Source organism: Cervus canadensis, chromosome 4 (assembly GCF_019320065.1).
Source record: "Cervus canadensis isolate Bull #8, Minnesota chromosome 4, ASM1932006v1, whole genome shotgun sequence".
NCBI classification, from domain to species: domain Eukaryota; kingdom Metazoa; phylum Chordata; class Mammalia; order Artiodactyla; family Cervidae; genus Cervus; species Cervus canadensis.
The window spans coordinates 10,429,373-10,553,831 of record NC_057389.1 but is presented as its reverse complement, the minus strand read 5'-3'; the positions used below and the strand labels follow the sequence as shown (position 1 = coordinate 10,553,831).

Here is a 124,459-nt window from a genome sequence, read left to right as displayed (position 1 = left end):
AAAGTCTTCACTGTTTCCATTGTTTCCCCATCTATTTGACATGAAGTGATGGAACCAGATGCCATGAGCTCAGTTTTCTGAATGTTGAGTTTTAGCCAACTTTTTCACTCTCCTCTTTCACTTTCATCAAGAGGCTCTTTAGTTCTTCTTTGCTTTCTGCTGTAAGGGTGGTGTCATCTGCATATCCGAGGTTACTGATATTTCTCTCGGCAATCTTGATTCCAGCTTGTGCTTCATCCAGCCTGGCATTTCTCATGATGTACTCTGAATATAAGTTAAATAAGCAGGGTAACAATATACAGCCTTGAAGTACTCCTTTCCTGATTTCCAACCAGTCTGTTGTTCCATGTCCAGCTCTAACTGTTGCTTCCTTACCAGGATACAGATTTCTCAGGAGGAAGGTCAGGTGGTGTGGTATTCCCATCCCTTTAAGAATTTTCCACAGTTTGTTGTGATTCACACAGTCAAAGATTTTGGCATAATCAATAAAGTAGAAGTAGACATTCTACTGGAACTCTCTTGCTTTTTCTATGATCCAATGGATGTTGGTAGTTTTATCTCTGGTTCCTCTGCTTTTTTCTAAATCCAGTTGGAACATCTGGAAGTTCTTGGTTCATGTACTGTTGAAGCCTGGCTTGGAGAATTTTGAGCATTACTTTGCTAGTGTATGAGATAAGTGCAATCGTGCAGTAGTTTGAACATTCTTTGGCATTGCCTTTCTCCTGGATTGGAATGAAAACTGACCTTTTCCAGTCCTGTCACCACTGCTGAGTTGTCCAAATTTGCCAGCATATTGAGTGCAGCACTTTCACAGCACCATCTTTTAGAATTTGGAATAGCTCAGCTGGAGTTCTGTCACCATCACTAGCTTTTTTCCGTAGTGATGCTTCCTAAGGTCCCTTGACTTCACATTCCAGAATGTCTGGCTCTAGATCAGTGATCACACCATCATGATTATCTGGGACATGGAGAACTTTTTTGTATATTCTGTGTATTCTTGCTACCTCTTCTTAATATCTTCTGCTTCTGTTAGGTCCATACCATTTCTGTCCTTTATTGAGCCCATTTTTGCATGAAATGTTCCCTTGGTATCTCTAATTTTCTTGAAGAGATCTCTAGTCTTTCCCATTCTGTTGTTTTCCTCTACTTCTTTGCATTGATCGCTGAGGAAGGCTTTCTTATCTCTCCTGGCTATTCTTTGGAACTCTGCATTCAAATGGGAATATCTTTCCTTTTCTCCTTTGCTTTTCACTTCTCTTCTTTTCACAGCTATTTGTAAGGCCTCCTCAGACAACCATTTTGCCTTTTTGCATTTCTTTTCCATGGGGATGGTCTTGATCCCTGTCTCCTGTACAATGTCACAAACCTCCATCCATAGTTCATCAGACTCTCTGTCTATCAGAGCTAATCCCTTAAATCTATTTCTCACTTCCACTGTATAGTCATTAGGGATTTGATTTATGTCATACCTGAATGGTCTAGTGGTTATCCCTACTTTCTTCAGTGGAAGTCCCTGAATTTGGCAATAAAGGATTCATGATCTGAGTCACAAGTCAATCCCAGTCCTTGTTTTTTTTCTGACTGAAATAGAGCTTCTCCATTTTGGCTGCAAAGAATATAATCAATCTGATTTTGGCGTTGACCATCTGGTGATGTCTGTGTGTAGAGTCCTCTCTTGTGTTGTTTGAAGAGGGTGTTTGCTATGACCGGTGCGTTCTCTTGGCAAAATTCTATTAGCCTTTGCCCTGCTTCATTCTGTACTTCAAGGCCAAATTTGCCCACTACTCCGGGTGTTTCTTGACTTCCTACTTTTTGCATCCAGTCCCCTATAATGAAAAGGACATCTTTTTGGGTGTTAGTTCTAAAAGGTCTTGTTCGTTCTTCATAGAAACCGTTCAACACTTCAGCTCTTCACAATTACTGTTGGCGCAGTAGGCCCTTGGATTACTGTGATATTGAATGGTTTGCCCTTGGAAACAAACAGAGATCATCCTGTCATTTTTTGAGATTGGCATTCAAGTACTGCATTTCAGACCTATTTGTTGACATGAATGACTATCCATTTCTTCTAAGGGATTCGCTGCCCACAAGTTGTAATATCAATGGTCATCTGAGTAAATTCACCCATATCCAGTCCATTTTAAGTTCAACTGATTCCCTAGAATGTCGACATTCACTCTTGCCATTTCCTGTTTGACCACTTCCCAATTTGCCTTGATTCTTGGACCTTACATTCCAGTTTCCTATGCAATATTGCTCTTTACAGCATCAGACCTTGCTTCTATCACCACTCCCATCCACAACTGGGTATTGGTTTTGCTTTGGCTCCATCCCTTCATTCTTTCTGGAGTTATTTCTCCACTGATCTCCAGTCGCATATTGGGCACCTACCGACCTGGGGAGTTTCTCTTTCAGTATCCTATCATTTTGCCTTCTCATACTGTTCATGGGGTTCTCAAGGCAAGAATACTGAAGTGGTTTGCCATTCCCTTCTCCAGTGGACCACATTCTGTCAGACCTCTCCACCATGACCTGACCGTCTTGGGTAGCCCCACACAGCATGGCTTAGTTTCATTGAGTTAGAACAAGACTGTGGTCCATGTGATCAGATTGGCTAAGTTTCTGTGATTATGTTTTAGTGTGTCTGCCTCTGATGCCTCTCGCAACACACTACCATCTTACTTGGGTTTCTCTTACCTTGAATGTGGGGTATGTCCTCACGGCTCTTCCAGCAAAGCACAGCCACTGCAGATGGTGACTGCAGCCATGAAATTTAAAAGATGCTTACTCCTTGGAAGGAAAGTTATGACCAACCTAGATAGCATATTAAAAAGCAGAGACATTACTTTGCCAACAAAGGTCCATCTGGTCAAGGCTATGGTTTTTCCAGTGGTCATGTATGGCTGTGAGAGTTGGACTGTGAAGAAAGCTGAGCGCTGAAAAATTGATGCTTTTGAACTATGGTATTGGAGAAGACTCTTGATTGAGAGTCCCTTCGACTGCAAGGAGATCCAACCAGTCTATGCCTGAAGGAGCATAATCCGGTGTTCATTGGAAGGACTGAGCTGAAGCTGAAACTCAATCTTTGGGCAAGCTCATGCTGAAGAGGTTGACTTGTTGGAAAAGACCCTGATGCTGGGAGGGGTTGGGGGCAGGAGGAGAAGGAGACGACAGAGGATGAGATGGCTGGATGGCATCACCGACTCAATGGGCATGAGTTTGAGTAAACTCCGGGAATTTGTATTGGACAGGGAGGCCTGGCATGCTGCGATTCATGGGGTCGCAAAGAGTCAGACACGACTGAGCAACTGAACTGAACTGACAGTTTCATTTAGCTAGACAAGGCTGCGGTCCATGTGATCAGTTTGATTAGTTTATTGTGATTGTGGTTTTCATTCTGTCTGCCCTCTGCTGGATAAGCATAAGAGGCTTATGCAATCTCCTGATGGGTGAGACTGACTTAGTAGGAAACTGGGTCTGTTCTGATGGGCAGAGCCATGCTCAGTAAATCTTTAATCCAATTTTCGGTTGATGGGCTGGGCTGTGTTCCCTCCCTTTTGCTTGACTTGAGGCCAAACTCTGGTGGAGGTAATGAAGATAATGGTGACCTCCCTCAAAAGGTCCAGTGCACATTGCTGCACTTGATGCCCCTGACCCTGCAACAGGCCACTGCCGACCCAAGCTTACACTGGAGACTCCTGGACCCTCACAGGCAAGTCTGGGTTAGTCTCTTTTAGGGTCACTGCTTCTTTCTCGTAGGTCCTGGTATGCAAAATGTTTTGTTTGTGGCCTCCAAGAGTCTGTTTCCCCAGTCGTGTGTAAGTTCTGGCAAGTCTATGGTGGGTTAATGGCGACCTCTTCCAAGAGTGCTTATGCCATACCCAGGTCTGCTGCACCAGAACCCTGCCCCTGCAACAGGCCACTGCTGACCCATACCTCCACAGGAGACACTCAAATACTCAAAGGCATGTCTGACTCAGCCTGTAGGGTCTCTTGGTACCCACAAGGTTTTGTTTGAGCCTTCTGAGCACCTCTGGCAGGTATGGGTTTTGATTCTAAATGCAATTTCACCCCTCCTACCATCTTGCTGGGGTTTCTCCTTTGTCCTTGGGCGTGGCATATCTCTTTTTGGTGGGATCCACATTCTCCTGGTGAAGGTTGTTCAGCAACGAACTGTAATTTTGTAGTTCTCGCAGAAGTTGAGTGCAGGTCCTACTCCACCATCTTATATTCCTAGTAGAAAAGAAAAAAAAGATTGGTGAACTTTTATGCATAAATATTGAAACTACCCAACATGAATTGCAAAGAAAACATATTGGAAGATAAAAAGCATCAGTGAACTGTGGAATAACTTCATATGTGAAATTTATATGTGGATTTCAGACAAGAATAGGTTTTGTTAAATAAATAATGGCTGGTTTTTGGGTTTTTTTTTTTTTAATTTTGATAAAAACTAGAAATTCAGAATTCTAGGAAGTTCAAGGAATCTCAAGAACAGGAAATGTAAGTAATCACATCAATGTACATTTCCTAAAACAAGTGATAACAAATTTAATTGCATCTACAGCAACGATAGGTGGCTTCTCAGATGGCGCAATGGTAAACAATCTGTCTGCCAATGCAGGAGACACAAGAGACCCAAGTTTGATCCGAGTCCAGAAGATTCCCTGGAGGAGGAAATAGCAACCCATTCCAGTATTCTTACCTAAAAATCCCATGGACAGAGGAGCCTGGTGGGCTATAGTCTGTGGGGTTGAAAAGTCAGACATGACTGAGTGACTGTGCACACACACACACACACAATAATGACAACAGCAGCGGTTTGTTGTCATGAACAATGAAGCAAATATATCTAAAGTAGTGAAGGCAAAAATAGGTCAACTAGCTCACTCTATACTCAACAAAAATGTGTTTTGAAATTTAAGGCAAAATAAAAACTTACCAAATGTACAAAAACTGAAAGAATTCGTTACCAACAGATATTTGCTATCAGAATTGTTAAGGGGAGTAATCCAGTCAGCATCATTAACAATAAGATCAAAATCCAACATAATTAAATATAAAGCTGACAAATTATAAGAATGTCCTGTACACTGAAAACTGCAAAACAATGCACAAAGAAATTAAAAAAAAAATAATAGGACAGTTATATTGTGTTTAGTGATTGGAAGACTATTGTTATTCCCAAATTGATCTATAAATTAAATGTAATTTCAATTCTCACCAGCAGGCAGTTGAAAATTTTTATCTCATTTAAAAACTCACATGGAAATGAAATTAAAATTAAATAGTCAGAGCAACTTTGAAAAAGGAAAGTAAGCCAGGAAGACTTACACTGCCTGATTTCTATACTGAGCTACTCTTAAAAAAAAAAAAGAAGAAGAAGAAAGATATACATGTGCTTTTAAATTAATACACTAAAGTCAGGACATGTAAAATGTAGGCTCTATTAGTGGTTATCTCTAAGGAGGAGAATATGATTGCAAGAGGACTCAAAAAAGCTTCCATTTTATTAAGAAGGTCTGACTTTTTTAAATAGGAAATTGTGTGTGCACACTATTTGAGTAATTATAAATACACTTGAAGTAAAATACAATGTCTTAAATGCCATTTTTCTTATCATAATTACTTTGATTTGAAACTGTAGTTATTTAGCAAAGATTGGATAAGGTTTCATATTCATTTGACAGTTGAAAAGGAAAAATACTGATGCCAAAACTTCATATTACTGAAGGTATTGAAGATATTGGGTTATTTTTATTTTATTCTGTAAGTCAGAGTCAACATGCTATGGTAGTTTCTTGAACAGATTGGAAAGCATTTCACAAAACTGTACATGAGAGGATTGCAGTTCTAGGTGGTACTGCATGAATATTTTACCAACTGGAAATTCTTGAGAACTCCATTAATGTATTAGCAATATACTGCAAGTTCCTGTAATATAAAAGGGGATGGGGGAGTCAGGAAAGACTTACCCTAAAATCACAAATAACAATTCAAAGGAATGCACTTTTAATTTCAACTGCTCCCTAACTTTTGTTCTGATGAGTACTGATTATTTAAAGTACTTTCAACCATGTTTGATTTTAATGTATGACAAGTGTTTGATTTTGCTATTCATCTTGCTATATAATAACTTTCTGAAGGCCATAAAATGCATCTATTTTAGAGTCTCAAATATCAGTCATAAACTCAAGTTATTAAAACTCAGAGAGATAAAATTTTCTATATAGATTATTATAATACAAAAGGCAAATGGTTCCATAGCCTGGTTGTAAGATAAGCTCTACATTTGGGAACAGGCTTAGAGGCTTTAGCAGCATTGATGCATTTCACATTGCTTCCCACAGAGGAGAAATTGCCATAGTAAACCTCTGGAAAGTAAATGAGACATAGGCTACATCCATGCATTTTAAAAATGCCAAGTTTAAAAGATGTTAAAAGCTGTTCGATTTAATTAATAATGAAGCAAAATCTTTCTTTTTCGTCTATGATTGCAGCCGGTTTCCTTTCTATTTCCTAGGAGAAGTAAAGCCTAGTGTGATATTCTCACTTTAAGGAGAGAAATTATTACAGGTTCATTAATGTCTGCTTCAGAAAAACTCTTAGAGCTTAGTTTTCTCATCTCCACATTTTACAATTTGGAAATTAAAAATACCTTTTCTTCAAAAGGCAATGATTCCCCTTATTTTACCTAATCATTATTCGGAAAACCTTGGCTAGCTCCAAAAGATTGCATCGTTTTCTTGGTTACACGTACAGGTGACTCACCACTCAGTCCTGAAGTACCGGAAAGGATCAGCTGAAGGACTCTAAGAGCTAGTAAACATGCAGATCATAACTCAATGCAGAATAAGGCTTTTATCATTTTTCTTCTGGGAACAGGTTACCAAGGATCCAGAAAAACAACAACAGCAAAAATAAATAAACAGAGTAACAAAAGAGGAAAGGAGTACTGTTTCCGCAAATAATCCTCAGTAGTCAGGACTCTATTGTTCACAGTGAAAAGTATATATTATAGAGGAACATGATATTCTGTGGTTTTGAATGCCATGACCATTTTTTTTTTTTTTTAGATGTTTTAGTTAGATTCCTCTAATGTTGTTGTACCATATATTCTTAGATTCTATGGCAACAGATATTTATGTTCAAGAATGGCATTTGAAAAAAACAATAACAAATACTACAATTAAAGATGTTTTCAGGTGATGCTGAGAAGTGTGAAATATTACACAAGGCTGGATCAAGCATACAGCCACACCATTGATGAGCTGCCTGACCATCACTGAGATCCTCAGAGCGTTGTCTTTGTTAGAACACAGCCATGCTGCATTAAAGCTGGCATAATGAATAAGGGAATGTGAAAGGTGCTAGGCAGGATGCCCACAACTCAACTGCTAGACACCCTCCTAGCCACTGTACAGTCCCAGCCAGTGAGCTACTGTTAATATGACAGACACACCCTTAAATAAAGTAGGAAAGGGAAACTCATTTCTAAAAGAGAACATAATGGAACTCTGTGCTGTTGTCAAGGTAAAAACCCCATGGCAGTATAAAATAGAAAAGATCTAATTAGAATGTGCAGTCTAACTTCTTACTAACTTAAGATGAAGGTCCCAGGGAGGAAACTTAATCCCTAATTTTAGTCAAAGGGCAAATGTACAATTAAGCTAACACAAATGCTTCAGCCAATCATTTGGGAGAATTCTATTAGCCCTGAACTCCCGAACACTCCACAGCTTAATAAGAAGTTCCAGCTGCACCAAATTGCTGTTTGTCAGACTGAAAAGAGCACAACCCAATGCACTGCTCTGCAGATTCGTCGGCCTGATCAGAATGTGAATATGGAGTATGGCATGCATAGTTGCTGGAACTGAACACACACTGTTTTCTCCTTCATGCATGGAAAATATCTCATTATTCCCAATCCCTAAATTCCCTGCCAGGCACTGCTGGAGCCACCACATATAGTGAGGCTTTGCGACCAAATGAATTTGAAAATAAACAAGTATGTGAAATCACAGGCTTAACTGAAAAAGCTTCCAGAATAAGGAAGTTCATAATTATAGGAATGCTTGTGCCAGGAGCTCTGGTGGCCTGAGTCTCCTTTTGTGTTAGCAGAAAGAGGTATTTCTAATCTACAGAATTGCTGAGAGGTTGACTACTGTCAGTTCACAAAGCTTGCTCAGGTGAATAAGTAGCTTATCCTGCCTGATGCTGAAGCTTGTCTTTTGACTGGTAAGGGTTCACTAGCCCCTCTTCACCTCTTGCAAAGGGCCCTTCAGGAAAAGACAATAATGAGAGAGCTTTGGAAATGAACCTAATTTAAGAAAATGGTCTGGCCTTAGCTAATATGATACACTGCTTCATATCCTCTACTCAACCATTTAAATTTCAACTCAATTGCACTCAATTACATTTATCCAGTACTTTTAACATCCACAATATTAAAGTTGATCTCATCAAGGTTTCTGGGAATGCACGAGAAAGCAAAACAGACTCTACACTCAAACTCCTAGTTTATTCATGAAACTTAAAAGTTCACAAATAAGAATACTTCAAAAGAAGAATATAAAACTACAAATGGTAGAAACAACATGTCAAGATGAATAAAAAGACATCAGACCCGCAATCATGCATATCTGACTCCCCCCTCCAAACTGGACACACCGTACTAAAAAGTTGGTTCCTTGCTCGAAACACGCTACTTTCCCTTGCTTAACATTTGTCACAAAAATCTATCATTTTTCCACATTATCAATGTGAAGGTACCTCTAGAGTTGCACTCATATTTCAGAGACATGGAATTTTAAAAAGTAGTTTTAAAATGTGTCATCATTTGAAGATAATATCATTTACTTAGAAAATCTAAGTGGTGATTACTGACAAACTATAAGAATTGCTCTGGATTTCAAAAAGATGGTAGTTTACAGGTTAATACGCTATGTATTACTGTCAGAATTGTACCTGGAAAAAAAAGTCTAGTTACACAGGCAAGATATTTGTGTTTTTTTTTGGCAAAACTGTCAGGTAGTAACAAACTAATCTTTCCAATGACCATATTAGACAATGGAAGTTATTCAATATTCAACTATTTACCAAGTTTTTGTTGAATGTTTATTCTGTTTTGTTACTTTAGAAGGGCAACAGTAGTTAATTACAATACAATCCAAGAATGAGTTACTGACTCCAAAGGCCAAAGGCCAACTGCTCCTATGCATAGATATATGCTCTGACTAAAATCTACATGAAACCGGTGTGTGTATGTGTGTGTTTCTGTCATTTATAATAGTTTGCATGATACATTTCCTAATCAGGAACTGAAGGAACAAATAAAAAAGAGATGCATTTTTTTCTCATTTAAATTATTCTTGGAAGACTGCTAGAGTGAGATTTTTGTTTTCTTTTTATTTTCTTTGTGATTGGCAAAATTTTGTTACTCAAACTTCAGGTTGTCATATTATTAATTTTAGGCTTCACAAAGATAAAAACAATGATTATCATAAAATTATTGAGTCTTCTATTAATATAGTGGTAAAATAGGCATAGTAGTTATATCACAGGCTTTAGGTATTCTTTAGTGGTTTTTTTGTTTGCTTTCTGGCTGTGGCCTGAGGCATCTGGGATCTTACTTCACTGATGAAGCATCAAATCTGTGCCTCCTATAGTGGAAGCTGAGTCTTAACCACTGGTCCAGGGAAGTATTCACATTAATTTCTAACCTTTTCACACTAATTTCTAAATGGTTTTTGCATTCCTAACTTGACATTTCTAGGCCCTTAGCCAGATATGGTTAAGGGTACAGTCCCTCTGGTCTAGATTTCTCTTCTTGTGCCATCTAGACCATGTCTTCCTTGCCTTTACTTTAAGTACTAAGTTATTGTTACACATGAATCTATGCAAGAATGTTATTTTTTGCAGGGTAATTATTTATTTTTTTTTTAAATTTTTTTTATTATTATTATTTTTTTTTCCAGTGGGTTTTGTCATACATTGATATGAATCAGCCATGGATTTACATGTATTCCCAATCCCGATCCCCCCTCCCACCTCCCTCTCCACCCGATTCCTCTGGGTCTTCCCAGTGCACCAGGCCGGCGCACTTGTCTCATGCATCCCACCTGGGCTGGTGATCTGTTTCACCATAGATAGTATACATGCTGTTCTTTTGAAATATCCCACCCTCACATTCTCCCACAGAGTTCAAAAGTCTGTTCTGTATTTCTGTGTCTCTTTTTCTGTTTTGCATATAGGGTTATCGTTATCACCTTTCTAAATTCCATATATATGTGTTAGTATGCTGTAATGTTCTTTATCTTTCTGGCTTACTTCACTCTGTATAATGGGCTCCAGCTTCATCCATCTCATTAGGACTGGTTCAAATGAATTCTTTTTAATGGCTGAGTAATATTCCATGGTGTATATGTACCACAGCTTCCTTATCCATTCATCTGCTGATGGGCATCTAGGTTGCTTCCATGTCCTGGCTATTATAAACAGTGCTGCGATGAACATTGGGGTGCACGTGTCTCTTTCAGATCTGGTTTCCTCAGTGTGTATGCCCAGAAGTGGGATTGCTGGGTCATATGAAGCATAACATTATTTAAAAATCTTGTGTGCAATCAGGTTTCACATTCTTAATTGTTTTATTTTTGAATCAGGTGAATTTTTAAGAGGACACTGCTTCTCTTTATTACCCTATTGAACACCTGCTATTTTCTATTTTAAGAAAAATATTTGTCTCTTGGTTAACCAGCAGACTTTGGTCTTCAGCTGGCTGCTTCTCAGTTTTGTGTCTCTATTCCAATCCCATATTATGTTTGCACATATATGTGAGGGGTGATGTAGGGAAGAGAGAGGGACATTTTGTCATGGATTTAGTCCATGGATTTAGTATCCTGGTTTCTAGAAGAAAGTAGAAGTAGGTCTAGAATCCATTCACATTGAATGTAAATCTTTGATCTGGCCAGAACTGAAGACACCATAATGTCACATTATTTTTATTATTATTATTATTATTTGTTGTTGTTGTTCAGTCACCAAGTTGTGTTCAACTCTTCAGGACCCCATGGACTGCAGCATGCAAGGCTTCCCTGCCTCTCACCATCTCCCGGAGTATGCCCAAATTCATGTCCATTGAATTGGTGATGCCATCCAACCATCTCATCCTCCATTGCCCTCTTCTTCTGCCTTCCATCTTTCCCAGCATCAAAGGTCTTTTTCAATGAGTCAGTTCTTCACAACAGGAAGCCAAAGTATTAGAGCTTCAGCTTCAGCATCATTCTCTCAAAGAATATTCAGGGTTGACTTCCTTTAAGACTGACTGGTTTGATCTCCTTGCTTTCCAAGGGACTCTCAAGAGTCCACATTATTATACTTAACATTATTATACAGTCTTAGAAGTAAGGGTCAGGTGCTCAGTCAATTTAGTTGTGTCTGACTCTTTGCAATCCTATGAAATGTAGCCCACCAGGTTCCTCTGTTCATGATATTTTCCCAGTAAGAAAACTGGAGTGGGTTGCCATGCCCTCCCCCCGACCCCCACCCCGGGATCTTCCCGACCCAGGGATTGAACCCACCACAACCCAGGGATATCTTCTGCATCCCCTGCATTGCAGGTGGATTTTTTACTTCTGAGCCACTGGGAAAGCCCCAATGGCTAAGATTTGAGGCCAAAGTGAAATTTTCTACTGCTTACTCCTGAATCTAACCTGGTGTTAGATTTGTGGGGTTAGGAATTACTCACCTGGTCATCTGGAAAAATCTCTGCCTGCTTCACAAACCTGGAATCAGAGCTGCCTTATAACTTCTGTGAGGCCTAGACAGATTGCCTTTATGGCAACATTTGACTGCATCAATATAAATGTAAATATACTATGTGTTCATGTGCTCAGTCATGTCCAACTCTTGTGCAGAATCATAAACTATAGCCCACCAGGCTGTTCTGTCCATGGAATTTTCCAAGCAAGAATACTACAGCAGGTTGCCATTTCCTACTCCAGGAAATGTACTGTACTGTGTGTTAAAATATTTCCTTCAGCTTAAAATTTATTATTTTCTTCCAATTTTAAAAGAAGTGAAGACAGTTTTTTTGCGGGCTCCTAGAAGTACTGTATACCCTAGACAATGCAACTACTGTGCTTAATAGATAATTCAGTCCTTCCTGGAAGAACAGAGATTTTCAGAGAAGGTTCTTGTTTTGTGTATTGTTTTCCTTTGTGTGTGTGTGGGGGGGGGGGTGGAGAGGAAACTTTTCATTGATTAACATGGCCCAATGGGTGTCTGGTTCTCATCCTAACATCATAGCTTCTCCTCTGAAAAAAAAAAATATGGCTTCCCTTACAGAGAGGAGAAAGTGAGAGGATTGGAAGGACGAAAAATGCTCATTTCTATACTACATTGCCCTGGTAGACAGAGCGAAGTTCCCCTTCTTTCAAAGGAAAGCTCTGCAGCAATGGGTACGCCTCCCCTCAAAGGTAGGATGGTCTACATTTGACCCTCCCCAGTTCATTGGAAGGACTGATGTTGAAGCTGAAACTCCAACACTTTGGCCACCTGATGTGAATAGCTGACTCATTTGAAAAGAACCTGATGCTGGGAAAGATTGAGGGCAGGAGGAGAAGGGGGACAACAGAGGATGAGATGGTTGGATGGCATCACCAACTCGATGGACATGGGTTTGGGTAAACTCTGGGAGTTGGTGATGGACAGGGAGGCCTGGTGTGCTGTGGTTCACGGGGTCGCAAAGAGTCAGATATGACTGAGCGACTGAGCTGGAACTGGAACTTCTATAGAACACTTTAGACACAGCAGGTTAGACATGGCTATCATTTATGTGAAAATATATGTAAGTCACATTTGATACTTTCAGAGGAATGTGGGGTTTCTGCTTTTTTCTACTTTTAAGAGTGAATGTCTTCCTTCAAATTATTGAATGCTAGTCCCTAACATCATATTTGACACTGTAGTTACTTCAGCTCTCCTGTGAGATTAGTTGTCAAATTATAGAGTCTTTCTTGACCATCTCTAACACCTATATATCTTCATTTTTAAACCCATTAAAATATTTTTCTAATTAATTTATTGTAGATTACAGGTTATTATTTAGTTGCTAAGTTTTGTCCAACTCTTTGTGACCCCATGGACTGTAACCCACCATGTTCCTTTGTCCATAATATTTCACAGGCAAGAATATTGGAGTGAGTTGCCATTTCCTTCTCCAGGGAATCTTCCTGACCCTGGGATCAAACCACATCTCTTGAAATGACAAGCAGATTCTTTGCCACTGAGCCACCTGGGAAGCCCCAAATTGTAAGAACAAGACCAAAAACTCTAATGAATTCTATCAAAGATATCATGTTGTAGGAACAATGTTCACTTCCTTATCATGAGAAAGATATTCTAGATTACAAATCCAAAGTTAGTTGTAAACCAGCCTTCTGGGAGAAACAGTTAGGACCAAAAATTTTCGAAAGGGGGAAAATGAAATGGGATCCCAGTATCAAGATAAAGCCCCTCAAACGAACTTCTTGTTGTCTTAATTATTATCCCTCCAGTATCCCCCTTAAAGAATTGGGAATTCTGGGGAAAACTAGGTGCTATGGTCAAACTGGTAGTGATTTCAAGTTTACAAGGTAACTTAAGGCTGCTTGGATGGCATTGGCCTAGGAACAAACCTGGTCTCATAGCCTAGTAAGGGATTAAACCTACTGCTGGAGGTTAATTAGTTGCACTGTGAAAGGTACAGGAACTTGAGGTAGGAAGTCTGCATCTTTCTGGTCTCTACTTCTATGTCACATTATAAAACAAATACGCCTCAGAAGTTACTCCTGTGTTTTTCATTCAATGAAAGTGAAAGTGAAGTCATTCAGTCGTGTCCGACTCTTGGCAACCCCATAGACTGTAGCCTACCATAGACTGTAGCTTACAGGCTTCTACATCCATGGGATTTTCCAGGCAAAGTGCCAGAGTGGGTTGCCATTTCCTTCTCCAGGGGGATCTTCCCAACCCAGGGATCAAACCCAGGTCTCCTGCACTGCAGGCAGATGCTTTACCCTCTGCGCCACCAGGGAAGCCCAGTGAAAGTCACTCAGTCGTGTCAGACTCTTTGCGACCCCATATACTATACAGTCCATGGGATTCTCCAGGCCACAATACTGGAGTGGATAGCCTTTCCCTCCTCCAGAGGATCTTCCCAACCCAGGAATCGAACCCAGGTCTCCTGCATTGCAGGTGGATTCTTTACCAACTGAGCCACAAGAGAAGTCCTCTTATTCTATAGGCCAATACATATTTTTCTTAATTGTGAATAATTATGCTCAGGCAAAAGCCTCCAATTTTATCTCAGTGTTTTAAAAGACTCAACATTGTCCTGCATTTAATGTACATTTCATTGTCTACATTTAATGTATAGTGTTTTGAAAGTATATTTTTAATTTATTAACTTTTTATTCATTCATTTGAGAAATATTTGTTGAGCACATGTTCCTTGTGAATACCACAGTGAGCAAGACTGAGGACCCCTTCCCTTATGGAATTAATAATGGAAATAACTGAAATGGAAACAACTCCCTACTAATCCCATGTCCTCAGATAGGAAGTGCTGCAGCACTTGGTTTTCTTAACCAGGTACCTACAGAAAATAATAATAATAAAAACAGTTATTAGTCACTTTATATTTTGCTTACAATTTCCCAGTCATAATCTTACTTAATTATTTACCACAACCAGGTAATAAATGCAATACAAATCTCTGAGAAATTAACTAACTTGCCTCAACTCAAGAGTCAGGAATTTCCAATGCACAACTGAGATCCAGGCCCCCTGCTTAATTAATACAATATACTTGGCCTATTCATTTTCACACACAGATGTTTGGACAGCATGGACTCTGCTTTATACATCCATTAAGATTATATTGTAAAGTAATTAGGCTCCAACTAATAAAAATAAATGAAAAAAAAAAACACCAAAAAAAAAAAAAAAGATTATATTGACTGAATCATCAGGTAAACAGCACATGTCATAATATGTAGCTCTAAACAAATTCATTACTGTTTGAGGGAGTCCACTTTCAGTTAGGTTACAAACATTTTAGAAATCATAGAAGAAAGTCAAAGGTACAGACATTAATGGTGAATAAAATGTCCCTGGAGAATTAAAGTGGTAATTTACCTTAAAACAAGTGATTTATATTTCCAAATTACCTTTCTCATTACAAAGAACAATTTGTAAAGGGTTCATTCTATGTAACTCAATGGATCCTAACAGTCAAATAAATAAGAGTGATTTTACTACTGAGATTTCTTTTATATTTCTTTATTGCTCCAATAGCACAAAAATTAGGACTTTTCTTTCAATTAAAATCACTGTCTTTATTCATTGAAAAGTCTCTATTGTTGCTTTGATAAAATGTCAAAATTCAACTTTTTGCCTATTAAAAATAACATTTTAGTCCACAGAATGGCTTGTCTCAAATCAGCAGAAAAAATAATGCCTAAAAACACTACCAGGCTTCCCTGGTGGCTCAGTTGGTAAAGAATGTGTCTGCAATGCAGGAGACCTGGGTTCGATTCTTGGGTCAGGAAGATCCCCTGGAGAAGGAAATGGCAACCCACTCCAGGATTCTTGCCTGGAGAATCCCATGGACAGAGGAGCGTGGCAGGCTACAGTCCATGTGGTCAAAAGAGTCAGACACGACTTGGCAACTAAGCCACCCACCACCAGAAACAGTACCAAAAAACTTCCTTTTTCTTGTTAAGCATTTCAAAATAAAAGCCTCAATTTCAAGTGACTAAATTCTTCAAATTTTAGGCGTGAAAAATATGATCCTATATAACCTAAACCACCACTTACCCTCTGAATTATTGCTCCTAAACATTTAATTGTGACCCAAATAAATGTTCTAACATTTTAGAAGCCATTTTCTTTTGAACGGTAGCAGCAATAAGATTCAGGTAACTGGAGAACACTCACAATAGATGGCTCCTAATTAAATGCTGGTACCCTTGAAACACAAAACCCTTTTGTGTTTAAGCAGCAGGGTGGAAGTTATTTATTAGTCATACACTGTCCATTCTAAAATGAGGAGGTCAGACCATTGCACAGTACACTCACTGTTAAATTTCTGCTTTTTGAAAACAGGTATGTTGAGCATCAGGACAGTGACAAAGAAAACCATTTATAGGTAATCATCAGGAACCTGGCACCAAATGGGTATAAAATAGACATATTTCATCTGTGGAACTTTACCCCTTATTTCCAGCACAGCTCTCGTTGTTAGGATCTCCATGAATATTGTATGATTACTGCTTTTCACACAGTTCAAAGAAGCAACCGTGTGGCATCACGAAAGCGCTTCTGTGAAGAAACTTAGAAAGAATCCCCAAAGGGGAACACCGATAAAGGGACGGATGAGAATAGGTGTTAGAGGGAGACTTGTCTAGAAAAGCTAAGGTCAGATAACCTTTACTCATGTGGCTAGGAAAAAAAAAATGTGTGCATATCAAAAAGCCATTCAAAGTTTCCCTTTACCATTCTTGACATTTTTCATGTAGACATTTAAGCTCACTGAGACTCAATTAAATAAAAAACTCTGAATTTCTCACCTGGCTTCTCATTCAGAGTAATGGAAAAAAAGCCAACCATGTTCATTATTTGCCCTGTCTGATTCATGCCTAGATAAGTCCATGGGAGTGGGTACATACATAAATTCTTTCTAGCCATAGTTATTTATTTAAAAATATATAGTGATAAATAAAAGGATGCCTTTAGTAGTATAAATATATATTTATGCTGTATGGTGAAATTCTTATTCACTTTATAATTCTAATGAGTTCTCTCATGAACAGTTTTAATAAATTGCTTGAAACTCTCACATGTAACTCATATAACAGAAGTGCTTACAAGGTAGCATAATTTTTATGTTAGTTTTTAGTTATTGACCATATTAGAGTCATGACTAACAACTGTCATGATGATTTGAATGCTGACATTTGATTCCTTTAAGTACCATTGATATCAGGAAATATGGGAAATCCCAGAAGAGTTTAGGCATTCAGAGCACCTGGCAACATTTTCCCACAAACAGTAATTCAAGATGAACTTTCTTATATTAATATAGGTTTGTATTCAGACACGACAACCAGGAAATCAATTAAAGATGTATGAGATAACAGAAACCAGTAAGACCACAAAATAAAGTGACTGTTCCTTCTAAAGGAACATACATGAACCCATACAATTATAACTAAATATCTCTATGTGAAATTCAAGTTACAGACAATAGCAGAGGGAGAAGGGAGAGAGCTGTGAAGGGTGTGAGTGGGGCTTCTTAGAAGCCTAAGAAATAAGTAAGATACATATAAGTGAAGAGCAATGGAATCCCACTGGAAGCAAGTCTAAGAGGTGAAAGTGGATTTGCATATTAAAAAAATCCTATTGACTGCAATGATTGGCAATTAGGAGACAGGAAATTCAGGAAATTTTGAGAAACAAGTTCAAAGTTATCCTGAATACTAAACTAAATAGTACAACCTTTCCTGTCAAAATATGAGGTTGTATTGATGTTGCATGTATGTGTATGTAAGAGAACAGCATGAAGAAATTATTGTCTTCAGTTCAGTTCAGTTCAGTTCAGTCACTCAGTCGTGTCCAACTCTTTGCAACCCTATGAACCGCAGCATCCCAGGCCTCCCTGTCCATCACCAACTCCTGGAGTTTACCCAACCTCATGTCCACTGAGTTGGTGATGCCATCCAACCACCTCATCCTCTGTCATCCCCTTTTCCTCCTGTCCTCAATCCCTCCCAGCATCAGGGTCTTTTCAAATGAGTCAGCTCTTCGCATGAGGTGGCCAAAGTATTGGAGTTTCAGCTTCAGCATCAGTCCTTCCAATGAGCACTGAGGACTGATCTCCTTTAGGATGGACTGGTTGGATCTCCTTGCAGTCTAAGGGGCTCTCAAGAGTCTTCTCCAACACCACAGTTCAAAAGCATCAATTTTTCTGTGCTCAGCTTTCTTTATAGTCCAACTGTCACATCCAAATCCATTCTGTTTTGCAGCAATGGACATGACTAAGCAGCTGAGTGGACAGCACATATTAAGAAAGAGGACGATGAAAGACTGTAGGATTAGTCAGTTATATAGAATAATGGAGGTACATGTTATAGATTTTGCTTGCCTGATTTATGAGCCATTTAATCATGAAAACCAAGAAAAGTGAAGTTGCTCAGTCATGTCTGACTCCTTGCAAACCCCAAGGACTGTAGCCTACCAGGCTCCTCGGTCCATGGAAATTTTCCAGGCAAGAGTACTGGAGTGGGTTGCCATTTCCTTCTCCAGGGCATCTTCCTGACCCAGGGATCAAACCCGGGTCTCCCACATTGCAAATCCATCTTTACCCATCTTAGACTCACTTTACCATCTAAGCCACCAGGGAAGCCCATGAAAAAACCAAGAGAAAGCTTTATTCATTTTTTCCAGACCATATCTGCCTTAACATAAGGCAAAACTTCCCCATCCACTGCTAATTCAGAAAATAAATAAATAAACTGGACAAATAAAGGAACATCTAAAAAAGAAATAAACAAATAAGCAAACAAACTAAATAAACATCTGAAAAGCATTAACTGTTAAAGTGATAATGGCAATCTATTATGACATATTGCATAAATCATTTGACCCTAACTTTATCCAATGTCTTTCAGTTAATTACTCAATTACAATACATTTCTTTTTGTTGGAAGGTGGCTGGTTACTCATGCTACTACACAACTGGAATCAAGCAAGATGATTTCAGATACTTTTCTAAGTAAGTGTCTAAGTGCTATAAGGCATCTCTCATAGTTTCGTAATATGTAGTTGCTTTGCTTATCCCCCTTCCAAGGAGAGTTTCATTATGTTCAGGTCACTATACACTTGCTAAATCTTAATCTTTTAGCACCTTCAAGGTTATTTAGTCATATGACTTAATATTTAGCCTGGGCAGGGAAATCCCTACTCTGAAGTTACCAACTTCTTTGAGGCCCAATTGTTTCACCTATAAAATGTATACAATGACCTTGAATCTGACATTTCTTAAAGGCAACAAATGAAGGAAAATATGTAAGGAAGAGTTGGCATACCAAGAATGTAGAGGTAATAAATGAGAAAGATAATATTTATCATTAAATGTGTATATTCATTGAGAGAATATATGGATTTAAATTTCTATTGTGCCACTCATTAATTTCATGACTTTAGTAAGTTATCTGTAAATTATTTCAATCTCATCCTTGGGAAAATATAATGCATTGTTTTCTCTGGTATAAGGTATATTTCAGTAAATAGTATTTCATGTTTGTTGTACATACAATTCAGAAGTAAAATGATTCTATCATTGAATCACTTTTTAATGCTGTCCTTGGCACTCATGTGACCATTAGCCATCATTAGCATTAAAGGGATTTCTTAAGGCATCTTGGAAATACACGCTTAGATAGCAACTTGCTTCCTTTAAACATGATATATAAGCAAAAATAAAATTACATTTTTTGCCTTTAAAGATGTGTTTAAAGTTTCTATATCATTAAAATGGCATAACTGAAGAAAGAAATGGCAGCCCATTCCAGTATTCTTGCCTGGGAAATCCCATGGATGGAGGAACCTGGTAGGCTACAGTCCATGGGGTTGCAAAGAGTTGGACACGACTGAGTAACTTCACTCACTCAAAATGGCATAACATTCCTTCACCCCTTGAAATAACAACAGTATTCCATGGACTTTGGTGGTGGTTTAGTCACTAAGTTGTGTCCAACTCTTGCAACCCCATGGACCGTAGCCCACCAGGCTCCTCGTCCATGGGATTCTCCAGGCAATAATACTAGAGTGGGGAGCCTTTCCTTTTTCCAGGTGATCTTCCTGACCCAGGAATAGAACCCAGGTCTCCTGCATTGCAGGCAGATTCTTTATCAACTGAGCTACAGCAGTAAAGCTCCATGGACTTTAGCTTTCCTTGATCATAACTAGGACAGCTGTGTATGAGGTAGCTTTAGTTACTAAAATAGTTGCTTTAGTTTTGTTGCTTTAGTTACTAAAATAGATATATGGAGAGGAGGACAATAGGAAAATATTAAAATTTATGTAACAGATATGTAAAAGATAATACAATAAGGGTAAACAAAAGTATGCATTTAATTTCCAAAATTTGCAAAGTGTTATTCTAAGCAATCTAGAATTTATATTATTGTTACTATTTCATATCAAAAATATTTGCAATTATATGAGCTAGTTAATTGTGTTTACTTTTTCTCACTATTTTATATATTTTGAACCCACAAAGTACAATATAAAATATATCCATTACTATATCAGGAAGAAAAGACAATTTAGAACAAATAGTGTAACTAATTCTTTGCAGACAATAGGGTGTATCTGGGAAGCAAAGTTAAAAAAAGTGCATTCCTCTATACAAAATGTTGAATTCTAAAATATTTTATATATTACAATGCATATATAAAATGAATTTTTCCAATTATCAATATACTCAAGTAAAGTATGATATAAAATATATATTCTGGTTAACATATTTCCTTTCCATTTTTTGGAGGTACAGTTGTATATAATATCACACGCTACACTATTGTCAAAGAAATAAATCAAATATGACCAATACAGATTTATGATGCTGATGAAGACAATAATGTAGTAGGAAAAATAATCTTTTGTACTGTGCAAATAACCAATATTTAATATGTTTGCATCAGTTAAATCATAGCAGTGACAAAAAATCATATAAATTCAAGTTATTAATGAAAACATTGGAAAAACAGAGCTTTGAAAGTTCAAAGGAGAAATCAAGGTGACTATCACAATAAGCAATTCACTTTTAACACAAAAGTTCAATGATATTCAGAAAGAATTAGAAAGAAAAGGACTTCAAAGGTCTCATAAGCATAAAGAAGTCAAAGAAGGTCAATCTTGAAATAGCTGCTGGAAGGGATCACAGAGATAAAACTTAAACCTCATAATTACTGTTAGAAAATTAAAGGAATAAAAATGGCCAACATCAAATCAAAAGCTTTCAAAGTGGAAGAGGAGATTCCTGAGAAATTGCAGTAAAACCCATCTGGACATTATGCTCAGAATTCATATTAAAAGGTGATTAAAGAAAAAATAGCCTTTATCAATATACTATCAAGAAAGCCCTGAGGAATCATTCAGTGTAAATAGTCAGTGACAGAAAACAGAAAAAATGACTTTTTCTTGAGTCATAGAGAATTGAAAACCTTGAGAAAAATAGTTAAAATTCTGAATTTGAAATCTAACATGACTAACAATGAGCTCCCAAGTGGTGTTAGCAAATTCAACTGAAGCAGCTCTGATTTTGTTGACAAATGGTCCAGTGATAAAGTAGATCAGAAAAATTTTAATATACATGGCTCTTTGAGATAATTTCAGCTTCCCAGGTGGCACCATTGGTAAAGAACCTGCCTGCCACTACAGGAGATGTAAGAAATGAGGATTCAATCCTTGAGTCTGGAAGATCCCCTGGAAAAGAAAATGGCAAGCCACTCCAGTATTCTTGACTGGAAAATTCCAAGGACAGAAGAGCCTGGTGGGCTACAGTCCTTGGGGGTGCAAAGAGTCAGACACTACTGGGCAACTTAGCATGCTTGATTGAGATAATTTGCATACCGTTCTCAGTAATCAAGTTTAGAAACTATGAATCAATATGAGTTTTTCTGCTTTCTGAGTATATTCCATCAAAAAGCATTCATATCAATAGGAAATTATACTTAATAAAAATCTTAAGTAGTGTGAATTCATTTTGATAAAAATTGATTGCTGGGGAACTGTGGTGCTGGAGAAGACTCTTGAGAGTCCCTTGGACAGCAAGGAGATCAAACAAGTCTATCCTAAAGGAAATTAGTCCTGAATATTCATTGGAAGGACTGATGCTGAAGCTAAAGCTCCAATACTCTGGCCACCTGATGCAAAGAAATGACTCCTTGGTAAAGACCCTGATGCTGGGAAAGATTGAAGACAGGAGGAAAAGGGGACCACAGAGGATGAGATGGTTGTATGGCATCACTGACTCAATGGACATGCATTTGAGCAAGCTACGGGAGTTGGTGATGAACAGGGAAGCCTGGCATGTTGCAGTCCATGGTTTCACAAAGAGTCAGACATGACTGAGTGACTGAACTGAACTGAAATCAATAATGGCAGCGAACAGACCTATTTCCTTGTGTACAAGAATAAATTTGCATAATACTTCATATTCAAGGAGGTAGAGCATAATTCTCTATCCTTTTAAGTGTGGGCTGTGCAAAGAGACTTTCATCCAAAGAGTAAAGTGTGTAATGGGGGACTGGAGAGTCACGTTACAGTGGAGAAACCTAACAATACTACCTGAGTCAGATAATCAAAGTCAACATCATCAGTGGTAAGTTATATTGATAGTGTTTACCCTTGACAGGATGTAATGAGAATGAGGCCTGGCCTCTGTGTTCTTCTTCCCAAAACCATAAACATAGTTTAATCATGAAGAAGACATCAAGCAAATTCCAACTGAGAGACATTCTATAAAATATCTGGCCAGTGTACCTTAAGCTACCAAGATCATCCAAAACAAGTAAAATGTGAAAAATTGTCACAACTTAGAAGAGAAAGTGACACATGGCAATGTACTGCAATGTGCTATCTTGAGTGGGATCCTGGAATAGAAAAAGGAAGAGAGGTAAAATCTAAGGAAAACTGAAGAGTATGGACATCAGTTAATTAAAACAAACAAACAAACATAAACCTTATTAGGGTGATAAAAATTATATAAAATAGCTTCATTGTTTAAAAGCTATTCACATATACAGGCAGTTACTACTGTAAGTCTTAAAGATTAGGCTATAACCAAATGTTCATATTGTAGTGGAAGGGCACAGACATCTCTGATTTCATTCATTCATTTATTCATTCACATTTATTCATTCACTTTAGGTTGTTTGCCATTACTATAATGATAAAGTATATCAGTAGAATGTTGAAACAGAGATTCAAAAATTGAGAGGTCAAAATAGAGTAAATTATAAGCACATAAATTTTATCACCTGTCTTGGGTTTTTCATCAAAATGATTTAAATAGTTTCTAAATAGTAATTAACAAATATACTGGTGGATGCATACATTAGTTAATAGTATTCTTAAAACTTGGTGAGAAAAACTGTTAAGTTTTTACATACAGCCTGTTTAACAGAATTGCTTCTGGAAAGTAACTCAAACTACACACACACACACACTCACACACACACAGCAACTAAACAGCAACAACAACTATATATTGAAACAAGGAAGCCTAAAAGAGTGGTTACATTGCTCCAATAAGAATAACAGATTTCTCTATTTCTCCTTTCAGTTCTATATGTTTTTACTATGAAATATCCTTTTAATGCCTGATAATTTTCCTTGTTCTGAAGTCTTTTTGTTGAAGTATTGCAAAGTAGGCTCAACTATATGTCTACAAAAGACCTCTTTTAAATATAAAGAATCAGATAAGCTAAAAGAAGTATAAACTATACATTTTGTTGTTCAGCGGCTAAGTTGCGTTTGACTCTTGGGACCCCAGGGATCTGGAGCCCACCAGGCTCCTTTGTCCATGGGATTTCCAAGGCAAGAATACTGGAGTGTGTTGTCACTTCCTTCTCCAGGGAATATACACAGGTATTTTGTTTTCAATTATTAACACATGATTCTATTAACCATCAGCCACTTGGAGCATCTGGAAAGTATGTTTTATCTTTATCTTTAATGGTGGGTTCTGTGATAGATACACTATTTTACTCTCATGTTGATGGTATTAACCAAGGTGTTAGCACATACCAATAATACTATGGAGATTCCTTAAAAAAACTGGGAGTAAAACTACCGTACGACCCAGGAAACCCACTACTGGACATAAACCCTGAGAAAACTGTAATTCAAAAACACACGTACCCTGATATTCATTGCAGCACTATTTACAATAGCCAGGATATGGAAGCAACCTAGATGTCTATCAACAGATGAACAGATAAAGAAATTGTGGTACACATACACAACGGAATATTACTCAACCATAGAAGGAACAGATATGAGTCAACTGAACTGATGTCGATGAACCTAGATGAACCTGTTACACAGAGTGAAGTAAGTCAGAAAAACCTGTATCGTATATTAATGCATTTATATGGAATCTAGAAAAATAGTACTGATACACTTACTTGCAGGGTAGGAATAGAGATGCAGGCATAGAGAGCAGACTTGTGGACAAAACAGGGTAAGGGATGAGCTGAAAAAGCAGCACTGACATATATGCACTACCGTATGTGAACATGTGTAAACATGTGTAAACATATGTGAGACAGATAGCCGGGAGGAAGCTGCTCTACAACACAGGGAGCCCTGCCTGGTATTCTGTGACGACCAGGAGGGGTGGGCTGGAGGGCGGGGCTGGGAGCCCAGGATACACACACACACACACGTATACACACACACATGTACACACATACACAAACATGTATACACACACATGTACACACAACGTATACACACACGTATACACACACACACATATATACACACACACACACAGAGTTATGACTGGTTTGCATTGTTTTATGACAGACACCAACACAACACTATAAAGTAATCATCCTCCAATTAAAAATAAATAAATAAAAATAAAATAAGGTCATGTGGAAAAATCTAGTTAAGGTATGTCCAATCTGGTATTGAGTGTAAGAATGACTAAAAGTAGTATCTAAGAAAATGTGCTAGGATAAATTTCTGTAAACATTTTAAAACTGAAAGTTATAAATGCTCTTCTAATACAAAAACACTGAAAAATTTTATAGACGTGAAATTTAGTTTTGAAGAAAACATTCTAATCAGCTATTATAAAATAAAGTGGTCAACAAATTGAAAGTTATTTGTAAACATGTGATCAAATATAACTATATCCTCAGAAAGTATTAAGAAATACTAACAATTCTAATGCGACTTCTCTATCAAGCCAGCCTCACCCTTCAAATGATTTACTGTGGTAGCATTCCAAATGTTCTTCTTACTTCCACGTTTGCCTTCCTGAAACTATTTTCACGAAAGAGCCCTGAGTGATCTTGGTAAAATACTAGTCGGATCATCTCACATCTCTGCTGACAGCTCTCTGATAGCTGCTGGCTTCTCTCAGCTGTGTTGTGCTCAGTCATGTCTGACTCTCTGCAGCCCCATGGACTGTAGCCCGCCAGGCTCTTCTGTCCACAGAATTTTTCAGGCAGGAATACTGGAGTGGGTTGCCATTTCCTGCCCCAGGGGATATTCTCCACCCAGAAATGGAACCTGCATCTCTCACATCTCTGGCACTGGCAGGCAGATTCTTTACCACTAGATTCTTTACAACCTGGGAAGCCCACTTCTCTCAGAGTGGAGGCCAAAATCCTAACAAAGTTTAGAAGGCCCAGTGGACACCAGCCGTTAATGAACTCGGAGGTAACTACTCTCCCTCTTTCTAGTCCCCTTACTCTAAGTCGTTTTACTCCATCCATGGGGAACGTCTCACTTGAATCTGGTCCTTTTTCATTTATATGCTCAGAAATCTAAAATGGAAGTTATTAGAACCTTGAAAAGGAAACTGAATGGAGTCATGCAATAAGGTAAAAGAGTCATTAAAGAACATGTATCTAAGATCCTACTAAAATGGAAGGTAACTTGGCAACCAAAGAAGAACTAAGGGAACTTTATAACTAGGATACGCTGATGTCTACGCAGTAAAACAGGAAAGGAATCTTTCAGGCCCTACACTCTACCCATGAAAACTAGAGCATTTAAAGCAAACCTGATGAGATGACAGGTTCTGGACCCGTACTTCCTGGCTTGGAATTCCTGCTTCTTTGCTTTAAGAACAAGATATTTTACTCATATTGCTTCAGTGACTCCATGTGTAGAATGGAAATGGAGCTTTAAACATTTGTATAGTGATTCCAATGGTGCCTATCTTTGCCAGATTTTTCTATCTTTCTTAGAATTACTTCAGAAAAGGACTAGAATATTTTCTTTACATTTTCTGAAAGTTGTCCCATCATCTCCTGGCTTGCTGAAATTCATCTTATCTAGTCTTCTTGATTAGGGATTAGCAAAAATATTTTCTCTGTTTACATAGATTCAGGACTGTTGTCATAGCAATTTTGTGTAAAAGATAAGCCAAATATGAAATAATATTCTTGCTTTGTCTTTCTTTCCTTGAGTGAGTTTGCAGATGTTTCAATAATTGAATGTGTTTACTGAGAACTCTGAAACTCAAATTGATATCTTTTATTTTATAAGTGAAAAAATTTTGTTTTATTATGTAAGCAATTTGATGTTCTAAAAACACAATAGGTTATGCCAAGGTGTTGACTTTTTATTGAGACTCCAAACAATTTGTTTTGTAACACACCATGCCCTTCTAATAAGTCTAATAATTATCCTTTTTATTGCAGAGAACTTCTTTAAAAATACATCTTTAGTACTTGGTTACTTTAAGTATTCTGGTTTTCTCTATTTATGTACTCATATTAAATTCCCTTTAGGTTGACTGCATTTTAAAATATTTTTAACCCATCGTTTATTTCTGATGCATGAATTTGAGTCCCTCCTGTACTGTTTCTGGGCTAGCAACAAGACAGGATAGAAATATCAACCTGTCAATAAAATCAAATGTTAGAAACAAACTCAAAAGTGATCCAAATAATTATGCTTAGTAGATGACTAAGTAGATTAGTAGATTAGCTTAGTAGATTAACTAAGTCAATATGTTAAAGAACAAATAATTCAAAATATTTAAAGCAAAAACTTGACAGAATTGAAAGGAGGAAAAAGGGTATATTCATCATTAATATAGGAGACTTTAGCACTTCTCAATATGTAATAGAAAAAAAAAGTCAAAGAATAAGAGTGCAGTAGGTAAGAAAAATAGAATATATTAGAAAAATATATTATTAAAACCTAACCTATTAGATAAGAAGAGAGATTAAAATTCAGTTATTTAAGTTGAAAGTAAGTTTAGAAATGACCAAGAAATCAGTCAGAAGAAAGTAGAAGAAAACAGAAATCAAACAATAGAAATCAGTAAATTAAAAATAGATACACACAATATACAGCGCAATAGACACAAATCACCCAAAAGTTTATGTCAATTCTTCAGAAATAATACAATTGCTAAACCCCTAGAAATATTGATCCAAAAGAGATGTAAAACACAAGTTCTTAATATTAATAATGAAAAAAGTGGACTTTAAATCATACGCTCATGAGAACAACGATAGAATAAAATAGTTACAACTTGGTGTAAATGACTTTGGTAATATAATGAAATGTGAAAATTTCTTGAAAACCAGGATTTATAAAAGCTAACAACTGTCTCCTGCATTGCAGGCGGATTCTTTACCGACTGAGCCACAAGGGAAGCCCAAGGACACTGGAGTGGGTAGCCTATCCCTTCTCCAGGGGATCTTCCCGACTCAGGAATCAAACCAGGGTCTCCTGCATTGCAAGCAGATTCTTTACCAACTGAGCTATCAGGGAAGACTCTAAATGAAATGGGAAAATTGCTTGAAAACCAGAATTTATAAAAGCTAACAATAGAAAAATCACAATAGCATTACACTCTTTAAAGATATAAGTACTGTTTCCATTTTTGTTGAGTTTCTTGATCATTTTTCAGTCTGTTCAGTTCAGTTGCTCAGCCGTATCCGAATTTTTGCAATCCCATGGACTGCAGCATGCCAGGCTTCCCTGTCCATCATCATATCTTAGAGTTTACTCAAACTCATGTCCATGGAGTCAGTGAGGCCATCCAATCATCTCATCCTCAGTCGTCCCCTTCTCCTCCAGCCTTCCATCTTTCCCAGCATCAAGGTCTTTTCTAAGGAGTCAGTTCTTTGCATCAGGTGGCCAAAATATTGGAGCTTTAGCCTCAGCATCAGTCCTTCCAATGAACACCCAGGACTGATCTCCTTTAGGATGGACTGGTTGGATCTCCTTGCAGTCCAGGGGACTCTCAAGAGTCTTCTCCAACACCACAGTTCAAAAGCATCAGTTCTTTGGCTCTCAGCCTTCTATCTGGTCAACTCTAACATCCATACGTGACCACTGGAAAAACCATAGGTTTGACTAGATGGAACTGTGTCAGCAAAGTAACGTCTCTGCTTTTTAATATGCTCTCTAGTTCGGTCATAGTTCGCTCCCCCCCCCCCCACCAAGAAGTAAGTGTCTTTTAATTTCATGGCTGCAGTCATCATCTGCAGTGATTTTGGAGCCCAAAAAATAAAGTCTCTCACTGTTTCCATTGTTTCCCCATCTATTTGCCATGAAGGGATGGTACCAGATGCCATGATCTTAGTTTTATGAATGTTGAGTTTTAAGCCAACATTTTCACTCTTTTTCATTTTCATCAAGAGGCTCCTTAGTTCTTCTTCTCTTTCTGCCATAAGGGTGGTGTCATCTGCATGTCTGAGGTTACTGATATTTCTCCCAGCAATCTTGATTCCAGCTTCTGCTTCATAGAACTCAGCATTTCTCATGATGTTCTCTGCATGTAAGTTAAATAAGCAGGGTGACAATATACAGCCTTCACGTACTCCTTTCCCAATTTGGAACCAGTCTGTTGTTCCATATCCAATTCCAACAGTTGCTTCTTGACCTCCATGCAGATTTCTCAGGAGGCAGATCAGGGGGTCTCATATTCCCATCTCTTGAAAAATTTTCAAGTTTGTTGTGATCCACACAGTCAAAGGCTTTAGCTTAGTTAATGAAGCAGAAGTAGATGTTTTTCTGTAGATCATTCTTTTTGCTGTGTAATTTATTTACAATAAACTACAACCCTATGAAGTTTACAATGGATTGAACTTTGAGAATTGTATGTAGCTACAGATCTCTTTTCAGAATTAAGAACAGCTTGATCATCCCTAAAGTTTCCTCATTTCCCTTTGCATTCCATCATTTACTCTCCTCCTGGCTTCAAACAAGCAGTGATCTCATTTTGTCACAATAGATTAATTTTATTTTCTAGAAGTTTATATAAATGGAACCCAAATTAATATATTCTTCTTGTCTGGATTATTTCACTCAGCATAATAACTTTTAGATTCATCCATATTATATCAGTAGTTTGTTCCTTTGTCACTAAAGAATATCATTCAACTGTGGTAAATGTCACAAAGTCCTTATGAATTCAGCTATGGTTGGTTTAGTTATTTCTAATTTGGAGCTGCTGTGTATAAAGCTTCTAACAGTTGTATTTGAGTCATTCCCTGGAATGTATTCCTTTTCTTTGCTACAAGTGTACCTAAGAGAAGAATGGATGGTATGGTGGATATAAGCTTAACTTTTAAAAATTCGGTCAATTTTTCAGTGTTTATAGCATCCGTAGTCACACTAGCAGTCTGAGGGTTTCATTATATTATACAAACTGTTAATACTTTAAAAAAGCTTTTCTATTTATATTCATTTTAAAGAGTTTTAGTGAAATTTTATTATGATTTTAACTTTAATATCCCTGATGATAATGAGGGATATTGTCGAGCATCTCTGTATGTGTTATTGGCTTGCTGTACACCTACTCAGTAAGTTTCTGTTCAAATATTTTGCAATTTTAAAATTGGGTTGTTTACTTTCTTAATAAGTTGTATGAGTTCTTATACATTCTGGATTCTGTCCTCTAACAAAGTATTTCTCTTGCAGTAATTTTCTCTTTCTTTCTTTGGCTTTTCTTTCTATTTGACTAAGAAAACAAAATCCATAGGTCATTATAAGTAACAAAAGTCCATTATCAATGATAATCAGAGCAAGAGTGCAGGTAAAATATAATAAAATGCAGGTAAAAATATATTAAATATGTATTTCTACCTCAGTTGTCAAGACTAATTATTTTTAATTAAATGTTTCTATCATTTCAAAGTTCAAGGAAAACTAGAGTTGCCAAGAGATTAAAAAATTGTGCATAGTATCAGCATGCATGGGATGATAGGAAAGCAGATGATAATTTTATATTCGTTTAATATATGAAAAGAATGTTCTAGTATCAGAATTATCCAAAGACTAATCTTTTTAAAATAATTCATTCACTACCTATTAAAAAACTCACTCTTAAAATATTCAAAATATTTTCAGAAACAAAATAATTTTTTGAGAACAGTAACCTTGTTTTAGTTTTATTTTTTTTTCTTTGATCTGGTTTACTGTAAGACAGTGGTATTTTCATATAAGGATCTACATTAATATGTTATAGTACATGGTTCCAGTTGAAATGTACAATGAAAATCCATCATGACTTTTCAGATAATTGTGGATATTCCTCTTTGATACTTCCCCAATATGTTAGGTGCAATGTGGTGCTTCCTGCAATAATGTTTAACTCTGAGGAAAGAATGGAGGGAAATAGAAAGGGAAGAATAGCAGGGAGTGAAAGTAGATTCAAAGATCTTATACTTACCTGTAATATTCTGTATATTTTACTTTAAAAATCTGGAGAATATCTGAAAAAAATACTGATGAAGTCTCAAAAATCAGTGTCATAGATCTCTGTGTAAATCTTCTCAAAATAATGTTTTAAAACATGACCCAGAGGGAGGAGATGGGGAGGGATGTAGGAGGGGGGTTCAGGATGGGGAACACATGTAAATCCATGGCTGATTCTGATTCATGTCAATGTATGGCAAAAACCACTATAATATTGTAAAGTAATTAGCCTCCAACTAATAAAAATAAATGAAAAAAAAACATGACTGTTATTTCAAAGGTAAATCAGTAATTATTTCAGAAAAATGTTCCTTGAATTTTAATATTGACAATTTACATAAGAAATTTACCCTGTTTTGTAATAATAAAGAAAGTTAATTGCAATGAATTAAAAACAAAACCCTGAGGTAATGAAAATACAGGTAAGTATAATAGCATTGACAAAAGAAGTTTAAATTCTGAATATGAAAACATGGAGAGATACAGATTAATGTACATATATATATATAAATTGAAAACACCACAAAACTGAAAATAAGATTTTCTTTTAGATGATATATACAAGAGCAATTGATAAAATTAAATTTTAACACTATATGAAAAACCAACCAGTAGGAAGAACAGGACCAGCTGTAATGAAATGACTGTTCAACTTTCAGGGCTGGCTAGGTGTGTGACTTGGATGACCTGTCGTCTGCTTCTAACAGGTTCTGAAGCAATTGGGACAAATCATTGGAGTTATGAGTCCTTATGTGTCCAGGAGTAAGTTGATCACTGCTAGATCTAAATAATGAATTAATTTCACAGTGTTATGTGCACCTGGAATTTATGCACCCTGGAATCCCAATTTATTTTCCTCTTTCCCCTTTAACAAAGGAGAATAAAAACGTTGATTAGTTTGTTAAAAGTTCACATCCCTACACCAGAGCCAGACAGGCAGTTTAAGAGTGAGGCCTACTCCCACAAGCTCCTCCCCCTTGCACATTAATTCCTTATCCCCAATACCAGAATTGTATCTGTGTCTATTCTATGAAATTGGTGTGCAATGCTTCTGGGAGAACACTTACCCTATACGTAGGCAAGAAATCTTTGGAAATTGTTATTTTTTGTATCTCTCTTCTCATTGTTACTTGACAGGTAGAAGGATTTGAGGCATTTACCTATTTTGGTGGAGAACTTAAGCGATCACTTCGATTAACGATGTCAATAGAATTTCACTTTTGTTAACATTGTAATGCTTTCAAGTGCTTTTACCTCCATTATTTCATTTGCTTTTTATCACATCTCTGGGGTGGAGATGAATTTATTTTAAAATTTAGGAGAATAAGACATTTAGAGACTTGCAGAAGCTCCTAAGGAAACACTAACAAAAGAAGAATTGAATCTCAGTTATTCTGACCCTTTTCAAACACTCTACCTAAGATACCTTGTTTCTCATGATAAGCAATGCCAGGGGCGCTTGAAATAATACTTCTTAAAAATAATAACTCCAGTAGAATGTTGCTCTAGAAACATCACTTGTAAACAAAGACATTAATTCAGAATTTATCTTTCAATAGACAATCACATCAAATCATAATTAATGAATCTGTATATTAAATTTCCCCTGTTTAATCTAGTGTGTGGTTTCTACTTCTTGATTAGACAGACCCAGACTGCTAGAGCTCTCAATTCACATAGTGTGGATGTGTCAAACTTGTCAAATAAGGGTAATTCCAGGCACTTGTTTAAATCCAAAAATATAGAATTTTTTTCAATAAATTCATTGCTTTCTCTCTCTCCTTTGCTCCAGGGATACTATCTACACACGAGGCATACTAATGGATTCTCATAGCTTAAGAGCAAATACTCTGTTTGATATTAGCATCTGTTTAAACTTAGGCATCTATTCAATTATGCACTTTCAAGAAATTCCAAATTCTTCTTTTACTGTCTTACTTTTCTTTCTCTGCAGGAAACATTCAGCAAATATGTGTGGAAAGAATACATAATGAACCATTGAACTCTATTGTGTATGCTTGGGCCCACCTTCCATAGTCATTAAAAATGATAGAAATTGCAGGAAAACCGTTACAGATTCTCATTAAATACTTAAAGAATTTTCCTAATAACTGACCATATTAATGATTTGAAAGAGAATACATATACCCTAGGTTTATTCTTTCCTTGATCATCCTCCATGACACGTATTTATCTTTTTACTTGAAAAGAAATTATTTTTTGAAAAAAATGAAAGAACATACTTTTTGTTCATGTCCCATACTACATGCACACACTTAAGGTACCTAGAAAAAATGCAATGCTAAAATAACAATGCATTTGATGTGTGTATATATTTAGCCACCTCCCATAGTTTTGACTAGCTTATTGACTACTTTAAATCAAACCACTTAAATCATTTAACAAACATCCACCTACCTACTCACTTGAACTATGTTACTATGTATTTGTGTTCTAAGAATTAAGCTACTGAATTCACTGAGTTATTTGAAATTTTTCAGAATTAGAAGGTATTAAAACAATTTTAATTTATTTTAATTGATTTATTTCAACACTGGCTTTATGTTTGTATCAAACAATATTTCCCTTTAAAACATTCTTTTATTAACATTGAAATTTTCGACTAAATAAGAGATAGAAACTTCATTACTCCCTTATAAGAACTCCTTTCCTCATCTTAATGTTTAAGGATGACAATATTGCTTTGATAAGATTTTAATCAAACCTACATACATGAGACTCATGTCTGGTACTCAGAAGAGATGGCCATATCTAAATTTTTCCTTGAACAACTACTTCCATGATATGTGCCCTTAAGATGGGTGTCAATGTTTTAGATATAGAAATTAGTGTTTCTCTTGGCCTGGAAATGTCCAATTATATTAAAATAGTATACATGAGGTTTAAAATACCCTGTGGTGTGTGTGTGTGTGTGTGTATGTGTGTTCAGTTGCTCAGTTTTGTCTGACTTCTGTTACCCCATCGACTGTAGCCTGCCAGGTTTCCCTGTCCATGGAATTTTCCAGGCAACAATAGTGTAATGAGTTGCCATTTCCTATTCCAAGGGATATTCCCAACCCAGAAACTGAACTGCATCTCTTGTGTCTACTGCATTGGCAGGCAAATTCTTTACCACTAGCGCCACCTGGGAGTCCTAAGATTTCATTAAATAGTTCAATATTTATTCTTTATGTATATTCATGAAAAGAGTAGGTTACTTTTAGAATGCTGTATATCATTTACATGATTTATCAAAGGTATATATGTCTGTAATATGTAGACTAATTTTCTTGCTTGGAATATTCCATGTGAAAAATTATAGCGGAAAATTGATATATCAATACATTAACATCACTAAGACTGAGACTTTACATTTTAAATGATCTAATCAGCTAAATTCTCCAGTAAATCACTTAAAGCTTGGAGTAAGTCACTTAAGTCATCCTGTTAGTTCTTTTAAGCCATTACAGGTTCCATTTCTGCTCAACAGGCTTATTAGAAGAAATAGTAGAATTCTTTTATGATTAAGTTTTTGCTGCCTATGCCTCTTCACTGTTTGTTCTTGCTCTCTACTTGACTGTGAACTATGGAGGACATGGAAGACCCCCCAAGAATACTTCACTAAAATCTTAGGTGTGAACCCAATTCAACATAAAGAAAAACAACAACAACAAAAAATAGGCAAAAGACCTGAACAGACATTTTTCCAAGAAGACAGACAGCCAACAGGAACATAAAAAAAGTTCATATCACTAATCATCAGAAAAATGTAAACCAAAACCACAATGAGTTATCACCTCACAGCTGTTAGAATTCCCATCATTAAAAAGTCTACAAATAACAAACATTGGCAAGGATATGGAGTACAAAGTATCTTTGTATACTGTTGGTGGGAATGTAAATTAGTGCAACCACTGGGGAAAGTAATAGGGAGGTTCCTCACAAAGCTAAAATTATAACTACCATATAGTCCAGCGATTCCTCTCAGAATATATACCCAAAGGAATCAAAAACACCAATTCAAAAAGATACATGCATTGCAATATTCATAACAGTGTTATTTACAATAAGCAAGATACAGAAGCAGCCTAAATGTCCATCAACAGATGAATGGATAAAGGAGGTGGTGTGTGTGTGTGTGTGTGTGTGTATTTATACAATGAAATAGTACTCATTCATAAAAAAGAATGAAAGTTTGCCATTTGCAACAACATGGATGGACCTGGAGGATATTATGCTTTGTGAAAGAAGTCAGACCAAGGAAGATGAATATTGAATGTTATCACTGGTATGTGGAATCTAAAATATAAAATAAACTGGTGAATATAACAAAAAAAGAAACAAATTTGCAGATATAGAGAACAAACTAGTGGTTACCAGTTGGGGGAGAAAAGTGGAGAGAAGCAGGATAGGGGTAGGGAATTAAGAGACACAAACAACTGTATACAAAATAAATTCATTACAGGGATATATTGTATAACACAGAGCAAACAATATTTTATTAAAAAATATTTAAACGGAGTAAAAACTATAAAAACTTTGAATCGCTATTTTATACAAATGAAATTAGTATTGTAAGTCAACTACACCTCAATAAAAAATAAAAAAATTATATATATATTATATTACACATATATATGGCATGGCTGGTATGCTGCTGTCCATGGAGTCACAAAGAGTCGGACACGACTGGGCAACTGAACAACAAAAATAACATACAACAGCAACAAAAAACTTAACAATCTTAGGTGTTAAGTTTTTCATGCTGGATTTCCAAAGTCTTCCTACCATGTTACCAGATAAATGTAAATTTCACTTTTCCCTTATATAACCTATTTACAGTACTGGTACACAGCACATTTTAGTGGGAGGCCTAAATTTTTCATGAAGAGGTTTGCTCCTTTTAATTAGAAGGTCCTTGAAATGGAGAGAGTAAATTGTAGTAATAAAGTATACTGCATTATAAACCCATCTGTGCTTTAAGGTGTGTGTGTGAAAGTCGCTCAGTCATGTCTGACTCTTTGTGACCCCATGGACTGTAGCCCACCAGGCTCCTCTGTCCACAGAATTCTCCAGGCCAGAGTAATGGAGTGAGTTGCCATTCCCTTCACCAGGGGATCTTCCCAACCTGGGGATCGAATCCAGGTCTCCTGCATTGCAGGTTGACTCTTTACCAGCTGAGCCGCCAGGGAAGCCCAAGAATACTGGAGTGGGTAGCCTATCCCTTCTCCAGGGGATCTTCCTGACCCAGGAATTGAACCGGGGTCTCCTGCATTGCAGGTGGATTCTTTACCAGCTGAGCTAGCAAGTTCTTTATCTAGATCTACCTTGGCTTTTTCTGTCATTCCGTTCAGATATTTGCTCAAATACTACCTTCCCAGTGAAGTCTTCCATAACTACTTTACCTAAAATTATAATTCCTTCTCCCTGATATTTCCTATTCTGATTACTGAATATATTTTTCTCTATTGCATTTGCCATGTTCCAATACAGTTTGTGTGTGCATGTGTGTGTGTGTGTATGTGTGAGTGTTAATGTTACTAGATAAAAAGGAGGATTCATGTTAAATTTTATTTTGAGATATAAGTATGTCCAAATACTGCCTGGGATATAATCATAACATTATTTGTTGTTTATCAAAATTCATATTTAGATGCATTTTAATATGTAATATATGGAACATATATTTAAAACAGAATATATTGTATATTCTTTAACTACACAATATTTTGGATGTACTTATACTAAAATTTATTTGCTATTTATCTGAAATTAAAATTTAACTGGGTATTTTGAATATTTTAAATTCAGCCATCTGTGGGTGCATGTGTGTTACTAACAGTGTGTTATGAACTAGAATGTAATTTCTACAAAGGAATTTTTGCTGTTTTGTTCTCTGATGTAGAGGTGAACAAGTAAACAGAGGTGCTCAGGAATACCTATTTAAGAGTGAATTAAGTTTCTTAACCCTTTATAATATATATTTTAATATATGTTAAATTAGAACATTAATATCTACCTACAGGTATTTTGTATCATTTGAAAGAAATAATTTATGCAAATAGTTTTTCACAATATCTAGCAAGGTATTAAGTAACTTTTTTTTTTTTTCATTCAGGTTTGCATTTATTTCCACGTTCAGCCTTTCAAAAGCCTTCTGAGAGAATGGTAGTAAGTGATGATTTTTCCTTCTTTTGCATTTAAAGAATGCATTATTATTTAATGAATTAATAGATAGTCATTATTTTTGCCATTGTTCTTAATCCCAACAAGGACCTCTGAATATTCAGGGTAAAGTTTTCTCAAAATCTTAATGTTTTTTATATTAAAAATATAATTAACTGCTTTCTGTAACATTGAGCTCAATGGAGATTCACTTTGCTTCTGAAGGACATATTTAGCATTTATTAAGTCACTGTTGGAGTTCAAGAATTTTTGTATTTTTTTGAAGAATGTAAAAATAACATATTTATTTTCTTTTCTCATTTGTGAAAAAATAAGATGGCCAAAGAAATCTATAAAGGTCTGGACTGAACCTATAAAATGACACTCTCAAATGTAGTTTTTCTACTTCAAGCAGAAGTCTGTTATAGACAGGAGGAAGGTATAGGTGGTGGGAATGGCTTAAAAAGCAACTGCAAACTATTTTTAAACAGCACCATGTCAAAACTTACAATTTCCTTGTTTTCTGAAATAAGTCTGATAAGAGATCAACACATCAAATGCACTGTAATACATTAAGTGCTGGTTCTCTTTTATAAGGACACTCACCTAAAGAGCTGAGAGTCCTGTGATGGGGCAGGGTTGGGTCCTCTGGAAAATAGAGTGCCACCTCCTCTTTCACTAATAATATAGAGCTTGTATATCTGACAGACATTTTGGCTTTTATTTTTCAGCTCATCATTTGTGGCTTCTTCAGAAATCAGGTTTACATAAGTTTAAGCAATAGGCACATGATGGAAAATAAGAAATATTCTGGGATTTCATAACTTACCTGTTTTGTAAATCTGGACATTCACAAAGTGATTTTATTTTTCATGATTGGAAAACAACTGGTAAGCATCAGAGAGACTTAAAGCCAGATATGACAATTTTGTTGTGATTATATCATTAATAAAATTAAACAGATATTTAATGCCCCATTTGGTAACATGCATTATTAATAATATTCTATTGAACAAAAGATACCAAATTAAAAAATACTACACCCTGTTGGCTCAGGCAGTAAAGAATCTGCCTGCAATGTGGGAGACCCAGGTTGATCCCTGGGTCGGGATTATCCCTTGGCGGAGCAAATGGCAACCCACTCCAGAATTTTTGCCTGGGAAATCCCAAGGACAGAGGAGCCTGGTGGGTATAATCCATGGGGTTGCAAAGAGTCGGACATAACTGAGCAACTAACACTTTGACTTTGATACTGTAAAGACTCAGTTTTGCATTTTTATAAGTACACTTACATATCAGAATCCTCATGGTTCCTAATTTGGTATAAAAATAAGTATACACTTGAGTTTTCACACAAATGACCTTAATAACAGACATTCAGAAGCACCCTATTTCTGAATTTTCCAGTACCTAGTCCCTGTGGTCGAAGCAAATGAACAGAGGTTATGAGCATGCACTTCAGACTCCTGTTTAGTCCCTTCCTACTCATATAATTCTGCAAAAGCCACTTATTATCAAAGTCTGACGTTATGGGGGAGTATAACAGTATCAGACTCAAAGACATTTTGTGACGATAGAGTGATGTAGTTCATGCAGGGTGCTTACCACCAAACTTCTTATATAGTATGTGTGCAGGCATGCTAAGTCGCTTCAGTTGTGTTCAACTCTTTGCCAACCTATGGACAGTAGCCTGCCAGGCTCCTCTGTCCATGGGGATTCTCCAGGCAAGAACACTGGGTGGGTTGCCATGCTCTTCCCCAGGGGATCATCCCGGCCCAGGGATCGAACCTGTGTCTCTTACGCCCCTTGCATTGGTAGGCAGGTTCTTTACCACTAGTGCCACCTGGGAAGCCCTTTATATAGTATAAAGAACAATTGCAATTCTTAGTATCATTTTACATCATATGTACATAACCCCTGTAGGGGAGCAAAATTTAACATCCAAAAATATCTCGTTGGTATGAGAATTATTTCAGTCGGAAACAACCAAGGCCCCAAGAGACTCAGGAAGAAACTTTGGCCTTCCCCTTAAATGTCTGAAAGAATGTAGCTGCCGCTGCTGCTAAGTCGCTTCAGTCGTGTCCAACTCTGTGCGACCCCATAGACGGCAGCCCACCAGGGTCCCCCGTCCCTGGGATTCTCCAGGCAAGAACACTGGAGTGGGCTGCCATTTCCTTCTCCAATGCATGCATGCATGCTGAGTCGCTTCAGTCCTGTCCGACTCTGTGCGACCCCATGGACTGGTGCAGCCCACCAAGCTCCTCTGTGCACAGGATTCTCTAGGCAAGAATACTGGAGTGGGCTGCCATTTCCTTCTCCAGAAACAATGCAGATGGAGCCCTGATTCCAAGGACAGTATGAACTAGGTGTGACAACAGGGAACCCCGAGCAGTCTGCGTGCTGTGAGGCCTCTCTGAGTTCATTGCCCCACCTGGCTCAGCAAACTTCCCTTCACCAGATACTTCCTTTTCCGTCTCTATGTGGATTGCCTGTTTCCTCTTTGAAGTCCTAAACCACTGTCCCCAGCATCCTCTTTTGTCTTTAGCTGAAGATGATATTCAAGGTGAGGATCTGGGCCATTTTGGCAAGTATTCAGTTTTCCTGGGTCTCTCTCATGTATGCGTGTTATAAACTTTCATTTGATTTTCTCCTCTTAAAGTGTCCCATGCTAATTTAATACTTTGACCAGCTAGTAAAACCTAGAATGGTCTTCCTCCCAACCCCACTCTGAGTATGAACTCATGACCCCTTTGGCAGTTATTACTATTACTTTTATCTCACTAGTTTAGTTGTTATTAAAGATACTAATGTTTTCATGTTACAGATGATCTTTCATACTACACAAATATATATGTATATGTTCCATTCTACACACACATATCTTTTACATGCCATGCTTACATTTTTGAGATGAGAATTGTCATAGATTTTAATAGCATTTTCATATTTTAAAGTAGGACAAATAGGCTACTTTAAAATTACTTATATCCATGTAGTTTGCAGAATGGTGATTCCTACTCTTTATTGAGTAGAAGTTTTATACTTTGTGTAACTTTACTGTGCTTACAAAAACTTGTGATTTAAGTAACTTATGTAAATGAACTTAAGTGGTATTTGCATACTACGACTCATTTGATCATAATATTCATAATCAAGTAAAAATCACTTTAGGTAAGTGAGGCTTTAATGAATGTAGTAAATTAGCTTTAATTTTCAAATGAGGGCTTTTAAAATTTGAGTAGAAAATAGAAAAAAATCATTGATCATTCTTTTCCAATTTTAAAGAAAATATTGGAAGCTGACTAGTTTAGTTCAACCACTCTTTGTCTCTGAACATAAAGTTTTATAATACCTTACTGACCTAATGTATAATAAATAACAGTGTAATAAACAATATTGATAGTCTATGTTAATTAGTCAAATGACTGACAGCCTTTTAAAATGATAAAATTTTAACTTCCAGTTAGTAACCATCTGATATATAAAAGCACATTCAACTGAAAATAAATCATACAACTTACATTTCCTGGAAAAATGGATCAAGCATATGCATGAATATAATGTATATTGGTTTCTTATACTCAGTTTATCAAGAAAATTAGTAATATGAACTCACAGTTTCTAATTCTTTTTGAAACAAAGCAAAGATTTAAAAAATAATTCAACTTAATAAGGCATAACTCATTTTATTGTACTTCACCTTATTGCTTTTTTCCAGATACTGCATTTTTAAAACAAATTTAATGTTTGTGGCACTCTGCTCAAGCAAATCTATTGATGTTATTTTTCCAACAGCATTTGCTTACTTCCTGTCTCTGTCACATTTTGGTAACCCTTGCAATATTTCAAACCTTTTCATTATTATTTTATTTCATATATTGGTCTGTGATAAGTAATATTTGATGCCACTACTGTAACTGTTGGGGGCGCCATGAACCATGCTCTTATAAGACAACAAACTTAATTAATAAATGTGTGTATTCTGACTGCTCCACCAACCAACCAGTCATTCCTCTCTCTCTTTCTGCATGGGCCTCTGTATTCCCTGAGACACATTATCAAAAGTAGGCTAATAACCAACCATACAGCGACCTCTAAGATTTCAAGTGAAAGGAGGAATCACACATCTCACTTTAAATCAAAAGCTGGGAAAGATTAAGTTTTGTAAGAAAGGCATGTCAAAAGCCAAGATAGACCAAAGTCTAGGCTTCTTGTGACAAACGGTTGGTCAAGCTGTGAATGCAAAAGGAAAGTTCTTAAGAAAATTTAAAGTGTTACTCCAGTGAACAAACAAATGATTAAAAAAAATAATTGAAACACCTTATTGCTGATATGGGGAAAGTTTCAGTTGTCTGAATAGAATATCAAACCAGACACAACATCTCTGTAAGCCAAAGCATAGTCCACAGCAAGGCCCTAACTCCTTTCAACTATAGGAAGGCACAGAGAGGTTAGGAAAAAACCTGCAGAAGAAAAGTTAGAAGCTGGCACAGACTGACTTATGAGGTTTAAAGAAAAATGCCAACACCAGAACACCAAAGTGCAAGGTGAAACAGTATGAATTGGTGTGAAAATTGCAGCAAGTTATTCAGAAGATCAAGCTAAAATAATGAATAATAGTGGCTACACTAAAAAAAAAAAAAAAAAGATTTTCAATGTAGATAAAATAACCCTCTGTTTGAAGAAGATGCCATCCAGGACTTTCATGGTGAGAGAGAAGCCAATGCCTGGCTTCACAGTTTCAAAGGACAGACTAACTGTTTTGTTATGGGCTAATGTAACTGGTGACTTAAAGCTGAAGCCAAAATTTCTGGGGTTCCTAAGGATGCTAGTAAATGTATTCTGCCTCTAGTCTAAAAATGAAACAACAAAGCCTGGATCACAGCACATCTGTTTACAACATGATTTACTAAGTATTTTAAGTCTACTATTGAGATCTACAACTCAAAAAAGAAGTATTTCAAAAGATTACTGTTCATTGAAAATGCACCTGGTCACTCAAGAGCTCTGATGGAGCTATACGATAAGATTCATGTTATTTTCATGCCTGCACACAACATCCATTCTGCAGCCCATGGATCAAGTAGTAATTTTGACTTTGAAGTCTCATGACTTAAGAAATACATTTCATAAGGCTATAGCTGCCATAGATCATGACTCCTCTGATGGATCTGGCCAAAGTCAATTGAAAACCTTCTGAGAAGGCTTCACCATTCCAGATGCCATGAAGATCATTGGTGATGCAAGGTAAGATGTCAAAATAGCAACATAAACAGAAGTTTGGAAAAAGTTGATTCCAGTTCTCGTGAATGACTTTCAGGAGTTTAACACTTACTTCAGTGAAGGAAGTCATTACAGATGTGGTAGAAGCAGCAAGACAAATAGAAGTGGAGCTTGAAGATGTGACTGAATCACGGCAATCTCACGATAAAACCTTAATGGATGAGGAGTTGCTTCTTACGGATGAGCAAAGAAAGCAGTTTCTTGAGATAGAATCTACTCCTGGTGAAGACGCTATAAAGACTATTGAAATGACAACAAAAGATCTCGAATACTACATAAACTTAGGTGATAAAACAGCAGCAGATTTTGAAAGAACTGACTTCAATTCTGAAAGAAGTTCTGAGGGCAAAATGCTATCAAACAGAACTGCACATTACAGAGAAATTGTTCTCGAAAGGAACAATTGATTGATGTATAGGAGACTTACTGTTGTCTTATTTTAAGAAATTGCCATAGTCTCCCCAACCTTCAGCAACTACCACCCCGATCAGGCCACAGCCATCAATACTGAGGCAAGACCCTTCTCCAACAAAAAGATTCTGACTCACTGACGGCTCAAATGATGATTAGCAATTTTTAGCAATAAAACATTTTTAAATTAAGGTTTGTACATTTTGTAGGCATAATGCTATTTCATACTTAATAGACTACAATATTATGTACTCATAACTTTTATAGGCAATAAGAAACTGAAAAATTAGTGTTATTTATTTTATAGCAACATTAAATGTATTAAAATATTAGATTTATTGCAGTGCCATGCCCAATCCACAGTACTTCCAAGGTATGCCTATATATTGTAGCCACCTCTCTATATGTGGTGGTAAGAATATAATTTTTAAGAATATGGATAGCTGAGTCAGAAGACATGTTTCAATTCTGGAAACACAGTTGCTCTGTGAGCTTGAGTAAATTATTTAACTTATTTAATACCCACTTTTCTCATCTTCAAAATAGCAATGATAACAGTACCTAACTCATAGATTGATTGAATTATGTAATATCATGCTAAAACACATTAGCTATTGTCATTATCAGTACTATTATTTGCTGGAAGGAAAAGCATATCTTTATGAATATACTTCTTGTTATTTTGTGCGCTAATATGGGACTTGTTTAAGAGAAGAATTACAGGGTATGGAGAACCTCCCATATCAACAAGTAGATAAATAATCTCCTTTATATCCACTCCTACAAAAGTCATATAAACCCTGTAGCTTCCAAACTTGAGACTGCTGGCTTGTCACAGATTAAATTATAGGTGCCTGTAGTTCTTAGCTAACAAACATGTGTCCCATAAAACTATTGTGGCTCTCTACCACCTCTAACTTCCTCACTGTGAAACCTAATTTTCATACCCGTATTTAGATGTTACTCTAGTCCAGTGGTCAATCCACTCTGCAAAAAAGCAGATACCTGTAAGGAGACAACCCAGTTTCCTATACTTTGAAACAAGTTAAAAGTGGTTTATGCTCCTAGATTTGTGCAGTGTCACGATTAAACTGAGCCGAAGTACAAACCCATTTCAAAGTGACTTACTGTCATTCAAATTAGTTTCAACTAGCTTAGACTATAAGTGTACTTTCTTATTCTATTTAAAAACATATTACAATATAAACTATTTCAACAGTTAATGTTGTTACACATGAAAATTTTTAAATTAACTTATTTTAAAAGTTTCCTTTTCTGTGGGAGAAGGTGAGGGTGGGATGTTTCAAAAGAACAGCATGTATACTATCTATGGTGAAACAGATCACCAGCCCAGGTGGGATGCATGAGACAAGTGCTCCGGCCTGGTGCACTGGGAAGACCCAGAGGAATCGGGTGGAGAGGGAGGTGGGAGGGGGGATCGGGATGGGGAATAAGTGTAAATCTATGGCTGATTCATATCAATGTATGACAAAACCCACTGAAATGTTGTGAAGTAATTAGCCTCCAACTAATAAAAAAATTAAAAAATTCAAAAAAAAAAAAAAAAAGTTTCCGCATCACATTGGCATATTTGTCTCTTCCAAAAACCTTGTCAAGAGACAGTATGTAACCAACTGTTAATTACATTTTATAAATGAAGCTCAAAGGATGAGAAGATACTGAGGTACAGAGGAAACAAAACTCAAAAAGTTGGATTATAAATAAAGAATTTCTGTTTTTGGACCACTAGGTGCACACGTGTGCATGCACAAACACACATACATATCTAAAACGAGGATAATAAATACGTGGTAGGCAAGTAACATTCTCTGCCAATCAAAAGTTTAATTTTCAACCTGTTACCAATTTCTGTCTTTACAGGAATCATGAAATCACTAAAAATTCTATAGATTTGTCCACTAACCTGAAGCCCAGGTCACAAGGTTCTCAAACCATCCCAAGTTTTTCTCATATTTGCAGTGAAAATATTTTTAACATTTTACCTAAGATATTTATAAATGTTAATGGTAGAAATACAGTCTACAGGCTGAATGAATGTGAATAATGAGAAATTTTTTCTTTGGGCAACAGATCATAGTGACCCTTCACATCAAAGTCAGCTTTACAAAGACTCATTATTATATTGAGCAGTAGAAGAGCTGTTAATGACCAAACAAATATACACAGCACCTCATACACAGAGAAAGACAGACATGGGAGCTTGCTTGATTCTTGCAGCCTGACATCTATATAGACCAATAACTCTGAAGTAGAAAACAATTTTGAATTTTAATAAGTATGATTTAAAAAGATTTTAGGGTTATTAATTTAAAGGACACTTTATGTCAGTTTTAAATTTTTTGCATTATATGAATTTCACAAGAATTTTTTTTTGTCTTGTTCAAATTTGATTCTTGGGATAAAGATACCAGGTATGCTTTATTTTCAAAATGTTACAAAACAGAAAATGCAGGCATAGGGAAAGCATGCACAATTAAATGGATAAAATTAGTTAAAATCATTGCTTTAAGCAAGAGGAAGACTTTAGTTAATATGGATCAGAACCGTCTTCAGTAATATCTTGCAAATATGACATTTCTAACATCAAACAAATTCTAGGAGCAAAATAAAAACATTTTATCTTTCTCATTTAAGAAACATTGTCCGTGTTGCTAGGTATGGTACATAAATATTCCTTCTTTACTTAAAATTTGTTGATAGAGAAAAAAATATCCAAAATGCTGCCAAATACCACTTTCATAGTTAAAGCAATTACCTATAAACTGTGGTATTATAAGTGTTATCATACTGAAGATGTAAATTTGATTGTTATACAGGTTGTTGCTGAGGGAGAATTTGTATATGGGACTTTCAATATTTTTCCCCATCACACATATAAGTTAGTCAAATAATTTATAATTAAAGTTGAAGAAACATATTTAAACCAATCAGTTTTATTAAAACTCTGAGAAACTACTGATAAAATTGAATGGACCTTTAATTTATGACCAGGAAGCCACCTTTCAGGATAACAAAACATACAGACAAGAAGATTAATTAATGCAATAGTGAATAGCTCTCTTGGTTGTTTTAAGCATTGCTGGCTTGAAGGCAGAAATATAGGCTCATGATTTCAGAGTCTCTTCAAATTCTTAAATATAGTCACCTTTGAAAAGTTGTATTGTGAGTTATTATCTATACTTCATTGGGACATACAGAGAAAACAAAAACTTACTTTTAAGAACTTCCAAGTTAAAATTTTAAGAATGTAACACTTTATTGTATATTATACATAATGAGTCTCTAATTTTTGTAACTTGAAAATTTATTGATTGCACATAAGGATAGAAGTGCTTAATCTAAACATGCTTACTCTAAACACACTTACCATCATCCAAACCATAAAACAGACCCATATATAAGCCAATGAACCTGGATGAGATTTAATGAGTTGGGGGATGAGGAGCAGGGAAGAAAAATGAACCCAAAGTAAATTTCTATGAATAATAAGGGTCCAATTTATTTTTATTGTTATGGAAGTGAATATACAGATGAAAAAGACCAAAAAAAATCTTCAAGACCCAGATAATCATGATGGTGTGATCACTCACCTAGACCCAGACATCCTGGAATGCGAAGTCATGTGGGCCTTAGGAGGCATCACCATGAACAAAGCAAGTGGAAGTGTTGGAATTCCAGTTGAGCTATTTCAAATCCCAAAAGATGATGCTGTGAAAATGCTACACTCAATATGCCAGCAAATTTGGAAAACTCAGCAGTGGCCACAGGACTGGAAAAGGTCAGTTTTCATTCCAATCCCTAAGAAAGGCAATGCCAAAGAATGCTCAAACTACCACACAATTGCATTCATCTCACACACTTGCAAAGTGATGCTCAAAATTCTCCAAGACAGGCTTCAACAGTACCTGAACCGTGAACTTCCAGATGTTCAAACTGGATTTAGAAAAGGCAGAGGAACTTGAAATCTAATTGCCAACATCTGTTGTATCATTGAAAAAGCAAGATAGTTCCAGAAAAACATCTACTTCTCCTTTATTGACTATGCCAAAGCCTTTGACTGTGTGGATCACAACAAACTGTGGAAAACTCTTAAAGAGATGGAAATAGCAGACCACCTGACCTGCCTCCTGAGAAATCTGTATGCAGGTCAGGAAGCAACAGTTACAACTGGACATGAAACAAAAGACTGATTCTAAATTAGGAAAGGAGTACGTAAAGGCTGTATATTGTCACCCTGCTTATTTAACTTATATGCAGAATACATCATGAGAAATGCTGGGCTGGAGGAAGCACAAGCTGGAATCAAGATTGCTGGGAGAAAAAAAAAAAAAGATTGCTGGGAGAAATATCAATAACCTCAGATATGCTGATGACACCACCCTATGGCAGAAAGTGAAGAAAGACTAAAAAGCCTCTTGATGAAAGTGAAAGAGAAGAGCAAAAAAGTTGGCTTAAAACTCAACATTCAGAAAACTAAGATCATGGCATCTGGTCCCATCACTTCATGGAAAATAGATGGGGAAATGGAAACACTTTATTTTTTGGGTTCCAGAATCAGTGCAGATAGTGACTGTAGCCATGAAATTAAAAGATGCTTGCTCCTTGGAAGGAAAGTTATGACCAACCTAGACAGCATATTAAAAAGCAGAGACATTACTTTGCCAACAAAGGTCCATCTGGTCAAGGCTATGGTTTTTCCAGTGGTCATGTATGGATGTGAGAGTTGCACTATAAAGAAAGCTGAGCACAGAAGAATTGATGGTTTTGAACTGTGGTGTTGGAGAAGACTCTTGAGAGTCCCTTGGACTGCAAGGAGATCCAACCAGTCCATCCTGAAAGAAATCTGTCCTAGGTGTTCATTGGAAGGACTAATGCTGAAGCTGAAATGCCAATACTTTGGCCATCTGATGTGAAGAGCTGACTCATTTGAAAAGACCCTGATGCTGGGAAAGATTGAGGGCAGGAGGAGAAGGGGACGACTGAGGATGAGATGGATGGATGGCATCACCGACTTCAATGGATATGAGTTTGGGTGGACTCCAGGAGTTGGTGATGGACAGGGAAGCCTGGCGTGCTGCGGTCCATGGGGTTGCAAAAAGTCGGACATGACTGAGTGACTGAACTGAACTGAACTGAACCCTGATGCATCACATCCTAGAAACTTGAGGGTAACTGAAGACAAGTTATTGAAGCTGCTTACAGAATGGTTCCCTAAAAACAAAAGACTATGAAACAATAAGGGTTTTTTAGTCAGACTGACCTTGATTTCCTGTTTTCTTCAAGCCTGCAGCAACTATACTCTATAAAACTCTACTCCCAAATCACTTTCTGACCACATGTCTCAACTGCAAAGATAACTCCTTAAGAGGAACACTAAGTCCTGGTTTTCAGAGAGGAACACAGCTGTTATGAAACAGCTTGTCATATGTAAGAGAAACATGTTAAAGAAGACCAGATGGTCTAGTGTTCAGCATGCAACCTCTGTAGCCAGATAGCTCAAGCTTGTATGTGAGCTCCACCACCAAATAAGCCAGGGCACTGAGCAACTTACTCAGTCCCTCTGTGACTAGATTTCCTCATCTGCACAATGGGGATAATGAGATGACCTATCTCAAGTTATGATGAGAGTTAACTGAGTCAGTACTCATACAGTACTTAGGATAATACCTGGAAGATAATATAAAACTATTTTTTTTTTTAGTTCAAAAACCCACTAGTTATTAACCAGTGGGAAGAAATAAAGAAACTTGGGAGTCAAGATCATTATTTTGAAAAGTCTAAATTGCCTTTCTACAAAAAAGGACCTGGTCTAAACTAGATAAGATTCAGGACCATATATATAGGGATTTTTAAATCTGTTTCTCCATACTGGTCTCCCACTCTACCTTTATCTAGGTAACTAATGTGTTTAATTAAAATTTTATTTTGCAAAATTGACATCACTGTTTTATGTGTATGTCTTTAATTTGCAAAATGTTGTTGTATCATATACCTCATTACGTGTCTTACTTTTTTTCAATAATCAGCATGCTATGGATATTTACCAATGTTGTTTGCTGTACCGCTAAACCACTTCCTTCAAACATTGAGTAATACCTCATGGGGTGCATTCAGTTCATTTTGTCCATTTTGGTCTTCAAGTGACAGACACACAGTTTGACTGGCAGACATTTTGGAAAAAAGTGTGTTTATCCTTCATAAAAACTGTGGGGACATCTATATGCTGCTAGGTAAAGGACAGATACATGCATATGACATATGCATTTTGGAAAGCAATCTTCTACCAACTATACAGTTTAAGTAATAGCTCCTTGTGTTAATGTACATGTTTCTCACAAATGATTCTTTTATGATTTGTTTATACACGTACTTCTAGATTTTTTACTTTATTTCTAAGGAGTTTACTCATGTCACTTAACAAACTTTTCTACTAAAATTTCCCCTTTGGAAACAGGTTGCTGAATATTTTACATAATAATCCCCACCTTACTTTAGACACTGAAAGATCTCTTACCAGTCAGTCATCTATTTCTTAACTTGGTCTGTAGTATCCTTGGTTAAGAAGGTATTGATTTTCTTAACTGTGAATTTTCTTAACTGTGAATTTTCAAATTCACAAAGTTGCAATAAAACTCAAATTACCTCATATGCCATCCACAAATATGCATTGGTTGTTTACAATTTGCTTTTGTTAAATTATATATAAACCTACATATATGAACACATGCACACATACTGTAAATACATATTTGTATTTTTTTTCTGAATCATTTGAAAGGAGGCTGCAGAAACTATGCTCCTGTGTATGTGTATTTTACTGTGTCTGCCCTAAGGGCAAACAAATGATCTTATATAACTACAGTAAAATTTTCAAAGTCAGAGAATAACATTGATTCAATATTTTCTAACCTACAATCCATTTTTAAACACTGTAAGCTATCCTGATAATATTCTTTAAATGTCTTACCATTCCCAATCTGGGATCACACACTGCATTTTGTTATTGTGCCAAATGACAAAAATAATACAGTTAAGTCATGTGCTTGATGTCCTTTATTCAAGAGAAAACAACCCATGGTTGGGGAAGTGTGGTACCTCACAAGCATGGAGCACTGTTCCTGAGGGGGCATCCCACCCATCTAACTACATTATCTTCACTTTGCTTCTTTAATTCTGAGGCAAGATTTTCAATTAAAACAGAAATCAATAGATTCTTGTATTCTAGCTTTACAGCTGTTTGTCTCTGGAATGCTTTTCTTTCCCTTTGAGTCCACGGTTTCAATTAGCTTAGCGGAGAAAACTTAAAACAAAAAGCTCTTATCAGGGACGTCCCTGGCAGTCCAGTGGTTAAGACTTAGCCTTCTAATTCAAAGGATGTGGGTTTGAATCCTGATCAGCGAGCTAAGATCCCACATGGATCCCGGCCAAAACAACAACAAAAAATACAAAGCATAAAACAGAAGCAATATTGTAACAACTCAAGAAATACTTTCAAAAATTTGTCCACATCAAAAACTATCTTTTAAAAAAATTGTTCTTATCAGGTTCTGAGTATCAGCCCCCAATCTGGCAAATTTCTGACCATACAGCTACTTAGAAAAACCTTCCCAATCTTTTGTCAGGTTTCAGCTGGTACAAATAACAAATACACCTGGTGGTACTGAATAAACACGTGGAGGAAAAGGCACCCCCACTACCCTCCAAAGATCCAGAGCCACTCCCAAAGATAGCAAAAGACAGACTCAGACAAGTCCCCCAGAACTGGCCACAGCTGGTAAGACCCTACCTGCAAATGGAGTACAACCCACATTTCTGTCCAGCCGTGTTTTGGGGGCTCCATACCTGATGCTGAGCTGCCTGCATATGTATGAGCCCGACAACCTGTGTGCCCCGGGCCGGGAGAAAACCAGGCCAAGTTCTCAGATCACAGAAAGGAGGCAAAGATGAAGGAAACTGCGGTTCCTGGGAGAGGAAGAAGCAGCAACAGGCACCCCAAACCGAATCCGTGAGAGTACGAATCCGGAAAGGAAGACACAGTGTGAAAAGTCACCTTTTCTAGGTTCTCCAGAAGCTCGGAAGAGCTGACTCTGGTAAGAATTCTCACCCTGCACAGGCTTCTGCCAATTTTCCAAGGATGCCATTGATAGGCTCTGGAGTGGCTGGTGCTTAAAGAATAGAGGGTAGCTCTCCTATCTACCAAAATTTGACAAGGTTTTCTATTAATTTTAATTTTAGTTTCATCTTGGTTGCTTAAGGGAATAACTGGTAGCAGTTTACCACAGAAACCCAGGGATTCCCACCAACCCATAAACTTTCAAGGACAAGCTTATATATATATATATGTGTGTGTGTGTGTGTGTGTGTGTGTGTGTGTGTGTACATACACACACACATACAGTATTCTGGTTGATGACTGTGAGGCAAGCAGAAGTAACGCCATGGCAGGCAGCTAAGATTAGGAGTAGCTTTTGCTTAACACTGACCGCTGTTTGCCAATTAGGAAATTAGGAACCGGGCAGAAACCCCGGGGAAAGTCCCACCCGCGCGAAAGTTTTGACCAATGAAATTGTTTTGCAAACTTGTAACCAATCCGCTTAAACCAACTACCAACGGCGTGTGCTCACCCTATAAATTTGTGCAACAGCTTGGGCTCAGGGCTCTCTGACCTGCACCACTGCGTTGGATGCGGCAGAGGGCCCTGGCTTGAGTCAGTAATAAACTTCCCCTTTTTGCCAGTTGCATTGTCTTGGAAGCCTTCTCTCTTCCCGCTCGGGGATTCGGACATCGGGCATAACAATGACAAATAAGACAATTTCTGTGTCAAGGTTTTGATGATGGACCCTCTGGAGTACAACACGGAAGACTGTACCATGCTTGTTTCTTTGAAAATTGAAGAATATGTTTCTTTAGCTAAGTCTTGGATTTCTCAGAGTCAAATTAATACCTAATAGGGATATAACACTGGGTTGGAGATTTTATGATATTCTACTGTGTATCTTATTACACAGAAGTTTTTTTGAGGTTGGTAGGTGATCTAGCATCCATTTACCCCATTCCCTGACCAATTTATTTTAGCATGGGAGTCTTACAATTAGGTAGCAAGAGTTCTAGCAACTTTTAAGCACAAGAGTTCTAACAGCTTTTAAACACAAAATCCATGCCTACCAATTTTGTGAGATGTGGCTTCCCAGATTCTCATTAGCAATATATCTCTTACTTTTCCCATGGGAATGTTTATTTATAGTGGCAGATACCCTAATAGTGGTCTTGAATAGTCTGACTTGTCCGTTGTTAGATTCTGATGTGCCATTGGGCAAATAAGTTTGGACTTTTTGTCTTATTTCCACATGTTTTGTAGTGGTTTATACTATGGACTTACCTCCAGGCTTTATGAGTCTCCTAAAGGCTGCCAGCTTGCTTTGTTAGCTTGAAGGGTAGACATCATTTTCCCTTGAAACAGTCCTCTGTAATTCAAACAGACCTGCCTTTTCTGTATGCCTATGCACAGGTCTTGAGAACTGTAAATGTCAGATGAGAATCTGGAGTCTCTCCCACACTAATGTACACCCTGTGAACATGTGGGATTTCTCACACCCCAGTTTTCCACCCAGAAGGATGAGGAAGGACAAACTCGAAGAGCTCAGAATGCAAAATAAGCGGAACTCAATTCAAGAGAAACTTACCAGAGGTGCTGGAGAATAGTCAAAGGGGTTCTGTAGTTATCTTCACCAGCATCAACTGTCCCTGAAATCTTCACCAGCTGTCTTTGAACATCACTTCATCCCCCAAACTATCAAAAGACAAAAATACTACAATTAAGAGTGAGTTTGACATCCTCCATTTAAGGGAAAACAATCTATGGATGGGAGCAATACAGAGCCTCACAGGCAGAGGAGCTGAGTTCCTGAGGAATTCGGGGCAAAAGTAAGTTTTATAGAGTAGTGGAAGCGGAAACAGAAAGAGAATGGTTGACTAGTAAGCTGAAGATTTCCTTCTAGAGCTAGCAGGTCCCATTTTCCAGGGGAAGGTAAGCTAACTGAAGCTGAGTTGGAGAATTATCATTGGTGTATGTTAGGATTCCTTCACAGGTGTTTCCCATAATAGGCTGTCATAGAGTTTAGATTTGCCATGTGACCTGGGTCACTGGGGCAGCCGCCATTCTATGGGTCCGGATATATGAATTAACGGTATCAGTCTACTATTCTTCTTTAATATACAATATTTCCTAAACTTTTCTCTGTGTTTTGATTTGATGCTTTTGAAGAGTATGGGCTACTTGTTTTTGTAAAATGTTCTAATTTGGATTGGATTGCTATTTCTTCATGATTGGAGTTATGTTATGCACTTTTGCAGGAATAACACAGAAGTGACATTGTACCCTCCTACTGCCTTGAATCGGGGGACATAATGTTGTCCCAGTATTTTGATGCTAGCTTCATTGTCTTCAGAAAGGAGGTCTCAAGTCAAATCCTCCTCTATAAATTTATCAGTTTCTTATTTACAATTGAAAACTAGTTTGTAAAGAGATACTTTGAGTTCACACTACCCTTTTCAGAGTCAATATTCTTTCCACCAGTTTTAGCATCATTGGATGATTCTGTTTTAGCCATACAATTCTTTATTAGTTAGCATTAAAAGGTAAAAGAGCTTAGACTTATTCCCTAATTATTTATTCACTTTTATATCTGTATGGATGCATAGATTTTTATTTTGTTCCATAGTCTATAATATATTGCTAATTTTATTTATTTTGATGCTCAAACTGTCCCAGATTTGGCCAGTGGAGGCCCCTTTGAGAAGCTTCCTCTGTTGCTTTGACATGTGCCTATTTAACCCTGTCTGTGCCCTGAAATTAGCCATTCCTCCGAGAAGTACTAGATTCTTATAGTTGAAAATAATATTGAGAAACTAAGATCTGTAAACTAGGTGTACTCACTGTGACTGACAGATCATAGCAGCTAGCCCTATCATGTATATTAAACATATATATGTATATATGAAAGTGAGAGTGAAGTTGCTCAGTCATGTCCGACTCTGCAAACCCATGGGCCGTAGTCTGCCAGGTTCCTTCATCCATGGGATTTTCCAGGCAAGCGTACTGGAGTGGGTTGCCATTTCCTTCTCTAGGAGATCTTCCTGACCCAGAGATTGAACCCGGGTCTCCCACATTGTAGGCAGACGCTTTATTGTCTGAGCCACCAGGGAAGTCCAATATATATATATATATATATATATATATATATATGTATATACATATATATAAATGAAAGCCAAGCTCCTCACTGTTTGATGAAAGAATTTCAAATATAAAAATAAGAAAGAAATGGTAGAATCCTGCAGTAATGGAACTAAACTACAGGTTTCAATAAAAACTCATCAAGTTATAGTTTAACGGGAAATACAAAAATAGATAAAAGTAACAAATATACTTTAAGCACACATATATATTCACATATACGTGTATCTATTTTTATATCTTTCCATTGATCCATTCAATAATAGTATTTTACAATGTGTTAAAACAAGTCCTTCCCTCTTTCCTTTAGAATGAATGGACTCTTTGCAGTTCTTATTCTCTCTGATTAAATCTTAGAGTAAGTTTACTGTGTCCCTCAAAAATATTCAACAGGAATTTTGATTGGGATTGCTTGAGTTTGTTTGTAACTATATGAAAGTAGAGTTAGATAAGTCCTGAGACAAGAAGTCCAAAGATCAGGATCTTAATACTGGCTACATAATTAGATAAATAAATCATCAAGGGTAGATTACATTCTAAATAAACTGTACTCTTCTCACCTGTAAAATGAGTATAATAATATATGTTACAAAATATTGTCAAAATAAACAAATGAAAATTATGGTTGTTACTGATAAATATATTTTTCTCCTCCTTCAAATTATTTTCCAGTTATTTCCTATATATCACAAAAAAACCCAAATCCCAATTAGCTGGAGCTAAATAAATCTAAATAAACACACTCACAGGATGATGATCTCATTATTATTTAACTGATATGGACTGTGACATCCAAATTACAGAGCAACTCTATATTCAGATCCTTATCCTTATATTTTAATTAAAAAAAAAAAACTTTAGCATCTTTAAATTATACTATATATAGTGTGGATTTTATCTATATATCTGTGCTTTATAAATCTAGAGAAAGCATGAATTATCTAACCATATCATTATTTTAACAATTTTAGAAACTAAAATAATGGAGAAGTAACAGACGAGACAAACAGACCTACTAAATTAAAAATAACGAATAGAATATGTACGTGCTTTTTAAGTGTTCCAAGCAACCATTTTCTGAAGTTTTTAGTGACTAAGAAATTTTGTCCTTCACATTGCTGGGTCATTTTTGTTATGGTAATGAATGCATTTAGTCCTCAAATTGAAAAAAATGTATACTGTTTCTTTTTATAATAAGATTTATTTTTACTATGTAGTCCTTTGTTAATCTTAACTGGGAGATGGTTTTCTTCAAATATTATTGCATCTACATTTAGAAAGGCCTGCTTTACAAAGCACTGACTGATAATGCTTTCTAATCAACAAAGCCCTTGAAACTGTTCAGCGTGTTAGACATCTGCTATTGAAGAGTGCATCCATCTCTGAAAACAAGATGCAAGGAAACACAGTCCTCATTTTCTCCAGCAGTTAGTTGCTCAAAAGACTATAGCCATTTCAAGAGGTGCTAGATGTGCATGCATAAGGCTTGATCATGCTAACAATGAAGAACTATAATGAGCATTTATGATTTGAAGAGTTTCAAAAGGATGCAAATCAGTATCCTATCTACAAGGATAAAAATATCCCATCAAGTTAAAGAGCAATTTTGTAGATTTTAAGCTTATCATGAGCATTAAAAAAAAACCAAAAAACAAACAAAAAAAAAACCACAGTGTTTACTACCCTTGCTGAGAGTATATCACATCAGTTAATTTCCCCAATGGAAGAATACTTCAGAAATATCAAGGACTCTTATAACTCTTAACAGAGTACCCAAGTAGGGCAGAGAGTCATGATAACAGTTGGGAAATGTTATCCGAGAAAACAGGGTATACATTTAGCTATCAGAGTTAAGAGAAAGGAGATGCCATTCATATTATCTTTATTCATTTTCTACCACTGTGTAACAAACTACCGCAAACCTAGCTACCCAAAACAAGGTCCAACAATTCTGATTCAGTTCTGCTGGTGAGAAGCCGGGGCGGGTGTGTCTGGGATCCCTGCTCAGAGGGTCCCAAGGCCAGAGTCAAGAGGCTGGCTGGGCACAGCTCTTATCTGGACACTCTGGGGAAGAATCCATTTCCATGCTGACTCCCAACTGGGTCAGAATTCAGTTCCTTACAGCTGTAGGACTGAGGAGGAACACAAGAGAAAGAAGTCACCAAATCTCTCCATAAGAAGACAGGATAAGTAAATGGTAGCAAAGTACACCACCCAAAATATGCCTCATTGGCATCCTGAGTATTTTTAACTGGTTATAAAGAAACAACAGACAAGAAAGAAGCTCTGAAAATCTAGTAAAAATTGCCCTTTTGTAAGAGACACTTACATTTATAAGGGAAGTACCCGTTTGTAGAAGTATCTCTCTCTGTACCAGGAAGAAGATGATGACAAAAATCTCAAGAAACTCGTATTGGTAGAAAAGCAAGACTTAAATCTGTCTTGGAGGAGGAAATGGCAACCCACTCTAGTATTATTGCTGGAAATTCCATGGACAGAGGAGCCTGGTGGGTTATGGTCCATGGCGTCAGAAAGAGTTGGACACAACTGCATACATGCACGCATGTGTGCATGCACACACACACACACACACACACACAGACAAACCTGCCTAAGGACCCATACCTTTTTTTACTGTGCTTTTCCAATAACTGACCTCCCACACCCTTAATAGATTTCTTTTGTCTTTAGCTGGAGATGGTATTTAAGATGGCGTCTTGGGCCATTTTGGGGAGCCACTCTGTTTTCCTGTCTCTCTTCTGTACACAAGAGATAGGCAGGTTATTAAACTTCTGTTTATTTTTCTCCTCTTATGTGTCTTTTATTACAAGCCATCTCAGCCTACCTAGAAGGGTAGATGGCAAGCTATTTTCCTCCCTTATAATATAAATTTCTTATTCTTCCCTCGCTCTTCCATCCTAACTTTATTTACCTCAGATGCTCCATTTTCCACCTCTACAGAAGCATCTGAGTGAATGACACTCAATAATTTTCTTTAAAGTGAAGGACAAGACTATAAACCCACCTTCCAATCCAGGCGTCTACTCAGGCAGGCACATACTGAGCTGCTGCAATGAAAATGCCTGCTACTCTTATATACCATGTCTATTTTTAGTGACACAAGGCAACATCATTTCAGGAGTTGATAAAAGTTAAATAACTTCCTACTACGTTACCATTAAAGCATTTTATCCTACCATAAAAGAGGCACTAATGAGCACATGAAATCAGGGATGGTTTTTGTCTTTCTGTTATAAAAATCATGAAAAATGTCATATTTAGCATCATTCTTAACATGTGTTCTTTAGAGAGAACTACAGACCACTCATAAACTAATTTTGCAAAGCCCACAGATTCACAGATCATTAATGACATGTATTTACACTGTAAGTATTTTTCAAAAGGATATACTGAAGTTATATTTTTTCATTTTTGCCTCATAATTATAGAATCATAATCATAAGTTCCATAAGTGGGCTTCCGGTTTTCTACAAATATTTCACATCAGTAACAATTAAGCTTTTCTGCAAAAGTAAATGATTTTTTAGAATGACAGTTTCCAAGGGGAATGATAGTAAGTCCTCATTAGTTACCTATTTTATACATAGACATACACACACACACACACACATATATATATATATGTCAACCCCAATCTCCCCACTCATCCTACGCTACTCCTATTCCCCTTGGGTATCTACAAGTTTGTTCTCAATGTCTGTGTCTCTATTTCTGTGTTGTAAATGACATCATCTTTACCATTTTTCTAGATTCCACACAGATATGTTAATCAGTGATATTTGTTTTTCTGACTTACTTCACTTTGTATGACAGTCTCCAGGCCCATCCACATCTCTGAAAATGACATAAGTTAGTTCCTTTTTATGAATACATCTGAGTAATATTCCATCGTATATATATTCACCACACCTTCTTAATCCATTACTTTTTTGATGGGCATGTAGGTTCCTTCTTCCACGTCCTCGCTATTGTAAATAGTGCTCAAATGAACATTGGGGTGTATGTATCTTTTTGGATTATAGTTTTCTCTGGGTATGTGCTCAGAAGTGAGATTGCTGGGTCATTTGGTAGCTCTATTTTTAGCTTTTTAAGAAACTTCCATACGATTCTTCATAGTGGCTATACCAATTTACATTCCAAGCAAGAGGGTTCCCTTTCCTCAAATAAAGATGCATTTATTCTTCATAGATTTTTTGATGATGGTCATTCTGACTGGTGCCATGAAATTTAAAAAAAAGTCTGATCCTTGGAAGAAAAGTTATGTCCAACCTAGACAGCATATTAAAAAGCAGAGACATTACTTTACTGACAAAGATCTGTCTAGTCAAAGCTATGGTTTTTCCAATAGTCATGTATGGATGTGAGAGTTGGACTATAAAGAAAGCTGAGCCCTGAAGAATTGGTGCTTTTGAACTGTGGTGTTGGAGAAGACTCTTGAGAGTCCCTTGGACTGCAAGGAGATCCAACCAGCCCATCTTAAAGGAAATCAGTCCTGAATATTTTTTGGAAGGACTGATGCTGAAGCTGAAGCTCCAATTCTTTGGCCACCTGATGCAAAGAACTGACTCACTGGAAAAGACACTGATGCTGGGAAATATTGAAGGCTGGAGGAGAAGGGCACGACAGAGGATGAGATGGTTGGATGGCATCACAGACTCGATGGACATGAGTTTGAGCAAACTCCGGGAGTTGTTGATGGATAGGGAGGCCTGGCGTGCTGTAGTCCATGGGGTCACAAACAATGGGACATGACTAAGTGGCTAAGCTGAACTGAAGGTGCAATAGACAGGGAGGAACGTATCAAAGTCTGTTTGTTAAAATTTCACTGTATCCTGTTATCTCTGTATAACTCAGAAAACACATTTTTCCAAGCATTTGCCTTTCCATCTCCATGTCACGTGAATTGTCTTCCTCCTCCCTGAAGTTCCAAACCAGTAACTCCAACATTATCACTTGTCTTTAGGTGAAAATTCTATTTAAGTGAGGGTTTTGGCCATTTTGGCCAGTTACTCAGTTTTCCTGGGTTTCTCCCATGTATAAACATTAAAGGCTTTTGATTTTTCTCCTGTTAATTGACTTCATGTTGATCTAATTCTTAGACCAGCTAGAAGAACCTAGAAGGATAAAATGTCCTCCTCAGAACATCTTAAAGATAATAAGCACTGGAAACATATTTATTGAAATAATAATTTCTTTACTTAAAAATAACATCCCTAGCCTTCCCAAAGCCAACCTGCTCCCAAGTGTGTGCGTGCTCAGTCACTTCGGTTGTGTCTGAATCTTTGTGACCCTATGAATTGTAGCCCGCTGAGCTCCTCTGTCCATGGGATTCTCCAGGCAAGAATACTGGAGTGGGTTGCCATGCCCCCTCCTCAGGGATCAAACTCCCAACTCTTATGTCTTCTACACTGGCAAGCAGGTTCTTTACCACTAGAGCCACCTATGAAGCCCCAAAGTATAAATACTTCAAATTCCTATGGAAGAAAACAGAAAATATTAATTCAAGATCCTTTGACTACATGCTAGAAAACACCCATGGAAGAGGCTATAGACACTTTCTTAAGAACCTCTTACGAGCCTCAGGCCAGTTCTCTAGACTCTAAGCTCACGCTCTGCCATGTGGGGTAATCCTCTTTGTCTAACTTGAGGACACAGGCTGAAGTCTTTCTCAGAAGTCACACTGAGTGGCAAATCCAGGTTAACCCCAATCTTGCCAAGATTTTGTCCCAGATCATTAATGATCAAACTATATTTCTCACCCCCCCTTTTTTTTCCCCCGTTATAGGATTCCCATCTTGACCAAATCCAACATATTTTATACTGGAAAGGAAAAATCAGATCTCATTATGCTGTAACAAATTTATCCCTGACAGGTCATTTAAAATACAAAGGAATGTTTGAAGGAGGAAATTTTAGAAGTGTCAATTATAGTCATACTCACAGAGTTCTTAATAAGAAAAAAAGGTTGATTAAAAATAGTCCCAGCTTGGAATCACAAAAGAAAGGAGTAATACCTAATAAATCTGATAATTTTTAAAGACAGAGCAGAAAGAATCAGCAGGAGAAATCTGAGGACTAATTTGCTTCTGGTCTGAGGGTACCTCAACACAGTACACCACCCAAAAGACTAATTCAGGGGGTCAGGAAGTATAGCATGCATGCAGTGAGCACTGAGAACAATCTAGGAAAATGTAGGTGGTACCGGGCTGCAGGCAGACAAATGCTTTGAAATGAACAGTGTCCGAGAGAACTGTAACTCAGATAGGTATCTAGGTTTTAGGCAATTTAACTATCAGTAGCATAAGAAAGAAGAAATATGGCATGAGATAACAAAATAAACAATTTATACAAAAGTCAGAATACTGGTAAATCCACAAACAACAACAACAACAACAAAAACCTGAATAGCCTGACTAGAACATCAGAGGAAAGTTTAGTTACAATTCTTTTTTAAAGTAAATATCTACCTAGCACAAAAACTGATGTAATATAGTAAGGATAAGTATAAACAGATAAGGAAAAATAATGCTTACAAGTTCAGGCAAAGATGTCAGTGAAGTATTAAAAAGGTATTAACAGTTAAGACACGAAGACCTTGTTTATAATACGGATTGACCATAAAACTGAATATAATACTCAAATGTGAGTAACTGATTACAATCAATTCAAATTAAATAGATAATATTTTTGAGCAAGAACACAGTTGCCTCTTACCCAAAATGAAATTTACATTATTTTGAACCTATAATTTCTGTATTTTAAAAACTTAGTCCATTTCTTTACTTTTGTTCTGGTCACAGCAGATCTAAGGCTACACATCCATGACTTCTATGCTTTCAACTCCCACACCCCCACATACACACACACACTCAAGGCTTCTATGTATTCCTCAGAATGTGTGAATTCTACTGCAACTACATAAGCATAGAGGCGGGTCTAAACACAATGCTGTTCTCTGTAAGACCTATCTCAGATATTCCCATTTTCCCCACTTTAGTCTGCATGTCTTAAGTCACTGGTGGTATCGATTAGGCAGGACTCGTCTACTAAAGTCTTGCTTCACATGTGAAATTTATCACAAAGTTTTAGACATAATCATATTTCTCACTAGCTGTGCCATCAGAATAAGTGAAGGGGTATGAAAGTGTGAATAGCCTATAATGGCATAGTAGGATATTTCATCAGAGCATTTGTGTGGCATTATATTGAAGATTCCTATAGCTAAGAAGCAGCTATTTTTGAGTGTCTGTGATTGTACAGAGGAGCTCTTCTGATATTTTACACAAATTACTGAATTTAATGCTTACAAAAAAAGCTATTAGGTAAAAATTATTATTCCTACTTTACAGCTAGAAATTTGAGGAACAGAGAAGTAACTTCCACAAAATCATCATATTCAAGAACATATTTTGTCTTAGCTAGGGTACAAGCCCTATTTATCTTTCTTTAAAACTTAAACTTGGAACCACTTTTATACTGTGTACACAGAAATAGGATAGCAGAAAAGGAAGTGGCTCACAACATAATTTTACCTAAGATCAGTCTCCTCCTAATTGGGTGTTAGTTAAAGCCAAGATAATTATCATTACTGGAAAATATATTTAAAATATTTTAATCTTGATATGACTCAAAAATAAGGGGGACTTTGGGATATTCTGAAAGAGGGCAACTGTCACTTGCCAGTAGGTCTAAGTGATAATAAGTAAACCGCAGTTCTTTAAAACAATGGGACAAGTCCCTCACTCAACTGGGCTCATTTACACCTCACTAAATGGGTGAGAGTCCCTGGGACTGCAAGGAGATCCAACCAGTCCATCCTAAAGGAGATCAGTCCGGGGCGTTCACTGGAAGGACTGATGCTGAAGCTGAAACTCCAATACTTTGGCCACCTGATGTGACGAGCTGACTCACTGGAAAAGACCCTGATGCTGAGAAAGATTGAGGGCAGGAGGAGAAGGGGACGACAGAGGATGAGATGGCTGGATGGTATCACCGACTCGATGGGCATGAGTTTGAGTAAACTCCGGGAGTTGGTGATGGACAGGGAGGCCTGGCGTGCTGCAGTCCATGGGGTCGCAAAGCGTCGGACACGACTGAGCAACTGAACTGAACTGAAACTGGCTTTGGGGCTTCCCTGGTGGCTCAGAGGTTAAAGCGTCTGCCTGCAATGAGGGAGACCCGGGTTTGATCCCTGGGTGGGGAAGATTCCCTGGAGAAGGAAATGGCAACCCACTCCAGTACTCTTGCGGGAGAATCCCATGGACAGAGGAGCCTGGTGGGCTACATTCGCCCATGGGGTCGCAAAGAGTCGGACACGACTGAGCGACTTCACTTCCACTTTCCCTTTCAAACCGAGTTTCCGATAAGGTGGTGGTGGTGTAGTCGCTCAGTCGTGTCTGACTCTTACAATGCTATGGACTGTATGTAGCCTGTCAGGCTCCTCTGTCCGTGAGATTCTCCAGACAAGAATATTGGAGTGGGTTGTCATTTCCTTCTCCAGGGGATCTTTCCGATCCAGAAACCTAACCCCAGTCTCCTTCATTGCAAGTGGATTCTTTACCAATTGAGCTACCAGCAAAGCCCTCAGACAGGGCATCAAAAGATAATAATTAATTCATACTACCAAGCACACAATTCAAGAAACAGATTCATGAACATTTTAAGAGAGAACACCTTCTTAAGAGAACACTGTGTACCTTAAACTGATTTTATTTGTGCATTTCAGGCAGATTAAGAAAAGGCATAGTATAAATACACTCTTAAATATAATAGTGAACTAAGATCTGATTATATTCTGCGGTTGTTGCATTGCATGATAAAAATAAAAAGTGGCTGGTTGAGTGAAGGAGACAAAGGGAAATCAAAGGGTACAACAAAGAATAACAGAGCAAAACAATAAGGAGAAAGTGGAAAATTCAATCTGCTACTTGCGAGGCAAACAATAAATACCAAGGAAGACCTTCATACAACAGCATTCTTAAAGGGAAAAGTCAAGAGATATTAAATGCCAGAAGGAGGAATTCATAATCCTGGTTTTAATTAATTTTTTAAAACTAGCCCTCCATATAGGACAGAATTAATTACTCATCCATATATATGTATGTATGCTTATATATATATATTTTAGAGGGTTTCCCTCTCAAATATGGCACTAGGGGTAAAGAACCTGCCTGCCAATGCAGGAATTGTAAGAGACTTGGGTTCAATCCCTGGGTTGGGAAGATCCTCTGGAGGAGCACATGGCAACCCACTCCAGTATTCTTCCTGGAAAATCCCATGGACAGAGGAGTCTGGCGAGCTACAGTCCACAGGGTCACACAGTCAGACATGACTAAATTGACTTAGCATGCACAGCACGCACGCATATATTTGAGTAAAGGAGTCTGGTTGCTCAATGGAAAGCATTTGCAGTTCAGGTCAGTAAAGATTCCCAAGATGATGTTACTCAGAACCAGTTAAAATGAAGTAAAATTTTCAGGACTTTTAAAAATTAGTAAGCTTTTAAAAATGATATATACTAGTTTAAGATTTTCATAAAATTTGTGAAAACTGTAGAGTTCCAACAGAACCAAAATCCAGTTTTCCTTATTAATGAAATCTTACATTAGGATAGTGTAGTTGTCACAAGTAATAGTTAACTAAAGTTTATACTTTATCCAGATTTCATTAGAACCCCACACAGGACACCACCCTACACTTGGTGATCCCGTCTCCTTTGTCTGCTCTTGGCCATGACACTTTCTCAGATACTCCTTGTTATGAATGAATGGCATTGACAGCAATGAGTACAAATCATATATATTTTTAGAATGAACCTTAACTGGAGTTTCACTGATGTTTTTCTCTCATGGTTAGGACTGAAGTTAGGTTATGTTTGTGATCGTAGTTACAGAGACAAATGTCACTCTTGTCATACTCTATCAAATGAACACACTTTCGTATCACTTTTGAGGTTAATCTTGACCACCTGGCTGAAATAGTGTTTGTCAGATTTCTCTGCTGCATAATTAGTCTTTTATTCTTCAATGCCATATGGTACTCTTTGAAGCATAGCCTATGCATAGACCCCGTTTAAGGAGTAGGGAGATAAAGACTACTTCCTTGACAGCACAGTACCTGCACAGATTCTTTTGAATTCTTCTAACTGGAAGAATAGTCTATTTTCTTTGTTTATTTATTTATCCAAACATTTATTTAAATCTATGGACTTACATATTTTATACTATAGCTTATAATTCAGTATTATTTTATTCATTTTGTTGCTCAATTTGCTTTAGGTTTAGGTTTTGGGAGCTCTTTCAGTTGGCTCCTGTGTCTTTTTGAAACACTGGTTTGTTTTTCTGAGCACTTCCTTACCTTTCTATTAATATAAAATACTGCTGGCTCATCTTATGTATCTGCAGTCAGTAATTTCTCCAAGGATATTTATTTTTTAATAAATAATATAAAAGTTTAAAGATATATACAGTAAATATAATACATATGAATAGATAGATTTTAGATACTCTATAGCTCAGTTCAGTTCAGTTGGTCAGTTGTGTCCGACTCTCTGTGACCCCATGGGCTACAGCATGCCAGAATTCCCTGTCCATCACAAATTCCCAGAGCTTGCTCAAACTCTATCGAGTTGATGATGCCATCCAACCATCTCATCCCCAGTCATCCCCATCTCCTCCTGCCTTCAATCTTTTTCAGCATCAGGGTCTTTTCAAATCAGGTGGCCAAAGTATTGGAGTTTCAGCTTCAGCATCAGTCCTTCCAATGAATATTCAGGACTGATTTCCTTTAGGGTGGACTGGTTGTATCTCTGCAGTCCAAGGGATTCTCAAGAGTCTTTTCCAACACCACAGTTCAAAAGCATCAGTTCCTCAGCACTCCACTTTCTTCTAGACGGACCTTTGTCAGCAAAGTAATGTCACTTCTTTTTAACATACTGTGTAGGTTGGTCATAGTTTTTCTTCCAAGGACCAAGCATGTTTTACTTTCATGGCTGCAGCCACCATCTGCAGTTTTCGGAACAAAAAAAAAAAAAAAGAAAGAAAAAATGTTTGTAACTTTTTCCATTGTTTTGCCATCTATTTACCATGAAGTGATGGGACCAGATGCCATGATCTTAGTTGTTTGAATGTTGGGTTTTAAGCCAACTTTTTCCACTCTCTTCTTTCATTAAGAGGCTCTTAATTCTTCTTTGCCTTTTGCCATAAGGGTAACCTCATCTTCATATTTGAGGTTATTGATATTTCTCCCGGAAATCTTAAATCCAGCTGGTGCTTCATTCATCCTGGCATTTTGCTTGATACACTCTGCATATAAGTTAAATAAGCAGCTGACAATATACAGCCTTGACGTACTCCTTTCTCAATTCTATAGCTCCACTTGTAAAGAATCCACCTGCAACACAGAAGACACCGTTTCGATTCCTGTGTCAGGAAGATCCCCTGGAGAAGGGATAGGCTACCCGCTCCAGTATTCTTGGGCTTCCCTTGTGGCTCAGCTGGTAAAGAATCTGCGTGCAATGCAGGAGGCCTGGGTTCGATCCCTGGGTTGGGAAGAACCCCTGGAGAAGGGAAAGGCTACCCACTCCAGTATTCTGGCCTAGAGAATTCCATGGGCTGTACAGTCCACGGGTCGCAAAGAATCAGACACGACTGTGTGACTTTCACTTCCACTTACATATGTAATTTCATGTATATATGTGTATATATATATATATATATATATATATATATATATATATTCAGTTTATGTATATTAGAAACAAAAACTGGACACTGTTGTACAGGTTGCTACTGGGATTTAGTCTTTCTAGGCCCTTTCAGTGGACAGAGAAAGGAAATATTATGTGTGTATTTTTACACACACACATAAACATTCTACATATCAACACGTATCTACATAACATTAAACATGAGTTCACATGATGTCTCCAACTCGAAGCAGTTACTACATGGACTGTTCTAACCTTTTCCCCTTCATGGTCTCTAACTTCTCACGGCCACAATAAGGCACCTGATCCTAGCATCTGCCATTTATTTAATTAATTGTTCAGTTCCATTATATGTGTATATTGGTTTCAGAATCGTTAACCCTACTCTCATAGGATATGGCTTTAGCAACTAAAGTAGAGCGCTTATGTATAGTCCTTTTACCTTTAGTCTTATAGCTGCAACTCATTTCCAAAGTTATATAGATCAGCATGTTTTTCTCCCTGCCCCCATTTAGTGAGACTGCTTCACTCACTTGTATTATGATTAGATTGTTAAGTTTTGTCACTTTTTACAAAACGGGGTCCTCCATTCTCCCAAATGATTTTTGTTTAACTAGTATACATTAAGGTTCTCTCTTTGTGCTACAAAGTTCTATAGGTTTTGATAAAGGCATAATGTCATATATTCACCAGCATCATTCTTACCAAATAATTTCAACCTCCTAAAATATTCAAAATACTTCAAATACTCAACCCCACCTCCAAACACCAGAAAACAACTCATCTCTTTACAAATTCATGTAGTTTTAGTTTTCCAAATGTCATATAATCGGAATCATGCAATGTGTAACCTAGCTTCTTTCACTCAGCATTTAGATTCAAGTCTTCACACAGACTAACAAATCATTATTTTTATCTCTGAATAGCAGTCCATTGAATTGACATATTAAAATATATCCATTCATTTATTGAAGGATATCTTATTTTTTGTGATTATGAATACAGTTACTTTTATTATTCATATGCAGGATTTTGGAAGAACATAAATTTTCAAGCCAATTTAGTAAGAATGTAGGGGAATGACTGTTAGATCATGTGATAAAACTGTGGTTTGCTTGGGAAGAAACTTCCATACTGTGTTTCAAAGCCCTGAATCATTTTGAGTTTCCACCAGTACCAAATGAAAGGTTCTGATGTCCTATATCCTTGGCAGGGATTCGTATTGTCTATTTTTGGAATTTAAGCATTCTAATAAGAGTGTAGTAGTATTTCATTCCTGTGTAAATTTGCAATTCCCTGATAAGAAATGATGTTAAACATCTTTTTAAATATCTACATGTCAGCTACATACTTCCTTTGGTGACCTGTCTGGTAAGATCTTGTATCCATTTCTTAATGGCCTGTTCAATATTTTTTGTTGAGTTATAAGAGTTCTTTGTGTACTGTGGGCATGCATTCTTTATCAGAGATGTCTTATGAAAGTTTATCCATTCACTTACTGAAGGATATCTTGGTTAATTCCATATTTTTGTAATTATCAGTAAGGTTACTAAAAATAATCACATGCAGGATTTTGTAAGGACATGTCTTTTCCAGTATGTAGCTTGTCTTTTCCTATTCTAACAGTGTATTTTGTAGAACAGTGGCTTTATTTTACTAAAGCCCAAGTTATTTTTTCTTTCATGAGTCAGGCTTTTGGTGTGGTAGCTAAAAGCTTATTGACAGACATCCTGGCAGTACAGTGGTTAGGACTCCACTTTCCACTGCAGGGGGCACTGGTGTGGACCCTGGTCAGGGAACTAAGATCCCACCAGCTGTGTGACATGGCCTAAAAAGTAAAAACTCACTGACAAAAACAAACCAGATTTTTCTCCAATGTTTTTTTCTGCAAGTTTTAATATCTCTGTATTTTATATTTAGGTTTACTATCTAAATTTATCACAACTTTTGTGTATTATGTAAGATATATTTTGTATACAATTGTCTTAATTTTTCCAGTACCATTTATTGAAAATCTGTATTTCCTCCATTAAATTGTCTCTGTGCTTTTTTTATTATCACTTCTTTGTTGAAGTAGAGTTGAATTACAATATTATAATAACTTCAAGTGTACAGCATATTGATTCAGTATTTTTACAAATTGTACTCCATTAAAAGTTATGACAAAATAATGGCTATGATTTCCTGTGCTGTACAATATGTCTTTGTTGCTTATCTCTTTTATGTATGGTAGTCTGTATCTCTTACCCCTCTAATTTGTCCCTCCACACCTGCCTCTCCACTTCAGTAAGCACTAGTTTGTGTCCTGTATTTGTGAGTCTGTTCTGCATACTCACTCATTTGCATTATTTTTTAGTTTCCACATATAAGTAATATCATACAGTACTTGTTTTTCTTTTGTCTGACTTATTTCATGAAGCATAATATTCTTTAGGTCCATCTATGTTGCTGTAAATGGCAAAACTTCATTTTTTAGGGCTGAATAATTTTATATATATTATATATAATACATATATATATATATATATATGTATAAGCATGGGGCTTCCCAGGTGGTGCTAGTTGTAAAGAATCTGCCAGTCAATGATGGAAATATAAGAGACATAGGTTCGATCCCTGGGTTGGGAAGTTCCCTGGTTTGGGAAGTTCCCCTGGAGGAGGACAAGGCAGCCCACTCCAGTATTCTTGCCTGGAGAAACCCATGGACAGAGGAGTCTGGTGGGCCATGGTCCATAGTGTCACAAAGAATCAGACACGACTGAAGTGACTTAGCAGGCATATATATAGATAAACAGACACAAACATAAAAATATCTTCTTTCTCAATTTGTCTGTTTATGGGTACTTGGATTCCTTCCATATCTTGGCTGTTGTAAATAATGCTGCTCTGAACATTAGGGTGCATGTACTTTTTCAACTTAGGTTTTCTAGATATGTGTGTTTGTGGGTGTACATTAGGGGTGCAATTACTGGATCAAAGTTTAGTGCTAATTTTAATTTTCTGAGGAACCTCCATCGTGGCTGCCCCAGTTTATACTCCCATCAACAATGCAGAAGGATTCCCTTTAATCCACATCCTCTCTAACATTTTATATTTGAAGACATTTTGATGATAGTCATTCTGATAGATGCAAGGTGATACCTCATTGTAGTTCTGATTTGGATTTCTCGAATAATTAGCGATGTTGAGCATCTTTTCATGTTTGTTAGCCATTTGTGTGTCTTACCTGGAGAAATGTCTATTCAGGTTTTTGGGCCAATTGATTATTTTTTATTTGTTTTAATATTGAACTGTATAGGCTGTTTATATCTTTTGGATATTGACTTTTCATCAGTCATTCCATTTACAAACCCATTCTAGTAGGCTGTTTTTTGTTTTGTTGATAGGCTCCTTTATTTGAAAAAGCATTTAAGTTTAATAAGGTCTAATTTGTTTTTTTGTTTTTTGTTTTTTTTTTTGCTTTTATTTCTCTCGCATTTGGAGACACATCTAAAAACAATATTGCCATGATTTATATAAAAGAGTACTCTGTTTCTCTCCTAAGAATTTTATGGTTTCAGGTCTTATATATAGATCTTTTCACAGTGTTCATGGGGTTCTTAAGGCAAGAATACTGAAGTGGTTTGCATTTCCTTCTCCAGTGAACCAAGTTTTATCAGAATACACAGAAGCATACATAAAAGGTCTTAATTATCTGGATAACTATGATGGTGCAGTCACTCACCTGGAGCCAGACATCCTGGAGGGTGAAGGGGCCTTAGGAAGCATTACTATGAACAAAGCTAGAGGAGGTGATGGAATTCCAGCTGAGCTATTCCAAATCCTAAAAGATGATGCTGTTAAAGTGCTGCACTCAATATGCTAGCAAATCTGGAAAACTCAGCAGTGGCCACAGGACTGGAAAAGGTCAGTTTTCATTCCAATTCCAAAGAAGGGCAATGCCAAAGAATGTTCAAACTACCACACAATTGCCTTCATTTCACATGTTACCAAGGTAAAGCTCAAAATTCTTCAAGCTGAACTTCAATAGTATGTGGACCATGGACTTCCAGATACACAAGCTGGATTTAGAAAATGCAGAGGAACCAGAGATCACATTGCCAACATCCTCTGGATCATAGAAAATGCAAAAGAATTCCAGAAAAAACATCTACTTCTGTTTCATTGACTACTCTAAAGCCTTTGACTATGTGTGTCACCACAGACTGGAAAATTCTTCAAGAGGTGGGAATACCAGACCACTTTACCTGCCTTTTGAGAAACGTATGCAGGTCAAGAAGAAACAGTTCAAACTGGACAAGGAACAAAAGGAGTATGTCAAGGCTGTTTGTTGTCACCCTTACACGAAAGCTTATGTAACTTTTATGCAGAGTAAATCATGAGAAACGCTGGGCTGGATGACTCACAAGGTGGAATTTAGATTGCTGGGAGAAATATCAACACTCTCAGATATGCAGATGATGGCAGAGAGTAAAGAGGAACTAAAGAGCCTCTTGATAAAGGTGAAAATGGAGAGGGAAAAAGATGGATTAAAACTCAACATTCAAAAAACGAAGGTAATAACATCCAGTCCCATCACTTCATGGAAAATAGATAGGGAAAAATATGGGAACAGTCACAGATTTTGTTTTCTTAGTCACCAAGATCACTGTGGACAGTGCCTGCAGCCATGAAATTTAAAACAAACAAAACAAAAAACACTTGCTCCTTGGAAGAAAAGCTATGACAAATCCTAGACAGGTATTAAAAAGCAGAGACATCGCTTTGGTGACAAAAGTGCATATAGTCAAAGCCATGGTTTTTCCAGTAGTCATGTATGGGTGTGAGAGTGGGACCATAAAGAAAGCTGAGCACCAAAGAATTGATGGTTTCTTATTGTGGTGCTGGAGAAGACTCTTGAGTGTTCCTTGGACAGCAAGGAGATCAACCAGTCAACCCTAATGTAAATCAACCCTGTATATTCATTGAAGAAAGGATGCTGAAGCTGAAGCTCCAATACTGTGGCTACCTGATGCAAAGAGCCAACTCACTGGAAGAAATCTTGACTCTGGGAAACATTGAAGGCAAGACGAGATGGGGCAAGAGAGGATGAGATGGTCGGATGGCATCACCACCTCAATGGACATGAGTTTGAGCAAACTCTGGGCGATAGTAAAGGACAGGGAAGCTTGGTGTATTGCAGTCCATGGGGTCGCCAAGAGTCAGACATGACTTGGTGACTAAACAACAAGAGTAATCTAAGTTTTGGATGAATCCATTTTGAGCTCATTTTTGTGTGTGGTATGAGAAAATGTTCTAATTTCATTCTTTTACATTTAGCTGTCCAGTTTTCCCAGCACCACTTGTTGAAGGGACTGTTCTTTGTTCATTGTATATTCTTGCCTCCTCTGTTTTATTAATTTACTGTAAGCATGGGGGTTTATTTTTGAGCTCTCTAGTCTGTTCTATCAATCTATGTGTCTATGTTTTTGTGCCAGTACCATACTGTTTTGACCACTGTAGCTTTGTAATATATAATTTAAAGTCTGGGAGTTTAATGGTATTTCCAGCTTGGTTTTCTCAAGACTGCTTTGGCAATTTGGGGTCTTTTGTGGTTCCATGTGAATTTTAGATTTTTTTTTCTGGTTCTGTGAAAAATGCCATGAGTATTTTGATAGGGATTGCATTAAATCTATAGATTGCCTTAGGTAGCATGGCCATGTTAACATTAATTCTTCCAATCCAAGAGTACAGGATATCTTTCCCTTTCTCTGTATCATTTTCAATTTTCTTCATCAATGTCTTACTGTTTTTAAATTATAGGTCTTTCACCTTCTGCCTTTGTAAGAATCAATTAATTATATTTGTATAAGTCTCCATCTGAGTTCTTTGTTATATTCCATTGACCTATATATCTATTTTGTTATCAGTAACATGCTACCTTGATTACTAAAGATTTACATTAAGTATTGAAATCATGCTGTGTGAGTCTTCCAACTTTGTTTCCATCTACCACACTGTGTTGACTCTTCTAGGTCTTTTTCTTTTCCATAGGAAGCTCAGGATCAGTTTGTTAAGACCTCTAAAATAACTTTCTAGAACTTTGGCTGAGATATTTTTCAATACATATCAAGCATGAGAGAACTTATGTCTTAAAAATATTGAGTTTTTCTAATAATGAACATGTAATAACTCAGTATATAAAGACGCCCTTGATTTATTTTCCCAATGTTTTGTACTTTCCAGCAGACAGATCCTGTACACATTTCATTAGATTGACACGCAGGTTCCAGTTACACTGGTGTCACTGTAAATGATCTCTTTTTTAAAATAATTTTATCCGTTTCTGTCTGCGCTGCGTCTGTGTTGCTCTGTAGACTTTTCTCTAGTTGCGGTGAGGGGCCTGCTCTCGGTTTGCAGTATGCAGCTCTCTCATTGCCACGGTCTCACTGCGGAGCACAGGCTCCAGGCGTGCGGGCTTCCGTAGCTGCGGCACGTGGGCTCAGCAGTTGGGGCACGTGCTCAGCAGTTGGGGCACGTGGGCTCAGCAGTTGGGGCACGTGGGCTCAGCAGTTGGGGCACGTGCTCAGCAGTTGGGGCACGTGGGCTCAGAAGTTGGGGCACGTGGGCTCAGCAGTTGGGGCACGTGCTCAGCAGTTGGGGCACGTGGGCTCAGCAGTTGGGGCACGTGGGCTCAGCATTTGGAGCACGTGGGCTCAGAAGTTGCGGCTCCCAGGCTCTAGAGAGCCGGCGCAGTAGCTGTGGCGCGCAGCCTTAGCTGCCCCGCAGCACGCGGGAGCTTCCTGGACCAGGGAAACGAACCCACGTCTCCTGCAGTGGCAGGTGGATTCTTCACCAGAGACACCGCGGAAGCCCAGTGATGTCTTTGTAAATTACACATTCTGATTGGGTATTGCTGACCTATAGGAAAACAAGGCATTTGTATAGTAACCGTATGTTTCCTGCGACTGTGCTGTAATTACTTGTTAGTTCCAAGAGACTTCTGTCAGATTCTCTATTTTCCACAACGTTGATCATCCTCTCAGAAAATAGTTTTATTTCTACCTTTTGAATGTGTGTGTGTGTATTTCTCCTTCTTTATGAAATTTTTGTCCTACTGTACTAACTAGAACTTCCAACAAAATGTTAAATAGGCATGCTAATTTCAGGAGGAAAGTTTCCAGTCTCAAACCATTTAGAATCATCTTAGTGATAGGTGTTCTGGAGGCAGAGCTTTTTCTGTGTTTGCTTGTTTTGATCAAGTGAGGAAGTTTCCACTTAATTCTTAGTTTGCTGAGAGTTACTATCATGAATGAGTATTGGCTTTTGCTAAATATTATTTCTAAATCAATTGATATTTATGAGTTTTCCTCTTTAGCCAGTTACTGTGGTGAATTACATTGATTTTTTTTTTTTTTTAATGCTGAAACTGCTTAATTTCCCCAACATATATTCCATTTGGTGTATAGTTTTTTCTTACATTTTTGGATTCATTTGCAAATATTTTATTTAGAATTTTTTGTTCTCTGTTTATGAGAATTTCTGGATGATAGTTTTCTTTCTATGTAATGTCTTTATCTGGTTTAGTTTATGGTAGCGCTACCCTGACAGAATAAAGCATTGGATGGAATATTCCATAAATGTCAATTAAATCAAGTGGATTGAAAGTGCTGTTCAGGTCATCTATATCTTTAATGATTTCCTGCCTGCCTTACAATTCATTACCAACTATTATAGTGTATTCTGTCTCACAATAAAAGTTAAAAAATAAATTGAAAGGAAAACAGTTATTTAAAAAATCAGCAACTACAAATAAAATAAAATAAAAGATCAGCAACTAAATATCAGAATATGGAGCATAGAAAGAGTAAAAATCCATCACCACTGTGTTCTGAGTATTGTGGAAAGTGTGTCCATGAACATTTAGTGCTTAGAGACCAACTGTGGCAGGTTCACATTTCCTCTTTGCAGGAACAAATCTGGGGAAGGAACTGCTCGCTTGACATCACATTACCCAGCCTTCCCCCAGCTTGAATTTAGGGAGACTCATGTGACCTGTTCTAAACCACAGAATGCCTGGAGAAGTGCAGTAAATATATTTCAAGCCATTGTGTGAGAAAGGTCTGTGACTTCCTCACCTTTTCTGTTTCCATTCAGTTCTGATGGCAGAAGCTCAGGGCAGTTTGGGGAGTTACTTTTCTAGACGGCACATCTTTTGTAGCTGGAACCCCAAAGACTGTGGAGCAGAATGTGGCTCACCTGCCCCTGGAATGTTACAGAAGTAAGAACTGTTCTGTTTTTTACTATGTTCAGCCACTGATTTTATCATATACGATATAGTGCATATTGTTCCAATAACAAATACAATAATCTGTCCTTCTTTCCCACAAGACCTGGAGGGACAGCAAAAAGGACAACAGACAGGTGCAGAAAATGACAGGCAACTTACAAAAGCAAAATGAAACAAAGTTACAACAACAATAGCAAAAGTTTAAAATGCAGGCTTATTTAGGACTGTCATTTAAAGAGAATATTATTTTTTGCCAGCCACATGCATTAATAATTAGAATCTAGTCATTTATGTGATGTTATAACTACTCACCTAATTAACTTTCAAGTTTTTGAAGGGACCATAGATGAAAAACTCCCTAACTAAATGTGAGAAATAAATAATATGTTCTCACCTGATGCACAGTGTTCTGGTCATGTCATCCCCATACCCACAAAATAAGACAAGTAAACATACAAATTCTTTTTCATTAAAGTAAAATTATGCACTTTAAAATTTTCAGTGTTATTTTTTAAAAGCATTAACCATGAGTTGACATTTAAAATTGCCTAAGTTCATTTTCAAGTAATTGGGAAAAATTATCTCTGAAACACACACACTCACACATATACAAAAATTTTCCTTCTTTTCTAGGAAATAAAAACAAGTAATGGAAGATAACTCTTCATGTATTCCCATATTTTAACAATATATTCATCATATAAAACACGAAAGATTAAAAGCAGATTGAAAACTGACAGTGTAGCTGCTTTAGCATATCAAAGCATAACTGATAAAAACTGTGAAAATAAAATTACAGGCTAAGAATTTTCTCAGATGGGTAAAAATGACCAAAGGAAATGAATAAGAGTAACAGATTTTAAAAAAATAGCTGCCCTGAATCACACAGTCCTTCATAAGCTCTGTTAGCATTTAATAACCTCTCTCAAATTACAAAGTTTCCATTTAGTATTTAGAAAAGAGTATTTGCCTTTAAATTTTATATGATATACCTGTGTTCAAATTCAGATCTCTAATTTAATTCATATTATAATATGTTAAACAACTATTTTGGAAAGTTTTATTAATAAGGATGAGTCTATTTTCAGCCAATGCTTATGAGTAAATTTCTCTGAGCATGCTAGACAAGAACATTATTACACACAATTCTAGTCCTCAGCATTCATCTGTGAGAAGGTTTCTGGACAGAACCTCAAGAAATTGACTTCACTCAAGTAAGTAATATATGAAATAATGATAAAAAGATAGCAAGAGCTAACATTTATTAAATGCTATCTGCATATAAAGAACTTTACTATTTTTTGTTTATTATTCATGGTCTTGAATTTTAAAAACAGGATGGGTGCAAATCATTATTTTAGTTTAACAGATGAGGAAACTTTACCACTAAAAGACTTAGCAAAGTGGCCAAATAACTCAAAACGAGAGCTGAGACAGACTGAGGTATTACTCCAATTCCATGTTCTTTACCCACGCTTTGCACTAAACTTCAACCATTTTCTCTCTCCTTTTTAACCAGATGACACACAGGTCATAGCCTACTTCAGTGTCTTTTTTAAGTCCCCCTCTCCCCCTCAATGCCTTTTTTGATCTCTTCCTGCTTTTCCCCTTCACTGCCCCTCTCATGTCTCTTTCTCCCTGCTGGACTTGTGTTTTAAACATTACTCATGTTTCTATGATCGTGATTTTACTATTTAGATCAATGTAATTACTGCATCCCCAAGATAAAAATGTGTGTGACGGTACTTACAGGAACTGGGCGACAGTTGTGACTGGGCGACAGAGACAGTAGGAACACCTCTGTTAGCTGTGATAGACCATCAGAGAATACAGGATCAGGACTGTCAGCAAGGCAAGAATAGGATCCAAGGTCTGGCTGGGTGTATCAGTTTTCTGTGGTTGCTTCGAGGAGCTCCCACAAACTGGGTGGCTCTAAACAACAGAACTTTTTTTCTTTCCCTCGTAGTTCTTGAAGTCAGGGTCTAATATCTGCGGTGACAGGGTTACATTCCCTCTGGGCAATCGAACAGAGAGTCCTTCCTTGACTGTTACCGTTTTTGATGGATTTTGGCAACCCTGATTTTTCTCTGCTCACGGCCACATCACTGCAGCCTCTGCCTCAGTCTTCGCGTCACCTTCCCTGGGTTCTCAGAAAACTCCCTCATGCCCCTTGCTAGTTAGTAGTCTCCAAGAACAGCTCCTCTCATGTCTATCTCTAGATTAACTTCAAACGAATCCATAACTGAAATAAATGGAGTAAATTATACATTAAATTTATACAAATTCATATAAATAGTATTTATATAGGAGGTATCACCGAAAGATTATCCACTAAGCTCCAAAGAAATAGTGAAAGTGAAAGTCGCTCAGTTGTGTCTGACTCTTTGTGACCCCATTCTTGGGGCCAGAATACTGGAGTGGGTAGCCTCTCCCTTCTCCAGGGGATCTTCCTGACCTAGGAATTGAACCAGGGTCTCCTGCATGGCAGGTGGATTCTTCACCAATTGCACTATCAGGGAAGCCCATAGAAATAACCCTAATGATAAATGATGGGGTTTCAATTCAACTGACTCGTCAGACCACTGAAATCACACACGATGGGCAATCATCCTTTCAAAATGCCAGTTAAGAGACAGAAATCATTCAAAATGTCATTTATAAATTTCATGAGCAATAAGATTGTAAGGAAAACTACCATGAATGGGCATTTTATATATTTAACTTATTACCTGAATATGTGCATTTTGAGAAAATGAGGGACACGTTATAACTCAGTAAAATCATGTAACCTACTAAAACTTGGCAGAAAACTGAGATGTAGAAGTACTAAGTCTAGGACTCCTAGTAACTTAGTATATGACATTAAAAAGTTATTTTAATTTTGTATCACCCAGTGCCCTAATAGAAAATAAATATTAAAAAGTTATGTCTGCCAGACCTAGATAAATGCTTCAAGAATATTAATATAACATGTTATGCAAAACATTAAGCACCACATAATTAATAATATTATAATCAACTTGAATTTTTAAATTATTTTCACTGTTAAAGATAAGGGTGCCACCTTACCCTGTGTGCATACCTTTAAGTTACCACCATATCAGATTATATGAAAATCTGTCTCTATGAATAGAAAGTGCTTTTAAAAAAAAACTTAGTTTAAAAATAGAACTTCTGGTAAAACTATCTCCTTGGCAAGGAGACAATCTTTCACAGTGGCTGACAGCATATTGACCTAAATATTAAACTATGCATTGTCCTGAAAATATTTTGTATCTTTAAATTTCTGAAAAGCAAGTTTTAAGTGGTTTTATATAAATGTAGTTGTATGTAGATAGCTCTTTTCAAAGAACTATATGGATGCAAATTTATACAATTTTTCTTTGTAATTTCAAAGACCAATAAGCTATTCTTTTGATCTCCTAATCTAATAGTAAGTGTCCTGACAGTATGATGCCTGTGAAGTTCTGGAAGCCTGGAGAACTTCCTACTTTCCCTCACATCTCAGCGCATCCACCAGCTCTACAAGGCCGGGCTTGTAATATTGCCCTCTGTTACGCTCTGTTGCCCACTATGACCACTTGAGAAAGAAAGTTAGTTGTCCAGCTCTCTGCGACCCCGCAGACTCTAGCCCGCCAGGCTCCTAGGTTCATAGAATTCTCCAGGCAAGAATACTTGAGTGGGTTGCCCTTTCCTTCTCCATCTATGACTATTTGGCATCACTTTTTTTTTTTTTTTTAAATTTTGGAGTCAGAATTTTTGTATGTATATATGGGTCACAAAGAGTCAGACATGACTGAGTGACTAACACTTTCACTTCATGCATAAATGTATTGAACTACAGTTGATTTACAGTATTATATTAGTTTCAGGTATATAGCACAGAGATCCAACCAGTCCATCCTAAAGGAAATCAGTCCTGAATATTCATTGGAAGGACTGACGCTGAAGCTGAAACTCCAATACTTTGGCCACCTGATGGGAAGAACTGACTCATTTGAAAAGACCCTGATGCTGGAAAAGATTGAAGGTGGGAGGAGAAGGGGACGACAGAGGATGGGATGGTTGGATGGCATCACCGACTCAATGGACATGAGTTTGAGTAAACTCCAAAAGTTGGTGATGGACAGGGAAGCCTGGCGTGCTGCAGTCCATGGGGTTGCAAAGAGTTGGACACAACTGAGTGACTGAACTGAACTGATAGAGCATAGTGATTCAGTATTTTTACAGATTATGCTCCCTTAAAACATATTATAGGATAATGGCTATAATTCTTTGTGCTAAACAAAATATGTTGGTTGATTATCTGCTTCATACATACTAGTTTGTATCTCTTAATGCCATATGCTTATTAACATGCCCCTCCCTCTCTCCCCTCCCCACTGGTAACCACTAATTTGCTTTCTATATCTACTGAGTCCATTTCTGTTACTTTTCAAATTCTACATATAAGTGATATTGTACAGTATTCCTCATTCTCTGTCTCACTTATTTACACTAAGCATAATCTCTAGGTCCATCCATGTTTCTTAAAATGCAGAATCTCATTCATTTTTAAAGCTAAGTAATATTCCATTGTATGCATCAACCATATCTTCTTTATTCATTCATCTTTGATGGTCACTTGGGTTGCTTTCACATTTTAGATTTAAATTCTGTCTCACTGCTTAGTTACTCAGTTACCTTGGGCAATTTTATTTATTCTTTTATTCTTTAGTGCTATCATATATAAATAGGAACATCAAAAGTAAAATTGCTGTGATGATTCAATGAGTTAAAGGAGTTCTTAGAAGAGTGCCTGGAAACTTATAAATATTTAACAAAGATGAGTGAATAATGGTGATGATGATGATTCAAATCTGCCTCAACTTTCTATACAACCACACATTGTGGCAAGAGTCTACAAATTACAGTTAATATGTGCTATTTGCACAGATAATGCTAAAGGCCAGAGTTGGGAGAGAAATTGTCCTATATACTGCCCTGTGACAGGAGCTAAGCTCAACACTGGAGATGGAGGTGAAACTGTGGACAAAATATGTAAGTAAAAATAAGAGTTAACCATCTAGTATATACAAAAGAAGTGTATAGGATATGATATGAACACAGTACATAATAATTACTTGTGCATACACGTTATGTCCGTGTCTTCTCTGATCTCTTACATACCTTATAAAATTTATTCAATTCACTCATTTTCATATATAAGCTACAATATCTTATTTATAAGTTTAATTCTAGGAGCACAGTTCCATGCTGTCTATATTTCTACCACCCTGTACCTAACTATATCTCAACTTCGGACCTAGGCATTTTAGAAAGTGGATAAATCCTGTAATTTTCATAATGTTTAGCTAATGTTAAGATTTTATTCATGACTCTGAGAACCTTGAGAAGATACTCCTGTATAAATTAGCACAACCACAAAATAAAAGTTATAGGAATTATATCATATTGTAATGATTAGGGACTAAACTGTTGACCCTCAAGCTCTGCAGGAGCTTCTTGAACTGAAACCTATTTCTTTCTTAAAAAAGACATATATAGCCCAACACTTCTCCCTCAGGAACCTGGCAGCAAAGCAGCAAATCTCTGTAGGGTATTTTAATCTTCAGGGAATGGCAGGATTCATTCTCCCATGAATAGGAGAATAAGATTCCTGGCTGAATACAGCTTCAGAAGCTGCTACAGAAAACATGGCTTTGAAAAAGTTGTCAACCAAATGTGGGAGAAATGAGTAGACTGTGGTAGAATGGATGGGAATGCAAAAGAGGGAATAATGATCTATTACCATCAAGTGATGGTGCTATAGATGGTACTATGCTGAAATTAGTGAATACAGCTGTCCATTCACTCTCACTGATTACTAATTCCAGTGCAATCACTACCACTGCAGAAGCAAAAACCAAAGAGCAACACTGGATGATTTAAATATGGAAATATTTTAGGCTGATGAACTTTTTGCAACAAGTGATATGCTTAACTAAACACATAAAATAGCTAACACCCACAGATCACTTCATAGGTGAAATGTATTATTCCAATATTGCAAATACTGCACATATTAAGTAATTTAATGCTCACATCTCTTTGAGGTGGTGCTGTTTATCTTCACTTTATCCTCACTTTACAGATGAGAGACTGAGGCACAAGGAAATTAAGTGACTTGCCTTCAAGAAGTCAGACCTTAGAATCTGGTCACTGACCCCGCATGGTGACTCAACAGTTATTTTTCCATTCACCTGCTAACCATGGCCCCGAATTAAAATCGATTAAAAAGTACAGCAAGAGACCTACAAGTACACTTACAGGAAGCCCAGAGGTAATGAGACTCCTGAAGAAGCTGAAGAGCTAATGAGTCATCTGTGAATAAACTACAAATTTCTTTTTCAGTGTCTTTCTCAATCTGGCATCTTTCACAACCACTAAATAAATGTTCAGAAGCAACGAACAGCAGAAATAATAAAGCCTGGGGCAAGTGTTGGTTTATTTGCCTGCTAAGCAGTAGCTGTAAATTTATACAGCTTTCCTTCATAACTGAATTTAGAATTCCAGCCACCATGAATGAGACGTTCTCATTCATGTCTCTGCAGATGACATGAATGCAGATACTGCCACTCTCTTGAAGCTCTTGAACCTACTTCACACCCACTGAGGCACGGTGTCCACTGTCGGACATAGAGCCCCCGCAAACCAGGCTGCACCCCTGTATCTGCCCTGATCATGAGGTTCCACAGATATAATAGCACTTCAGTTTTAGAGTGGGACTATTCTTCCTACACACTCTACGAGGCTCTGATTCCTCAGAAATATTGAGGAACTGAATGTGGGCAAGAGAGATAAATAAATATTATGGTCACTGATTAATGAGCCAAGAAAGAACATTATGAGCTTGTCACGAGGCTGGTGATGTTCTGCCCTGCAACACAGGCACATATACATATGTGTGTATCCATACATGCATATACTCTACTTTGCCTTTTTGGCAATTCCAATTCATCTCTATTTCTCTCAGTTACTACAAAATCTGCCAGGTTTTGGCACTGAGCTTCCCTGTGGCTCAGAAGGTAAAGTTTCTGCCTCCAATGCGGGAAACCCAGGTTCGATCCCTGGGTTGGAAAGATCCTCTGGAGAAGGAAATGGCAACCCACTCCAGTATTTTTGCCTGGAGAATCCCATGGATGGAGGAGCCTGGTCCATGGGGTCGAAAAGAGTCAGACACGACTGAGCGACTTCACTTCACTTCCACCTGTATGAGTTAGGTTTAATTATTTATGTTTGGGCTCCCCTTGTGGCTCAGCAGTAAAGAATCTGAGCACAAGCTTGATCTCCGGGGTGGGAACATGGCCTGGAGAAGGAAATGGCAACCCACTGCAGTATTCTTATCTGGAGAATTGCAAGGATGGCAGGCTACCGTCCATGGGGTGGCAAAGAGGTGGACATGACTCAGCAACTAGACAACAAAAATTCATATGTTCATGTCTGTTTTCCTCTTCTTTGAAAGAAAAATTGAAATAACACAATGCAGGGTTTGAAGGAGGATTAAGGGAAATAAAATACATAATTACCAGAACCTTTTAATCTATCAGTAAATATTATGTTATTATTTCATCAGTTTGTTTGAACTTCATGTTAACCCTTGAGAGAGCTAAAGACTATCTCTGAAAGATAAAGAGACGGTCTCAGAAAGGCCAACTTAATTGCTAAAATTCTTACCTGTAATAAGCAGAAGACTGATGATTCTTTTATTGAGTAGTTTTTTTTTTTTTTAACTGAACTTGATTTAGAAGTTAATAGTTCATTTTTCATGATCATCTGACATGAACAGATGACTTATTTGGTCATCTGATGTGAACAGATGACTCACTGGAAAAGTCCCTGATGCTGGGAAAGATCGAGGGCAGAAGGAGAAGAGCATGTCAGAGGATGAGATGGCTGGACGGCATACCGATACAATGAACATGAACTTGGGCAAACTCCAGGAGATGGTGCGGGACAGGGAGGCCTGGCGTGCTGCAGTCTGCAAAGAGTTGGACACAGCTGGGCGACTGAAAAATAACAAGAAGAAGATCACTTTTCATACCTGAGCCTCAACCAATCCTATTCTGGCCATCATTTTACAGTTTTAAAAACATGTAAAAAAGGCTATGATGGAGCTTCCCTGATGGCTCAGGGGCAGTCTGCCTGCCAATGTAGGAGATGTGAGTTTGATCCCTGATCCAGGAGGATCCCACACACAGTGGAGCAACTAAGCCAGGACACCACAAGTATTTTGCCCGTGCTCTGGAACCAGGGAACCGCAACAGCTGAGCTCACAAGCCGCGACTACTGAAGCCCGCCCACCCTACCGCCAGGCTCCGCAGCAAGTCACCGGAATGAGAAGCCGCACACCACAACTAGAGTAGCTCCCGCTCATCACAGCTCGAGAAAAGCTCCCATAGTAGTGAAGAGCCAGCACGGCCAAAAATAAATATTAATAAACAAATCAAATTATACACATAAAAGGCTATGGTCAAGTCCGCATTTTCCAAATTATCTGGGACATATGTATCCTCCTTCCTCCCTAAACAAAAAGGATTAGAAGTTTCCAGTTTACACAGATAAAGAGCTCAAGAGCCATCACTCCCATCCTGTCAATACAGAAAAAGCTGAACAAAGTGAAAATCAACCACTCTGCTTAAATCCATCAGAGAATTGAGGGTAAACTTCTGACCAGAAAACTGGAGATAAAGGAGATGTAGTGAATCACAGATTACTTGGAGTAGGAGGAGCTGAAGCCTGTAACTGCCTGGAAAAAAAAAATAATAATAACTGATTAATTGCTGGAGGCTGATTGTGAACTAGGTTCCGGACAAAAAAGAAGGCCAGTTTTACGGGGACCCTCACATTTGACAAGGTTTACCTCCAAAAGCCCCAGGGTTAGACTGCACTTGGGTCAAGAGGAGGAGAAAGGAAGCCATTTTGAAATCTGCCCAGAGCTTTTTTCTCTAAAACAAAAGCCTGACCTGAAGAGAAACAACTTTATCAGAACCTTCAATTATTCAGGAGAAGAGGAACACAAAACATGACTCCCTTCAAGACTTCCTATATCTACTAAGAGAAGGATAAAATGCTAAACAACTCTTCTGAAGGCCAAAGCCAAGGGACTCTGGTCCTGTAAATATGGAGATTTAGTCATAAGATTACAGAAACATCCCTTTCCTTAAATGTCTTATCACCACATCAGCAGTATAACATGGATTGTTAATCAAAGAACTGAAAGCCACAGGCTCTAATTTAGATGTAGTTTCTAGGGAAATTCAAAGACAAAGGGGAAGCCAAAATAAGGACAGGAGCGGAGACCAAACCCTCTGACACACACATTAAACACAGCTTAACTCCAGTCAAATAAACATAAATCTTCACACTAAAGGCCTATTTAACTAACTACATATTAGCTGATACATCGTGTCTGGGTTTCAACAAAAAATTAAAAGTCATGCCAAAAGGCAAGGAGAAAATACAGTCTAAAAATAAAAAGCAAGCAAGAGGACTGGACACACACAGATACTGTGGCAATTTGGGAATTATCAGATATGAAATCTTAACTAACCATAATTAAGGACATTAACAGAAAAAGGGGGCAACATGCAAGAAAAGATGTATAATGAAAGCTGAGAGATGGCCACTCTATGAAAGATTTTTTTAATAGTAGACATAAAAAAAACACTGTAACAAAAATAAAGGATGCCTATGATCTGTGATGAGTTCATTAGTAAAATGGACATAACTGAGGAAAGATTCAGGACACTTGAAGATATGCTAATGAAAACTTACCAAATTGAAAAGCAAAGAGAGAAATTAATGAAAAAAAAATGGAACAGAATATCCAGGAATAATAAGGAAACCAAATATCAATAAACAACCCATAATAAAAGTAGAAAAGGGTTTATTTGAGCCAAACTGAGGACGATGGCCCAGGAGACACAGAATCAATAACACTTGAATTGTGGTCTGTTTGACTACAAAGTGGGAAATTCTTTTAAAGGCAAACCCCACAAAATTACGTAAGTTGTTTGCCAAGAATTAGGACTGGAACTGGCAAGAAGCAACAGTGCTTATTAAAAGTAAGGACTGGCTTGGATTGGAAATGACAGCCTTGTTGCAAGGGGACACCATAAGACCATAAGGTTGCTGCTGGCAGATGCTGGCAGATATTGTTTTTAGAAAGACATGGATGACCTTGAGTCTGATACAGTTCAGAAAGTTCTCAGTGAAGCAGGAACATGTCTGAAACCATATCCATAATGGCCACCTGGCTCCATTCTGGATATCTGAACCACCGTTACTCCATTCTGTTCTTTTCTTTAATAGGGCTTCCCAGGTGGCTCAGATGGTAAAGAATCCACGTGCAATGCAGGAGGCCTGGGTTCGATCCCTGGGTTGGGAAGATCCCCTGGAGAAGGAAATGGGAACCCACTCCCGTATGCTTGCCTGGAGAGTTCCATGGACGGAGGAGCCTGGTGGGCTACAGTCCACAGTGTCGCAAAGAGTCGGACACGACTGAGCGACTTCACTTTCACTTTTCACTTTAATAGTTAAAGCAGATATATAATGTATTTTTGACAGGCCATAAACAGGCTATTCTGGTTAATGTAAATTCAAGTAAAATTACATAGAATCTAGAATAACTTCCTCATGCCTCAGTATATCAAAATTTCATCCACCAGAAAGAAGCAGAGGATATCTGAAATAACAATGAATAAGACTTTTCCAAAATAAATGACAGATAACAAATCACAGATCCAAGAAGCTCTGAAAAAATTAAGCAGGATAAGTATGAAAAATGTACAACGAGGCATATCCCTTTTCAAACCACAGAACATCAAAGGTAAATAAAAAACCTAGAAAGAAGTCAGAGGTGGGTAGGGGATGGGATACATTACCTACAGAGAAACGAAGATATATATTACACTGGACTTGTCTTTAGAAGACTTGCATACAAGCAGAGGATGAAGTGAAATATCTGAAGTGTTGAAGAAAAAATACAGTAAAACATAATTCTGTATCCAACATAATTGTCATTCAAAAGTGAAGAGAAAAAAGTCTTTCTCAAATAAACAAAAGATAACAGAATTTGGTCACTATTGAAACAACCTGTGGAAAATTTTTAAAGATATGGGAATACCAGACCATCTTACCTGCCTCCTGAGAAATTGGTAAGCAGTTCAAGAAGCAACAGTTATAATGGGACATGTAATAACAGACTGGCTCCAAATTCAAAAAGGAGAATGTCAAGGCTGTATATTGTCACCCTACTTATTTAACTTATATACAGAGTACTTCATGTGAAATGCCTGGCTGGATGAAGCACAAGCTGAAATCAAGACTGCCAGGAGAAATATCAATAACCTCAGAAATGCAGATGACACCACCTTTATGGCAGAAAGCAAAGAAGAACAAAAGAGCCTCTTGAGAAAAGTGAAAGAGAAGAGTGAAAAAGTTAACTTAAAACTCAGCATTCAGAAAACTAAGATCATGGCATCTGGGCCCATCAGTTCAGTTCAGTTCAGTCACTCAGCCATGACTGACTCTTTGCAACCCCATGGACTACAGCACTCCAGGCCTCCCTGTCCATCACCAACTCCAGCTTGGTCAAACTCATGTCCATTGATTCGGTGATACCATCCAACCATCTCATCCTCTGTTGTCCCCTTCTCATCCCACCTTCAATCTTTCCCAGCATTATTGTCTTTTCAAATGAGTCAGTTCTTCGCTTCGGGTGGCCAAAGTATTGGAGTTTCAGCTTCAGCATCAATCCTTCCAATGAATATTCAGGACTGATTGCCTTTAGGATGGACTGGTCGGATTTCATGGCAAATAGATGGGGAAACAATGGAAACAGTGACAGACTTTATCTTCTTCGGCTCCAAAATCATTGCAGATGTTGACTGCAGAAATGAAATTTAAAGATGCTTGCTCCCTGGAAGAAAAGCTATGACCAACCTAGACAGCATATTACAAAGCAGAGACATTACTTTGCCAACAAAGGTCCATCTAGTCAAGGCTATGGTTTTTCCAGAGGTCATGTATGGATGTGAGAGTTGGACTATGAAGAAAGCTAAGCACTGAAGAATTGATGCTTTTGAACTGTAGTGCTGGAAAAGACTTTTGAGAGTCCCTTGGACTGCGAGGAGATTAAACCAGGCAGAACAACAGAACAATCCTACAGAACCAACAAAACAATCCTAAAGGAAATCAGTCCTGAAAATTCAATGGAAGGACTAATGCTGAAGCTGAAGCTCCAATACTCTGGCCACCTGATGCAAAGAACAGACTCATTGGAAAAGACCCTGATGCTGGTAAAAAATGAAGGCAGGAGTTGAAGGGGATAACAGAGGATGAGATGGTTGGATGGCATCACCAACTCGATGGAAATGAGTTTGAGCAAGCTCTGGGAGTTGGTGATGGACAGGGAAGCGTGGTGTGCTCCAAGTCCACAGAGTCGTAAAGAGTCAGACACAATGGAGTGCCTGAACTGAACTGAACTGAAGAAACCTTGCAAAACAATGTTAACAGAAGTCCTTCAGAAGGACAGACTTTTGTACACTAAGAGAGACACTTGAGGGCAGATAAGAACAAAGCAAAAGGGTGGGTGGTTTACTACTCTGGGACTGCTCTATGAGGCTGACAGGAGGCATGGAACCCACGGTTTCTCCACCAGGCGGGAGAGAGGGAACCAGAGAATGCCTCCAGATCCCAGCCTTTGGGTGTGCCTCCCAAGTCTCGTTTTTGTCTTGCCTCAATTGAAGCACACATGGAGCCCTCACAGTCTCATGGAGGCAACTAAGTATAAAAGAAAAGAAAAGAAAAGTGGGGGCAGCTGCGCCCAGCCCAGCTCAGCATATGTGAAAGAGGGCACAGAACTCAAGGCTTCTCCACGGGTAAGGAGGAAGGGAAGTGAGATGTGACTGGAAGGTCCTAGCCAGAGGTAAAGCAGTGAGATATCCCAGAAAGTAAGAGATTGTGGACTCCTTAAGAAAGGGAGAGAGAGGGAAAGCAGAAAAGTCCACTCTAGGAATCCGAATGAATGACTCCAGAGACTACACACCCATAGGAAAGATTAGAGAGACTCCTAGAATCTCTAGGGATTTAGTAAAGGTCTTCTCTGTCAAAGCCAGTCTGTAAAGACTGAGAGGTGGCGATTTCTTCAAATGCAGATACCAAAACAAAACTAGAGGGAACACAAAGGATCAGGGAAGCACGACTCAGTCAACGGAACAAAAGTCTACAAACAATAAACGCTAGAGAAAAGGGACCCCTCCCACACTGTTGGTGGGAATGTAAATTGGTGCAGCCACTACCGAAAACAATGTGAATGTTCCTTAAAAAAATAAAAATAGAGCAACCATATGATCCAGCAATGCCATTCCTGGGCATGTATCTGGAAAACATGAAAACTCTTAATTCAAAAAGATAAATGCACAGCAATGTTCATAGAAGCACTATTTAAAATAGCTAAGACAAGGAATCAACATGTGTCCATATATAAAACTCAGCCATAAAAGAAGGAAATATTGCCATTTGCATCAGTATGGATGGACCTAGAGATTATCATATGAAGTGAACTCAGAAAGAGAAAGACAAATATAAAGATGGTATCACATGCAGAATCTAAAAAATTATACAAGTGAAATTATTTACAAGTAGAAACAAACTCAGACATAGAAAACAAATTTATGGTTACCAAATGAAAAGGAGAAGAGGGATAAATTAGGAGCTTCAGATTAACAGATGCACATTACTATATAAAATATAAACAATAAGGACCTACTGTATAACAGAGGGAACTGTACTCAATATCTTATAATAACTTATAATGGAAAAATATGAAAAACTGAATCAATTTGGTATATACCTGAAACTAGCACAAAATTATAAATCAACTATAGTTCAATAAAAAAAATTTTTAAAAATCAAGTACACAAGCAACAGAACAAAATAAATCTCAAATAACTGACCATTAAGAAATTGAGATTGAGGAATGACAATATCATTCTGATGAAATAAACCTGGGAAAGCAAGGAGGGATCCTCCCCTAGAGGTTTCAGTGTGACCACAGCCTTGCCAACAACTTGAATTTGAACTTTTATCATCCCACAGTGAGAGAAAAGCTTCTGTTGTTTTAAACCATTCAGTTCATAGCAATTTGTTATTGCAGTCCTGGAAGGCTAAGAAAGCTCTGTTTGATTATAGCTGGGGATCTTAGCTCCCCAACCAGGGATCAAACCCATGTCTCTTGCAGTGGAAACATGGTATCCTAACCACAGGACCACCACTAGTTCCCTAAGACAGTTTATTTAGCAACAAAAGCAGAAGGAACAATTCCTACCTCACTCTATGAGGCCAACCTTGTCATAATACCCAATTGGATAAAGACCCTACAAGGAAAAAAAATCTATAAACCAATAATTTCATCAACAAAGAACCAAAAAATCCTAAATAAAATATATGCAAATGAGTCAAAAATTTAAGAAAAGAATTACATACCATGACCATGTCAAATTTATGCCAGGGAATCAAGGAAGAATCAACACATACACACACAAATCAATGTAATTCACTGTATCAACTTGCTAGAGGAAAAAAAAAAATCATATCAACTAACATAGAATAATTACTTGACAGAATACAACACCTATTCATGATAAAACTCTCAACAAAACAGCAGTAAAGAGAAACTTACTTCCTTGTTAAAGAATGCCTGCAAAACACCTAGAGCTCATATGATTCTTAGTGGTGAGAGACTGGAAGTCTTTCCCCTGAAGATGGGAAACGAGGCAAAGATGCCCCCTCTCATCATTCTTATTTAATATTTTATTGGAAGTTTCAGCTAGCACAATAGGACTATAGGAAAAGAAAAAGAAAGGAAGAAGAGAAATACAGAAAGAAAAGAAAAGAAATACACAGCATACACGTTGAAAACAAAGAAAGCTTCCTTTGTTTCAGAGGGAGTGAGTATCTATTTAGAGAACTGAAAAGAAAGTGAAAGTGAAGTCACTCAGTCGTGTCTGACTCTTTGGGACCCCATGGACTGTAGCCTACCAGGCTCCTCCGTCCATGGGATTCTCCAGGCAAGAATTCTGGAGTGGGTTGCCATTTCCTTGGGGATCTTCCCGACCCAGGCATCAGACCTGTGTCTCCTGCATTGCAGGCAGATGGTTTAACCTCTGAGCCACCAGGGAACTGAGGATCTACCAAAAAACTCTTTTAATAATAGGTCTTAATAAGCTCACAGGAAACATACACAATAAAGATACAAAACAAAATCTTTCCTGTATACCAGCAATGCAGAATTAAATGTGAAATGAAAAATTATCTATAGCAGTACCAAAATAAATATATTCTAGGAATAAACCTAGTAAAATATGTACAGGTTTTATATGTTGAAAACTACAAAGCTCTGATGAAATAACTCAAAGGGGATTTACATATATTGAGTTACTTCGTATTCACTACTAGAAGATTCAAAATGTTAAGATGCCAGTTCTTTCCAAGTTTATTCATTGGTTCAACGCAATGCCAGTGAAAATCTCATCCAAATGAAAATCCCAGAAGTAATTCTGTGTATATTGACAAATGTATCACACAGTTTATATGGAAAGGCAAGACTCAGCAGAGCCAACACAACACTGAAAAAAATAAAGTCAGAAGACTAACTCCCCCCAACTTTAAGAGTCACTATAAAAATACAGAATGAAGGCATTGTGGCATTTGCCAAAGAAGAAACAAATAGATCAGTGGAACGAAATAAAGAGACCATAAATGCATGCATGCATGCATGCTAAGTCACTTCAGTCCTGTCTGACTCTGTGCGACCCTATGGACAGCAGCCCATCAGGCTCGTCCATCCACAGGATTCTCTAGGCAGGAATACTGGAGTGGGTTACCATTTCCTTCTCCAAGTAACAGTGGTAACACAACAGATAGCACAACATTTTGAACAACTGATGCTGAAATAACTGGATACACACAATCCAAAAAAAAAAAAAAAGACCCCAAATAACTTAGACACAACTCAAACTGAATCATAGACCTAAATATGGAACACAAATATAAAAAATATATATATATATAACATGGGGAAAAAAATTCTAGGTGTTAAATTCGTTAGTTTAATAATGAATTTTTAGATACAACACTGAACACACAGTCTATGAAAGAAAAAAATCTGATCAGTTGTACTTTATTAAAATTAAAAACTTCTCCTCTGAAAACTGTTCAGAGAATAAGAAGACAACCACAGACTGGAGGAAGATAAATGGAAAAATATATATCTGATAAAAATATTTTAGCCAAAATATACACAAGCCCCTTAAAACTCAGCAATAGGAAAACAGACAACTCCAAAAGCAGGGAAAATATTTTAACAGACAACTTCCCCAAAATATATACAGACAGTAAAGAAGCATATGAAAACTGTCTAATACTGTACACCATTAGGACATTACAAATAAAAACAAAATGAGATGTCACAGCACATATACTTGAAAGGCTAAAATCCAAAACACTGCTCACACCAAATGCTGGTGCTGATTAACTTTTATTCATTGCTGGTGGGAACGCAAAATGGTACAGCCACTTGGAGGACTTTTGGGCAGTTTCTTGCAGAGCTAAATGCAGTCTTATCCATGTGATCCAGCAATTGCGTGCCTAAGTGTTTAACCAAATGGGATGGAAACTTTATGTACACACAAAAACCTGCATATGGATGTTCATGGCAGCTTGATTTATAATTTCCAAAACCTGGAAGCAACCTAGATGCCCCTCAGTAGTAAACGTATGAACAAACTATAGTATATTCATACTATGGTATATTGTGCTTAGACCCTCAGTTGTGTTCGACTCTCTGTGACCCAATGGACTGTGGCCCTCCAGGCTCCTGTTTCCATGGGGATTCTCCAGGCAAGAACACTGGAGTGGGTTGCCAAGCCCTCCTCCAGAGGATCTTCCCAACCCACGGACTGAACCCAGGTCTCCTGCATTGCAGGCGGATTCTTGACTGACTGAGCCACCGGGGAAGCCCATTACTCAATGACAAAAATAAGCAAGTTATCAAGCCACAAAAAGATATGAGGAAAACGTAAGTACATGTTTCAGAGTGCAATAAACCAGTATGAAAATGTTACATATTGTATGATACCAACCATGTTACATTTTGAAAAAGGCCAGTGGAAAAGATCAGTAAATTGTCAGCTATCTGGGGGATGGAGGGAGGTGGGATGAATCATTGAAGTATAAGGAATTTTTAGGACAGTAAACTATTCTGTATGATAATATAATGTGTATACATGACATCATATTATCAAAACTCAGAACTGAGGTAAATTTGTTAACGGATTACAATTTCTATCTATGAAAGTAGATAGAAATATAGGATAATTGCAAAGGTCTTGGGGCAGCTCTTGACTTTAGAATGTCAGTAACCACTGCATGAGACATACCTCACTCAGCAAGATGCCTGAGTGAAGAGAAAAATGTAACTGACCATCTCTTATTTTTCTTGATGCTGGTTGTTCCATTTAGGGATGTGTGAATGTGAGTGAAGAAGCAAATAATGATTTTCAATATATATTGCATCATACAAGAATATCTTTGTTATAAATGCTCTTTCTACTTTGTGACCCTATGGATTGTAGCCTGTAGTCAAGAGCTGCCCCAAGACCTTTGCAATCATTCCTTCTCGTCCTTTGCCTATAAATATTTAGCCTCCAAAAATACCACTTCCACTTACCATTACTGACTATCTATGACTATTTCCAATTATCCTATATTTCTATCTACTTTCATAGATAGAAATTGTAATCCGTTAACAAATTCACCTCATAGTAAATGGAATAGTAAAACATTTCAATTCATTAAAAATGGCATAAATGAATAAACTATTTCAATCTACCCACACACACTTGTTACCCTCAGTTCAGTTCAGTTCAGTTCAATCGCTCAGTCGTGTCCGACTCTTTGTGACCCCATGAATCACAGCACGCCAGGCCTCCCAGTCCATCACCAACTCCTGGTGTTTACCCAAACTCATGTCCATCAAGATGGTGATTCCATCCAGCCATCTCATCCTCTGTCGTCCCCTTCTCCTCCTGCTCCCAATCCCTCCCAGCATCAGGGTATTTTCCAATGAGTCAACTCTTCGCATGAGGTGGCCAAAGTATTGGAGTTTCAGCTTCAGCATCAGTCCTTCCAATGAACAGCCAGGACTGATTTCCTTTAGGATGGACTGGTTGGATCTCCTTGCAGTCCAAGGGACTCTCAAGAGTCTTCTCCAACACCGCAGTTCAAAAGCATCAATTCTTCGGCGCTCAGCATTCTTCATAGTCCAACCCTCAATCCACACATGACCACTGGAAAAACCATAGCCTTGATTAGATGGACCTTTGTTGACAAAGTAATGTCTCTGCTTTTTAATATGCTATCTAGGTTGGTCATAACTTTCCTTCCAAGGAGTAAGCATCTTTTAATTTCATGGCTGCAGTCACCATCTGCATTGATTTTGGAGCCCAGAAAAATAAAGTCTGACACTATTTCCACTGTTTCCCCATCTATTTGCCATGAAGTGATGGGACCAGATGCCATGATCCTAGTTTTCTGAATGTTGAGCCTTAAGCTAACTTTTTCACTCTCCTCTTTCACTTTCATCAAGAGGCTTTTTAGTTCCTCTTTACTTTCTGCCATAAGGGCGGTGTCATCTGCATATCTGAGGTTATTGATATTTCTCCCAGCAGTCTTGATTCCAGCTTGTCCTTCTTCCAGCCCAGCATTTCTCATGATGTACTCTGCATATAAGTTAAATAAGCAGGGTGACAATATACAGCCTTGACGTACTCCTTTTACTATTTGGAACCAGTCTGTTGTTCCATGTCCAGTTCTAACTGCTGCTTCCTGACGTGCATACAGGTTTCTCAAAAGGCAGGTCAGGTGGTCTGGTATTCCCATCTCCTTCAGAATTTTCCACAGTTAATCGTGATCCACACAGTCAAAGGCTTTGGCATAGTCAATAAAGCAGAAATAGATGTTTTCCTGGAACTCTCTTGATTTTTTGATGATCCAGCGGATGTTGGCAATTTGATCTCTGGTTCCTCTGCCTTTTCTAAAACCAGATTGAACATCTGGAAGTTCACAGTTCACGTATTGCTGAAGCCTGGCTTGGAGAATTTTGAGCATTATGTTACTAGTGTGTGAGATGAGTGTAATTGTGTGGTGGTTTGAGCATTCTTTGGCATTGCCTTTCTTAGGGATTGGAATGAAAACTGACCTTTTTGAGTCCTGTGGCCACTGCTGAGTTTTCCAAATTTGCTGGCATATTGAGTGTAGCACTTTCACAGCATCATCTTTCAGGATTTGAAATAGCTCAACTGGAATTCCATCACCTCCACTAGCTTTGCTCATAGTGATGCTTTCTAAGGCCCACTTGACTTCACATTCCAGGATGTCTGGCTCTAAGTGAGTGATCACACCATTGTGATTATCTGGGTTGTGAAGATCTTTTTTGTACAGTTCTTCTGTGTATTCTTGCCACCTCTTCTTAATATCTTCTGCTTCTGTTAGGTCCATACCATTTCTGTCCTTTATCGAACTCATCTTTGCATGAAATGTTCCCTTGGTATCTCTAATTTTCTTGAAGAGATCTCTAGTCTTTCCCATTCTGTTGTTTTCCTCTATTTCTTTACATTGATCACTGAGGAAGGCTTTCTTATCTCTCCTTGCTATTCTTTGGAACTCTGCATTCTGATGGGAATATCTTTCCTTTTCTCCTTCGCTTTTCACTTCTCTTCTTTTCTCAGCTTTTGTAAGGCCTCCTCAGACAGCTATTTTTCAGCCCTGTCTGAAACCTTACCAATAAGTAACTTGTATATCACTTGTGTTTCTCTATAACTGCTAACATCACTCTAATAGTCTGCTGACTGCAGTATGCTTCTCTCTTAAGCTCCAAACCATTATTTACATGTAAAAGGTTTGTCTTTGCTGTTCAGTCTCACAGGTGTGTCCAACTCTTTGTGACCCCATGGACTGCAGCACTCCAGGCTTCCCTCTCCTTTATTATCTCCCAGAGTTTGCTCAAACTCATGTCCATTGAGTCGATGAAGCCATCCAATCATCTCAACCCTCTGTCACCCCCTTCTTTTCCTGCCCTCAGTATTTCCCAGCATCAAGGTCTTTTCCAATGAATATTGGAGCCTCAGCTTCACCATCTGTCTTTCCAATGAATATTCAGAGTTGATTTCCTTTAGGACTGGCTGGCTTGGTCTCCTAGGAGTTCAAGAGTCTTCTCCAGCACCACACTTTGAAAGCATCAATTCTTTGGCACTCAGCCTTCTTTATGGTCCAACTCTCACATGCGTACATGACTACTGGAAAGACCACACTGTATTTTCAGTGTCAGAAATCCCGATTCCAGTATGCTTAGTAAGGCATTCTATAACCTTTGTGTAAATGACTCACTCTTCTCTCATGAACTTTCTCCTAGGGTAGTCAGGTATATGACACAAGCACATAAAGACTGAATTTCCTCTCATTCTAAGGTCAAAATTTATTGATCCCTGAGAATTGAGAGGAGTTGTAACTAACAGAACTATACGGCTTAATCACCATTAGGATTCAAACCAATCTTAGTTATTTTCATTAGAGTACACAGCTCCCCCGTGAACATGCTGGCATATTACTATTGTGGTCAAACTTAATTGAACAGCTTCCCCAACATTTTAAGACTCCATACTAAGTTGATCTTTAACAACTGAGACAGTAAAAATAAAAAATAAAAAATAAGGAAAGAAAGAAAGAAATCCACTAACTTCATTTCATTCTGATGAACACATTCAAATTACTTGGGGAATCAACCTGGTGATTAGAAAAGAAAATGGGCTAGCCAGATATCTGAATTGAGAATACAGAGGCAAATGTATAATTAAAGGCAAGGAGAACAGCAAAACAATTCAAAACCATCCAATATATGACATAATTCCACCCAGTCCTATCCTTCAAGTATCTACTTCAAAACTTCATTCTCTCATATTATTTGGTTTGAGTAAATATGTGTGGGTAATGGCTAATCAAGTTCAGGAAGAAATGACCCACTTGAAGCAGCCAGTTGTCTGACAGTATAGTTTTTTTTTTTTTTTTTTTTTCTGGAGTAGGCTGCTCACCCTAAAAGTAAACACAGACATATCAGTGGATATAAAAGAATACTATAAGCGCATTGTGAAGAAAATGCTTATGCCTTTAAATCTGGCCTTTTCTCATATTTCCAAGATAACAATTTTTTTTTTTGCCTAAAAAATATTTTGTTAGTTTAACTTTAAGTCACACCGTAAACATCCTTACTCACTAATATCCTGTGTACAATGAACTTTCAAGAACCAGGCATACTATAAGTAATCTTCCCAAGTATTTCATCACCCTCCTTACCATCATAATTAATGTCTACTGATTTTCCCCATATCTGTTTCATTAAACTCCTGTTTATTTATCTACTGGGTTACAGCTGCCAATGTGTTCCAATATTTGAAAAATTTTGAGATAAAATCTGTCCTTGATCATGGCCATATTCTCTTTGCATCTATTTGAAAAGAAATAGAGACTACTATTATCTTTTAAGATTGCTCTACACAGTGAAAGGACAGATGGCTAAATCAAAATAGTAATAGTCAAAATAGAAATAACAATAGAAATGATCTCATGGGGTGCTCATATATACTACTCATTTTGTGTTTTTACATCATCTTGTTTACCTTCATAGTAGCACTAAAAAGTAGAAATATATGCCAAAAGTCAAAGTGAAATTCACTCAGTTGTGTCTGACTCTTTGCAACCCCATGGACTATAAAGTCCACGGAATTCTCCAGACCAGAATACTGGAGTGGATACCCTTTCCCTTCTCCAGGGCATCTTACCAACCCAGGGATCAAACCCAGGTCTCCCACATTGCAGGCAGATTCTTTACCAGCTGAGTCATCAAATATATGAGGACTAAGTAAATTTTGCCATGAACACACATAGCAAATCAGAAGTAAAACAGGCATTATTAAACAGATCTTTGTTTCTTTTAAAGTTATAAACATTACCTAAAAAAGTGGACACTAACATTTTTATTGAAACCCACAATTTTCCAAAATATAATAAATTCTGTCACAAACAGGCTACAAAACCATAAGATGGATGAATATTACCATATCCACAGTATGAACCTACTAGTTCATTTTTAAGAAAACCCAAATGCAAACTGGTAAAGGCAGCATTTTCAAATCATGACTTACAGATTGAAATTTATGAAGCAATATATCCAATGATTACACAAAGAAGTTGATTAAAATTTGTATTTATGTTTTTTAAATGCAATGTTTTTTGCAATAATGGATCAACTTGATCAACAATTTCTTTCATGTTTCTTTCTTTGTCTTTGGCTTCAGATTTTTAGGTGACTATATTCTTGTCCTGATGTAATATAAATTATTCCTATACTTGAGCCTTTCAACTAGGTTTATTCTTATTAAATAAGTTTTCTTTGGTAACAATAAATTTTATATTTGGAATTTCTATAGCAGTAACTGTAGCAGAGACAAATACTCACAGTGTAAGCAAACAGGACCCAATGGAGTCTTCCCAGGACAGACCCTCTCCCATATCCTCTGCTTTAGCTCCTCCCTGAAGTACCTAGATAACAGTATCTGATGTACATTTCCTGGGTTGTTTTACAGAAGCTAAACCATCACCAGATGGAAGAAATTAACTACTTGATGATCATGGGCATGTAGCCCCCAGAACTACCAGTGTCTAAAGATTGATAATGTCCTCTGGGACATTACCCTGTTACCTCACCGTCAACCAATCAGAGAATGGTGCACAAAATCTTCATAAACCCTGGGATGCTCCTCCCTCCCCTTACCTTTAAAAATGCATTGCTGAAACCCATTAGAGAGTTCAGCTGTCCTGGACTCCTTCCTTGATGCCCACAATCATCACTGCATTTTCCTCACCATAACCAGGGGTCAGTAGATTAGCTTTACTATGCGTGGGTGAGGAGTCCACTGGGTTTGGTAACAGTAGCACCATTACAGGCTCAAGAGAAATATTATCATAATCAAGTGTATAAGTTGGGTATGTAAAGGTCCCATTATATCATCTGTAACAGACAGCCATATCACAAATTACAACTCACCTATGGGAATTCAATTATTTGCTTGATAGGGAAATATGTTGTTTGATCCCAAGGGAGAAATGATACCAAATGACTTCTTCTTACTCACTCAGAGAGCGTAAAAGCTCATCTTTATGTAAGGGATAGCTTTACTGCCCATGATAGCTCTAAACTTCATTACAATGTGTGATGCAAGCTCTTAAGTATGGATTGGATGGTGTCATGAGAATAATCAAATCCAGTTCTCTGTGGGCTATATACCTTATCTCACTCCTAAGTCTTCCTGACCTGAAATACCTTCATCCATCTTCAACATCTGGATTCATTCTGAGAAAGCTAGTTCTCCATCATGACTGCCCATGAGTTACTTAGAAATCATTGTTATGGTAGTAACATAATCACTGAAGAGATTATGTTAGACCCTGTATTTGGAGAAGACACCACTGTTTGAAAAGGTCAGAAAAAAAAAAAAAAGCATTTTGCTTTGACACAATGCAATGAGAAACCACCATGGATCCTTAAGCAGGATTAAAAACAGTTCGGGGAAACAACCCACTATCTGTATCTCAGTCTCACAATAATTTTTTCCCCTAAATTTCTTCACCTGTAAAAGTAACACTGACTATGTAATCTTCCCTGCAGTGACTTTGTGAGGTATAACTAATGATGCTAAATCATGCTAGCAAAAAAAGTTTTATATTTAGTATAAGTTGTAACAATAAGACACGGGCATCTGCAAAGCCCCTGAATAATCCCACACCTTTCCACTTTCATGGTTTGGATTATTGAAAATCTCTTTTTGAACATACATAAAATTGGCCAAGATAAAGGGTTATTGGAGCATTTTCTTGTGACCATAAAACATCCAGGATGAAGCTTGTTTTTCAGCTCCACAAAAGAAAAACAACATTCCCTTGATTCATTAATTTAAAAATAGGACTACAGAAGTTGAATTACCTGACAGACGAGGGAAGAATTACAGGATACTCTGCAGATGTCAATTAGAAACATTTGGCACAGTGTTATTTCCTGCCAATACAAAGTGTTAGAACTGAAGACCAAAATTAAACTGTAAGGGTTTGAAGAAAGATTGGGAACTTTTAAGTGAAATACTTGATGGAAGAAAAACATCTGTGACAAGATCATTTGGCTACTTGTAAGGGAAATACTGTTTACCTGAAAAATGTTAATTTTATTTTCATTAGCGGGAAGAAACAGAGGATGCTTACAACAATAGAATTTATAAGCAGAATGCAATTAATTGTATTCTGGATGAGAGGCTTTTTATTATTCTGGATCTAGGACAAAGTAGTTTGTACCTTAAAGAGATTTCCTCAAGGACTTTCAAGAAATCAAAATAGCATGCATTCATGCTGGCTTTTACAAAGTTAGATTATTTTTCATCTTTGTGGTTCTTTTCAGTATAAATCACTCTTACTTCATTTCCTATTTTTCCATGGAACATACAAAGTTCATTAAATTTTATAATCTCTTGAAAGTGAAGAGAAAGTGAAGTCACTCAGTCGTGTCCAACTCTTTGCGATTCCATTGACTGTAGCCTACCAGACTCCTCCATCCATGGGATTTAGAATACTGGAGAGTGGGTTACCATTTCCTTCTAGGGGATCTTCCCGACCCAGGGATCAAGCCCAGGTCTCCTGCATTGCAGGCAGACACTTTACCCTCTGAGCCACCAGGGAATCCCAGTATTAGCTTTAAATGATTTCCATTATACCCAATGTTCTACTCCAGATTTTATAGAAATAATATAGTTAGGTAGATGGGGAGGAAATATAGTCGTATTTTCTCCTGTGATATTAAAGGAAAATAATTCTAATAAGAAAAAATGAGTTTTGCTCACTCACTTGAGGTTCTTTAACTACAGATAACCAGCTTTGTAATCCTCTCAAGACAATGAGTTTCCGCTCGCATACATATAGGGGTAAGATCTGTTCCCACGGCATAATTATCACTAATATTTGAAAGTTGTCAGCCCTCTTCTTCTGGTTTTAAAGGAAGGTTCGGGTCAAGAGGTTTGAGTAACCAAGAAGGGTCATTTATGAAAAGTGGAACAGAAGACTCCTCCCACGTAACTGGTCTTAATAGGGGAGGATTGGGCACATATGCCCAATAAGTATGATTGGCACTTACCATGGTAGTTACCACAGATAACAGCCAAGAACAAGGTAGCTGAGGTCAAAGGCTGTCCCTGTTCTTTGACCAATTTTTCCCCTTCAATGGTCAATTTCTTCAATTGACCCCAAGTGGGCGGTTTGGCTTTGTTGGTCCTTGGAGCCTGTTCAGGACAGTTGCTGATTGTCAGTCTTGTTATCCCCATCACTGGCGGCTCTCCGGGAGGATGGGTGTCGAACTATGTCCTCTGCTTTCCTTTCTTTGACATGCCTTCCTGGTATCCAATGGTGTTGTCCATCATCTGAAATGACAAGAGCATAACCTCTTCAGTTTTTAAGTCTAAGGCCCTTACACCAATTGTTCATCACATTTTTCCACGATACCGGAGTATTATCTGCAATCATTTGACCAGGAGTGTAATTCTTGCTAAGAATGGTGTTCTGAAAATGCAATATTGTTGCTGGCATCGTATGATCCAATTGTAAATCCAAAAAATTTAAAGTAAATAAAGCTTGGGGTAGTTTCTCTTTTGGTCTCATCAATATGCCATACTTTTCTCCCCCTTTCTATTTAAATACCATATTTTCAGAGTAGGATGAGTGCACTCAATAATAGCCTGGCCTTGAGAATTATATGGCCTTGAGAGATTATAATCTCTTAGGTATCATTATTAAGTAGTTATAGCAGCTTCCCACCTGATAATTATTAAATTAGCCAATAAGTATAAGAAAAACAAGCGTATAAATATAAATAAATATGAACTTTCTAAGAATTGGTGGATATATATTTAAAAGTCAGAATTTCCTAATACTTTGTATGGATAGTGAGAGTAGGTTGATTTTCAAATGTATCTATAACATGTCATGGTTCTTCCCTTCATATTCATCCTCTCCCTCTTTTTCTCTCCCTCATAGATAGGGATATTATATGAGAAAGCATAAATATCATACAGTGTTTTGTTTCAAGGTCAGAGGTATCCAGGCAAATGGTCTTATTTCCTACCAGATAGCACTGGTATCATTATCAGAGCTTAGAAGCCAGAAAGGTTCATTTCTTACATTACTCCATATCACGTATTTAGTTACATGACAAAGGGAAAATAAGGTGGCAGATGAAATTAAGTTTAGCAATCAATTGATCCTAAGATAGGGAAATTATTCTATATTATTTGTTTGTGCCCAGTATAGTCAAAAGAGTCTAAAAAATGAGGGGAAAATTCAGAATAAGAGTCAATGTGGGTGTAATATGATGTGAACAAGAATGAACTGCCCATTGCTGCCTTTGCAGACAGAAAAGAGACCATGAGTCAAGGATTGTGAGCAGCCTCTAGAAGCTGGTAACGGCCAGGAAACAGATTTTCCCTTAGAGGCTCCAGAAAGGAATCCAACCCTGCCAATACCTTGATTTTTATCTCAAACGATTTGTGTTGGACTCCCAAGGGACATGACTATAGATAAACAAATCTGTGTTCTTGTAAGCCACTAACTTTGTGGTAATTTGTCATAGCAGCAACAGAAACTAACACCATGGCCAGTATGGTATGATAACTGCTCTAAACTATAGAGCTGAACGCTGTTTCAGGCTGACGGATACCACAACTTAGTATAAAGAGAGGTGCGTCAGATCTTTCAGCAAGTAACAAACCAGTTTTCATGAATTCTAATCATTTCTGTTTATCAAGAAGGGTGTGCATGTAAGCGCAAGGGTGCGCACACGCGCGCGCGCGCACACACACACACACACACACACACACACACACACACACACTCTCCCAGGATGTAGAGCTTGAATAAATGACCATAGTTTTCTGGTGTGAATTTCACCTGATTCCTCCTTCTGTGTTACCATGTAAATGTAAAGTCCTTGCAGGGAGGAAACACACACACACACACACACACACACCCCACATCTTCCTTATCCTTCATTAATATCAGCTGCTGCAGTTTAGTCGTTCAGTTGTGTCCCAGATCTTTGTGATGCCAAGGACTGTTGCCCGCTAGGCTCCTTTGTCCATGGGGTTTTCCAGGCATGAATACTGGAGTGGGTTGGCATTTCCTTTTCCATGGGATCTTTCCAATCCAGGGGTCAAACCTGCATCTCCTGCTTGGTAGATGGGTTCTTTACCATCTAGCCACCTGGGAAATCCTATTAATGTCTAGAAATTGTTAAAAATACAGTTGAATGTCTCTTCCTGGTAATTTGAAACAAATAATAGCCCTCTTTTCCTGTCATCTTTATCTCTGTGGTATTTGCTTTATCATTTTTCTGGAGGGCAGGGGCTAGTTGTCTCTGTCCATCTTTAGACACTTTTCCCATTCTGCTTTGTATTCTTTCAGAAATCACCAAAATATGATGACTGGGTTTATCTACTTAAATAGTTCTAGCTAATAAAAACCAGGCTTCCCTGATAGCTCAGCTGGTAAAGAATCTGCCTGCAGTGCAGGAGACCTGGATTTGATCCCCGGGTTGGGAAGATCCTCTGGAGAAGGGAAAGGCTATCCATTACAGTATTCTGGCCTGGAGAATTCCATGGACTGTATAATCCATGGGGTCGCAAAGAGTCGGACATGACTGAGTGACTTTCACTTTCAATAAAAACCAAAGCAAAAATGGTTTTACTGCTTAACATTTAAATAATTCAAACTCTTTTCAGAGTTAAAAAGAGGAAGAATTATATAGTATGCAAATTCCTTTTAATATAGTCATAGATGTAAATGTACCAAATATTTAAACTGTTCTCATTTTAACTAAACCTAATGAAGCAAAGAAAGTTAACCTCCTAATCCCTAATTAGAAGACTCTCCATTATTAGGTAGTTGTGATTTATATCCTCATACAAGAGTGATACATTGCTGACATTTACTCACATTACTCACTACTGTTGCCTATTTCTAAAAATAAGCACTTTTATGTTTCCCTGGGCAATTCTTTACAGATCATTAGGAATACTCTCAGAATAACTAAGACGTATTAAATCTAAACAACATGTAAAGAAAAGAATTAGCAAGACTTCCTTATCAAAAAATTGCAGAATTTAGGCCAATACTTTATGATTTTATTCTAGAGCAATGAAAGTTAAATACATTGTTTAGGATGCAACACTCATGAGGTCAAAAGTAATCAGGAACAAACATGTTTTTAAAAGTATCTTAATGGATACCATGTGCAGTTCTTAAATTTATAAAGGCCAAAATAATGATAATTTCCAATGAAAATAAACATTTAGCATAGTTTTCAATGAGTGACAATGAAAATTTCTAGAAATACTTATAAAAGAATTTTGACAATTTATGTTTTAAAGGCATGAAACATATTTATGTATTACATTATACTGTTAAGGGTAATTATCTGCAGGTGGTAAATCACTTCTATGTTTTTCCTATTTTTTATATATTTTCTGATTTTTCTATATTGAAGAGTTATTACTAATATTTAGAGATTATTATGATTTTAAAGAACAACAATGTCCCAAACATTAAAAACTCTTTATAAACTTTTTTCTCCTGTTTTATAGAATTTATATTAAGTTCTGGAAAAACATATAAGATAAAATTTATTTTCAATAATGATGCATTAAAAATCTATTTATAAACTTTTTCTCTTGCATTTTTCTTGAGTCAATCAGGTAAAATAAAATAAAATATGCATTAATTTTTTTTTCCCCAGATAGTATACCCTTGCAAAATGGCCAGAGTTCATGCCTTTTATCACCAACATCCTCAAGCGCTGCAAAGGGTTGTAAGACGGAGTTCTGAAAAACTGAATCTGGAATTCATAATGAATGGAATAAGCCACATTTAAAGAAAATTATCTAGAAAATATATTCTATTTAACTTATGGGAAAGCAGTTAATTTTATAATAAGAATGAAAGAGAAAATTTATGCTCCTCCACCTCAGGAAAAAAAAAATGTATCCCAAATTAACTACTGCTGATGAAGACTGAATATTAATTCACATTATTTGCTCTAAATCTATTTATTTGGAAAAAATCGGTTAACAATGTCATTTTCCCCATTCACCTCACTTTCTGCTTTCTTTTTAATTGTACAATGTTGCCTTTGGATTTGAATAGTGATGCTCTTAAGAAAGCATCTATCCATAACAACAACAAAAAATCAGTCTTGACAAATTTTCAATGAGTAAACATATACTTTACCCAGGGCCCTACAATTAAAAAAATAAAATGTATATTTAGAGATAACTGTCTTATATGCAAAAAATGCATTATGACTACAATGTTCTTCTCTCAGAAATTAAACAGTCTTTCCAAGTTAAATGTTGCCTTCTAGATTTTGCTTTATACCTAAGAAAAATAACTGCCTCAGTAGCCTGATAGACTCTATGTAAAAGAAAAGTTTTTGATATTTGTTGGGAGCATAGTAATGACTAAGGGCAACAGCAATAACAGAAAGTTAAAGGGTCAGCTTTCAGCACTCTAATGATTTAGTGGAGAACACTAGAGGAAGGTTAAAGCTTGTCAGAGAGCCAGCCATGACCTCTAGAAGCCAGGGCACGTGGTCTCCCGCACCGCTGCACGGCAGAACTGAAAAGACACCTTGTGCTCATTGAAAACACACTTGATATTCAAGGCCAGACGCTGATGAGTCAAGCGTGTCCTGTTTCCTGAAGAGACTGCCAAGGAGATCCTAAGGTCATCTTGGTCAACACACACAGTGTGTGGGCAGAGGGCAGACAAGCTCAGGATGAAGACTCACTTTCTCTGACATCAACCATCTCAGCCTATCCAGTTTGCAAAGGAGCAAGAGTTTCAGCACAAATACTGTAATCAGAGTGAAAAAGCACTAAATCTGAATAAAAAAAGAAGTTAATTAAACTGTCTTCTTTTCCCAGTGAAATCCATAATAATCTTGAATGGTTTGAAGATTTAGTATTCTGAATTCATTTTAGTTTTGGATAAATGACTAAGTGGCAACTAAATCTACATACTGATTTATTTTAATTCCCCAAATTTTGTGTGATCTGTGTATTATGCAGAAAACTGAGAATGTGTAAGACTTAAATTCATCACCCAAGATCATCATACAACAATTACATGCTGGGGTTAGGAGACAAAGAAAGGTATTACTGACTCTAAACCAAACACACCACATTACCTCACTTACTGAAAACTATCTTTGACACAAAAATCTTCTACCACATCACCTCTTTTCCCTGCATAACTTTTTGGCTGGAAGTCTAGCTTTAGGCAGGTGGGAGAAATAGCACAGAGGCTGCTTTCCTCAGTTCTTGTTTATCTCTGTAGCAATGGCAATGACCCTTAGTCAAACACAGCACTCAACGGTAAAGATCTCCTAGGAACCGTGTAACATGATGGGTCAAGAAGAATCAGCTGTCATCATATTGAAAGAAAACAAGAAGAGTCACAATATATTTGCTCCTTGTTCAAGTCTGCGTGTTTAGGAATTCTAGCCCCCAAGACTCAGGTGGGCCTCTTTGGGTAGAAATATCTCACAGGAGAAATCTGCATCCTAAGCTACAGTGTCAGAGAAAGAGGGAGAACTTGGAAACCTTTGTGTGACTCCTTTGCTACGTCTCTCTATTTCCTGTTCTTCCTACAATAATTTTTTTGGATATAACAAATCTTAGCCATCATTATAACCTTATGTGGAAGCGTGTTAGTCCTTCCAGCAAATCGTCAAATGAGTTGGGTACCCCCCTCCCTTGAAGAACAGTGATTAAATACATGGTGATGGAGCTAACAGATTATATCATTTTGCTTTCATTACATAACAAAACTTCCAGATTTATTGACTTCATTATTTAGTGACTTTATTACTTCCCAATTTATTGACTTCTTTAGTCAATTAATATTAGTGACTTTTTAAAGGGTGGCTCTTCAAGGTTTCCAAGTTAGAAGACCAAGGTTTTCCAAGTAAAATGGATCATCTATGAGCCTTCTTTAATGTGAATATTCAGATTAATTAATGACAAGTAAGTAGTTAAAGATCTTCTAGTATAGCCAACAGTATAGGAAATAAGTTTCCTCAAGCCCAGTTCCACTGGGCAGAAAAGATGACCATGGGCCAGTAAAGCAATCTGAAGCTTAAGCAGCTCTTTCCACAAACGGGTATTGGGGAAGCATGTTCTAAGGGGACGCACTAAAGATACAGTCCAATATGGAGAGAGGGCTGAGGCTTGCAGACTATCACACCAGTTGACTACTGAATTGTCAGCTTACCAATAAGGGTGGCTTCTGTTTAGAAGGGCTTCCCTTGTGGCTCAGCTGGTAAAGAATCCGCCTGCAGTGTAGGAGACCTGGTTTCGATCCCTGGGTTAGGCTACCCACTCCAGTATTCTGGCCTGGAGAATTCCATGGACTGTATAGCCCATGGGGTTGCAAAGAGTTGGACATCTAAGCGACTTTCACTCACTGTTTGGAAAGAAAACAGAACTGTCTTTCAAGGTTCCATAAGCCTTGTGAAAAGTTTATAAGATAACCAGTGAATCAAGAAATTGGAGTTCTAGGCTGTCTGTTTTTATAATAGGGAGGAACGAATCTGTTTTGTTTATTCCAACCTTTGTATTCTTATTACTTGTGCTTCAAGTTAATCACTAAAGGCATGTTGCCTATAAGCTTAAGTATACAGGATAGTCTATCTCTGGGAAGCCAGCCTGCCATGGCAGAGCTAAAGTTACAGTGCGTTTGTTTAGCTCACAGGAAACATCCTGACCAGGTTCACTTGAGAGTGTTTGCAGGAAAGAAGAAATGAACACATCCTCTCTAGAGTCTGGCTGGAACCGGGAAACATTTCCAACGATGTATGGCCTTTTTCCCTTTCTCTCCTCATCTCTCCCTCCTTGTTCTATAAAAGAGAAAGAAACTCGTGCCCAGACCCTGGCAAGCTGGTTCTTTGGAACACTAGCCACCATCTTCCTGGTCAGCAGGCTTTCCAAATACAGTCAGTCATATTCCTTGCCCTAACAAGTCATCTCGATTTATTGGCTTACCTAGCAGACAGTGAGACTTCCCAGATGGTCCTAGTGATAAAGTGTGAAAGCATCAGTCATTCAGTTGTGTCTGACTCTTTGTGACCCCACAGATTGTAGCCCACCAGCTCCTCCATCCATGGAATTCTTCAGGCAAGAATACTGGAGTGGGTAGACATTCCCTTCTCCAGGGGATCTTCCTGGCTCCCCTCCTGCTAATCCAGGAGTTGTAAGAGATGAGGGTTCAATCCCCTGGGTTTGGGAAGATCCCATGAAGTAGGAAATGGCAACCTGGTCCTGTACCTGGAAAATTCCATGGACAGAGGAGCCTGGTGGACTACAGTCCATGGAGCTGCAAAGAGTCAGACACAACTGAGCAACTAAGCGTGCTTGGGGTGGGGGTGGGTAGTGGAAGGCCGGTTCTGATAAAATTTTCTGGCATAAAACTTCTGATCATTCATTGCTTCTCAAATACACTTCTCCAAAACAGGCATGCTATTTCCTACAGTTTTCAAATATAACATGCCGTGTCCTATCAAAGAGAAAAAGTATATCTATCTCACAAGTAAAGATATTAATAAATAGATTTCTCCCAGAGTCTGAAGTCCTTTATGTGGAAATTTTATAAACTATCACTTACAAACACAAAGTTTTCAGAACTGTTGGCAAAAATGGATACAGATTTTCTAACAGCTAGGGTTATTAATATTCTTTTTCATAATTCTAAAGGGCATTATGATTATTCCCAACTGGATTTGTTACCAATGTATCATTCTTCATGCATCTAAGTGGGCTATTAATTAGTTGTTCCACTTATTAACCTCTTGTTTGTCCTTTGGCAGTGACTCAAGATTCATGCATAAGTACATTCTAGAACAAACATTAAGCAGTTTGTAACATCTCAATGAGGTCAGAAAAATACATCACAGTGAATACAATTCATTCATTCATATCCAACATACCAATAAGTTTTAACTCTCTGGTGATGCATAATGGCCTTACATCAAGTGAATGACAACTTTTGGGTTAAAAGCAAGCAATCTTCCCACTAGGAAGAAAAGACTGGACATAAGTCAGTAAGGGGGAAGAAAAAACAAGGGGAAAGGAACTGAAAGAGGAGAAAAGCCAAGTTATTTCAATTCAAAAAAAATGTTAATGTATTGAATATATATGAAAATATAAGTATAAACAATAGAGTATCAATTCTCAAAGCTCAGTAATATAGCCACACTGCCCTCTGGTTCAGAGAAGGCGTTGGCACCCCACTCCAGTCCTCTTGCCTGAAAATCCCATTGATGGAGGAGCCTGGTGGGCTGCAGTCCATGGGGTCGCGAAGAGTCAGACACGACTGAGCGACTTCACTTTCACTTTTCACTTTCTTGCATTGGAGAAGGAAATGGCAACCCACTCCAGTGTTCTTGCCTGGAGAATCCCAGGGACGGGGGACCCTGGTGGGCTGCCGTCTATGGGGTCGCACAGAGTCGGACACGACTGGAGCGACTTAGCAGCAGCAGCAGCAGCCCTCTGGTTTTCAATTTCTGAGTAATCTTACCAAAGTCATTCTATCAATGTCTTTAATGAATGTTACATCAGCGGTGTTAATCAAAATTTCAGAAACGGAGACCTGATTGAAAACTAAGAGGCATTTATTTGAGGTTTCTTAGGACTGCAGCTATGGCAGACACAGGTTCAAGAAGTCCTTGAATTGTGCTCCTCTGGACTACAAAGTGGAGGAAGTTTATGGAGGCAAAAACCGCAAGGCCAGTTACTTACATGAGTTGTTTATAAAGAATTGTAATTGGAGTTGACAAGCAGTGAGGGTGCTTGTTAAGCATGTATCGGCTATGATCCAAAATGGCTGAATAGTTTGTAGTTGAGTCGGTAAGTCCTGTGCAACTCTTGAGAGGGCATGGACTGTAGCCCACCAGACTCCTCCATCCATGGGATTTCCCAGGCAAGAATACTGAAGGGGGTTGCCATTTCCTTTTCCAGGGGATCTTCCCAACTCAGGAATTGAACCCACATCTCCTGCATTGTCAGGAGGATTCTTATCCACCGAGCCATCAGCGAAGCCACCCGGGAAGTTTGGCTGCATAGTTACCAGAGGGAAAAACCTTCAGACAATGGTGCAGAGACTTATCCATGACCTGGTCCTCAGTGGCTCCCCAACTCCATTTCGTATGCCTGAACTATCATTTCAATTGATCCATTATCATTTCAATTTATCATCAGTTGGCATCTTTAAAATTATCTCATTAGTAATCATATAAATATTCTATGATATTATAGACATGCTTGTTTGCATTGGGTCTTTTCAATGTCAGAAACATTTAACTTTTGTATTAGATAGTTTACCTTCCATTATATTTAGGGACTATATAATGGATTTAGAATCTTTCTTTTAATGTTTTGTTTTTCTTGTTTGATTTAACTTCTAATATATGTTGCTTTTTACCGAAAACATTTTTTTCATTTTACTTTAAGAAAGAGTGCATATTTATGCTAATCAAAGACCTATAATGTTATCCATGAGAATATGATGCCAGATTAGAAATGAAATAAACTAACATGTACATTATGTTGATATATTCTTAATTTACAATTTTCACATCTAAAGTAGTGTTCCTAACCATCATTAAGCCCATTTGGTATGATTAAGTTACAACAGTTTTATTCTAATCAGGGAATCACTAATCCATAGATGATTTTAAATACTTAGTTTTCAGAAAAAGATAGAAATTATATATAAACTTCAAATATGTACTTTGGTACTAGATAAATGATCATCGCCTCTATAGATATGTCCATTAATGGATGAATGGATAGAGGAAATGTACTATATACATCCAATGGAACAGATTTAGCTCTAAAAATGAAGGAAATCCTGCCACATGTGAAAAAAATGAATGAAACTTGGGGACATTAGACTTAAGTGAAATAAGCCAGTCACAAATACAGCATGATTCCAGGACTGTGGGGGAAAGGAGAGGCTGCTAATCAATGGACCTAACGTTTCAGTAACGCAAGATGAGTAAGTTCTAGAGATCTCCTGTACAACAATTGTGCCTATAGTTAACAATACAGTTTTAAAAAAAAACAACCTGGCAAGTGGGTAGATATCATGTTGGTGCTTTTACTACAATAAATAAAAATTTTGATTCAAGAAAAGAAGGTAACTTAACTACATCCTGTGGGGTTCCAGGGAGTCTGGCATGGACCCCGAAGCTGCAGCAGGTCCCAGCATGGTGATAGAGCCGCCCCGCTTTTAGGGAGCGAGTCCACACTCCTGGGCACTGCAGAGCTCCAGGTCACCGCTCTCCGGAGGACCCCTCAACCCACAAGGTCCCTCTCAGGCAGCTGTTTCAGGGCCACTCACTTCGGGATTTGCTCCAGCCGCGGCTTGTGCAGTGCAGGGCCCCTGACTTGCCCCCTTCTCTCCAGTTACCCCAGGGGACCCTGGGGTCCCATCCACCTGGGGACTGGCCCCCACCTGGGCCAAGGCCTCCATCCAGAACATGTTCTCCACGTAACTCTTGCAGGTGACCGGCCACTCGACTTGACAGGTGCGGAGCTTAAGAAGGAGGCTGGGCTTCAACCTGGAGACAGGCTGCCGGTGGGGCGTGCGCTCCTGACCTAGGGCCAGCTGCAGGCGAGCGCGCCGCGCCGGGTGGCGGCATCTCAGCAGAACCACTCTCTGCGCGCTCCCCGGGAAGGGCAGGGACGTGATGGGCGTCGTCAGCATCCGCCTCGGGGTTTGCGTCCGGCTTTTCCTGTGTGGGGCCTCTTGGCAGCTGGTGAAGCCCTTGCTAAGCAAGTAAGTGGGAGGCAAAGAGCTTGTGGAAAGTGAGGGCCTGGAAGGGCGAGTGGTGCGGATACTGGAATCTCCTGAGGTCATAGGTGGCCTGAACCAGCAGGTTGTGGAATGCTGGCCAACTGAGGGCGCACGTACGGTACCCAGGCTCCAGGCTGACCTGCAGCCACTGCCGGAGGGTGGGTGTGTGTGTGTGTGTGTGTGTGTGTGTGTGTGTGTACTTTATCCACTGGTTCATAGACACATAGGTTTTTCCGTGTGTGTGTGTGTGTGTGTGTGTGTGTGTGTGTGTGTGTGTGTGTACTTTATCCACTGGTTCATAGACACATAGGTTTTTCCGTGTGTGTGTGTATATGTGTGTATCTACTTTATCCACTGGCATAGACACATAGGGTTTTCCGTATGTGTGTATGTGTGTTTATGTGTATCTCCTTTATGCATTGGTTCATAGACACATAGGTTTTTTCCCATGACCTGAAAATTGTGAATAAAGCTGCAATTAACATGAAACTGGAAACATATCTTCAAAATTCTTATTTATTTTCCTTTGGGTATATGACCAGAGTGTTATTACAGGATCATAAGCTTTTTTTTTAATTTTGGGGGGAACTGCCATACAGTTTTCCATGGTGACTGTACCAGTTTATAGTCTCAACAACTTCCCTTTTCTGCACATCCTCTCCAACTCTTGTCTTTTTAATGACAGCCATTCTAACAAGGCTGAAGGTGATACCGCATTGTGGTATGGTTTTGATTTTCACTGCCCTGGTTATTAGTGATAGTAAGCACCTTTCTTTGTGCCTGTTGGTCGTTTGTATTTCTTCTTCTCAAAAATGTCTATTCAGTCACTCTGTACAATTTTTTAACCAAATTGTTTCTTTCATTGTTGTTGACTTGTATGGCTTATTTATATATTTTGGGTATTAACTGCTTGTCCAAGAGGGCATTCCCAAATATTTTCTCCCATTCCATAGGCTAACTTTTATTTCATTGATTGCTTCTTTTGCTCTGCTGAACCTTTTCAGTTTGATATAGTACAACTTATTAATTATTTGCTTTTACTGCTTGTGCTCTGGTGTTATATCCAAAAACCATTGCCAAGACCAGTCAGGGTGCTTTTCTCCTTTGTTTTCTCCCAGGAGTTTTATGGTTTCAGGTCTATGCTTAGGCCTTTAATACATAGCAAATTAAATTTTTAATGGTGTAAAATAGAGGCCAAGCTTCATTCTTCAGCATGGGATTTTTCAGTTTCCCCAACACCATTTATTAAACTATTCTTTCCCCACTGAATGTTCTTGGTTCTCTTGTCAAATATAAGTTGACCGTATACGTGAGTTTATTCCAGGGCTCTCAATTCTGTTCCACTGGTCTCTGTGTCCCCTTTTCAGTTCAGTCACTCAGTTGCCCGACTCTGCAACCCCATGGACTGCAGCACGCCAGGCTTCCCTGTCCATCACCAACTCCCGGAGTTTACTCAAACTCATGTCCATCGAGTCGGTGATGCCATCTAACCATCTCATCCTCTGTCACCCCCTTCTACTCCTGCCTTCAATTTTTCCCAGCATCAGGGTCTTTTCAAATGAGTCAGCTCTTCACATCAGGTGGCCAAAGTACTGGAGTTTCGGCTTCAGCATCAGTCATTCCAATGAACACCCAGGGGTGATCTCCTTTAGGATGGACTGGTTGGATCTCCTTGCAGTCCAGGGACTCTCAAGAGTCTTCTCCAACACCACAGTTCAAAAGCATCTATTATTCAGCACTCAGCTTTCTTTATAGTTCAGCTCTCACATCCATACATAACCACTGGAAAAACCATAGCTTTGACTTGATGGACCTTTGTTGGCAAAGTAATGTCTCTGCCTTTTAATATGTTGTCTAGGTTGGTCATAACTTTTCTTCCAAGGGGCGAGTGTATTTTAATTTCATGGCTGCAGTCACCATCTGCAGTGATTTTGGAGCCCAAACAACCTTTTATGTCAGTACTATACTACTTTGATTACCATAGCTTGGTAGTATAGCTTGAATTCAGAAGTGTGATGCTTCTGACTTTGCTTTTGTTTCTCAGGATTGCTTTGGGTATTTGGAGTCTTTTATGGCCCAGGTCAATTTTAAGATTTTTTTTTTTTCATTGCTGAAATATTCCATTAGAATTCTATTAAGAACTGTTTTGAAGCTATAGATGTCTTTGAATATTGTGGGCATTTTAGCAAAATCAGTTCTTCTGATCTGTGAACATGGGATATCATTGCATTTATTGTCTTTGGTTTCTTTCAACAAAGTCTTATCATTTTCAGTGTACAGATCTTTCATCTTGTTTGTTTAGTTTTTTCATATTTTATAATTTTTAATTCTGAGAATGGGATTTTTAAAAATTTTCTTTTTCAGATATTTCATTATTAGTATATAGAAATATAACAGATATTTATAGCTGATTTTGTGTACTGCAACTTACTGAATTCATTGACTAGTTCTAATAGTGTTTTTCAGTGAAGATTTTAGGATTTTCTCCATATAATATATCATCTGCAAACAAAGACAATTTAACTTCTTTTCCAGTTTGACTGCCTTTTATTTCCTTTTCTTAAATCCTTTTCTCCAGATTCCCAGTGCTGTTATGAGTGTTAGTGGTGAGAATGGGCACTCTCATCTTGATCCTGATCTTCAAAGAAAAGCGTTCAACCTTTCACTGTTGAGTAAGATGTTTGCTGTGGGCTTGTTATATATGGCTTTTCTTAGGCTGATGTACGTTCCTTCTGTACCAATTTGTGGAAAGTTTTTATCATGAGAAGATGTTGAAATTTATCAAATTATTTTTTTCTGCAACTACTGAGATGATTGTACGATTTCTCTCCTATTCTATTAAAGTGGTTCATCGCAATTATTGATTTGCATAACTTGAATCATCCTTGCATCCTAGGAGTGAATATCTCTTGATCACAGCATATAATCTTTTTAATGTGCTATGGAATTCAGTTTGCTTATATTTTCTTGAGAATTTTGGCATCTATATTCATTAGGGATACTGGCCTGTAGTTTTCCTTTCTTGTGGTCTCCTTACGTAGCTTTGGCATGAGGTTAATGCCAAGCTTATAAGTAAGTTTAGGACTACTTCTTCCTGTTCAATATTTTGGAAGAATTTGAGAAAGTGTATCATTAATTCTTTAATGTTTGGTGAAATTCACCATTAAAACAATTTGGACTTAAACATTCCTTTCTTGGTAGATTTTAGATTACTAATTCAGTCTCCTTACTAGTTCGTGATTGCTCAGATTTCTTCTTTTTAAATGATTTTCTATTGGTAGTTTGTATATTTCTAGGAATTTATTCATTTATTCTGTTAATCAATTTTGGACACATAAGTGTTCATAACAGTTTTTTATGATCCTTTGCATTTTTATGGTATCAATTGTATTTTCTCTTCTTTCATTTCTTATTATGTTTGTCTTCTCTTTTCTTAGACCAGATGAAGGTTTCTAAGTTTTGTTTCTCTTTTGCTCTGATTTTCATTGATCTTTTCTGTTGTCTTTTTGGTCTTTCTTTCATTAATTTATACTCTTATCTTTGTTATTTCTTTCCTTGAGCCAACTTTGGACTTTGTTTATTCTTGTTTCTCTAGTTCCTTGAGAAATAGTGTTAGGTTGTTCACTTGAGAAAGAAAAAAGATCTTTCTTTTGTCTTAATGCAGGCCTTTATCACTCCAAACTTCCCTGGTAAAAGTGCTTTTGCAGCATTCCATAGATTTTGGTGTATTGTGTTGTAATTTTCACATTTGTTTCAAGATTTTTTTTTTTTTTTTTGGTTTCTTTTTTAATTTTTTCTTTGAGTTGTTTAGGAGTGTGTTGTTTAGTTTTCACATATTCATTATTTTTGCTGTTTTTTTTTCCTTGCAGTTGATTTCTAGTTTCATACCATTGTGTTAATGAAACCTACCTTGTAGAGTTTCAATATTCTTAAATTTCTAAGGCTTGTTTTATAATCCATCAAATGGTTTACCCTAGAGAATGTTCCATATAAGCTTGAGAAGAAAGTTTTAGGTCCAGGTAGTGTATATATTTAGGCTAAAGTAAATAGTTCAAGACCAAAATTATTGAAATTCTGCCTAGATGATCTGTCAATTATTGAAGTCTCCTACTATGCCTATATTGTATGTTTCTCCCTGCAGATATGTTAATATTGCTTAATATATGTAGGTGCTCTGACATTCAATGAGTATGTATTGACTTGATCCCTGAGTCAGGAAATGGCAACCCACTCCAATAGTCTTGGCTGGGAAATTCCATAGACACAGGAGCCTGGTAGGCTGCAATCCATGAGGTCACAATGACTCAGACACAACTGAGCAGCCGTGCACACACACACACTCACAAGGATGTACTAATACCATTGTACTGTTTTCTCCAACTCATCCAACTTTGAATTTTTCACTCCAGTGGTCTTCTGGAACTTCACTGGAAACTTAGACTTCTACAAAGTCTCTCTCACCTATGGGTGATTGTCTAAGACAAGATCTTCAAAGGGCCTTCAGAACTGTGGCTGAGAGAGTCTGAAAATTGTTCCCAGGCCACTATGAGGTTTTCACCTTACACATGAGAGGCCAAGGCTCCTCCCAGCACCTTGGCCTAAGAGGCTGGATCCCACAGCTCCTACAAAGGCGCTTTCATCTGTAGATGGATGCCAAAATGGTGGAGGATGGGAATGAGGAGCATCTTATTGCATCATGATACTAATATCAATCCCCTGCACTATTTTTCAAATATATTTGAGACATATATTAATTATTTTGGTGGTGGTTTAGTTGCTAAGTCATGTCCGACTCTTGTGACCCCATGGACTGTAGCCTGCCAGGCTGCTCTATCCATGGGATTCTCCAGGCAAGAATACTGGAGTGGGTTGCCATTTCCTTCTCCAGGGGATCTTCCCAACCCAGGAATTAAACCCAGGTCTCCTGCATTACAGGCAGATTTTTTACCAACTGAGCTACAAGGAAAGCCCATTAGGTATTTTAAAGAAAATCAATAGACTTTTCTGGAGCATTTTTAGATTTATAGTAAAACTGTGTGGAAAGTTCAGACAGTTCCCACTTATCACCTATTTTGAACTCATACTATGTCTTCCACCATCAACATCCTGGGCCAGGATGGTACATTTGTTATAGTTGGACAGTTTTTAAAGTAAGATAAATTTCCATCTTGAGTCTTTTAAAATTTTCTGTGGATTATTAAAACTTTTAAGATTTAAAAAAAAAAAGTACAAGAACAATTTCAAATGAGACAAATAAAGGACATATCCTTGCAGTTCTTATAAGATATTATCTAGACATCACCATACAATTGAATGTTCAGTAATGATGGAAATGTTCTCTATCAGCACTGTCCAGCATTGTAGTTGCAACCCACATGTGACTATTAGCATTTAAATGTCATAGTCACTAAGGAACTGAATTTTAAATTTCAATTGATTGAAATTTGACTTTGTGTGTTATCACACATGTAGCTAGTATCTACTGTATTTGACGGTGTGGGCCCAGGGGTGATCTGGAATTAATTATTATTTGGAGGCTGTGGGATATTTAATTTACTTTTAAATATGCTTTTTGTAACATCAATATCAAAAAAGAAAATATGTTGAATGGATAATAAGTATACTTGTGATGTCTTCATGATGCGTCAGTTTGACTAATGTGAGCTACGGTATCCAGAATTCTCGATCTAGAACGATTCCAATGAGAGTAAGCTAAAAGAGATATTTTCTGTTAACAGTTGTAGAATATAAGAGATAGCACCCGTTTGTAACCTACACACACCTTCTTCCAGTTACTCAGGTAAACTTAATCTAGATGCTTCTGTGAGGGAATTTTGCAGATGAAATTAAAGCTTCTAATCAGTTAACTAATTTAATCAAGAGAGGGATTAACTTAATTAACTTAATCTAAGCCTCTTTAAAAAGAAGGCTTGCTTAGCCCTTTCCTAAGTTCACAGACTTCAGCCAGCATCTGGGTTTTCAGTCACTCTCCATTTCTCCAGGATCTTGCTTCCTGTGTGTTTGTTCATGCTTGTGGAGTTCTAGCTTGTTCTTTCTCTTCCCTTCCTGACTACCTGCTCCACAGTCTTCAGGCTTGCTTAGCCAAACACCCTGAATGACATATAAGGCAATTTGTTGCAATAAATCATAATGGATAGATGATAGATAGTCTGCTCCTGGTTCTGATTCCTTGTTTAAAGCCTGACTGATAACACACTCAAATTTCCTGCCCTTATGGGGATGGTGGGGAATGGGAAGAAAAATGACAGGAGAGATGAAATATGACAGAACTAAGAGCATCAACCGTCACTAAAGTCTAGGTGCAAAGTGGACAAAGTAGAGGGGAAATGATCTTTCCCCTCCTCTTTCACATAATTCACTCAGTAAAATTTGCATATGGGTTTTGAGAACCAAGCTCTTGGTTACCTGACATTTATAAAGATTGTATATTTTCTATAAAATATTGTAGCGTCTATCAGAAAGAATGCAAGGGAGACTGTAACTCCTCATATCAATTTATTTATTCTTTTATTTTTGTCCATGCCACACAGAATGTGGGATCCTAGTTCCCTGACTCGAGATGGAACCTGTGCTCCCTGCATTGGAAGCACTGAGTCTTAACTGCTGGACCACCAGGGAAGTCCCTCAATAATTTAAATGCACAATATAAGTGACAAACCAGTTATTCATTTTTCCCTAAAACTCATAGGATGATTGTACTAGAAAAGTTAAATGATATTGAAGGGTAAACTAAATACAAAGAGATAAAATTAATGTCCATTTCTATGATTTAGCAATATACTAAGCAAAAAAATAGGGACTTCCCTGGTGGTCCAGAGGCTAAGATTCCACATTTCCAGTGCAGCAGTGGCTGGAAATGGTGCAGCTGGGTGCGGGAGGGTCGAGAGGAACTACTCCACGTTCAAGGTCAGGAGGGGCAGCCGTGAGGAGATACCCCTCGTCCAAGGTAAGGATCAGTGACTGCGCTTTGCTGGAGCAGCTGTGAAGAGATATCCCATGTCCAAGGTGAGAGAAACTCAAGTAAGATGGTAGGTGTTGCAAGAGGGCATCAGAGGGCAGACACACTAAAACCATAGTCACAGAAAACTAGCCAACTTGATCACGGGACCACAGTCTTGTCTAACTCAATGAAACTAAGCTATGCCGTGTGGGGCCACCCAAGACGGACGGGTCATGGTGGAGAGGTCTGACAGAATGTGGTCCACTGGAGAAGGGAGTGGCAAACCACTTCAGTATTCTTACCTTGAGAACCCCATGAACAGTATGAGAAGGCAAAATGATAGGATACTGAAAGAGGAACTCCCCAGGTCGGTAGGTGCCGAATATGCTACTGGAGATCAGTGGAGAAATAACTCCAGAAAGAATGAACGGATGGAGCCAAAGCAAAAACAATACCCAGTTGTGGATGGGACTGGTGATAGAAGCAAGGTCTGATGCTATAAAGAGCAATATTGCATAAGAACCTGGAATGTTAGGTCCATGAATCAAGGCAGATTGGAAGTGGTCAAACAGGAGATGGCAAGAGTGAACGTCAACGTTCTAGGAATCAGCGAACTAAGAGGACTGGAATGGGTGAATTTAACTCAGATGACCATTATGTCTACTACTGTGGGCAGGAATCCCTTAGAAGAAATGGAGTAGCCAACATGGTCAACAAAAGATTCTGAAATGCAGTATTTGGATGCAATCTCAAAAATGACAGAATGATCTCTGTTCATTTCCAAGGCAAACCATTCAATATCACGGTAATCGAAGCCCATGTCCAACCAGTAATGCTGAAGAAGCTGAAGTTGAACTGTTCCATGAAGACCTATGTTGAGGTCCAGCCCCGGCAGGACCAGGTATACTCAACGGATGAGTGGCATTGGCGAGGAAGACAGACAGACAGACACACACAGAGAAGGTTGCGTAGAAGAGGTAGCTTTTTTTAATTTTTAGGATAGCTCAGTTTTTATAGAATGAACGTTACCTCCCCCTTAAGTCACCACATATTACATCAGATATTGGTTTGTGCTTCCATCAATATTTTTTTCCCCATGTTTTTCCCCTATGCATTCATCTAGAACGTTTCCAATTATGGGGTTTATTCTTAAATGTCCTGTACATAGTCTTATTGCCTCAATGGCCTAACATTCTCACTCTAACAAAAACAATGCTCCACAAATCGGAGGTACAGTTTAAATTCTTTGGACAATAAAACAATACATGGGAAGGGTCACAGTAACATGTTTGACATTTCTGAGAATAGTACCATGATAAAAACCTGATTTTTTTTTTACCTGAAGCCACAAAATCTCAATTTACAATGATTAACTATTAAACAGCAAAAATACCTCTAAAGCAGCAAAACACCTCTATTAATAGTAAGATAATGGCAGTGAAGCTGGTTAATATAAATCTTCTATTGAAATCCTATGTGCCCCATTTTCTAATTTTACAAAAATACCCATAATATCCCATGTTGTTTAAAGAAAGGGAAACAATGAATAAATAGTAGCAAGGAAATAGCAATAGTGAAAACCCTTTCAACCAAGGAGCAAGTAAACTAAAGCAGTATATCTACTTCTAAACCTAAATGCCTCTACTCTTTTCTATTCTAGAACATTATAATCTTTTAAGCAAGCAGCCAAACTATACCTCTGTTTTTTTCTTTTTTGACTTGATGTTTGTGGTCATGTCCTGAGCCAGAGCAATCATGAGCACTTCCAAAAAGGCTTGGACTTTCCATCGAGGCCTTATTACTATATATTATATTTCCAAAAATTAATAGAAAGCCCAACAACAGTAAGACAGAAGGAGAAAGGGACATACCAGGCCCCTGGGACAACCTCAAGGGGAAGAGCTGCCTTGCAGGTTCCTTTCTCGTCCCAGCAGCTCCAGAGGGGACATATTGGGCCCCTGGGGCAGCCCCATATGAGGAAGAGCTGCCTTGCAGGTTCGTCTCTCATCCCATGACCTTGTCACGGACTGGGCATATCCCATTGGCTCCCAACAGACCTACAAGACCTTTTAGAATGAACACCCAAAAAAGATGTCTTTTTCATTATAGGGGACTGGAATGCAAAGTAGGTAGTCAGGAAACACCTGGAGTAACAGACATATTTGGCGTTGGAGTACAGAATGAAGCAGGGCAAAGGCTCATAGAGTTTTGCCAAGAGAATGCACTGGTCATAGCAAACACCCTCTTCCAACAACAAAAGAGAAGACTACACATGGACATCACCAGGTGGCAAACACTGAAATCAGATTGATTATATTCTTTGCAGCCAAAGATGGAGAAATTCTATTCAGTCAGCAAAAACAAGACCAGGAGCTGACTGTGGCTCAGATCATGAACTCCTATTGCCAAATTCAGACTTAAATTGAAGAAAGTAGGGAAAACCACTAGACCATTCAGATATGACCTAAATCAAATCCCTTATGACTATACAGTGGAAGTGAGAAATAGATTTAAGTTACTAGATCTGATAGACAGATGCCTGATGAACTATGGATGGAGGTTCGTGACATTGTACAGGAGACAGGGATTAAGACCATCCCCATGGAAAACAAATGCAAAAAAGCAAAATGGCTGTCTGAGGAGGCCTTACAAATAGCTGTGAAAAGAAGAGAAGTGAAAAGCAAAGGAGAAAAGGAAAGATATTTCCATCTGAATGCAGAGTTCCAAAGAATAGCAAGGAGAGATAAGAAAGCCTTCCTTAGTGATCATTGCAAAGAAATAGAGGAAAATAACAGAATGGGAAAAACTAGAGATCTCTTCAAGAAAATTAGAGATACCAAGGGAACATTTCATGCAAAGATGGGCTCAATAAAGGACAGAAATGGTATGGACCTAACAGAAGCAGAAGATATTAAGAAGAGGTGGCAAGAATACACAGAAGAACTGTACAAAATGGATCTGTATGACCCAGATAATCACGAAGGTGTGATCACTCACCTAAGGCAAGACATCCTGGAATGTGAAGTCAAGTGGGCCTTAGAAAGCATCACTACGAACAAAGCTAGTGGAGGTGATGGAATTCTAGTTGAGCTATTTCAAATCCTGAAAGATGATGCTGTGAAAATGCTGCACTCAATATGCCAGCAAAGTTGGAAAACTCAGCAATGGCCACAGGACTGAAAAAGGTCAGTTTTCATTCCAATCCTAAAGAAAGGCAATGCCAAAGAATGCTCAAACTACCGCACAATTGCACTCATCTCAAACATTAGTAAAGTAATGCTCAAAATTCTCCAAGCCAGACTTCAGCAATATGTGAACCCTGAACTCCCAGATGTTCAAGCTGGTTTTAGAAAAGGCAGAGGAACCAGAGATCAAATTGCCAGCATCCGCTGGATCATGGGAAAAGCAAGAGAGTTCCAGAAAAACATCTGTTTCTACTTTATTGACTATGCCAAAGCTTTTGACTGTGTGGATCACAGTAAACTGTGGAAAATGCTTAAAGAGATGGAAATATCATACCATCTAACCAGTCTCTTGAGAAACCTGTATGCAGGTCAGGAAGAAACAGTTAGAAATGGACATGGAACAGTAGACTGTTTCAAATAGGAAAAGAAGTATCTCAAGGCTCTATAATGTTACCCTGCTTATTTAACTTATATGCAGAGTACATCATAAGAAACACTGGGCTGGATGAAACACAAGCTGGAATCAAGATTGCTGGGAGAAATATCAATAACCTCAGATATGCAGATGACACCACCCTTATGGCAGAAAGTGAAGAGGAACTAAAGAGCCTCTTGATGAAAGTGAAGGAGGAAAGTGAAAAAGTTGGCTTAAAGCTCAACAGTCAGAAAACTAAGATTATGGCATCTGGTCCCATCATTTCATGGCAAATAGATGGGGAAACAGTGGAAACAGTGGCTGACTTTACGTTTTTGGGCTCCAAAATCACTGCAGATGGTGATTGTAGTCATGAAATTAAAAGACACTTACTCCTTGGAAGGAAAGTTATGACCAACCTAGATAGCATATTTAAAAGCAGCAACATTACTTTGCCAACAAAGGTCCGACTAGTCAAGGCTATGGTTTTTCCAGTGGTCATGTATGGATGTGAGAGTTGGACCATAAAGAAAGCTGAGTGCCGAAGAATTGATGCTTTTGAACTGTGGTGTTGGAGAAGACTCTTGAGAGTCCCTTTGATTGCAGGAAGATCCAACCAGTCCATCCTAGAGGAAATCAGTCCTGGGTGTTCATTGGAAGGACTGATGTTGAAGCTGAAACTCCAATATTTTGGCCACCTGATGTGAAGAACTGACTCATTTAAAAAGACCCTGATGCTGGAAATGATTGAAGGCAGAAGGAGAAGGGGACGACAGAGGATGAGATGGCTGGATGGCATCACCAACTCAATATACATGGGTTTGGGTAGACTCCGGGAGTTGGTGATAGACAGGGAGGCCTGGTGTGCTGCGATTCAAGGGGTCAGAAAAAGTCGGACACGACTGAGTGACTGAACTGATCAAGCAAAATAAAACAAGTAGAGAAATACTTTCAAGTTTTTCCACTTAAACTTCCTGAAGTATCAGTGACGATCCGATAATGGTGCGGGTTAGGGGAGGAAGTGTTAAGATAACAGTGTATTTGACCAAGATCAAGAGATCTAATTCTGAGGCAGAGTTGGTAGTCAGAGCAAAAGTATCTAAGTGAAACAATTAAAATAGATGAAATTTGGTGTTATGCGGGAACATGTAATTAAAAATCAAAGGAGAGAACTTATGGGGAGTCTTGTTTTGCATGTTCACTGGGGAGAGTATAAATTAACCATATCTTCTTTGGAATTAAGCCTGATAAATTTATATGACAGATATAATCACGTATGATTACATATATTCACTTAATGAAATAACTAGGAATGAAAGCAAAGGGCTAGAAGCAACCTAAGTTATCCAATTATCCATTCATATGGGACCAGTTGGAAAAAATCATGATATATTGATACAAAATATTGTGCCATTATTAAAAGGTTTGAGGTTATTTTGTATATACTGACACAATTAGTTTTAAGGTTCATTGTTAAGTGAAGACAGAAGGTGTGTGTGGGAGGCTATTAATGTGTGTGCTCAGTCCCTCAGTCATGTCTGATTCTTTGCAACCCCATGGACTGTAGCCCACCAGGCTCCTCTGTCCATGGAATTCTCTGGCAAAAATAATGGAGTGGGTTGCCATTTCCTCCTCCAGGGGATCTTCCGACCCAGGGATACAACCCTTGACCCCTTGTTGCCTGCATCTCCTGCATTGCAGGCAGACTCTTTACCACTCAGCCACCAGGGAAGCCCTGTTACTGTGCTTGTGTGTGCCAAGTTGTGTAACAAGGTGATATTTGCACACGCATAGACTATTCTTGCAGGATAATTACTTTAATGCAAGTAGTTATGAAAGAGGAGGGGTTAGGAGACAAGATAGGGAGAGATATATTTTACTAGACCTTTAATTATGTTTTAATTAAATTAAAATTTTAATTTAATATTTTATTTGCATTACCTTGGGCATGGTAGGGAGACTTCCCAGGTAGCTCAAACGGAAAAGAATCTGCAATGCGGGAGACCTGGGTTCAATCCCTGGGTCAGGAAGATCTCCTGGAGAAGGAACTGGTGACCCACTCCAGGATTCTTGCCTGGAGATTTCCATGGACAGAGGAGCCTGGCGGGCTATAGTCCATGGGATCGCAAAGAGTCGGACATGACTGAATGACTAACACTTTCACCTTGGCATGGTAGAGAACTTTATTTTTTATTTAATTTGGCTTTGCTCTGCGGCATGTGAGATCTTAGTTCCCAGACCATGGATCGAACCTGCAGCGCCTGCAGCAGCCAAAGCACAACATCTTAACCATGGGGACTGCCAGGGAAGTCCCCCATTCAGTATAGTTTTAATTTTGTGTTATGTGTGTGTGTGTGTGTGTGTGTGTGTGTCTGTGTCTGTGTCTGTGTCTGTGTGTCTGTGTGTGTTCATTACATTTTGGAAATATTTTAGATAATTTAAGAAAATCATACAGTAGCCATTTGAATGAAGTGTTCAGGGTGGAATTCCATCTGGGTGTATAAATCGAAGGATTCTTGATATTTGCAGAGAGGCAAATCTTAATCCTGGAAAATTTATGACTACCAGCGATTCTGCTAATGGGTGTGAGGCCTCAAAATGAGGGTTTGGGATATTTTCCTCTCTTCCAAAATATTACTGAAAGCCTGCTTGTCTATCCTGATTCCTGCACGTTCAACGGATCGCTTCCCTCAGTCAAAGGTTTGCTTTGCTGACAACGGAGATTTAAAGAAAAGTAACAAGAGAAAGCAAGCTCCAAGTGGTGCAGCCTTATTGCCAGCTCGCTGTGCTGTTTGGTCATGCTGGGCTCTGTGAGCAATAAGAAAAGGCTCCACTTTGGTTTTATTCTGCCTGTTATCAGCCCCCAGACAACACTGGGCAGTGGGTGATGGGGCGATTGTCAGCTCTTGTCACCCATGAGAAAGCTGGAGGTTTAATCTTCCCTCTTCCATGAAGCGCTCAAGCGTCTTGTTCTGCAGGCAGCTTGATTTTCCCTTCCCTCTCTCAGCATGCCTCTCTCCTTCTGTCCACAGACATTGTGTATCAAAAACCAGAAAAAGAATCATTCTGAGAGTCTGAGCTTCTTACTTTTGTTATTCAATTTCCTAAGTTGTATGTGAAGGTGTGTTGGCTGTTTTATACTATGTTCAATCCCCTATGGTTAAAGGGATTTTTATTAATCTGTGAGAGGAAATATAAATAGAACTTTTTCAGAGTTCACCTATTACATTACCCAAATAAGTTAACTTTACCCAGAGGCCGGGTAAAGTCTGAACAATTCACAACATATTTATAAATCATTTTGCTTATGGTTTTTTGGAAACATTTCCTCTTTTGTTTGTTTTTCTTTCTTTACAGAGGCATCAATAAGAACATCCAATTCTATTCTGTATGTTCCTTTTTAAGAACCACAAAAAATATTTTCAAGTCTCTAGAGATAGTTAAGGTTGAGATTACAATTCTTATTTCCATAGTCACAAACATCCCTCACTGGAATCTCAGTTATACTTGGCAGGGGGAAATTAAGCTATTATAAGTAAATGTCATCTGTTATGGTTATTGTCTCTGGTCACTAAGTCAATGTCCAACTCTGTGACCCCTGGACAGTAACCCACCAGTCTACTTTGTCCATGGGTTTTCCCAGGCAAGAAAACGAGTGGGTTGCCATCTCCTTCTGCTGGGAGTCTTCCTGACCCAGAGATTGAACCTGAGTCTTCTGAATTGGTGGGTAGATTCTTTACCACTGAGCCACCAGGGAAGCCACAAATGTCATTTGCTAGCCCAGTATCTCCTGAAAGCTTTGGAATTAGCCTCATCTGTGATGTTCCAAAACACATGAAGATGTGACATGTACAACACATGAGTCCTGAAAGGACTGTCTCCTGAGCACTTTGTAGGCTGAGAATGCAGAGCACATATCCAGGATACTCTCTGCTCCATGACAAGGATCACTTAGGTCCTTCCAGACCAGAGCTTAAGGGCTTAACCGTTCCCTGCGTCATTCTCTTATTTCAACCTCCACTAGGTTGTTATGTGACTTAGAACCATCTCTGCTCCTTCCTTCTTAACCAAACCTTTTACTACAGTTCTAAGTCATAGAAGCTTCATTTCATTCTTCATTCTTTGAGCTTAAGCTTACTGCCTGTGTCACAAAAGTTAGCAACTCATCAGTTCAATTCAGTC

At 37.8% G+C, this 124,459-nt stretch overlaps 2 long non-coding RNA genes across 2 annotated transcripts; one reads left to right on the top strand and one right to left on the bottom strand.

The window, feature by feature from the left end:
* Positions 1-3,987: 3,987 nt before the first annotated feature.
* On the bottom strand, positions 3,988-75,696 carry LOC122441031. Its single transcript, XR_006269177.1, has 3 exons — positions 75,371-75,696; positions 52,071-52,177; positions 3,988-4,233 (listed from the first exon to the last, which is right to left on the bottom strand). It is a non-coding gene; the product is annotated as an uncharacterized LOC122441031 (long non-coding RNA).
* LOC122441030 lies at positions 74,678-80,012 on the top strand. Its single transcript, XR_006269176.1, has 3 exons — positions 74,678-74,834; positions 78,556-78,660; positions 79,754-80,012. It is a non-coding gene; the product is annotated as an uncharacterized LOC122441030 (long non-coding RNA).
* Positions 80,013-124,459: the final 44,447 nt, after the last annotated feature.